The following is a 131,312-nucleotide window of genomic DNA, read 5'->3' on the forward strand; positions in this document are numbered from 1 at the left end:
ATGCTGGGAACCTTCCAATGGTTTTATGTTTTGTTTTGTTTTGTGTGTTGTTTGTAAAGCTGCCATCTGACCAAGGTCTCTGTGCTGAAGTTGCCAGGGACAGGTGGGGGGGGGGGCGGGTGGGCAGGGACTCCTGGGGTGATTTATTTTGTTAACTAAGCATTGTGTGGTTTTGCCATTGTTTTGTATATTTTTTTTTTTTTTGCTAACTTATTTGGATTTCTTTTTTAAAAAATGAATAAAGACTGGGTGCTAGAAGAGTGTCTGTGATGATATAGAGGGAGGAGATGACTAACGTTATAGCTTCTCCCACCTCAGTGGTCCAGACACATGGCAGGGCCAGGGCTTGTGGAGCAGATGGGGCTCCAAAAGCGTCAGAGGCACCATGTTGCTGGTGGTCACTAGGCGCTGGGATCCCTGCTCTTTTTACCATTACAAAGGAAGCCAGGTCTGGTCCATTGGCTGAGCGAAGACAAGATTCTACAGAAATCCTTGTGGGACATGCAGGAAATTCCGTTGAGCATTCTGTTGCACTCTAATTCATAGACACTGTTCACAGTCTACTGCACTCCATCTTATATCCCAATAGGTCCATTCCCTTCCAATTAACTGAGCATGCTCATATGCCTAGCACTCAGACTACAGCCTGCAGACAGGGGTGTAGAGCTGGAATTTGTGGGTTTCCCCTCTCTAATCCCTGCCTCTCCTCTGGTGCCACATTAGCAGGAGTCCTGTGAGGAAGTGGGAGGTAATTCAATCAGGGTGATTAGGGTCAGACATTCTCACTTTCTTCCAGGTCAACCAGCATGTCCCCTCACCACACCCTTCCATTCCTCCAGGCTGCAAGAGATTCTGGTCCCTGTCTACAGCTCAGAGGATGAAGGCAATTCTGCTGGGGGTAGGGGAAGGGGCTTACAAAGGAAACAAAGCTGGGGCTCTCTTCATATGGGATGCTATTTTCCAAAGACTGGCTTCCTGAGGGGGAGAAGGTGGGTGAAGAATTGAGGAGAAAGAATTTGGATAGAGATCACATAATATTAACTGAGAAGGCATCAGGAGCTAGAATTTGAATGGACTAAAGCCTTTATTAATTCCAACTGCTTCACGCTAAGTGTGTCTGATTTATTGCAAATTATAAGTTTTAGAATCATTACAGAAGTCAGGGGATTCAGAGTGTGGTACATTCCAGCCTGCATTCAATTCTTCAGGGCCCTTTATAAAACACTTAACCCAGTTTTATCAACCAGGCCCTGATGCCCATTCTGCACTTGCTCTGGGCTCAGCTGGGCCTACCACACCTGTCCTCTTGACTTGCTCCTGGAGAGGGGAGTCAACACACTGCTCCCAGAGGTTTCTCCAGAAACTCCATTTAAGCAAAAGGTGGAGTAGGCTCACAGAACTCAGGTGAGGGTGCAGAAGGGAGGGTCTCCCCCAGGGCCTGCTCATCCCAAACCAGTCAGGGCTGGGCCTGCTGGGAATCATAAACTGGCCTAATCTGTCCCCGTTTGTGGGATTTTCTTCTTGGGTTTATGTCATTGTGTTTACAGCTGTGGACAGGGAATGTTGCCTGCCATTCTAGTAAACAACAAATGTTGCCTGCCATCAAACTATCATCCACTGTAGTGGCAAGGTACTCCCCGAGGGGAATCCAGGATGGAGAAAAAACAGGAAGCATTATGTGCTTCAGATACTGGCCCTAGATTGTTAACATGCATACCTAAAGAATAATTTCAATGAGCCTGGACTCTTGCATCTTCCCATACATAGAAAAGCACTAAAATCATTAATTTGATATGCCTGTGTTTTGTGATTAGCAGTAATCTTTGACATTTGACTACATTTTTTTTCAGCAAAAACTCCAATATATCCTGGCTCCTCCCTTAACTCTTCAGAACGGTTCCTCAGAGTTATCTGAGAGGCTGTCTCCTGGGCTATAGTCCTCAGTAAGTTCCCTGAGTAAAACATATCTTGCAACTTTTAGGTTGTGCATTTTTCTTCAGTTGACACAGTTTTACCTTCTTGGAAAGGCTGGAGAGGAATACCTAGGTCACTGCCACAACTCTTAGCTCTCCCTGGCTCACTGCCCTTGGAGATGAGGAGAGTAACATGTGTGGGTGCAACACCTTGGCTCTACAATCTATACTCACTCCCTTATTATGCACCAATAATACTGAACTACCCATTCAAGGGGGATCTTCTTCCCTCAGGTTCATTTCCTCTGCCCCTGGTACCTCCCAAGCTCCTAGGGTAGATACAAGCCGGCTGCCTTCAGTTGCCCTCCTTCTTACTGTGGGCTTGGTCTGGCCAAGAGAAAGGCACTCATCTCTACTAAGGAACTGATAGGCTCTCAGGTTGCTGGATATATTTTTTAAGTTTATTCCTCTTCAGTTATCATGTCAATTGGAATCTGAGGTTCATATTCATAATCTGTTACGAATGAACAGTTCTAAGCAATGGCTATTAAGGTCGATTGTTCCTGACCATTGTCAGGTGTAGTCATTGTCTGCTTATTTCTTTTTCAGTCTTCAAGTCCTTAAGCCTCCCACCAGGAAGAAACAATTTGCTAGAACTTCACCTGTGTGAATGGCAAACTGGAGCCCAGCCTCACTCATTATTTTCACAGAAGAAACATTTGTCATCAAAGCACAGGGACTTTCTTAAATTAACAAATGCTTGACCTTCACAACTGAATTACAGATAAGACTCCAATTAATGAGTAATGAGTGATAGTTCTTTGGGGAAATTAGCTTAAATCTGGTCTCCAGTGGAAGCACATGCAATAAATCAAAGTTAAACAAATGTTGCCTAATAACGGACTTTAGGGAATCTGCTAGAATAAAAAGATAAGATTTGAAATTGACATACCAATTGTCAGTGTGTAGAGAGGAACTTCTTGGAGTGTTTAGATAATTAGTGTGAATTGCAGAATGCTTAAAGTACTATTTGCTGCACTCCAATAAACATCCTTAGGTATCTAACTTCTCAAAGTAACCTATTTGGCAGAGTGAAAAACCTTTTTAAGTGCTGCAGGTACAGTAAGTGGTTGGACCAACTGGAGAGGGAGGTAAAGGGGGTAAAATGGAGGGTGAGAGAAGAGGAGCCCCCTCAGCTCAGGTATCTGTTTCTTGGATAAGACCCACCATGTCACGTCCCCTGGACTTGTCTGAATTCCTGGTTTCTGGGCTCCAGGCTAGGGCAGAGATGCCTGGAGGTGAGCTAAAGCTCAGAAAGAACTGAAGGCTGTGAATTGGGCTAGGATCTTGGCTAAAGAGGCACCACCTAGGCCCAAATGGGATCCCCAAACCCCACAGCGATTCTGGCTGTCCCTCACCCCCCCCCTCAGCCACAGGCAACCACCTGATCCAGATTCTCTGCCTCTCACTCTGCTGGACCATTCCTAAGGAAGGCAAAGGAAAGTGTTCTAGGAAAGAAACCTAGAGTCTTCTTTCTTTTTTACAAATGCTGACAGAAACATGATGTTGGGGTCTCATCTCAAATGCAGCATGTCCAATATCAAGCTCACATTTTCACATAAGCCTGTTCCCTCTACATTCCCCACCCCAGTAGATGGCAACTCTGGGAAACTAGTTTTCTTGGATTCCTTCAGATCTCACTCCTGTAGCCAGCTGGTCACCAAGGCTGGTCAACTCTACCTTTGATCATTGAGAGGGTGGGAGGGGACCCCCAGAGGCTTGTAGGCACTAGGCCAGCATCTTTCCTTGCCTGTTTGGCCTCCCTGAGTCACAAGTTGCCTTGTCTTGCTCCCATCCTGCCATCTGTGCCCATGGACTCTGCCATCCTGTATCATCAGTGGGTCAGTTAGCCTTGGAGAGGATACAAGGCTGGATGGTGGATTATGCTGCCCTCAGGGAGTTCACCATTCAGACGAACAGAAGAAACAAGGCTCCATGAAAATCACAGGAGCCAAGTACCGCATGAGTGGTACAGATGTAAGAGTTTGAGAAAGGGAGCTACGAGAAGCTTAACTTCAGGGCAGGGTCTTGGGCTCACTTAAAAGAGAAGCAAGTAATATCTGTTAAGCACTCCTGGAACTGGGCCAGAAGTTTTAACAAACATCTGTACATCTATATCTTACCAGCTGCATTGTCTCAGCTTTAGAATTTCCTGTTCTGCAAAATGGTGATGATGATACATCACAGGGTTGGGAGGATTTAATGAGCTAATACATTTAGCATGCTTAGAACAGTGCCTGGCACACAATAGTTCTCAATAATTTTTAGCTTTATTTAATAATAATCCTTATAAAACCCCACTGAGATAAGGTTGGTTCATTTATTCATTCAAGTATATACATCTAGGGACACAGAGATCGATGAGATTGACCTAAAGGAGCTTCCCCACAGCCCAGTGGGAAACAGACAAAGAGAGGACAATGACTAGGCAGCATCACAATGTGCACAGAGTGCCAGGGGTGCAAAAGGTTGCTGGTTATCTAATTCTTCTGAGGAGAGGCAGGCAATGCCTCCCAGGTGATGCTTGAAGTGGGTCTGGAAGGTTCACAGTTGCAAAGGCAAGGAAAGAAGTATTCTGTGCTGCCTTCTGGTGATGGGCCTGGGTAGACACAACATTTCTGAGTTACGTGGACTCAAGATTGTTGGGAGGAGAGGGCACTGGAACAAGTCATGATGGCCTCTTGTCCTACACCGAGGAGTTGGACCTCAGTGGTAGCAGTGGAGCTGCTACAAAAGCGAACAGCAATGTGATATGACTAATGGGTGTTTAGCATCAGTAACTCTTGCATCAGTATGAAAGTCTATGAGGATAGTGAAGCAGGTGTGTACAGAGGAAGAAAAAGAAATAAATCAATCCCAGCAGTCAGGACTCCTCACTCCTTTTCCTATACTCCCTTGTCACAAGTAGCTCAAACACTAACCTATCAACCCATGGTTATGTAAGTAAACAGAAGGTTACTGACTGACTACAAGTTTTATTTATTTATTTATTTATTTATTTATTTTTGTCTGTGTTGGGTCTTCGGTTCGTGCGAGGGCTTTCTCTAGTTACGGCAAGTGGGGGCCACTCTTCATCGCGGTGCGGGGACCGCTCTTCATCGCGGTGCGCGGGCCTCTCACTATCGCAGCCCCTCTCGTTGCGGGGCACAGGCTCCAGACGCGCAGGCTCAGGAGTTGTGGCTCACGGGCCCAGCTGCTCCGCGGCATGTGGGATCTTCCCAGACCAGGGCTCGAACCCGTGTCCCCTGCATTAGCAGGCAGATTCTCAACCACTGCGCCACCAGGGAAGCCCTGACTACAAGTTTTAAAAACTCTGATATTTACTTTCCAGATTACAGCAGCCCTTAGGACTGTGGAATAAGCTAGATGTATCAGGTAAGCTCAAAGTTAAAAAAAAAAAAAAAAAAAAAGACCAAAGCCATTTGTATGTTGTCTCAAAACCAGGTTATTTATTGGTATGTACACACACACACTCACACTCATACACACCCAGACACCCATTCCTGATGCACTGTGCCAGCAGTATGGTACTGAGAAGAGACCTGACAAGATACAGGAGGCTGGTGAGGGGGTATGGGTCACAAGTGACTCCCCAGATAAAAAGTACATTGACTGTGAGGCAAGGGATACACCAAGACAAGAGCCTTCCATCACTGTATGCATCACCTCCCTGCAATAATCCCAAGATGCCCCGAACAGACCTGGGTCCTGCCAGCTGCTGCCTTATGACATGACTAAATAAGATAGGGTTGAGTTGTAGAGGAGAGGCTGGGGCTGAATTTCCCACTATGCTAGCCTATCAGAGTTCCCTGAAGGAGTCAGATGGCCTTGTGGTCTCCAGCTTCACCAATCTTAGGAATCTGGGGTTTCTCCATAATCTTAACATCCATTAACCAGGGATAGGAGCTCTTTCTCTCCATCCAACTTATTTTCTGCTCAAGAACTCCTCCAGCTCCATTCCCAGTGGCCTGACAGACAGGAAGGGCAGGGAACAATGAGGGAGAGCAAGGGAAGTTGGATGCCTTGCCCATATCCATGGGAGCCCACCCAGCCCCACCACTGGTGGGCCTCTCCTCTACTGAAAAGCAGCAGAAACCTGTAAGCCTGGTACTGCCCCAGGCTCCAGCACTCCTTCTGGACAGGGTGCTCTGACCCATCATCCCATCTGCTAGCCTTGCCACCACTCAGAATCCAAGTCATCAGCTTGCAAACCAGCTGCTCAGCTACCTGCAGGGTGGCACTTCACTGGCTCCTCTCCAGGAAACATGCTTCAGGCACTTTTCCTCTCCTTTCACTTGGATGAAACCTTAGGTTCCATCAGCTCACCCTGAACTTGGGTCCCAAACACTTCCAGGCACCTTGGCAGGATGAGTACATGGGTTAAGAAGAGGGATTTCTTGGAAATAACATTCCTACCAAAGTGGGACCTGTATCCCTCGGCCCTGGATGCTGCCGTGCTACTGGGGAAAGCAACTGAAACTGGGCAGGTCTCAGGAATTTCTGGACGAAGCAGTCCCTGCACACCAAAAGAGCCCTGAACAAGGGGTAGTGGTTTGGGGACAAGCAGGAGAATGACAGTCTTCACCAACACTGGATTTCCTGGACCTAGGACATGATTCACTAGAGGGGAAGCTTTATTTTCTTCCTAGGAGATCAGAGGAAGGAAGCCTCAGATTACCTTTTTCCCAAACCAGACTTTAAGGTCAATGTATATACTCAATCCACCCATTAGGTATATTCTTATGGGGCTGGGATTATCAAAGAAGTGGGGCAAACGGGGACAGAAAGGGAAGGAATATTGGGAGCATAGCTGGCAGTGCAAGGTTAGCTTGATCCAGAGCCAAGATCCACACAATTCCCCCTCCCCCCAGCCCAGCAGCAGCTCTACCCTACAGTTGGGGCAGGAGGCATTCCCGCTGCCATTTGGGCTTAAGGCTACCACAGGCCATTGGCTCTCCCTCTAGCTGACCTCCCTGCACCTCTCACTGGGCAGGAGGGCTGAGTTTCCCCATCCTTATGCTTGGTGTTTGGGATTCAACTTAAACCAGGGCCTAGAATCTCCACCTTAGCCTTCCCTCTTCCCAGGTTCATCATCCTGAGGAAGAATGGGGCCTTCTACAGCCCTTCCCAGCCCCCAAGGAGGTCCTGGAGATGAGGCAGGAGCTGCAGCTATGCAGATGAGTTGGGGGAGGGATAATGGCGAGGGTGCCAAAAGCAGATGTAGACCATCTAGTACAACCAAGAGGTGGACAGAAACCAGAAAGCCAAATAACCCAAGCAAGGCAGTCTGAAGTGCCATTTTCGTGGAAGGGCCATCCCCAGCCCTTGACGCGTGTCCTGGTCTCTGGTGGAGTTTGCAGTCCAGACCAGCTAGATGCAGAAGAGAGAAGGTGGAGTCCATCCATCTTGGGCTGCCTTCCTCTCCCTCCCGCAGACCCACAACCTGGTTGCCTCCACAACACCAGGAAACCCAGCCACATTCCAGAGAGCCTTACAAGGGACACACGTTGGACTTGGGGTAGTGGGATGGCTAGGGGGTAGAGAGTATATTCTGAGATATGAGACTAGGAGCCGTGGAGTAAGGGGACCGAGCAGGAGGGTTAAGGGCTCTCCGAGCCTGTGAAACCAAGCAGGAGAAAGCTGGCCTTGGGGGCTGTAGCTAGTCCCGGAAGGCGGAGAGCATGTGTCCGTAGAGATAGTGAGAGTGAGCTAAAAGAGAGAGAAAGAGACAGGCATTGCGCGGTGAGTTGGCAGTGAGTCCCTGAGAGACGGGTTGCGAGGTATCTGCGGCGTGCTTGCAAGCTCCAAGCGCCCAAGGCCAGAGAAAGCAGGAAGGGCAAGCCAGGCAGTGGGCGCGAGCAGGGCTGGAGCGGCACGGCCGGCCGGAGGCCAGGGACAGGCGCGGGGAGGCCTTGTGCGGGCGGAGGGCGGGCCGAAGAGCGCCCGTGACCAGGGCCTGGCCCACTTACCCCGAGCCACGGGCACAGCCCCGTCAGACCCGGGCCGGGAGGCGGGGTCAGCAGGAGTAGGTCCGAACCGTGCAGGTCTCCAGTCTCTGCGCCCCCGCCGTCCCGGCTGGGAGGAGTCGGCAGCCGCGGGAGAACACAGAGCGGCGGGTTAGTGCGCGCACAGCTCGCCCGTGGGGCCTTCCCGGCCGCGCCTGCCCGCGGCGGCCATTAGTTAGTGCAGCGCCGGCGCGGGAGCTGCGCGCCCGCCTCGGCCTCGCCTGAGCGCCAGCGCCCGCCCCACTCCGCCGCCCAGGCACCTATGTCCTGCTGGGCCGCGGCCATGCCCAGCTAGCCTGCCACTCACCTTCAGGCATGATCTTCTTTGGCGGGGCGGGTGGAGGCTTCAGTGGCCCCAGCGTGGACACGCGGAAGCCTACCGGGAGCGTTTCGCGAGAGGCGCTGAGCATGGCGCTGCCGTGGTGGTCCCGTGGCCGGAAGCGTTTCCTCCAGGAGGGCGCGCGGCGGAACACCTTGTCCTCCCCCTGCACCGTGGGGACACGCAGAGGACCAGGGCTACGTTGGAACTGCCATCCTCACTCCCTGCCTGGGGTAGGATAGTCAGTGCCTGGTTCTAGGGGTACCTTTCCCTTCGGAAAGAAGGGAGCAAGGTCACGTCCGCTTTCAGGCCCTCAGCTTTTCCTAGTGTAAAGTGAATGGGGCAAAGTGGATGACTGCGGGGAGCCCTTGCCACTCTGAAGTTCCCTGTCTCTAGGCGGGGTGGGGTCCCCCTGTTCGGATGTGGCATCCTGCAGTTGAACTCGGTTTCTCTGCCCACCCCAATCATCTCAAACTGGGCTTGGGATGCCCATTGACCTTTAAAGTGTTCCTCCTCTCAGCCTCACCCATGGGAAGTAGTCACCAGCCAGCCTCCGTTCACTCCTCCCTGCCTTTCTGGGGCCTCCGTATGGCTGCAGCACCGGTGTGCTGAAGCAGCGCTGGGTCAGGAGTTAGGAGACCTGGCTTCCATTTTATCAATACTAGCTATGTGACCCTGAGCAAGTAACCTCTCTGAGCTTCAGTTTCCTTATCTGTAAATGTAAAATAGGACATCATCTGCCCTACATATTTCTCAGGCTGCCTATCCCTGAGGGGATCAGGGGAGAACACTGACCCATTGACAGTGATGGGTCAGGCAGATGGCCAATCAGAGGCAGGTTCCTCCAAAGGCTCCTGCTATCTGCCCTCTCACCCATGCCAGCCAAGTCTCCAAAATAACTATCTCTGCCAGAGGGCACCCAGAGCCATAACTCTACAGGATGTCCCTCTGCACAAGCCTCCCACCCCACCCTTCACAGCTTACAACCATCCTGCTTGGCAGCCATGCCTAATCCCCCTCAACGCTTGTGTTCTTGGAACTGGTGCAGGTAGAGTGCTAGCAGCAGGAGTAAGAGACACTAACCCACCAGTTCTCACCTAAACAACCTCTCCCAACCCCATTAGGGTTTGTTGTTTGTGCCCTGAGTAGGCCAAATGCCCCCATCAGTTCTTAGCACCACGTATGTCTGTCATAGCATTCATCATAGCATTTTTAAATGTACTTATGAGATTATTTCATCAATTCCTTTCTCTCCCTCTCTTCCTCCCCCCACCCTACCCCTTTCAAATTCTATGCTTCATGGGACAGAGATTTTGATCCTTTTTGTTCCAACCAATATATCCGCAGACCTGAGTAGTGCCTGGGAACACAGTAGGCACTCAATAAATATTTGCTAAATGGCAGCTGGCTCCCTATGCAGGCATCCCATCCCTGAGTTTATCAGTAACTTTCCTCATCATTTCTGTCTTCGCCATGATCCTATCTTTAACCTAATCTAGAGACCCTTCTCTTCTGCACGCTCTCTCTCTCTCCATTTCTATCTTCAGCCAACCCTAAGAACTTGTTTCTGTTTTTCTCCCCTGTCCCCTAATAGTCAGATGTTCTTTGTGTTCCTCATCTCCTCATTTCCCTTGAGTCCTGACATCCATGCATGGGAGAACTGGATATAGCCCTCCAGGGCCTTGAAGCTTGAGAGGGGAAACTGAGAACCAGAATTGTCAAAGGAAACCGTTGCAAGAGACAGCTCAAGGTTGCTGATGATGTGCTGGACGGCTGGACAGGAGGCAGTCTCTTGGATCTCCAACCTCCCACCTGCCACTCCCCCCACCCCCAAATCTCACCTTATTCCTAGGACCTGGCCTTCTACTTAAGCTTCCTTTTAAAGAATCAGTTCTCTCCAGCCCCACACCTAGCTGCATCCCAGAAAGCCCACTGCATTGCCAAGATGATATCACCTACTCAGTAACTCCACCCCAGTGCCTGAAGCCTGATAGGCCAGCTATCTCCACTTTTAGGAGGCAGCAGGAGGTAGGAAAAAGAACACAGGAATCAGATATACTTTTGCTCCAGTCTGGCTCTGCCACATGTCAGCCTGTGACTGCAGGTAAGTTATCTGTGACAGCAAGTAAGTTACCTCTTTGAGCTTCAATTCCTCATCTGTAAGATGGCATGATAACCTGTCTCACATGATGATTGTTAGCATAAAATAAGATGTTTGTCCTCACTGCACCACCATGCCTTGCCCAATGCCTGGCCCAGAGTAGGCATTCAAAGAATATTTTTGTAAGGATTGAAGGAGTAAAGAGTTTTCTAAATTAGAAAGCACCATTCAAAGATATATGGGAAAGCTGTATCAAAGAAAGCTTAAAACCTAGTGTGTGGGGAATAAGTAGGAGGGTCCACCTTGCAGGGGCATTGGGAAGATTCAGATCTCAGAGTGGAGACATCTGGTGGGGTCTGGCAGTTTCTCTCCTTGACTGGAATACACACACACACATATACATATGTAATATGTATGTAATATATGTGTGTGTGTGTGTGTGTGTAAATAACACAATCCAAATTTCAAGGTACCTCTGTGAAGAAAACACCCCTCCACAAATTCTGTATGTTTCTGAGTGTGTCCTACCTACCGAGGTGCAGTAGTCATTCCACAAAGGTGGGTTTTAGCCCTGTTAAACCCAACTAAGAAGAGACTAATTGATAAGTAGATAACACTAATGGTGTCCCACAAGGAGGCCCAGAAGTCTAAACAGAGGCATTGGTAGGGGTAGGGGTGCTGCAGAGAAAATGGGGATCAGAAACAGATCTGACTGAAGATGGAGAAGCTAAAAATAAACAGTCTGGGCTCTTTTTTAACTTGGTTGGAACCAAGGCAGCTAAGGCAAACCTGACAGCGAAGGCAGGCAAGGTTAATGGTAGGAAAGTGAGTAGGGAGGAGGGAGGGGAGAGGAGGCAGGGGCTGGGGAGGGGGCTGTGCCCTCAGGAAACACGTATGTTTTAGGAGGCATCTCTAACAGTTCTGGCATTATGGCCAGAACTTTGGAGTCTTCCAAGACATAGTCCAACCTAAACTCAAGGAGAAGGCCTGATGAAACCCAGTTGGAAGGGACTGTTTCTTCAGTGACCTGGGGCGTAAGAGTAAATCTAGAAAGGAAGCTGGGATGATAGAAGCCTGAGCCATGTGTTTAGCTGTGTCAAACGGCACTGAGGAACATGTGAGCAAACCTGTCATTTAATGACCTCAGAATAATGTCTACCTCCAAACAACCACACTATTGGATGGGTGGGAAACTTAGCAGGCTGGAGATATGCTGTGCTCACAGCACTGAAGAGAGGGTGTCTAAGAGATAAAGAAAAAGGTATGATCCCAAAGAGATGACCTTTGGGGGAAACCTCTGATCCTGTGTGGTTAGGAGATTTGGGGCACAGAGTTGGAAGAGGCTAGAGGTACCCAGAAGGAGTGTCATAGAGACTTCTCCAGGCCTATTGCTAGGCCTGTCCCTGCCTCCCCAACCCCCTGATATCATCCCCATCCTCTATGGCTCTCCTCCCTTAGGCCACCCCACCAATCATTAGCCCAAGGAAAGCAGAACTCATGAACTCCAACAAACCAACAGTGACCAGATCCTCAAGGCCCCCAGTTCACAGCCAGGTACTCACATCATCCAGCTTCCGGTCTGTGCCCAAGGCCAACAGGTTGTTGAACTCTCTCTCCATCACCTGGCGTGCCTGGAGTCCACAGGGTGAAAGAGGGAGAGAAGGGAGGCGCTATGGTTAATGACCTCTAATGCCATCTTTCACCTGTTTCCTAGGGGGTCCAAGGGCAGAGATGGGGTTTTCAGTGCATTTAACCCATTAGCCCTTGATGCCACTCCTTTGAGCTAACCTTGGTGTCCTCTGAGAAGTCAAAATGTTAACCTTACGATTTTTTTCATATGGAGCAAATTAGAAAACTATAATTTTTTAAAAAGTAGGATCATAGAACACGTGGATGGACAGACTTCACCTACTGGGGAAAAAAACCCCACAGTTTGTCTCTATAGGGGAATATCATGCCATACGATCTTTCTGGAGGGGTAAATAAGCATGTAGACCATGGACAATGAAGATTTAACTTATTTAGATTATATAAATGTATTTTATAAAGTTCCACATCAAAAATTTAACTTAGGAAAACTGCTCAGTCATGGATATTGGTGGCCCTTGGGCTGAGTGGGGCATAAAGGCCTTCTCTAGGCCTCCCAGCTATTTCTCACTAGGAGATTTGAGAAATCCCAGAAACAAGAAAATTTTCAAAACTACCACCAGATATTCTGAACCATTTTTTTAAAATTTATTTATTTATTTATTTACGGCTGTGTTGGGTCTTTGTTTCTGTGCGAGGGCTTTCTCTAGTTGTGGCAAGCAGGGGCCACTCTTCATGGCGGTGCGTGGGCCTCTCACTATCACGGCCTCTCTTGTTTCGGAGCACAGGCTCCAGACACGCAGGCTCAGTAATTGTGGCTCACGGGCCCAGTTGCTCCGCAGCATGTGGGATCCTCCCAGACCAGGGCTCGAATCCGCGTCCCCTGCATTGGCAGGCAGACTCTCAACCACTGCGCCACCAGGGAAGCCCTTCTGAACCATTTTTAATGAAGGATTCCATATTGGGTCAGATCCTACTTCCCCTAATAGCTAAGCTAAATGAATGGGTCAGAAAAATAAGATTGGTTAGAGAGCAACAGACAGTAGCCCTGCTACTGTTTACAGATGTACTGCTGTCCACAAATGTATTTAGAGATAGGAAATGAGAGAAAAACAAGCCCATTTCTGGGTAGATAATATTAACCATAGAATTCTGTGGGGACAGTCTTTGTTGGTATTGGGAACATAATATTTTTTAAGTGACCAGAAAGGAGAAGCATAGTTAATTTTCAAGTATCCAGATGACACTGTTCCTCTGGGTAGTGAAAGGTGACTATGACATTTACAAACTTCAGAAACATTTCACAAAGTTGTATGAGTGGGCAAGAAAGCAGCTGCTGGGGTTGGAGATTGGCAAGCATAGAAAAATTGCATTGGGATTTCCCTGGTGGCGCAGTGGTTAAGAATCTGCCTGCCAACGCAGGGGACATGGGTTCAGTCTCTGGTCCGGGAAGATCCCACATGCCGTGGAGCAACTGAGCCCGTGTGCCACAACTACTGAGCCTGCACTCTAGAGCCCACGAGCCACAATTACTGAGCCCGCGTGCCACGCAGCCATAAATAAATAAATAAATACAATTAGAAATGACTCCTTGATTAAAAAAAGAAAAATTGCAGCTAGGGGGAAATCTCAGCTCTTCCTAGAGAATGAGGGGAATCTGTGCTATCCATTCTGACTGGTTGGGATGGGTCATTGCAAAGAGACTGTAGGACGCCCTGGCCCTGTGTGCTGCCATCACCCCTAAAAGGCCAACACTCCACCCAAAATTATAAGACAACTCAGCCCTATCCTCACACAAGTGAAAACTCGTCTGCTCCCAGAATAGCTTGTGCAGCTCTGGTGGCTGAATTTCAAGAGATCTGACAGCTGCAAACAGTCCAGACAAGGGCAGCTAAAATGATCAGGGCATGGAGACAAGTCTATATGAGGAAAGGCTAAAAGAATTAAGACCACTCTGTCTGGAGAGACAAAGGCTTGGACCCAGAGGCAACACAATCAGAGTTTATGAAATCACAGAAGGTGAGAAATAGTCAAATACAAATACCCATACTAAATCGTAGACAATTAGGATGAGGCAATTCTCTTCCCCGGGGGAGCCCACTGTGGGTACATTTAGGACAAATAAAATTAGGAAGTACTTTACACAACAGGTAGTAATTCTAGAGTCCATTACCCACAGGAAGTTAAAAAAGCCAAACATATAAATAGGTTCAAGAGAATTTATATATATTCTTAGATGACAGCTCCATAATAATTATCAAATGTAATGGAAGGAGATGTCTAATCTTTTGAGCTGTTGACAGGGAGACAAAGCCCTGACATGGAGAAGCCCTGGGCTGTGTTATTTGGTATATTTAGCTTTCTAAAACCTAGGGACCCAGGAACAGATCCCCGGGGGTGGGGAACAAAGGGGATATGGGTTCTCTGGTCCTTGTGGGCCCCAGGGCTAGTTTTCTTCTATGAATAGTCAGGTCAGAGAAGCAAGTAGAGGAAAAGTGTCAGCTGTAAAGATGGGGCTGGGAGGAGATGGGGGTGCCCACTGCAGTGTGGGGATTAACACAGTATTCCAGGCCTGTGCTGAATGTGCTCTGTATGTGAAGGGCACTTGTTTCCTGGGGACTTGGTTATGCATAGGGACCACTTGGAGGTTTGAGGACATTTGTGATCCCCTCTAGAACAGGCCTCCAAAAAGCCCTCCCACCAATCCATAAACTTGCGCATATCAGAGGGAGAGAGAGCAAGATTGAGACTGATGACCAAGATCAGACTGATTGAGACTTACAGCCTACCTGGGTATTCTGCGTGGGTATCTGGAGGACCAGGGCCAACGCATTGTGGTCGAAGTTCTCGTCCAGGGCCAGCAGAGCACCATGCACACCACTCTCATGCAGGTTTCCTGCATAGTCCCGGAGCCCAATAGACTGGACCCAATGAACCACCTGGTCGTTGGTCCAGACCAGCACATCTGGAGGGCAGGGGAAGAAAAGGAGTAGAAAGAGACAGGTTTGGCCAAGGCCCCTCCAGGGACAGAAATAGAGGTCCCTAGACCCAGAGCCCCAGTCCACCCTGTTCTCTTGGCTCCTACCCACCCCTACCCACCTCAACTTTCCACATCTTCTTTCTGTCCTCCCTGGCACCTGGGCTCTTGGAGAACCAGCCCCATACCACTCCATTCTTGCCACTGCAAGACTCAGGGTCAGGCTAATAGGCTTTCTCCCCAGAGCCCCTGTACCAGTCATCCCCTGCCCCCAGGCGGGAATGGCCCTCTTCTTATTCTTTCTACCTTCAAGGTCTCTTCTAAGACTTGCCTTTCTTTCCTGTCCAGCCCCACCCAGATCACCAAGTTCCATGAGCACTTTCTCACACCAGTCTATAGCATTATCCCAAGGGGATCATTGCATTTGTCTAGTTGGTGGCCATTGTCTAATGTGTTGGGGAGGGGGATGTTGCAGCTGATTGGGCAGGGGCTATTTTTCCTCCACCAGATGGCAGCATCCTTTGGGCATGGATTGTGTCTCCCTCATCAGACTGGGAGCTCCCTGCTCCCTAAGGGCTGTGTCTTCCCTCTTAGATTTGGAGCTTCCCTGTGGCACAGAATGCCTCTCCTCCCTTCACTCAGCCCAAGGCAGGGATCAGTGAGGCAGGTCCCTGCTCCCCCAAGGCCACTCCCACCACAACTTTCAGAGGAGGCTCCATTGAGCCTGACAAGCTTACCCTTGATCTCATGCTGGCTTTCTTCCCGCCTCTTCTCCAGCTCCTTCCGGTCATAATTCAGCCTCTTCAGACACATGATGCCATACTGAAGACTGGTTCTGCAGGGACACAGCCCCCCTGAGCCAGAGCCTCAGTGGGGCCACGTTTCTACCACATCTGCCCCATATCCAGCACCAACCACAGCCCATCAAGACCTATATCCTCCAGCACAGAGACATCCCAGCCTGCTCCTTCTCCTCCTTCCTCCAGGGCTTAGACATAATCTATCCCAAGGCCACTTCCCTCTCTCTGCCTACCCCAAGTCCTCCCCCTCAGCCAGGGTGTGGGCCTGATTGACAAAGGAAAGTTCTTTGAATGATAGCAACATGTCCCTCCTTCTCCAGGCACTGGAATGACAAAGAACCCTACAGATATTCTTTCATGTGCCCATTTCACTCAGAGTCATTACAATGGCCTACAATGTGATAAATGATCTGCCCCTATACTGATAGCCCTGCTGTTCCTCAAACGTGGCAGGAATGCTTGGCCTATGTGCCTTGGGGCCTTTGCAGTGGCTGCTCCTTCTGCCTGGAACACACCCCCTCCCTGCCCCCCAGTCTGCTACGTGGCTTACCCCCTTGTCTCCTTTAAGTTTTTGCTCAAATGTTATATTTTAAATTCAGTAGTTACCTTGTCCACCTGATTTAAAACTGCAACATCACCAGCACCACCAATCCCCCTTACGCTGGTCTAATTTTTTTTTCTACCACCTTTTATCTATTAACATTCTATATATTTATAATTCCTTGTTTGTCTCTCCCAGTTACAATGTAAGCTCCACGAGGGCAAGGAGGTTTGTTTTGTTCACTGATGTATCTCAAACCCCTAGGATGGTGCCTGACACATTCCACAAATGTAAACACCATAAATGCTAAATGAATGATGTGAAATAATTCACATAAAGTACTAAAAGTACTTTAAACTGTACCAGGTGCATAGTAAGCACTCAATAAATAATTACTAAGCCAGGCCACGAACCAAAGAATCTGTAGGTTAGAAGGGACCCCACACACTATCAGTCCAAGCTCCCCCCCACCTAATGCAGGAGTCACCTCTGTAACATCCTTTTGAGTATTATGAACACCTGTGCCTAAACACCTCTGGTGACAGGGAACTCACTACCTCTTGATGCAGCTCATTCCATCTTGGGCAGCTTTCCCTGTAGTGTTCTTCTTTAAACTTGAACACTACTCTGTCATTCAGCCTCTCTGGGTTTTGTCATCTACAAAGTGGAGGAATAGAATAGAAGGTCTCTCCCAATTCCAAATACTTTTGACTCTATCATTGAGGCCATTGCTTTGTGAGATTAAATTATGCTTGATTGCTCCCTACTTCTCTCCCCTCAGTTCTACCCAGGTAGCCCATCTGCCTAGAACAAACCCTTATAGCTCAGAGACACCACTTCTAAGGGATCTGGCTCAAGGCCACTGGTTTAAGCCTTGGTCCCCTGGAGGGGGCAGATGCACACATACCTCCTAAATGGAAATGCCTCTAATTTCAATCTCACTTACTATAATTTTCAGTTCAGTTCCTATGACTTTCAAAGCTGTTGCACAGCTTAGCAAAAATATAAAGGCCTTAAAGTCAGATCCACCTGGATCTGAATGCCAGCTGTGCCACTTCCCAGTTGAGTGGCACTCAGCATATGTGAGATGGGGGTCATACCTCTCCTGCAGAGTTACTGTGAGCATTAAAGGTGACCCTGTATGAAAGGGCTTAGACCAGCTCTTGAACATCAGAGGCATTCAGTAATGGTACCACTTTTGGGAGGACATTACTAATTATTGTGTGTGCTTTTTCTCCTGTCAAAATAGGAGATTCTCATGGAAACCTGCTCAATAGAACACTATGGTCTAAGGAAAAGAGCTCTGAGTTGGGTGTCAAGAAAGAAGGATGCTGGCCCCATTCTGTAACCACTTGGCTGAGTGACCTGGTGACACTCAATCTCTATTGGACTTGTTTTCCCCATCTGTGAAAGGAGAGTCTTTAAATAACTCTTTCTCATCGTTAAAGAAGTATGATTTAAAAGAATTTTTAAAGATATAAGAACATGCTTATGAAATATTAAGTGGAAAAAAAGCAGTTATATACCTAATTGAGGTAAGGAATGTGGAAATGTTTTAGAAACTGTGAAGTACCCAAGATTTAGAGCTAAATCTGGAACCGTGTGTATAGGCTGAGAGTCTCTCATGGGCAAAGGGTCGGGGGAGGACTTCCATAATGCTGTATAGGGTTGGGCTGCCTGATCCTCTAGCAACCGAGGCACATCTCAGCTTGGTGGGGAATGGCCCTTCTCTCCCCAGCCCTATCAATCACTGAGGAGGGAACAGGTGCAGCTAGGCCTGGCAGCCTCCCAGATTGACAGAAACAAAAGATTCCCTTTCAGCCCCGGTGGTGAGGGAGGGGTGGTGCTCAGCACAGACACAGCTGGGGGTTCCAGCATAGGCGGCTCTGCAATATGGTGGCAAGAGAACTGGATTTCAGTCAGGAGACTTGCATTTTGCTAGCATCCCTGAGTGACCTCGGGCCGCTGCTCCTTCCCATGCCTCAGTTTCCTCACCCATAAAATATGGAGGCTAACTAGATCCCTTCCAAATATAACTTTCTGTTGTTTATGAGTTGGAGAGACCAAGGGACACCTGTAGAGCCCTAAAAGAACCTTGAAAAGCTACACACTCCTAACTCCACCCTTTGTCACATTAACTACTCAAGATAAAAGACCTGGCTCAAATAGCAGCCTGTGTGATTTGAAGTTGGATGTTAAAAAGGACTTCCTAAAAACCATCAACTCCTGGAACCATTACCGAAAACCTATGTCTTAGGAGGGCTGCCTCCCTAGCTCCAGCTGGTTGTTTCCATGCTGGGATGTGCCCATAGAGCTTTCTCTTTTTCAAGAGAAGCCAGACATCCAGAATTTTGTTTAACATTTCCTAGTGTTTAAATATTGGCAGCTACGGTCATAATTTTAAAAATACAATGTAGGCCAAACAAATTACATGTGTGAGCCAAATTCTGCCCTCAGGCTACCAGTTTGTGACCTCCACTGCAGATACTTTTGCACAGAAGATCTTTTCAACAAAGAGGAGGAGAACACTGGATGACTTCCTGTACAAAAGGATGTGTGTTTAAAACTGAGAGGCTCAGATCTGGGATGTTGGCAGGGCAAGCATCCAGAAAGAACTTTCCTCTCATCTTGTAAGGAATTAGACACCTAAAATAGATGCTGGGTTCAGTGTGAGTCTTCTCAGGGTAAATGTAGAGAATTCAGCAAGCTCAATGACAAGAAATAAAATTCATATCTAGGGGGAAAATTTTCCAAATGAAGCTAAAGAGAAATGACTGTGTCTTAAGGGTTGGAGGTGAGAGGACTAAACCCTCAAACTGCAGGGGAGACAAAGATTTGGCTTTCCCCAAAGGGAGACCTGTTACCACCCAGAACAGGCAAAGAAAGAGATGGAAGCACCTCTATTCTTGGAGACAGACCCCCAGAGTTGGGGGAGACCTGTGTAGGGAGGTGGCCCTGGGTTCCAGCCTGGCTCACCGGTGGAAGCTGTCCACCATCTTCAGATGGACCCGCAGGTCCTTCTTGGTGAGGTGATCCAGCATGCGAGCGTCCACAAGGCACTCCATGAAGTAGCTGCGGTACTGGGGGAGCCCCAGGCTGGGCAGCCACTGGTTCCCAATCCACTCGTGGTTCATGTCCCCATAGGCCAGGGTCTGGAGAACAAGATGGAGGAGGCTGGGGGCAAAGGCAGTGCCAGCAGGTTGCAGCTAGCAGTTCAATAAAATTTCAGCTTACTTTCACTGAGGGGCTGGTAGAGGCGGGAGGTGGGGATTTTAAATGGAGCTTTTTAAGATCCTGAAATGATATATTCCCACTCACTTATCAGTTATCTACACTAATGAACAGAAGCAACTACCTAGGCAGCAAATCATAGGAAATCCTTCCCATCGACTCTGAAATGCATTTGTGGTGCTGTAAGGCAGACTTGCCTTCCTGATTTTCAGTCAGCCTCAAGCCTGCTGAGCCCAGGGGATAGGCTGCATTACAGAGGGCCTGCAGAGTGACAAAGAAAGCCAGTCTCACTTGGGAAACTGGCCTCACACGGTCCACAGGGAGTTACGTTTGGCTAAAGATATAAAAAAATGAAGTAAGGTGAACTGCACCTGCCAGCGCTCTTCTCTAAGGCTTGGTTGTCTCTCCAGAGATTCCCTAGGTCCTTCGTGTGCCGCCTTCCCACCCCACCACAGACCGTGTGCCCCACCTCCCACCCAGTCTGGTTCTGAGAGGCCTGCTCCACTTAGTCATTGCCTCCTGCCTTGAGGGCAGGGACCTCCCTAACCATCTATCCTTAGAATGAATTTTAATGGTAACCCTCCATCACTCTCTTTCCTTACCCAACTTGATTTTTTTAGAATTGAAAATTTTATTTTGTTATCTTTTAAAATAAAACGATTGATACATATAAAACATATGTAGCGTATGTTCATTACTAAGCATAAAAACGAAGTTAACATCCTTGGACACCATCCATGTTATCCACACTGTTGCATCCATCTTTATGTTCTTCTTCCCCATCTTATGCCCTACTGCCCCTCTAGAGGTAACCACCATGCTGAGTTTTCTGTCCATGATGCCCCTGCTTGAAAAAATGTTCTTATAGTCACCAAGGTATATTTCTCTAAATAATATGATTAAATTTGCTTGTTTTTGAGTTTTAATAGAAAATCTTTTGGGACTTACACTTTTCACTTTACACTATATGTCTGAGTCATCCATTCCCTTTGCTAAATAGTGTTTTACTGTGAGAATATACTATAACTGATCTGTCCAGTCTCCTGTTGATGGGGTTGCCCAACAAGTATAAACAGTGCTACATGCTTCATTTTTATTCGTGGCACTTACATCTATCTGATATATTGTCCATTTATTTGTGTGTTTACTGTCTGTTTCTCCCCTAGAATATAAGCCCCATGAGGGCTAAGTTTGCTCACTTCTGTATCCAGAGGGCATAGAAAGGCCTAACACCTAGCAGCTGCTCAATAAATCCTTGCTCACCAAGTGAATGAATGAAAGCCCTTTGCTCAGCTCACCAGGGGTACCCCTGAGAGGGACAGGAAGAGGAAGAGGATTCATACTAATCTAAGTCTCATTACTCCCGGGAAGAGGGTCGAACTGAGGGGAAGAGGGTCGAACTGAGGGGAAGAGGCAGGCATGCTGGGGGCACAGCCCTCCAAGGCTCCTCACCTGCCATAGTGAAAAACCAGAAGTAGCTAAAGGGGAATGAAGAAGGATGGAGGCGGGTGGCTTCAGTGGAGGAGAGAACCTGTGCCCAGGGACAGGTGAAGAGGGACCTAAAAGACTGGGGCTCAGAGAGTCCTGCAGGGGAGCGAACCTGCTGGGAGAACACTACCCCAAACTGCTGAGAGTTGGTTCTGGACAAGAGGAGGGGGTCTTACCTGAGCCCAGCTGCCCTCCTCACTGTCCTAGGAATGAGTGCAGCATGTCAGGGGGAAACAGGCAAAGTCAAGAAACCTGGCAGCCTCCACCCAAGGTCCCATCAAGAAGGAGGAGCAGACACCCCAGTAGCTGGATGGGTGACTAGGGAAAGCTTGTTGGAAAGGTTAAGAGAGCACAGAAGGCTGGTGCACGTGCCTGTGTTTGCAGTGAGGGGGGATCAAATGTGTGTGTGGCAGAAACACAGTCAGGCAAGGTGCCAGGTCCTCCCAACCCTCCCTGTTCCTCCACCAAGGATCAAGCACAAGGGTAAGGACTCTGTGGCTTCATGCTGATAGCAGGGCAAAATCCTCCCAAGCCCTGCTCTTCTTTACTGGAGTATACCAGTAGCCCAGGGTGAACTTGTGACCCCCGGAATAGACCACCCCCCCACACACACAAAAACTGTTTCCATTCTCACTTCTTTCCCACCAACCCACCACCCTGAGAACAGAACTCCATCACACATCAGGGATACCAATCTCGTATTAGATCAGCTACAAGCCCCTTTGACTTCCCACAACCTTTCCCTCATCCTCATGCAAGTCATCAGCCCTAACCCCAGGCCCAGGGCCCAGGGCCAGACTCACTGTTTTAGTGGATGTTGCCAGAGTTTCCATCTCTTCATGGGTGACCCAGACATTCCCAGAAGACTGTAGGCAGAGAGGAGACCTAGCTGATCCTGCGTGTGAGCTCCTAGGCTCCCCATCAGGCTGGGAGCCCTAAGGACAAGACATAGCTCCCTTCCCCTGAGTCTTCCCACAGGCCCAGCCCAGAATTCTGCACATTGTCTAGCTCTGAGCGACTCTGTTTTATTACTGTATCTGCACTGCTTCGCACAGTGCCTGGCACATAGAAGTACCCAACAAATATTTCCTGAATGAATATGAATAAATGGTGTGAATCTGGAATAAGGGCTGACCCCAATCACAGAGATGGACTACAGTGAAAGATTTTACCTTGGGGGGTCCATGGAGAGGTTTACATTCTTGTGGAGAGGTTGGAGGACCAGAATTTACAAATGCCCTACTCCCTCTGCTACCCCAATCTGTCAAAAACACAGAACCCAGAAGTCCTGTCTTTGGAAACTCTGCCCAAAGATCTAAAATTACCGGCAGAGTAGGTATGGGGAGATGGAGCTCATGGGTGGTACGTGGGAGGCAGGGAACTAGGCCTGCTGGGATTCTGCTAGCAACCGTGTTACCTCCTCTTGGAGACTGGGTGGAACCCTTTGTGGGAATGGGAAGTAAGGGGCAGGACTCAAATGCTGCCATCTTCCCAATGACCAATATGAGACTTTGTAAACACTATTTTGGGGCTTCTGAAAATGTCCTGGGTGAGGGAGAGGCCACTCACAGTCCTGGAGGTGGGTGGGGCAGAGGGGCTGGTCAGTGACACCATCTCCTGGATAGCCAGCCGGAGCTTGAGCCGGTGCAGGGCATTGCTGATGCCAATTTCCCGCTGGATCTCTGTGTCCGAGAGGGCTGACATGATGGCACCACTCTTGACGTTGGCCCGGCAGGCTGCCACATACCAAGCAGGCATCCCCACCCAGAGCTGCAGATATGGGGCACAGAGGGTAAATTCAGCCCCTTTCCCAAGATCTGGGCTCCACTGCAAAAGTTTGGCAATACTGAGAGGCAAGGGCCAGGCCTCATCCATGGTCTCAGAACAGCAAATGAAAAGCAGAGGAATTTAGAAATGTGGAGATGACCATCATCAAATGCCTCTTTTTCCCATTTTACAGATGAAAAATCTAAGGCCTGGGAAGGTGAAGGGATTTTACCAACATTGCATGGGTGATTAGCTCCTGGGGGCACCTATAGGAAGAATGAAACCACCTGTGTTAAGTCTTAATGGCTCAGTGAAGATTAATTCCCCTTATCCAGACTTAGCTACTCGAGAGGCATCAGTATATAGCATCGATTCTGGCTAAGTGCTAGGTATGGCACTGTGCACTTGGCAAGGGAGAAACATGCTGGGAAAACTCTAGGAATACCACCCCTTTGCTCAAGGAGTCCTTGTCCCAATCCACACATCCTTCCCACCAGACCCCTGAGTAGACTTAGACTCCCTTTGCCCAGGTTTACCTCTAGCCAGGAGACCACAGTAGGGCCGTCCCACTGGGCAAAGGGCATTCCTTTTCTGCGGGCATCTTCAAGCAGCTGGTGTCTTGCAGGAAGAGGAACAACAGACTCACTAGTCCTTCCTTCTTTCTCAACCATGCTTACTCCCAGGGACCATGGGCTGTGCCAAGAGTTGGACTCCCACTACCCCTTCTCCCCACCATTGGACTGCCACCCCTGCTCTATTCCTGAAGCAGTGTGACACCAAGACATGAAGCAGCAACACCTCTCCATTCCCCGAGGTGAGGGCTCTCGCTTTGTTTGCACATGGCCTGAAACACAGACATTCTACTCTGCTCTGCCAGAGAGCCCCAGGTGCTGGGTCACTCTCCCACAGCACCCTTGTCTCTTTCTCACTCAGGTCATCCTAAGAACAACCTCCCAAACCCTGCTGTGCCCACTTAGACCAGGCCAACTCAGTCCAGAAAGGGCTTTGCTGGGCTCTGGCTGCCTGAGCTCAGTCCCATAGCAGTCCAGGGAAAAGACAGTGGGTGAGGGGTTGGACCCCACCCTGGCAGAGCCTGGCCAGTGGCTCTTACTTCTTCTTCAGCCGCCGGTCCTTTTCTGCCTGGGTCCCCAGCTTGGTAGGTACCATGGGCTCCTGCAGACCGAGCTCAGAGTCTGTTAGCAGAACTAGAAGGGAAGAGATGGCATATCAGCTAGGCCCTCTCTGCTTCTCCTCCCTTGGCCTGCGCCAGGACTGGGGAGCAGACCAGCAGGAGGCTCCTCAGCATGTGACAACCCGAGGGTCTGATGGGACAACCCATTATTCTTGGAGCCTCCACATGACATCCCTACAACCAGGCAGTCCCACAGCGGCATCGAGTGGTTCACCCCAAGCCCAGAGAGCCTTCCACTGGGAACCTCAGCCCTGGAGGTGTTTTTCAGCCAGATGGATGGAAGTTGTTCCACCCTAACGGCAGCAGAATCCTAGCCAGAACTTGTCCCTCCTCCAAACCAAGGGGAAAAGGAAACCCAGAGAGCCAGAGTGGGCTTCGAGGCTTAGACAGAATTGTCCTGACCTGGGTTGAGGGTGGGGAAAGAGGCACATTCAGAGATGTGTGTCTGGGCCTCTTTCTCAGGGCCACTCACTTGCACAAATCGCAAAAGGGAACATGCATAGCTCTGTCCTCTTCCGTTAAAGATCTCCTGAACTGATGTTAGAGTTCATGGCAGGGGCAGCATTTTACAATTCATTTAAGCCCTGGTCACTCCTCACAAGTGCACAGAGGACAGAGGGTGTTGGTAATCCAGAAGCCAATCTGGGATGCTGTCTTAGGTTTAGGTGCCAATGTGGTGTGGGGAACATAGGAAATCATAAGGCTTCAACACGAGATGCCTCTTCTGCTGACCGGACCTTCTCAGCCCTGCCCCCTCCCATCTGTGGCTGGCTCCACAATATATTTTGCAAGGCCCTTATGAGCTGGCCCCAACCTAGGGTCTAAACTCACCTCTTCTGCTCCCCCCACCCACTTCCCTCCCCACTCTGAATAAACTCAACTGCTTACAAAACTCTCACACCCATGAATCTTTGCCTTTCTCAGACCCCCCCTACCCCATCCCCTTCCCCTCACACACACACACACACACACACACACCTCTTCTTGGCTTGGCTAATTCCCACTTAGCCTTCAAGCTTCTGCCCAGGTGTTGCCCAGCAGAGGAAGCTGCTCCTGTCGCTCCCACCACTCCATGGCTGACCTCTGAGTTCCAGAAGCACCCAGAGCATATTGCTATCTTAATATTGTTTTAGAATCATCTCTTTATTTTTTCCTTTTCATTAGAAACTGAGCTCCTTGAAGGAATGCACTATTGCTCTGATACCTAATACTAAGCCTTGTTTACAGTAGTTACTCAATACATGTCTATTGAACAAATAACTGAATAGATGAGGGAAAGAGAAGGAGGAAGGGAGGGAAAGGAAGAAAGGGAAGAAGGAATAGGGGAAGGGAGAGGAAGACAGCTAACATTTATTGTGTACCTACCACACACCAAGCACACACTGGAACTTTATATCATCATAGAGATGTTAATAATGCTACCCTTGCCCAAGCACTTACTTGACTATAATGTCTACAAAGTCATGATTAGGCATTGTGATATTTTGAGTCCTGGAGGCAAGATGTACTAGGAATTAAGAACTGACTCTCTTAGAGAAAGAACTAAGAAATTTCTCCTGAAGGTCCTGAGCATAGTACCTCAGAAAACCTCGAGATTGGGAGAAACCTCAGAGGTCCAACCTCACACTGAATACAGGAACCCCTTCTACAGCATACTGAATAAACAGCCTGATACTGATGCCTGACACTTCTCGTGGCAGAAGCTACCACCTCATGAGGTAGCCCTTCCCGCTGTGAAATAGCTCTAACAGAAAACTTCTTCTCCGGAGCTGAATCTCTGTGTCTGTGGCTTCTGCCCACTGGTCCCTGGGAGGCAGGCAGAGAAGACTGGATCCAAGGATACCCTCCTGCTTCTGCCCTCTACTCGCACCCATTTACTAGGAGACAGAGACCATGGCCCGTGGCTCCGTCCTGGCTCAGCTGGATCAGCCTGCCTTTCTCCTTCTTCCCAAACAGGCGGCCGATGGATGATTTGATGCCCTTGCGCTTGGCGCCCTTGTGCAAGGAGTCCTGGCTGCTGTTGCTGCTGCTGGGGTTGCTGCCTGGATCCTCCAAAGCACTACAGGATGACAGCCAGGAGGGGGTGGAATGAGAAGAAACATACTTAAATTACAGCATGAGAGATGGAAGTTAGACTTCAGGAAGAACTTACAGTAAGTGTCAGAGTTGGGAGGGTTAAGGGGATATGATCAGAGCACGTGACCAAAGGAGACATGGGACTGTCCTTCCCTGATGGTGTTTCAAAGACAAGTGAGATGTTCAGACACCTGGGACAAGTGAGATGCAGCCTGTTCAGAGGCAGAGAGAGGGACGAGATAAACTTGGGAATGGAGAGGCTCGATATGGGGTCTGCTCCATTTACCTCTTGCCTTCTTCCTGGCTCAGGGCTGGGTGGCCAAGCTTCTCTAGCTGCAGCGTCCTGGGTGAGGAAGGAGGAGAAGTCTCACATTTTATGGTGGCTTTATCCTCTCTGTTCTCTTCCCGAGACACTGGTGACTGAACAGACAGTGAAGCCGTCAGGGGATAGAGGGAGAGATCTGGGGCCTGCCTACCCAGCCCAGACAGGCAGAGGAGCATGGAGAAAAGCAGAGGGGAGGCCCTATGGGCCTCTCAGAGTTCAGACTCAGACTCAAGAGCCCAGTGGGGAGAAGCCAAAAGGGAAAGGCCTGGGAGAATTAACCTATTAGTACCTGGGTCACCAGGCAGCACTCACCAGCAGCTTCCTCCTATGCTTTCTTAAGTCACTGGGCTGGAAGAGAGAGTGAAGGGTGAGCTTGGACTCACCCTTTGGATGCTTGAAAGTCTACCCCAAGGGGAGCCCAGTGGTCTTAGGATGAGAAGATAGGATTCAGTGCCTCACACAGGCCTGAAGAGAATATCACAGCAAAACAAAACAAAACAAAACAACAACAAAAAACTGGCTTGAAAAAATAAATCAGGGCTACCTCTGGAAAAGAGAAAGAGGTATGGGCATTGGGTGAGTTTCTTAAGCATTATCCAAGGGAGAGGGTAAGGAAGATACTACATAGCCCTTTCCAGACCCAGAAGGACATGCTGGTGACCTGGTATGCCAGGGTCTGCACACATCATGAGAAGATGCTGGGGCCCAAATGAGAGAGAGTGAGCCCTGCTGTGCCTTGTCAACTCCCCTTGGCCAAGCCCAGTGATGACAAGGTTGTTCATCAACTGCCCCAAGACTCTCACCAAGGTCATGACCCCCATTCGGTCCAGGTCCTGGGTAGCACTGCGGGAAGTAAGCTTAGGTGTGGAGCGGCCGCTGAATGGAGGGGACGCGCTGGCCAGGGACAGGGCAGTCAGAGAGGTGGGGATGGAACCACGTTTGCGCAGCTGGGTCAGGTTTAGGGCCTCCATGCTGCCACTAGTCACTCGTGTCTCAATCTCCTCAGCACGGAGCTCTGTGGACTCCTTCTCTTCCTGGATCATCCTGGGAGGCGGGCAAAACCGGATCTCATGATTAGCCCCAGAGAGGACCAGCAGGAGGCAGATGTGGGCACTGCCTGCAGTCACCACCCAGTGACCCCAGGTAGAAGGCAATGGCCAGGTGTGCCCCATTGTTTTCGGCATTGCAGGGACATACAAGGCCTTGTGGGCAGAGTTGGTTCTATCCCACTGCAGCTTAGACAATTTTCTCTCTTTCTTGTTAACTGGCCTAATGTAACAAAATTCCCTAATTTAACAAAAGCAGTTGCTGGAAAAGGAGGCAATTTAGTCAGTGGAATATTAACCTTCCTGGAAGTCAGAATTCTTGACCTACTACTATCTATAGGGCCTCAGTTTCCCAATATACCCAATGTCAGGAATGGTCTAGGTCAGTATTTCTCAAACACAGGACCTTTAATTGATACTGATCCCAGATGGAGCTTTCCCTGTTCCATGGAAAAGTTAGAATAATAGTGATAATGTTATGTGTATGAAGGGGGCACTCAGAGAGGAATGTGTGTATGCACACTCACACACACGTACACACTCTCACACACACACACACACACACACAACTAATGTAAAGATGCCAACTATTCTTTAGGAGCAGGACCTATCTTTATTCTCAGAGCATGTCTTTCCAACTTTAGGGATGTTAAAATATCGTTTCTTTTGTAGAATGGTTGTGATAGGAAATGGTAATTATCTTTAATGTTTCATTTTGCAGAATGAAAGTTGGCAGTCCTATGTTAGTACCCTTCTCTTTCTGTGTGTGTGTGTGTGTGTGTGTGTGTGTGTGTGTGTGTCTAGTGTTTTCTTCTTAGCTCGTCTGTGAAATCCAAAAGTGTGGGAACCATTGAACCAGATGACCCCTACAGCCCTGTAAAGCTCTGATGTTCTCTGGTTTGGATTTTCCCTTGCTGTTTGTCACGAACATTAATAAACTCTCTACAAAGGCAGGGTAACGTGCAGGTCTTCATAACATTCCCTGCAAATGGTTTCTGTTTGATGCCTCATTAGGAACTGGAGGCATGACACAGTGCACTGAGTTTAGACCCGAGTTTGAATCCTGGCTCTGCCACTTACTGCATCGCTTTGGACAAATCACTTAATCTCTCTGGTTTGTTTCCTTGTCCATAAAATGGAGATAATGTTGTCTCCTCCAGTGACTGTGATTAGACTGACAAAAGCTCTCACCCTGAGTTGGCCTCAGTATGTGGGAACTACACTCTTAGTGATTATGTTTAGCTTCAGGAGCTTCAGGAACACAGTCTCCATAGACCTGGGAGAGAAAATGAAGCCTAAGAAGTCAATCTGAGGTCCTACCCCTCTCTGTCCAGCACTGGGCCAGAACCTTGCCTGATGCTCCACACAGGGTCCCTAAACTGTGGCACTCTAAGGTGCAGCTGTAAGAGACAAGCAAACACATGTAGAATCTCTCTTGCAGTGACCAAACACAACGAGCCTCTGTCCTTCAAGGAACCTCCCAGGCCCTCCACCCCTGCCCTAACCTGATCTCCTCGTTGATAGCATCCAGCTGCTCCTGCAGCATCATGGCCAGGGTCTGGGCGTCTGAGTGGCTGCTGGGGGAGACAACGTCCATGGAGCCCACCAGACCCCCTGGCTCATCCTCATCCACATCAGAGATCTCAGGGTCACTGTCAAAGGCAGGGGTGGCTGTGGGGACCAGCACCCCAGGCAGTGGAGATGGCTCCCAGTCCTTAGCAGAGAAGGAGAGCAGAGGAGTAGTAATAAGACACACCAGATGACTAAGGGGCAGGACCCTCCCCACCTATACCAGCAGCACTGGCATCTCCTAGGAGCTTGTTAGATATGCTAAATCTCTGGCCCCATCCCAGACCTACTAATTCAGAATCTGCATTTTAACAAAATCCCTGGGTAACTTACTTGTATGTTAAAGTCTAAGAAATACTACTCAAACTCAAGGAGCCAGATAGCAGAATGGTTAGGAACAGATTCCAGATACTGCCTTGCTTTGAATCCTGGCTCCACCAAATACAAGCTATGAGAGAGTTGTTTCACCTCTCTGTGCCTCAGTTTCTTCATCTGTAAAGTGGGAATAGTAATAGTACCTACTTCATAGGTAGCTGAGGATTAAATTAGGAAATGCATGTAAGGCACTTAGCACAGGGTCTGGCACCAAGTAAGCATTATGTAAAGGCTATTTGTTTCTACTCACACAAAAGGTGACTTGATATAGGGAACGAGAAAAAGCCAAGCAGGCCTGACTGTCTTGTGTCTCAGAGTTTCAGCACATTACAGGACCCTCTGATCAACCCTCAGAGGAGGTAGCTTCTCAGAAATCATTCTACAAACCCCTTCGGTAGACAAAGGCCCAGAAGCAGAAAGAGCACAGAACTGGGCTGGGAGTGTGAGAAGAGCAGCAGAAGAAAAGGAAAGAGGCCATCTCTAACCCCATCCTGTATGACCCAAACCCCCAAGTTCCCCTTAGGGCTCTTTTCCCACTCCTGCAGCCTTTAGACTGAGGTCCTGGGCAGCTGCTGTGTTCTTATAAACAGAGGAAAGGGAGAGAGGGGAGAGAGAAAAAGAGATGACTTCAGACTTCAACTCCCCCCTCACACTAGGGGTTTCCTAATGGCAGAGATGAATCTTCTGCCATCAGACTAGGAGTTCCCTCCCTCTCCACCTATATCTTCTAGTGCCCTAGAGCATGTAGAGGATCTGGGCTCGAGACAGAGCATGGTTAACAATTATGGGGCTAGGAAGGAATCAGACTTCCCCAAAAGATTGAAGTCAGTCCTTTTCTGCCCCTAATCTTTCCTGTTCCCTCTAAATCTCCCTAGGCAGACTCCACATGAACTACATGCTTCTCAGAAAACTTCAGGTGCCGTCCCAAGGCCAGTTAACCTGTCATCCTCTCTCATCTACCCATAAACCACAGCTTTTGCTCCAGAAAGCTTGCCAATTCCATCTTGCCCCTGCATCCCCCACCCCAACCACTAGAAATACGTGCCTGCACACCCAGGTACACATGCACAGGCCTCAGTGGGGCCTCAGGGACTAGCTGACCACCCACCAGCCTCTACCTCTTGCCCACCAGGAGGTCGAGGCGAGACACAGCTGTTGCAGTGATGCCCCAACCCCAAGGCTGCAGCTGTCGTTGACACGGGGGAGGGTAGGGGGAGGATTTGCATCACACACCAGCCGTCTGTGAAACTGGAGCAAGGCACGTGGCTGAACTGACCCCAAACTCCCCAGGGTAGACCCATCCACACTCACCCCTCCACCCCCTCACCTTGGCAGACTCTTCCCGCAGTGCTGAGTAGCAACGATGCAGACCTTGAGGTGCGTGGGAGGTTGTGCTCAGGGAGAACCGCACATCTGCTGCACTGCCTATGTGCGCCCTTGAGTGGCGGATGGGGGAGAAAAGACAAGCCCTGAGGACTGACAGCCCCAGCTTACACCCACTGGGCCCAAAGAGTTAAGGGATCTTTAGCTTGGAAAAGAGAAGTCTTAGCAGGACATGAGCTTTTGTTAATGACTTAAGGGCTGCCACGTGAGCAAGAGATTAGGTTTATTCTCTGGTGCTCCAGGGATCAGTATGATCCAGGGGAGAAAGTTCTAGGGAGGCAGCTTTAGACTTAACACAAGAGGCACCTTCAAATAGCAAGAGTTGGCTTATGATGCAACTGGTAGCTTTAAAAAAGCTGAACTCCTCTCAGAGAGGTATTCAGGTGGAGACTCTCTGGCCATCTGACAAGAATGTGTGGGAGGGATCATGGCACCAAGAGAAGTTGGAAGGGATGATCTCTAAAAGTCCTTTGAACTCTGAGCGTCTTTGTTTCTTGGTCTTCTCCCTAGCAACTACCTCTGGTCTTCCTCTGGACTAAGTCCCTGGCCAAAATTCAAGCCAGGCATACTCCCTGTCCCCAGGAAGCTTCAGGAGGCCCTGACACTGTATCAGAGACATGGGCTAGAGAAAGCATTTTGATTGCCCCAAGGGTCTATCCCAACCCTGAAATTTTAGGATCACAGTAATGATCCTCTGGAATATCTGAAGCCTCCCCTACTGACATTTCTTTCCTATGCCTTCCCAGTTTAGAACTTGAGGGAGCCCAGAGCAAAGGAACAGGGTGAGCCTACAACAGATTACACAAGGTATCTGGAGGGATGGGGGAGTTTCTGCTTATCACCCCCTTTTCCCTGCAACTCAGTCCCAATTCCATGATGGGGCCAGTGCTTCTATAGTCAAAGCCAAGAATTTCCAACCATTAAGGAAAGCAAGCAGTGCCAAATAGCTTGGTGTACTCTGGGCTATGCCTTTTTAATTGGCGTAGGGAGTTGGTCTCTTCTGAGCAACCTACAGGAAGGGAGAAGTATGAGGAATTCCAACTACCATTTTCTGTCTCTATTCCCTGCTTCTCTCCACACTCCTATACAATAATTCCTAACAAACTTGAAATTGATACCCAAATCTCTAACACCCCAGAAACCCACAGGCTTCTCTTCTTCAAGTTCAACATCTCTTTCCCTAATTTAAGCGCTACCCCTCTGCACATATACATGTACACTTTTCCTTTAACCTCTCTTCAAAGAAGCTGATCCCTATTTCCCTGATATAACAAGAGCATGACCATAGGGAACCTTATGTGTTCTGATCTAAGAGACTTTGGTTTGGACAGAAAATATCCAGGAGCCATGAACCTTGAGTGGCACCATCTACTTCAGTCTCCTCGATCGTCAGCCTGCCTCTCTGGGCAAAGAACTGAGGGCAGGCTTGAGGTCTGAGTTCACTGCCAAATGCTTCACAAAATATGAATAAAAATCCAGAAGTTCCCTAAAACATGGGCCTAATTTAAGCATTAGGTTCAGAGCCCTAAATAAGGTGTCTCAAAGTAACTAGAGTGAACCCAGATATTCCCTGTGAGCAGGCCCTGTGGGACATGGGTGAGCATGTAACTCAGCAGACCCCTCTCAAGGGCGTGCCCTCTGTCAAGGAAGCAGGAATCATGCTCTGTGTCTCATGGCAGTGGGGAAGGATCATCCTGTGTTTTACTTGCCTCTCAGCATCCCTCAGAGGACAGGTGCTCCCTTCTAAACTGCCCAAGTGAGCTGGATGACTTTACAAAGTTCTCGAAGCCTCAGTGTCCCACCCTGAATATAAGGAGGACCCTGAGGTCCTGGGCGGTATTTTGGTGGGAGGAAGTCTCCTCCCCCAGGGTCCATCTAGGTCCGTCCAGGACTCCATCACAGCACGCTCAGCCTCCTGAGCTCCAGTACCTGGAGTGGATGCCATCCACAAATGGCCCTCCTCGACCCTTCAGCTGGTCCACCTCTTGGCGCAGCTTCTCAATCTCTTCAGACAGGCGGCCCTGTGCCAGGCAGAGCCATGGTTGGGGTAGGGGTGAGGGAGGGGAAGAGAGATGAGAGAAGGACAAAGAGAACAGCAGAGTTGGGGAGAAGCAGAAGAATGCACTGCAAAGTCCAAAGCCAGGGACCAAAGGCCAAGCCCACAGATGACACCAAAAGAGAAGAGGTCCAACTGGAAAATGAGTAGAAGGGTTGGCAGGGGCAGGGCCCGAAGAGAGGTCTGTCTGGAAGGACTCTACCAGAACAGGCCTGCTGAGCCCTCACTAACAAGCAAATGCATGACAAATAAGGCTGGGCAGCAGAGGGGCCCTCAGTGAACTCCCAGACTTCACAGACATTGCTAGCATAGGGATAGTGGCTAATCCACCCCAAATCACCAGAAAGCAAGAGCTTCACCAGGTTTGAGGCCCCACCAAATCCTTTTGTCGAGTCCTTCACTGTGTTCTGCCTCTCTGCTACCCACTCTCTGCCCTATGCTTATGGCTAAGTTTCTTCTTTACAGGTGGGTGGTGGTGACGCATCTACTATGATAGGCTTTAGGGAGGATTAGTGAAATAATGTGTGTACATGGACTAACAAACTGGCTAGCACAGTGCTGGGTTTCAGGGCAGCTGCTTGAAACACAGTCCTGTTCTTTCCTCACAGCAAGCTCAGCCCTCCCAGGCTGGCAGGGCTGGCCAGCAGCTGGGTACCTTGTGATGGTGCTGCTCTTCAATCTGCCGCTGGGAGCTCTCCAGCTCTTGGATCAGTGTGTTCTGGGGGAGAACAGCTGTGAGCCAAGAAGCCCCCTTCCCCTCCACCCCGGCTCCTCTACTCCGGCTCAGGCCTTCCCCTTCCAGCAAGATCTGCCTTCCGGTCTGCTCTCCCAGCCCTACCTCTCCTTGCCAGACCGCCCCACCCCCAGACCAGGCTGCTCCTCTTCAGCCTAACTCCACTCCACACCCCTCCGCAGTCCCCGCCTCGCCCAGCCCCCCACCCCTGCCCCGCTCCTGACTAAGCTCTCACATCCCAACCATTCCTGCTCGCCCGGCTCCACCCACACCTTTACCCACTCCGCCTCTTTCCGCCAGCGCCGTCCTTCTGGGCAGCCCTGCCCATCCAGACCCACCACCCACAGCACCTTCTCCTCCAGGGCCGCTATGCGCTCCTTGAGGTGGAGCTGCAGGCGCTCATTCGACTCGCTAAGCAGTCGGTCCACAGTGTCTGACAGTCGCTTGTTGTGGTCCTCGTTCATCTTCTCCCGCTGCCGCACCTGCATAACCAGACCACCTTGCACCAAGCCACCCCAGGGCCATCTCACTGCAATCCCAGGGAGCCACTCATTCCTGCTGTGGTTCCAGCCCACTCATCTGTCCCCTTCTTATCCTCTGGGGGCCCCTGTCTGCAGCTTTCCTGACCACCTCCTCCCACCCCTCTGTGGCTCTGTCTCTGTCCCTAGCCAGGTCCTTCCCTAGCTCTCACTCTTCCTCCTTTCCCTATCCACAGACCATCCTGGGATGCCGCCCTGGGGTTGAGAGGAGGCTCGAGAGTCTGGCCCAGTAAGCTCACCCTTGCCAGCTCTTGGTTCTTTTCCTGCAGCTGTCCCTCCAGCTGCCGTAGGTGCTCCTCAATGTTGCCATGCCGCTCTTCAGCCTGGAGGGAGGAATGGGTCAGTGCAGCCTGAAGATCATCTGCCTTCCTGCTCAGACCTTGTATCCCATGCACCCAGGTGCCAGAGCCGCCCTTGGGAATCAGGGCCTCAGGGACCAATGAAGCCAAGCTCTCCACTTACCATCTTGGAGCATAATTGCCACCACCATTGCCTTTCTTTCCAAGTACCCCAACCCTGCCGCTTTCCCCCCACCCACACCCTCTCCTTCCTGCTCAGGGCTAGCCTTGAAACATCCCGGAGCTGGCAGCTCAAGAGGCTAAATTCTCCCTACGCTTCCAGAAAAAAACTCCACTCGAAAGTATGAGCGACCATAAATCTCTATGCCTCCAGATAGATGGAATTGCCCTTAAGAGCATGGACTCAAACCAGACTGGTTCAAATCCTGGCTCCCTCCCTTCCCAGCTGTGTGACCTTGGGCAAGTTACTGAACCACTATTGAGCCTTTATCTCCTCAGTTGTAGTAACAGCACCTATGCCCATTGCAAGGACTAAAGGTGATAATCCATGGCAAACACTTAGGACACAGTAAGCACTCAACAAATGTTAGCCATGGTGATTACCTTTGTTATTAAACCAGCCTGAGTAGAGTGGTCTCCCCTTCCATTCATGCATCTTCAGAGATGGAGACCCCACTGCCTCTTCTGACAAGGTATTCCAGACAATCACACATCTTACAGTCAGGAAATCCCTCCTTAAAGCCCTTCTACTATGACTCCCTTGAACATATTAATCACTTCAGTCCATCCTTTCTTGTCAGTTTTGAGAGTTACTAAACCTGACTGTTCAGCATCCCACACATAATGTCTTCTGCTGCACTTTAAACTCTGCCCTTCATTCCTAGGGGCCTGAAAGGCCTTAGAGATGACCAAATTCAACCCCATCATTATAGAGATGATGACATCATCGCAGAGATAATGACACAGACACCCAATTAGGGAGGGAGTGACTTTTCCCAGGTCACAGAGCAAGTCAGTGGCAGAAGCAAACGTGGTCCTGAGTCTACTGAGGTACAGCCAGGCTGCAGGTTCCATCCCCAGAGCCCCCAAGCTGCCACACTGGCACAATGGCCAGCCTCTATCCTCCAGAAGCTCTGGGGGCTGATGCTTACTAAATATTGGTTTTCTTCTCTCCATTGCTTGAGTGGGTAGCTATGGTGATCCCACATGAGGCACCCCTGAAAGCCTCCGACCCACTGTAAACACTCCTAAATTCTCTTGATTAAGCCACCACATGTAGATGTCCATGCATTTACATAGCTCTTCCAGACCTAGGATGTTTTCAGCCTGCATACCTCCATGAAGTTAACTATCCATTGGGTAAAATTATATTCCCTTTTATTTGTCCAAAAGCTGAATCCTTCAAACAGCTAGGGATGGTCCCTAGATCTAGAATGCTTCAATTTGACAAAAAAAAAAAAAAAAAAGATAGGCTCAGCCTAAACTCCCACCCCATTCAGAGATGTATAAACTTCGATCATATTTCCTCTCAGATTTTACCTTTCCAGAAATGAAAGTCCTATTTTTTCCACTTCAGAGCCCCCCAAAAGGAAGTATTAACTACAATGGTATAAATGATAATAAAAATATTTTGCATCAGCACAGTTTCTTCTACTTACTAAAGTACTCTTACATCCCTTCTTATGGGACTGTCACATCCCTGTGGGGTGATGAGGGCAGGGATTACTCTTCCATCTGACAGACACAACAAAGTGTGTTTCCTGGAGTCATGCAATGAGAAGCAGTTTCCTGGCCCCCAGCCCAACGTGCCTCCCACTCTCTCCATTCACTGCCTGGCTACATAAGAGCTCAGGAAGCAGGGAACAGAGGAAGATTCCCAGGCCCTTGGCCCACTTGCCTTGGTGAGGGCTGCAATTCTCTGGGCCAGCTCAGCCTCCACCTCTGGCAGTGTCTCAGCCTTGCGCATCGTCTGCTGCAGTTTCTGCTCTGCTACCTCCAGCAGCTCCTGCAGATGTTGGGCTTTCTCCTCACACTAGCAAAGTGGGGGGTGGGGAGAAGAGTCAAGAGGGAGCACTGAAGCTTCCCCCACCCCCTGGCCCATCCTCAGCAGAGAGCAAGTGATAGGTCAGAAGTAGCAGGGGGCAATCTTGATTCTTGGCTACCCAGAGATACCTGACTTTCCCTTTCCCAAGGTGACCAGCACCTCAGGGTCTCCTGGGCCACCAAGGGGAGGTTCCAGCACGATCATTAGGACCTCCACGGTCAAGTACAGTGTCCCCCAACCCCAACTGCATGAGTTACCTGGCGGTGCAGGGACTCCTTATTGGCCAGCTCATTCTCCAGTTTGTCGTTGAGGTCATGAATCGATGTAGCCTCACGCTGAGCAGCCAGGTAGCGCTTCTCCAGTGTGGTTATTCGCTCCTCCATGTCCTCCTTCTGGGCTAGAGCCTGAGCGGTACAGGAGAGGATGAGATGAAGGTCATCATCTGTTTCCTGCCCTCATCCTGTCCGCACCTCCCCACCAAGTCTGGCTGGCTATATCTCCTCCACATTACCTTATCAGTTTCTGACCTTGATCCATCCCTCCCACCACTCCTCCCCACATTGGACCCTACCAAGTGTTCAGTCTTACACTCCTCAGCCCCTGCCTGGCTCTCCCTCTACACCCAGGACATCCAGCAGCTACCTTCCTGAGTGCCAGATACCTGCACCCAGAAAGATAGGGTCAGGCCCAGGCCCTTGCTCACTTCCCGGAGGTCCCGCTGATGTTTGCTGCTCAGCTCCTCCGACTTGATAAGGTCCCGGCGGGCCGTGCCCAGGTCCTCCTCAAGTTCGGCCACGGTTGCTGTCAGGGTGACCAGTCGCTCCCGGGCCTGGCTCAACTCAAAGTTCTGCTTCTCCAGGAGCTCCTGCAGCTCTTCTACCTGGCCCGCGTCATGCTCCAGAGACAGTGAACTATCAGTCAGTCATCAGAGCCTTGGGCATCCCATTCCCCTGCCCTGCCCTGGGGAGGTGGGAAGAGGGACAGCACAACCAGAGCAGATCACAGCTCTGCCCTCAATTTTAGAGCACACCTCCAGGTACACCCTTCTTCCTCTGGGCTCCAGAAGCTCATTCCAGACAATGACCGAACACTCTCACTCTCCTGTGTATCTCTTGAAATCATAATCATTTCTAGTTTTACCTGCTATTTCAGTCTCTTGTAACCTAGAAAGGGGCATGACTAGGGGAACAGAGGCTCAGAAAGAAAAGTGATCTCTTAGGTACATGGCACCTAACAATTCAAGTGGACAAACACATTATATGCTTAGCAGTGTATGTACTGGGCACTAAAACAAAAATCTGTAGATTTCTTTGCAGATGGGGTAGGGGAAAGCAGGAAAGAGAGATGGTAACATTGGAGAAAGCTCCAAATTTAATTCAAGCAGTTGCTCTACTGCACTAAGGCAGGGCAGGGCCCCCACCTCCTGTCTGGGGTAAGACATGTCCCCTCTATGCAGCTCCCCATGACCCACCTTCCACAGGCATTTCGGTCCCAGTTCCACAGTCCCCTCCTCTTCTGCCACTCCATCCTGAACCCCTGCCTCCTGCTGTAGGGCAGACACCTGTAGGGCACAGTCCCCAGGGCAGTGAGTCAAAGAGAAGAGAACCTCCTATAGATTCTAGACCCTTCCAAGTCTCCCACCTCCTAGAGAGAGATGTCTCCTGTTGGCTAACAGTCTCCAGTTAAGACAGAGGGGAGAAATCTGATGAGGAACAGAGTGGGGAAAAGGGGTAAACCAGCCTTGGCTTCCAGGAGCTGTAGTCTACAGATGGAGGGAGGGCAAGCAGCTTACCTGCTGGTGGGCACCCGCCAACTGCTCTTCCAAGGTGGTAACTCTCTCCAGGGCCACCCGGAGCCGCTCTCGCACCTGTCCAAGATAAAAGGGGAGATGAAGAAAGAAACAGGGACCCCACTGGACTCAAGCTGGAGAAGGCTGGGTTTGGTCTACCACCACTGAGCATAAGGCAAAGAGAAGGACCTGCCAAGAGGCAAATTTCTGAGAGGGAACCTAATAGGAGGACCTGGAAATTGGATTAATTGTAGGAGGGAGCCAGTTACGAAGCTAGACGGCAGTTTTCCCTAAACACAGGATTCAGAAATCTCAGAGAAGGGATGCACAGAGGCTCTGGGGAAGCCTGGCGGGATTGGGGGTGGAGGCAGGCTGTGGGCCAGCCTAGGTACCTTCTCATCCAGGGCCTTGTGGTGCTCAAACAGTGACTTGAGAGCCTTCAGCACCTCCACCTCACTGGAAACCCCTGAAGGTGACTGAGCCTGACGCTTCACCACAGTCATCCTCAGTGACCGCTCATGACGGGACACTAGGCACTCCAGATGTTCCAGAAGCAACTGGCAGAGAGAAGGGGAGGGCAAGAGGAAGGGCTGTGAGCCTATGCCCCAGGGGCTATAAGCAGGGTCCACATGAACACCCAGCAGACACGAGTACTGCCATGTGTACCATTGTTAGAATGGTGAAATACTTCCATGTGGGTGAACAGCTGCTGTCCCAACTGAATACCTGCCCTAGCCTCTCTCCCAAGACCCCAACCTTTCCCATGACCCTGAACTAGAAGTGAAAAGCCTAGCACTGATGGTTGAACAAACTGACTATCACCCCAGAATATAAGGCAGGAGGAGTTTAGGATAGGGCTGGGGATGTCCTGGCCCTGGACATGCCTGCTCCCTTGGTCATACCCACCACCCCCAAAGCACAAACACACGCCAGGTCACCCCACTTACCCTTGTGTTATTCCGCTCTGCTTTCAGCTCTGATATCTCTTCCTCCCTCTCTAGAAGCTGCTCCCGACACATACTCAGCTCCCGGGTTAAGGTGGCAAATTCCTGAAAACCCCCAAGGCCCCTCAGTGCTTGGGGATCCACCACCTAAGCAGTATCCTGCACGCCCAAGTCAGTGGTGGGATCCTCTCACTCGTCCCTTACTTCCACCAACTGTCCCCAGAAAAATCCCTATCCATCCATACTACTAAGCATGTGCTTCTCAAGAGGGGAAGCATTCCAAGTATGTAGTAGGGTGCAAGGGAATACAGTTAGATATAAGAGTGAGAAAGTCACCAAGTCAGCCCTGCGGCCCCTTCCCTCTCCAGCCACCAATATAACCTGATTATGTCCTCCCTCCCATTTTGTATTTCTGTTTCTCCAACAATCCAGTGACATTTCCCTTTAGAAGTGGATGGAGGGGAGTTTCACTTCCGGTTTGATATTAGTAACGTCCCTCCCCAACTCTAACCCGTCTGACACACTGCTGCCAGGGTAATCTCCCAAAGCACAATGTTGTTTACACCATTAAATACAAACTTCTTATCCTGGTTTCCAGCTTCTCTCTCACAGTTCCTTTCCATACACTCTAAGACCTGGTCAACCTGGGTAACCGCTGTTGACAGTCACTAGTAAACTTCTTAATTCCACACCTTTGCTCAGTGGGCTCCCCCCACCCCTGAAAGCCCAATCTTCTGTCAACACCTGATCTTTCAAAGCCCATCTCAAAGGACACACCTCCTTGGGACCTTTCCAGACTTCCCAGTGGAAGGCTTCCTCCCTCCTCTGAAAACTGTTAAGAACACCAGCACTGTGAGCACCTACCATGTACCAGCTCCTGTGCTGGTCACTGGAAACACGGTAACAGGAAAGACATAATCCCTGCCCTCATGAAGCTCCCAGTGAGGGGTTGAGATCAAATCTCAGCTCTGCCCGTTTGTGACCTTGGACAAGATACCTAACCCCTTTGAACCTCTAATCCGAAAGACAATCCTCCCTCAAGTGTTGCTCTGAGGATCAATTATCTGGCAGCTATTTTAGGTCTTCACACTGTTTTAACAATCCTTTGGGGGCCCCTCTTCTCTTCCTCCACATTTTCTTCCTATCATTTGGGCTCTTGTCTATCTCCTTTCTAGTGTACGAGCTCCCTGGGGGCAGGGACTGACTCCTTCATCCTGGGGCTTGTTCAGGGCTCCAAACACAGTGGGGTAGGATGGGCCCATCTCCCACCCCAGTTCCTCACCAGGGCTCCATATTCCTATCTACAAAGCATCACAAGACTCTGCCCCCTGAACCCTTCTGGACCCTGGGTAGGAAACTCAGCCACTCTGGTTCTTCTCCCCACATGTGGGGAGAGGGCCTGGAGCTGAGTCCTGAGCAGTGTGGCCCCTCAGGGCTGCCTCCCTAACCCTTGCAGCACCCCCACAGGCAGGGTGGCCATGAGCAGTTTACCAATCTCCTCAAGTTTCAGCTTCATCATTTGTAAATTAGAGATGATGGCGATAACAGCACTAACTTCATCGCTGTGGAATTTAGTGAAGGAAATTCCAGTCAAAGTGCTTAGCACACAGAAAACACAATAAATGGTGACTATTATTGCTAGTAGTCATGTTGATTGAGGAGAATAAGAGGGGTATCACAGCTCTGCCTATAATTTTCCATGTGATGCCTCTTGTTTTTTTCATCTGTGCAATGAGAGGTGGACTAGATAACCTCTAAGGCTTCTCCCATCTCCATTCTCTGTGGTTCGCCACCCACCACTTCCAAGAATAGGACACTGGTGAGGAGCAGCCAAGGTGGAGGTGTCTTCCCAGTACAGCCTGCCACCTTCTGGCCGCATGGGTTCACTGCAGTTGGCAACTAAGGCTGGGTTTTCTTCCTGCATCAAAGTCCATCCTTTTCTCCAGGTGGAGCCAATTTCAGCCTGAGGAGCTTGGGAGTAACAGGGAAAAGTATTATGAAGCAAGGTGAAGGAGAGTAAATGCTCTGTGAATTCCCTTTGTTGAGATGCTAACAGATGAAGAGAGCTGAGGACCCAGAAGTTGAGGGCTCTGAAAGGCTGGGTGAGGGGAGGGGATGAGGGAGATGCAGACTATCAGGCCTTACCTGGGGAAGGGCAGAGTTAAGGTGGCGCTGGAGCTGGTCTCGCTCATGCAGGGCATCCTGGAGCCAGCTCTGTGTCGCCGCCAAAGTCTCCTGACTCTCCCGAAGGGACTCTAGCAACTTCTCCCGCTCATCCAGCATGTTCACCATCAGCTGCTCAAAGTTGGCGTCAGCATCCGTTCCATGGGGAGGCCCCAGGGGGTCCCCCTCGTTGATTGTGGGCATCACTTCACACATGGTGGGGGTGGGCAGGGCTTTCTCAGTGTCAGGGCACAGGGAGGGGTTCACAGGGTTGGCACCTCCAGGGCGACCCGTGTAGGGGTCTCAGAGCAGGCAGTGCCAGGTGAGTGAACAGATGGGCAGGGGCTTCTCCCATGGCATCAGTTGCTCTCGGTCTGAAAGGGGACTGGTGCCCAGAGTGCCCCTGTGAAATGGAGCGAGAGGGCCTGGTTTAACCTCTCAGCGCTGGGGCTGGGTGCCCTATGTCCCCAGGCAAGCAGGCAGCAGCTGAGTGTGGCCATGACAGACAGGGAGAGCAGGGCTGGAAGAGGGCCCTTTCCTTAGACTGAGCACTGGAGCCTGGCAGAGTCCCAGCTGGGTCCAGGGACAACCATCGTTTCTGGAGGGCAGTGGTCTGTTGGAGAAGAGATTGTTGTGAGAAACAGCTGAGCAGAGAAGGGCATCCAGGAGGTGGGTGAGGGGAGAGGAGGCAGGAACCTGGACCAGAACGTGGGGGAAGAGGGTGAGGAGTTGGCGCGTGCCACTTCTCTGGGCTTACTCACTCAGATGGTGCCTTCCTTAGTTCTCCCAAGAAATGCACATGCCCACTGCTGTAGCCTCTGTCACCAGCTTCCCCCACCCACAGCTGTCAGAAGTGCAGCTGCAGTGGAGTGGTTCCCCCACCCATGTGGCTTGCTGGCCAAATATAGAAATAATTCAGTAAGCGGCAAGGGAGCAGCCGGAAGGCTGCCCAGAGTCCTCCTGAGACCTGGGGCTTTGAGAGTGGGAGGAGAGGAAATAGGGTCCCTGCCCCACCCCATAGGTTTCTCCCCCACATTCAGGCCAAGGCAAGCACAGAAGGGGTTAAAGGGCTCTTAGTGGGTATGAGTCCCATACAGGATGGACTACTGGGTTCATAGGAAACAGGGAGAGAGTAGCTCCTACCCTGACCACTGGCACAACATGGCTCCTTGAAAAGGCACAGGCTGGACACTGGGGCAGGCAGACAGCCCTGACCTGCTCCATGCCCATCATTCAGGGAGGAGGCTCTGGCTCAAGTCATCCCCTACTCCTGAAACCTGGCAGACAGCAGGCTTCCATTCTGAACTCATGGCCTACCACCTCTGGGTTGGAGCAGAGGCAGAATGATGTAAAGGATTGATGTTGGTAGGTGGGGGAGATTTTACTCTCCTAGGGCAGGGCTTCCATGTGGGGCCCCTGCTCATGTCTGGGAATCTTCTCCCTCCATGTAACTGCCCAATGCTGGCACTGTCAGAAGTCACCAGCTAGGGTGGTTAGCATGTGCACAGCCTGGCAGTAACGCCTTGAGCCTGGCACAGGGAATCCCAGTGGTCAGAGCAAAGGAAGGTGAACCGAGGAAGGCAGCATGCAGCTAGGGATTTCTGCCTGCCATCAGGTTCCAACCTCCCTGCTCACTGCTGGAAGGCTACCACCTTAATCAGTTTTCAGAGGGAGCTGTCTTCAGAGCTCCTGTTTTATGAGAGATGGGATGTGAGACACCCAGCACAGTGATGAACACTCAGAGAAGCCCTGTAAATGGTGCTTTCCTTCCTTCCCTACCCCATCCCCATTTGGGAGACACAGGGACAGCTTCCTGTTCACCCCTCAGGTAGCAGACTGGGCAATAGGCAGACTGGGAGGGTCAGGGAGAGGACAGGCGGCATCTGGACCCAGTGTGAGGTGAAAAGTCAGACACAGGGAACCTCTGGCCTGTGGCAAGGTTGAACCTAGCAGGGGAACCAAAAACGGGCCAAGTCTCTTCTACCTGAACCCCCTGTCATCCTCTTATCCCCTCCCCCAGAAATGGGGGATAGCCAAGGTGAGGCTGGGGAGGAACTTGGGCCTGGATAAGATAAAAGTTAGAGTGCCAGCTTGAGAACTCCCAAGCTCATACCCACAGCCATTCCCAGAGGGCCCAGTAGTTCAGGCAGCATGTGGGCGTGCCCACACATGCACACAGGGCGACACAGGAACTTGGAGACTTAGGACATACACATGTTCCCAGACACAGAAACTGGATACACACTCTGATCCAGGGATCCATTCCCCAAGCCGCACAGCCACCGTAAAGGGCAGGGTTCCAAGAGGTGAAAAGTAGCACCTTGGTCTGCACCCTACCTTACCCCAACATCACTGCCCCACAGAGCAGCTGGGAGCAGATAGGAGGGGCTGCTACCCCAGTCTTGCCAGAGGTGCCATCTCACTAATGCTAATAACAGCAAGTCCTCTGATTCTCCCACCCACTTCACCCTAAAGCTCCAATCTGTGAGGTTTAAAGGCCACATTGGCCCCATCATACCTCTCCAAGCTCATCAACAGCCAGACCCTCATCCCTTCCCACTCCCCTACCCCCATCCCAAGAAGAAATGAGAAGCAGAAGAGAAGGCCAGTCTGGGGAAGGGGGCCCCTGTGGCAGAGGCTGTCTTTTGGAGAAGAGTATAATGTGCTCAGGAGCTCAGGGACTCAATCCAACAGATCTCCAGGCAGCCTGCAGTGTAATATAGAGGAAGGAGCCCAGAGCGGGGACTCTGGAGACCTGAGCTGCAGTTCTGCCACAGACCAGCTGAGTGACCTTGGGCTTGTCATGACCTACTAAGGCCTCTACTGTAAGACAGAAGCCACAACCCTTATTTAGTCCACCTCAGAGGGATGAGATCATGGATAAAGAGTTTAGAAAAGCAGAAAGCACCCCACAATTGTAGGGGATTATGAATTACCTTAGTAGTGGGCAAAGGTGGGCCTGTGGGTGGGTTTTTTATGGTTCCTTATAGGAAAGCAGTTGGGAAGTTCTCAGGAAGGAAACATAGGACCTCAGGCTGCCTACAGTGATGTGCTGGCTATTTGGTCTGACTTGGCCTCCTCAAATCCTCCTAGTCATTCTGGTAACTGAGAAACTGGCTTCAGTGCCATCAGCCCTTTCCCAGCCTCCTTCCAAACCAAGAGCCAGGTAGCGACTCCACTTCCCCTAATGAACTGGCATCATGTAGAGCAGGTTGAAGATGAGGCCAGAGATATATGCCAGACAGATGTCCCTGAGATGACTGTCCAGGACTTCCTATCCCTGTCCCCACAAACTGCACAAGCATGGTGAGCTTGAAGACAGCCACGTCGGGACGCCTGGCTCTTTCTGGTTCCATGGCCATCTTTAAATAGCGCAATTATCATCTCAGCTTAACAGAAGCCTCCTCAACTCCTGCATAATTTCTAAGTAACACTCACAAGTCCTGATTCAGAGGCGAAAGCTACCAGCCCCCAAAGCAAACATATGTGAGGGGTTTTGCCAGTGAGGAGTGTGGGCAGGCTGTGACACAACAGAGAAGGGCTCCAGACTGAGCTTATGTGTGTGTGAGGAGGGAGGGGTCAGATGAAAACCAGGCCTCTGGGCTTATAAACACAGAAGAGGCAGACTCTGAGGCCTCTTTGGCTCCCCAAAAATCACCCCCATCTTTCCCTAACAAACAGGAGGGATGGGCACTTGGGTCTGATGCTCTAGCTGGCCACATGCACACACAGACAGGCTGGCTCCCCACTGCCCTGCCAGATGGCAGGCCCCACCATGGTGAGACAGCTCAGCAAAGGCAAAGCTACCAGCTCCCATAGAAGCCAAAGGGCCAGGGCAAAGCTTCCAGGAGCTGTGCTCAAGTCTAAGTGGGCCATGAGCCACACAAAGTGGGCACTTCAAGGTAAAGAGGTAAAAGAGGAAGGTCTGATACCCACCCAATTGGAGGTAGGGTGAAGACCTGAGAAAATGGGGAGGGAAGTGGTCATCTAGGAAAATAATAACAATTATAATAGCAACTATGATTTATTCAATATTTACCATGTCCCAGACACTGTGTTGTCAGTGGACATATATTAACTTACTTTAATCCTCACAGTTCCTTGCAAGGAAGACACAATTCTTCTTCTCATTTCACAGACGTGAGAATTGGGACTTAAGTCATGTAATCAAGTCTATACAGCTAGTAAGAGGAAGAGCTAGGATTCAATTCCAGTCTGACTCCAAAGAGGGGTAGGGGATGGAGGAAGAGGGAGTGGACATGACTCCTTCAGGCGTCGTGTTTCTTCCAAGAGGCCAAGGCACTTGGGCCCCGGCCCTTCTCGCCTTCATCCAGGGAGATGGCAGCCTAGAGATAGCTCACCTCGGCCCTCCTCCACTGATCCTCCTCTAGCTTGAGCGAAGGCCTCTGCATAGCAGGCATCATGGTCATGAGGCAGCCACTTCCCCATTGGAAGTGACCTGTCTCATCTACCACCTACCCAATTCTCTCCATCTACTGCCTAGCTGGCTCCATACTGAGTTGTAAGGAGACTGACTGAGTTCCCCATACCATACCACATTCTCACAGGAACTACAGAACACATTCTTCTGAGCCCTCAGCTCCCCTCACCCTGTGGGGTTTTCAGATACCATCCTCCCAGTGGAATGAAGTCTCGCTCCCCACCTCTCTTTCCCTCTAATCCAGAAGCTTCTCCTCCTCCCTTGTTCCTCTCCCTATCCAGCTCAACATCCCAAGAAGACTTGCCCTCACTCATCCTCTTCTCCAAAGCCCAGTCAAGCCCCTTCTCCCCTGCTACTCCCTAGCTCTGCTCACTGTCATGTTTCCAGAGCCCACCTATTGCTCATGAGCTTCTAGCACCTCACCGGGCCTGCCTCAGTCTTCCTTTCCATGTTAGTCTAAGAAACTCCTGATCACCCTTCTAAGCTCATCTTAAATACCACTTTCTCCATGGAGCCTTTTCTGATTCCCCCCCATACATAAGACTGGCTCTTCCACGGACCCAGCACAGCCTTTCCCTCTGTTTGTGCAACATAGACTCATCTGAAGACTCTAAGGTGAGAACCATAAACTAATTATCTTTGGATGCTCCAACACTTACCATGGTCCTAACATACATGGAGCTGAATGGATACATGTGACAGAGTCATTCTGGGAAGTGCATCTCTGACCAACTTTAAAGAAGGGGAACTCTAAAATAGAAAATACTGACTCAAGGCTTGGGAATAGGTTCATTTATCTTCCCCTCTGAAAAATTAAAGCTTCTTTACAGCAAGATGGAGGCCACTCCTGCCTTGAAAGGAAGACTCTGGAGCAGGTTGATGGGCTGTCTCCTCCACTGATATGTGACTCTGGAAAGATACCTAATCTCTCTGAGCCTCAGTTCTTCATCTGTGAAGTGGAGATGATAATAATATTCACCTCACATAGCTGATGTGAGGATTACTAGAGTTAACATATGCAAAGTGTTGACATCAGTGTCCAGCAAACAGTAAGTGTTAACTCTTAGCACCCCAGGCTCCTGAAGCACCTCAAGGCTGGGCCCACTCCAATTACAATAAGAAAACTAAAAATCTATATTAGCTACAGTAAGCCTTCCAAGGGAAAAACACTCTTGGAAAAGCTTTATTGACAGTTTCTCACTGCTGGCCACAAATCACTTCTAAATCATCCAGTTCCCTGGGCCCCTAAAAGGCCAGCAGTTAGACTTTCTCTGGGCATCAGGTTCCCAAATCTGGAAAATGAAGGTCATAACACACAACACGATACAGTGATCATACAGGGTGTCATGAGGGTCAAAGGAGTTATGAGACATGAAACTGTTCTGAAAAGTATAAAATGCTACCCAAGCACAGGTTAGCACTGACTGCCAGCCCAGATACTCAACTTCTGAATGTCGGCACATTCAGTTGATTCAGGAAGAGGCCTCTCTATCTGACAGGTTCCTCTGGGCCCATATGTGTGAAGCCCATCTCTCCAGCTGCTCCCCAGGAGTTAGTTATGAACCACCTCTTGCTAAGACATGGCCTATCATTTGGGTAAGCAAACAACTTTCTGTCCAAACCAGGATAGTGAATGGAGGCACTGTTAACAACCACACCAGGACACAGATATAAACTGCAGCTGCCCCGGGCATGCCTAGCCGTATGGTTACTCGCATTCTCACCACCCCAGGAGGACTAATGTCAAAGGCTAGTGGGGAAAGGAGGACTGAAAGTCTCTGTGCACCTCCAAAATAGTTCCGCTTCTAAAATAACCAAAATTACAGCCATCACAACTACCTCTTTAAATTAAGCCAGGGATTTGCAAACTGGGCTTTAGGATAGAGTACCTTTGGGGCAGCCCAGGACGAAAAAAGGGGAAAGAGGTGAGACAGACACAAAGGGCTCTGAACTCTCTTTCCTTTCTTTAATCTCATCAACTCCAAGTCTGTCAGTTTTACTGGACATCTGATTAAGGTTTCATTTGTATAAAAGGGTTCCAAGCCTAAAAAGAGGTTAGAAGATCCCTGGTAAGTATTGTCTACAGAGACCTCTGCTAAAATAAATACATGTTCTCTCAGAGAGGCAGCACATCAATGCAACAGAGAAAAAAACCTGGGAAGGCTACACAGGTGACACTGGGGACCCACATTCTAAATGTCTAGTAGAGATCATTTATTTACAAAAGCTAAGATAGGCAGGACCTGGCTTTCGCTGAACTTACATCATTAAGTACAGTAACCCTAACCATCTTCTGTTAATCAGAGCCATTGATTAACACTTATAGATGTCTTCAAATAATGTTTGCAAAAGAAGAAACAGAGTAATAAATGTCATTTATTTGGAGGATAAAAATCTTTCAAACTAGAGGTCTGTGTGGAACGAATATGGGTCCTCTGGTGTTCACAAAAAGCTGCTCAGAAGTTTCTGCATTAGTAGGTCAGCCCATCAGATTAGAGAGCTGTCACATAGCAGAAAACAGAACTGCTCAGGGGTAATCAGGAACACCAGAAGGGAGTGCTGCCAGGTGCTGGGGTGTGAAAGGTCCAGAGTACACAGAACTGCCCAGAGAAATGTAGGCACCACCAAAAGTGTGTAAGTGTATGTGGTCACAAAAGTGTGGGGGCTATATGTGGTTATGACACAGAGAGAACGTGGGGGAAGGCATGTATATTCACACAACAGAGTGTGTAAGTGCATAGTTATGAGAATTTGTGGTGTAAATGTGTAATCATGAAAGAGAAGCATGTGTGTGTGTGTGTAAGAGTATGGTCATGAAAATGGGGTCCTGAGCGCATGTGCATGAGAGAGCATAAGTGGGTATGTATAACGGTGAGATTGTGTGTGGATGTGTGTGGTCATAAGTGTATGTCAGGGCTCATGATGGTATACGACTGTGGTCGTGAGAATGCATGTGTGTGTGCAGTCATAAGAATGCATCTGGGAGTCATGAAATCATGTATGTTCATAAGAGCTCATGGGTGCCGTGAGAGCTTTGTGTGTGTGCATGATCATGAAAGCGTATCACTGGTCATGAAATAGTATAAGAGTATATGTGGTCCTGAATTTCTGTGAGAATGTATGAGAGGGAAAGGAGGGAAGGATGAGGATAATAATGAAGGAATGAAAATTCCACTTGTTCCATGTGCTCTGTCCCAAACAAGGGCCAAAATTTTGGGGTACTCCACAACTGGCCTAGTGTGAGCTGAGGTCAAGGAACTGGTCCCAGCCTACCCTTCTACTTACCACCATCCATCAGAGCTCCACTGCCTAATCTCCCGAGCCCAGGGCTCCGTGTGCATTAGAGATGGCGGTGGTCACCCCCTAAGTCTCCCAGAATGCTCACTCCTCATGGAACAGTCAACGCCAAGCTCCTGGCCTGGCCGCACTTCCCAGGCCCTCCTCTCAGCAGCTATCCTCTAAGCCAGCAGTCCGCAACCTTTTTGGCACCAGGGACTGGTTTTGTAGAAGACAATTTTTCCACGGACGGTGTTGGCGGGGGCATTGTTCAGGTGGTAATGTGAGAGATGGGGAGCGATGGGAAGCGGCAGATGAAGGTTCGCTCGCTGGCCCACCACTCACCTCCTGCTGTGCTGCCTGGTTCCTAACAGGCCTTGGACTGGTACCTGTCTGCGGCCTGGGGGTTGGGGACCCCTGCTCTAAGCCAAACACAGGAAAATCCTCTTCTGTAGTAGCTGTCAAGAACCTCTATCATCCAGTGCCCACGCCCACCCCTGCCTGTACTTGGAACTGCAGATCCCTGCTTGAATGGTTTTCTGACGTCATGCAGACCAACCTCCCATCCTGGGAGGGAGCTCCTTCCACAACATCCCTGACAGTTCAGTCTTTACTTGATTATCCTTCAGGAATAAGGAGCTCACTACTAAATGAGGAATCCCTCATTGTCCTAAGGAAGTTTTTCTTAAATTAAATGGAAACCTATCTCTCCTTTAAAATGACAGTTATCTATCTGAAGACAGTGGCCATGAAGTCACATCAGACATGCATTTAATTTATGAGAATAAATAAAATTCCGCTGGCTGGGCAAAGTGAGCAATAAAGACCTCTAAATGCAAACCAGCTATTTCATCTGACACTTAACTACAAAATTATACTTGTACTTAAATACTCTTTTAAATCATTGTATACATTATGTATTTTTATAATTACTCTATAATATATACTATATCTGTACATTAGTATTATTATTCAGAGTTATAAACCTAAACCACATACCATGGTTTTATGGGAGATTTAGGAATTTTCACTTCACTGCCTATAGAATCTAATTCTCCCTCTGATGTAATACCACTGTATTGGGTCCCCAGAGGATCCTCTGCTCCTGGTTAAATATTTCTAGTTGCAAGGAGGCTTCATTGAACCCAGGGGATCTGAAGACAGACCTCTTTAATTCAATCCAACGATTACTGTGAGTAGATTTCCTATGCTGTAGTAGATTACTTACTTAGCTAGGAATTGTTATGGATATAAAAGGCAAGTAAGATACAATCTTTACCCTTAAGAAGTTCACAGTCTACTTGAAAGAACATAAGATATACAAGTAATCATTTGGGAGCAATAGAGAGTAGCATGTGATCAAATATTCAGTCTCTGGCACAGCCTGGGGGTCAGCACTGAGCACCACTTGGGAGTATGACCAAGTGAATTAACTGGTGATAGTTTCTCCTCCAGCTCTTTGAGAATGAAGCAACCCCAGCCAAGGCCTCTCAGCCCCTGACTGACAGGCAAGAAGCTGCTCTGGATTAGAACTAACTTCACCTGGGGGAACAGAAGACACTTGAGGGAGGTGGGGGGCTGCAGCTCCCAATGCTCTCTGAAAGCAGAGCAACGAGCTGGGCAGCAATCATGCTTCTTGTGTGACTGGTGAGCCAGCGGCCAGAAGATAAGAGGGGAGTCCTCAGGCTCTGCCAGCCCTGGAGTTTCATACCATCCTGGCTTAGAGCTCCTTCCCCCACTGCTATTTCCCCATGACATTCTCAGTTCCTAACAGGCCACTCCCAATTCAGCAAAGGTCCCCTAGAAACACCCCCTCTCAGAGTTCGCCCAGCACCAGCACCTCTCTGAGTACTCTTTACTCTGCTGGCCATCCCAAGTGCCACACTCCTGTGAGCCAGCACCACATGCCCTCCAGAGCTAATTATAGCTCAGTGAGCAAGCAGGCCAGAGGGGGGACATATGGTGACTTCATGTGGCTGCAGTACACACTCACCCCTCCCTCTGACCCCACTCCCTCCCCTCCATTTCTCCCAATTCCCTACCTGGGACCTAGACTCTGAGGCAGCTTTCACTCAGTCCTCCCTGCTCCATACCAACTCCTCCTCTCCAGCACACACACACCACACACAACTCCATACCACTCAGAAACCACACGTTGTTTCTATGTCAACCCATCCAAGGGCCTAAAGCCCCAGAGTAGAGTATCCCTGGCACAGAAAGACCTCAGATATCTCCCCCATATCCTAAAGCCCCATTGGCCCCCACCTCCCTGGCCCTGCTCCTCTCCCTAGCTCTCACCCTGCTATCCTCAGAGGCTCTTTCTGAAATGATCCACAAGCAATCCCTGACAGCTCTTTCCAGCTCTAAGATTTCAGCAATCTCCTAGAGAGGAGACCCAGCAGCCTGGCTGCCTGCCCTGCCCTGCCCCTCCAGTCCCTCCTTAGCACCCATCTGCCAGACCTTCCTTATACATACCACAGTTCCGGCATCATGACGTGCTCAGCTGCACATGCCCAGATACCACTGGACGAGATTTCCTTTTCACATCCCCCCACCCCCACTCTTCTATCTTCCAGCGATGGTGTCTCCCATTGTGCTGGGTGTCTAGTGCATTCTTGGCCCCCGATAACCATTGTGCCATTCATTGTCTCATTTTTATCTTGAGATACCTTTTATCCCAGGCAGCCTCCTCACACCTCAGGACAAAGTCCTAGAAAATAGCCAAAGGAAATCATTCAAACTGTTCCTTTTGCTAAGGTAGCTTTCCTTGGGACTGCCTGCTGATTAATAGTGGTAGGGGGTGGATGGGTTGGAATCCAGTTCAGACAGTTATTTGAAAGGATGTGGACAGGGCTCTGGATTTTTCTAATCCAATAGCAATGTAACAAAATTGGGGCTGGGGGGGGGGAGGGGGGGCTGGCGGTGTGCAGAGCTGTTAACAGTGTCTACTGTGTGTACCTTTCAGGTGCTCCATAGCCCTAAATTGCCTTCAGAAGACTTAGCACCTAGCATGGTGTCTGGCATTATAGTAGGTGCCCAATTAATGTTTGTTGGATGTCAAACAAAGTACTAGGTACCAGTTCCAACGGGGAAGACTGGGGGAAGAACCTGAAACGTGGCTACTGGAGGAGCCCCTTAAGCTCCCGCCAGGAGGGCATCTCCATGCTAAGCAGAGTCTCCTCCTTAACCACTTGCTCACCACATAGGACAGCAGCCCCAATTCCCCGACCCCTCTACCAGCATACCTCTCCTCAAAGGTGACATCAGCACCTGGTGTCACCTTGTCCTCAATCCCTCCTCCTCAAAACAAAAAACCCAGCCACACCTCGTTTCCAAGTCCTTCAACCGGACCTCTCTCTTCCCACCCACCACCAAACTGTACGGGGAAAACATCCCTACTGCGTGGTGGAAAGTCAGTTCCCCACTCCCACCCTCCCAGCTCAGGAATCTGTATTCCAGCACTCTCTTATGGTTGCGCCCACCCTCAACCCCACCTTCACCAGACCTCGGATTGGCCGCTCCTTCCACTCCACCGCCCTGGCACTGCAGAGACGGGGGCATCTCTGGCACAGCCTGAGACTGGCAGTTCGAGGAATGGAGAGCTAGCAATATTAAGAACGGGTGATATGAGCAACGTGGGAAGGAATAAGACCCCCGGGAAGAGCGAAGACCTCAGTACCTCTTGTGCCAAAGGAGCGGACCTGGCCCAGGCGCTTCTTCTCTGACTCTCCTGGAGGGGAAATGAGGGCGCAGTCCATCCAGTTCCCACCGGGAGAGTTGCCAACTCAGCCCCCCCTCCCCCAAGCTGATGGAGCTGAAGGCGAACTCCACGCCCTCCCCGCAAATCGGGCATCGTCCCCCCCATTCTCACCTCCAAGGGCACAGGGCACTGCAAAGGCTGGTGAGGGGCGGCAGAAGAAGCAGTAGCGAAGTCTAAAGGAGACGACACATTTGAGTAAAAAGGTGCTGTTTCCCAAGAACCGCTAGACTGAGACCCCCTCCCCAAACTGTGAGGGGAGCTGGAAGTGGGAAAAAGAGGCATCCTTCCCCAACCCGGGCTCTGGACGCTCACCTGCCTGCAATCACTGAAGGCCGGGCAGCTCGTATCCGAGCAAGAAGCCACCCCGGACCCCGGGAGCCCGACGCGTCCTAGGGAGCCGAGCAGGCGCGGACGTAGCTGCAGCCTCCACCAGCGCCGTGGCGCCCCTCCTCAAGGTCCTACCCCCTCCTTCTACTGACAGTCCCTGGCCCCACCTCAAGGGCGGGGCCTGACCGACTCCCTCGAGGCCACGCCTCCGCCCCCCCCCCCCCCCCCCCGGCGCTCCCTCACACGTGACACAGGAGCCTCTTTGATGCTGCGCGCCATCTTGGTTCTGCCCGGAGGGTCCCTTACGAGGTGGCGGAGAGCCGAGGTTTTTACCCAACGCCAGTAAAGTTTCAGAGCCCAGCGGAGTCCTGCCTCCTTCCCAGTGAGGTGCAGCACATAGCCCTTTGAACTTACCTTTGTCTCTAACCACCTGCTCTCGAATTTGGCCTCAGTACTGGCCTTGTAATTGTTTGCCAATGGTTTGTCACCTTTCACACTCCCTTGCGCCCATTTACTACTTTTACTCTGGTTGCACCCATTTTTTAAGTGGAGAAACTTAATCCAGATACATTTCCATAGGGTGCACTTCAGTGAATTGTGTTGCTTGCCTGAATTCAGGTATTTGGCTGTGCTAACACTTACTATAAAATGAAATGTTTGTCTATTATACATACATAGTATGAAGACAGTCTCAATGCCAAAATTCATGACAAATTTTGGTTAAATCTGTACATTTTCTTGAATTGCTCCTTACCGTCACCTGTGGCTATTAATGCATCTTTCCCATCTGGTTTGTGAAGTATCATCACAGTGCCCCTTTACAATACCCAGTACACACTGCTAGAAGTGTGAAGGATTTTTATATACATGCCATGTGTACAGACTTATACACACACATGTTCTATATCAGCAACAAATGCTGTAGTTGAGATCAGTGGCACATATAACCATTAATTAATTAATTTTTTTCTTTCCCCCAATATATTCACCTTTTGGCTTAGTTTCCTTGTACCTTTGGTAGAAGGCAGGAAAATCTGAGTAATTCTGATTTATTTGAGGGGTAAGAAATGAAGCTAAATATTTTGTTTGTCTGACCCTTAGAGCAAAATCAAGGTACATATTTAAGGAAGTGACAAGTACAAAGCAGTTTTTTACAAAAGCAGTCCAGAAAGTTCCAACTCTTCTCCAGGTAGTTTCAGGTTCTCATCAAAAGGAAATCCCTGAGACACTTCATATCCTTTCACTAATAAAACAGGAATCATCCTAGAAAAGGCAACTCAGTCAGTGCAGAGGGAAGGCTGAAGCCATGATAACCTTTGATAACATACTTTACCAAGTGTTTGTCAATATTATACTAAAAGAACAGCTGAGGCAATATCATCATACCATGGAGTTTCATACAAAAACTAGGAAGTTCAGTCAGAACACAATTATTAAGCCAAATTTATTTCACTCCCCTTCTAAAAGTAACTCCTAAATGGGGGACACAAAATCCACCAGGACAACTCCCTTCTGCTCCATGGCATCTTTAATTCAGGGAACTAAGGACTGTGTGCTTCTCTCCTCCTGCCTCAAAGAGGCAACTTCTGATTGTAGAGATGGTGCTTATTGTTCAGGGTTTTTTTGTTATCATTTAACTGCCCAAATTCTGGTTTTCACTGACCCAGGCTCACTTTCTGTGTGAACAGCTTTAGTACCACCCTCAGTGCAGGGTAAGGTTAGCTGTTAGCAGCTGTATTAAGCAGATGCTTCCTAAGAATATTCTTTAAATAGCAGGGGGTAGGGAGAATGGTAAGGAAAAAACAACACACTAATTTAGCAGTCAAGCTCATGATAATAACTACCCCCATGAGATCTTCATGTTGAAAGAATATGGTCGTAATACCCACCTCTAGCTAATATCCAGCTCCCTAGCTAATTTGGGTGGGGGGCAGGTGCGAGGAGACAAGCAGCAAACTTATCTTGTTAGCAGAAACAAAACAAAAACATGATCCTCTTCTCAGAGTACACAAGCTATAAGCAAGTCCTCTCACCAAGAGAACATGAGCATTTCTGCAGGGATAAAAGGCCAAGCTCTCATAGGCAGCACAGGGCAGAGCAGAGCAAAGGAGTCACTAAATTCTTATAGTGCAGGAGTCTGGTTTCAATACGAGAATGCAATTTTTTAATGACCTTCATAATAAATGCTTTTCTAACAATTCAATGAAAATATCACTATCCTTCCTGCAATAACTGTCTTGATTTGTTTTACATTTTACTTGGAAACACATATTTAAAAGATTCTTTCATCAATCTTATATACCTTTAAGGCTGATTAGGGATAAGGTATACCACAATCAACTTTTTACTCACCCTTTTACTCTTTCTATCTATGTACACTCTGCCTACTCCCCTGTGCCACCATCTACCACAAGAATAATGAGACTGACCTTTTTAATTGTGGCACAGCAAAAGGACCTGGGTCAGAATTCTGGCTCTGCCACTTATTGGAGAGTATGGCCTTGGGTAAGTCACTGATTCAGCTTTTTCAGCCAGAGAATGGGAATAGTATCACCTACCTTGCAGCATTGTGAGAACTAGAGATATTATGAAAAGTTCCTAGTGTAGCACAAAATCATTATCATTACTATCAGCTTCATGCAAAAAAAATACCTAAAATCCAAAACTGGCAAAAAAATATTTATGTGACAAATATTTTTAAAGAAAGATACACAAGTCAATCTCATAAGATTATGAAAACCCTGTCACCTGCTTTATTTCTAGAGAGGGGTAAAGGGAGAAGAGGAAATATTCACTTGAATTTGAGGGGCAGCTAAATTGGAAGCAACAGTAGCAACAATTTTAGGCCTCTAAGGTTACTCTGATCCATAAGGGAATGCTGAAATTTTCTTGTTTGGAGATTTAAGAGTTTAATTTTCCCCTAAAGCGAGATCATCCACTTTGGCTGGGATAAAAGAATAAAGAACAACAAACTCAGTAGCACCAAATGGGGTTTAACACAGAAAATAGGGCCAGGTTTCACTTTTCAAATGCAAAATTTTACATTAAAATATGTTTATAAATCATAATGTTTTTACTCCTGATTCAATCCTTCTCCTTCCCCTAGCAGGAGCCCCAGAAACCTGAAGAGCATGTGCATTACTGACCAGATATACAATCCAGCTGCCCCTTCCAAACTGGAATCTGATTACAAATGGACTGGCCTAGCTCAGGGCTGCCCTCAGTGATGGGAAGCAGTATCTATGCTCTCAGGGAGAATGGATACTGAGGATGCCACCAGTCAAAAAGTCGAACGCTGTGCACTGGGTCCAGGATGACTTGCACACCCTGTTCACTGCGCAATTTCCGACCTCCATGGACAGGAGAATCTTGGAACACCAGTCTCACTCGATGATGCCGCATGTCCGTGCTCACATTGATAGTAAACTGGGAGGGAAAAATAAATTCAGTACTCAAATTAAACAACCTTGTTTTCCTATGACTCACTCTAAAATGAGACAATCTAGACAACTGACATGAACTAGGCCACAAAATAATCTCTTAGTTATACCAACAGCACTATACTATCTTTTTTTGCAAAGATATTAAAAATTAAGGGTGATTTTTGTAAGTTTTTCTTAGCTTCATATATTTAAACTGTGCTAAAGAAAGCCTCTTAAATGGCTGAACAGATTAGCATACATGCACAAAGACTACCTTAATGACAATTTTAAAAAGCTGGATTAGAGCTATAAGAGATGACTTGAAGGGATTCTGATGAGATATTGTTGAGCAAGTTAAGCAAGATGCATGAAACTGATCTGATCACATTGTTTTGGAAAATAAACCACAAAATCTCTAAATATGTTTATGTATATGTAAATCTGTATAGAATTCTACGAGTAGGAAGTATATGGAGTATAAGTATATAAATAAGTCATTAATGTGGCTTAATGAGAGGTGCCTACAATAAAAACAGATATATGACATAATCTCAATTATACAAAATTATTTAAGAGAGTGGGTGTATACATGTATTGAATATATATTAACAGATACATTAAAGAACAGTTCCCCAAAAGTTAACTGCAGTTATAGGATAGCGGAAGTCTAAGTCACCTTCACTGTCTCAATGTGTTTATGTATTATTTAAATTCTTCACATGAAGTATGAATTATTTATTTTACCATTAAAAAAAGAATAAAGCTATTTTCAATGTGGAGGGGGAAACATATCTCTGAACATAAGCCTAAAATGCAGAGAAGATAAATTACATGAACTCTCCAGTTGCCAATCCAGTTAAAAATGTTAAAAACATGGAAAATACACCAGAAGCATATTTGTTGTTTACTAATCTAATTCTTAGCTAAACCTTGAATAGTCAGAGCATCACACAAAAGACAGAGCTGGTAACCCTACATTTTAATATTCCATTTATGATACCACATGCATGCCTCAGGTCCTGACATACAGTGTTCATGTATAAGCTTCATCATTAACCTTAACGGAATAATGTTTCTCAAACATTAATGAGCACCACACAGGAGATGCAAAAACATTCTGTTCACTATAGAGAAGGAAACAGAAGTAAAATATTCTCAGACATAATTAACTTCTCCACAAATATGTCTGTTCCTAGTATACAAGTCTGCTTTCAGATTTTGTTTAAAATTATTCTTCAAAGATTTCTTCCTCAATGGTTAAATTTACAAATTTCTTTCAAACCCGAAGTATAGTGAGAGTCTATGAAAGAGCTGAGGATGACATCCTGTCTCCACTTACCAGGGTAAATATCATTCCCATGACAATTGGAATAAAGATGAAATTGAGGGTGGTGACCTGCAGTAGGCAGCAGTCCTGGTCTGGGTTGGTATGAACATCTTCGTACTGAATGGGAGGCTGCAATCCTCCCATACACTTGCTCTTTAATCTAGGGGACTGAAGAGAATTAAGAATTACTCTAATGGGTTAGAGGAAATGTTTATGGTTCTAAGACTCCACCAATGAAAATGCTATGGCTTAACTAAAGCTGCTGAGATCCATTTTTCTGTTATCTCTTCTCTCTTTAATATACATATCAGTTTCTATACAGATCAAGGAAAATCTGACCTTTGAAAGACATGGAAACACATTTGGATGAGAAATGTGACAATGGATGCTTCATTTAGATGGTGTTTCCTACCATCTGGCAAGAAATGGAAACTTATAGCTCTATCAGAGGCTCTCCAGTGTTTGAGAGATCACAAATTCCTTGTGACTTGTCAGACTCCAAAGAACATCTGCTGCACAAAAAGGGATGGAAGCAGAAGTGACCATCTAATTCCAGACATCATAAAACAAGAGTCACAACTCTCAGAGCTAGAGGAAATCTTAGCATTCACTTTCCTGCAGCAGTTCTGGTCTTAGCTTGTATACACTGCGAAGACTGCTCCTCAGTTCCCTCCCAGAAAGGTGCTATGGTGGACTTTGTACCAACATCTAATGGATATCATAGATTGTGGACATCTTACTAAAAGCAAATGATCAGAGCCAAAATTCGTCCCTAGAACCGTGTTTTTGAAAAATCAATGTAAAAATATGATTTACTTTAAATACAAACTTATCTGGAACACACTTGTCATCAAGTGAGAGATAACTATAATTTTATTTGTAATGTGTTACCTCAGTGAGATACTATGTAGGGGAGACAGATGGAGGAAATGAGGCTGCTGAGGACAAGAAGTAAAGACATGCAGAACAGATCTTCACTGTAGCCAAGATCTCAGGTACAGTCCAAGAAAAAGGCAGAGACAAAGGTGCAATAGTATCTACTCTTCTTATAAATAGACTCTTGGCAGTCCCTCTCCCCATGGCTTGCCCAAACTGCCTCAGATATAAAACCATATGAATTATCGTTGTTTACAAATACATTTGCTTTGAAAAACAAGAAAATTCTTAGTCAAATAACCTCAGTACATTGTTATAACAAGTTTTTCCCTTTTCCCCACTTTTAAAGTCTTCAAATATATAGAAAAGTTAACAAAACCGTGCAATAAACTCCTGTATACCCTTTACCATTGGATATTTTGCCACGTTTGTTTTCTCTCCACCTCAGCTCTCATTTTATATATATTCACATATTAAAAAAAAAAACACATGAACTCTTGGGGTGGGGGAGGCAAAGCCATTTGAAAGTAACACTGGCATTCTACCCTTATTCAACATGAATAAAGACACTTATATATCACCTCAGTAACATTATCACACCTAAGAAAATTAACAATAATTTCATATAATCTAATATCCAGAGCATACTCAAATTTCTTTAATTGTACCAAAAATGTCTTTTATTGCTCTTTGTTCATTAATCCAGGATCCACTCAAGGTTTACTCTTTGCATTAAGCTATTGAATCTTTGTGCCTCTTTCATATAAAATAGTTCTTTCTTTTCTTTTCATGACATTATATGCTTTAATATGTATTATCTGATTTTAATGAGGCAATTTTATGTCTAGTAAAATTAGAGCAAGATATTACCTGAAAAACAAAGAGATGATAAAAGCACACACCTGCTTTTTGAACTTGAAGTTGAATTCCCACATTGGCTCCTGTCTGTTCCCAACAATCTTTCTGCACCAGAAAAGTAAGCACTGTAAGAAAATAAAAATAACCTTTCTGTTTGCTAGCTCTAAAGCCAGCCACGGTCCCAATGCTGAGATTTTACTTTGGCACAGATAGAAACTCCCACCTCCCCCGCACCACCACTACAATTTGACACTGGTGCAACATGAAAAGAGACAATCCCAAGACTATTCAGTAAAGAGAAGAGGTACCAATATAAGTCAACCTCAGATGCTATTGAGGTCAACCCCTACTGTTCTCATCTTTAAAGACAGAAACATGGTCTCTAGAGACTGGGGCATTATCTGAATCAGCAGGCCACTCCTCTATATTAAAATATAAGGGCAGCCAGTAGCCACCAGACAAGATGATAACAAAGCCATAAGGCAGGCAGAGACAGCCAGCCCTGTACGTAATAGGAGCAAACCACTCAGGACCTTCTGGGAGCAGACAGCCGGTATGGAAACTACAGAGGTGAGCTGAATTCAGTCTAGAGTAAGCCCCTCAAGGAAAGTCAGGCTACAGCTAGGGTTAACACAAGAAGTTAAGTACCTCCCAGGGGATAAGGGGTGGGTCGTCCGCCGTGCCAGCTGTCCTGCCCTTCAGACATGCCCTGTACGTCCTGCTGTTCCATCAAAAATAATGGGCTTGGCTTTAAGGGGCAAACACTTCTGCTGCCAACACAACGGCTCCAGTGTCCCACACAAGCTATGCTACTGAAAAGAGAGAGAGGGAGAATCAAATACGAAAAGGTGGAGTCCAGGAACATGGGACAACTTCCTTTAGGCATGCTGGCAACTTCCTGAATGCCATGCGATGTGGTTATACTAGCAAGGCCATGCATGGGACACCTGCCACTGCAGGTCCCACATCCTCTTCAGAAGATCTCTAACAACAGGCACAAAAGCAGCAGACAGGTGGCCTAGTCTTCCTGTCTGGATTAAGACCTTAGTTATCACCACCTTGACTTTTAGCCACTTAAAAGTCACTTTTTTAGTCCACTTGAAAAACTTAATATACAATTATAAGAATATGAAGACGTGGGTATTTTAGATTTAGGCAGTAGCACTTGCATTGTGCACTGGAGCCGCGAGGATGTGTCAAGCATGAGGAGTTTGCCCAATGCTGCTCTGCTCCCAACAATTGATTCACCCCTAGCATGGTTAGCTTTGGGATGATCCCCACCTCACCTGATATGATCAAATGTTTTTTGGGGGAGAAAAACTATAAATGTGAAATGATACACTGTCCACTCATATTACAAGGAGAAGGAATGAAATTCTACTCACCCAGCATTCTAATCCTGCCCTAAGTCCATCAGCTAGTGTGACATTAAATTGGCTCAGCCAATGGCCCTGACCACCTCAGTCTGCAACCCTGGGGGGAACCATGATGATCTTGAAATCAACAGTACCCTTTTAATCAATATGTATCTGGTAGAATGTTATCACACTAGAGCTGAACTAGGGGAAAAGAATCATTATGTAACATCCAAAGCATAAAAACAAAACAGAAGAGAATAGGAAGTGCTATAGAACACCAGACTTTGCGTAGGAACAGAGTAATAAAAATTATTAACAAACTCAAGATACAAAATTTAGACAACAGTATTAGTTGAATGAGAAAAAGGCCGAGACATCAACTTGCCTAAATAATCATATATGCTAAACTAGTCTAGCTTGGCAAAGGTGTGTTCACTAGATATTTCATTATGGCAGAAAAAAGGAGAGAATGGACCAAAGGCTTATAGACCTACTTACAAATCAGAAGAATGCCAGGACCTTGAATACAATGTACAAATATAAACTACTGGGGAAATCCCAAGATATAAGGAATGGCCTAGAACACAGGAAGAATTTTAGAGGGCTAAAGTCTATGAGTGGAAGTACCTTATAGTCTCTGAAACAATCCACCCCTGAGCCTGGCAATAGTGGGCACTTTGCAAATGCTGAAGAAGTCTATACCAGAATCTTTTAAGGTTAACAAGAAAGTGGAAATCCAGGTGTCAAGGTCACATTAGAAAAAGAAAATTAGTAAGTTGTTTTATATCTTTGTATCATGATTTAAAGCACCTTTTAAGAATTATAGTTTACATCTACCATTTGAGTTGTGTTCTTCCTAGCCCAAACCATCAAACCATCTAAACCATCTAAAGTGGCCCAATGTATAAGGCATGAAAATAAATTAAAATAAAGAGAATAAGGAATATGCTAAAAGTACAAGAAAGCTTTAAGGTAAAGATAACATCAGCCAACCCAGCACAGCAGGAATGTCTTGGAGAAGAGATACCCACGAGCCCTGAAAGTTTACGTTAGTCCCTTAGCAGCCTGGTACCTACGGCCCTAGACCACCCCATCAAGGAAGCTGGAAACAAGCCATGATAACAGGCCCATTATACAAGAGTCCATTTGTTAAACCCCAACACTAATTGTCACTTACTTTGGAATTCTTTAATGTGCTAGGAGTGCTTTCTGGAATGGCTGGATTCTTGGAGATTCGAGCAGCAAATGGCTCATACATATGGTACAGAGATCGGATCACACATGCCCGGAGACAGCGCAGCTTCTCCATTGACTCTGGTCGCAGGCGCAAAGGCAGAGAGGCATCCAGCGTGTAGTGCCTAAAACATGACACATTACTCCTACCAATAAGTGACCTCTCTCTTCTGCTCTAAGACAGTCTCCTAGGACTCCTGGGCTCAGTACAAATTTTACTATACTATTCCACTGGCCAGTAGTTAGTTTGTCCCTAGTGCTCTCACATACACACACACAAATCACTATCTCCTTCACTTCTTAGCTACTTTTGCGTCTTTGCTATGCAAAACCCAATTCATATATACCTTGTAATCCTGCATTTCTCTATTCATTTAAAAATTTTAAATCCTCACTATTTCACTTTAAAAAAGGGGCAAGTCTCTGACTTTATACCAGTACAATATACTTCAGCTGCTCAAAAAGAATCTGCACTGGGGAAGATCCACCAAGTTCTCTTGTCACATGTCTCAGAAAGTTCTCTACTCCCTGATACCTCACCATCCCCTTCCACCACATTCTTACTGACGGTTTATAATCTTCACTACACTTCTAACCCAGCATCAAAAGTTAGCCCTCTTACTAATCACATCATTCACTCCCTCTTCACCACTACAACTATACACAGAGCAGCATAACTACAAAGACTATATGATACTTCAAGATGACTAGCAAATCTAAGAAACAACAAATCCAGTTGCAAAGATAAACCGATGGGCATCTATAACTTCTGCAAAATTCTAGCTAAGATAAACCGCTGAAGAAAAGTGGGTCACCATAGGGAAGACAATTACCGGATGAATTAATAATATCAATTTTAAATTAAAGAGTAGCTCAAGGAATTCAAAGCTAGGTTCATGCCCAGGCATGCAGTAGAGAAAGTGAAAAGAGGTCACCATCCAGGGAGTAGCTCCAAATCAAAAACAACAAGAAATAAGCAACGCAGCTAACACAGTGAGCTCTCTGTGGTCGCACCTTCGGTACAACCTGGTCCAAAAGGCAGCAGTGCAAGTGACAGTCCAGGCATTCTTACAAATCAGGGAAAAATTCACAATGTCCTCAGGACGGATATAGGAGGCCAGCAAGAGCCAAATATCCATGGGATACTCTTCTCCTCCAGCCCCATCCAGATCTTCTGAAACAGAAAAAAGAACTATAACTTTTGACCTTCTATTATATGCACATATAAAGATCCCCAATCATTTCAATTCTCCCAGGGCTTGCACAGTTAAGAAAATGGTTTAAATAGGTCCAAGGAAGCCTCTCAAACTCATCATTTCCTGCTTATTCTAGCTGCTGAAAACTTTTGTTTCCTGTTGCCCAAGTGAATAGGTCTTGTTCTTAAGGCCTTTATTTAACCACTATTTACATACTATTTTGAAGTTTTCAAAGTACCTTTGCATACATCATATCATTCAACTATAATAATTTTTCAGTGGAAATAAGGAAAATATTACTGTGTCCATTTTACTATAAGAAAACAGAACCTTGCAAGTATTCAAGGTAAACAGAACCCAGTTTTCTCCAAAGTCCAGCTTTTCACTATAAATTCTGCCCTTGATTTCCCTTGCAGTTCCCATACACCAAACATTTTCTTCAATTCAGTCATTTAAAAAATAAAACTGATTTTAAGATGGTATGAGGAAACCTCAAAGTACAAACTAAATTAAAAAACCAAGTAAGTTACAGTGTAATTTCATTACTCAGTAATTGCCTTAGATATGTTTCTTTTCTTTTGGTTTCTTCTTGTTTCATTGTCAGCTTGATCTACAATTCTGGCCACAAGCATCCAGTATTCAAGGATACCCTGTGATGATGTATCCCCACCTCTTCCTCCTTCAGACCTCATTAGTGTTAATTCTCTTGACCCTGAGGTCCACAACACATGTCAGGTTCAAATAAAAATTCACACTCCACAGAGATACCAGAATCTGGGCTAACCGTAAACTTTAACTGAGACTTGGTTATATAGCTATCTAAAACACAGCTTTCTTCTTTCTGTTTCCTGAGCAAAAAGCCCCTACAACTACCTCCCTGAAGCTGCCTCTGCTTTTCTAGCTGCTTCCTGTAGCTCTATGACTCAATCAGGTTCTTGCATTAGGTTCTTCATAGCAGAGACCAATGCTTCTAAAACAACATCGTCTTTTCTGGTTCTTATGCTTCTTGAAATCTCCAGTAACCATTTAAGGCTCAGCCTACCACATTTGGGGCCCCCTTCTCCCACATTAAATCTCTCTCTAAAAGAGAAGGCAAACAACTATCGGAATTTCCTCCACTGAGACCCATGAGGACTTTTACAAAGCAGAGTACTATTAAAATTTTTCTGTCTTTGGGGACAAAACTAAGTAATTATAAAAACTGCCAATGTTTTACACACAATTATTAAGAAATTTCAAAATGTAGGAAATGGAATCAGTAAAGGAAAGCTTCATGGAGATAAGTTATGAAGGACAAAAAATTTGATATTCATAGGTTAAGGGGAAAAGTATTCCAAGTGAAATAAACAGCTAACATGAAGCCTGGATATTTAAAAAAACAAAACACATGTGAGGGCAATGAAGAGACAAGTCTAACAAGATTTTGATGATATTAAGAAATTACTGTTGGGCTTCCTTGGTGGCACAGTGGTTAAGAATCTGCCTGCCAATACAGGCCACACGGGTTTGAGCCCTGGTCCGGGAAGATCCCACATGCCGTAGAGCAACTAAGCCCGTGTGCCACAACTACTGAGCCTGTGCTCTAGAGCCTACAAACCACAGCTACTGAACCCGCGTGCCACAACTACTGAAGCCGGCGCGCCTAGAGCCCATGCTCCTCAACAAGAGAAACCACCACAGTGAGAAGCCTGTGCACCTCAATGAAGTATAGCCCCCGCTTGCTGCAACTGGAGAAAGCCCACGTGCAGCAACAAAGACCCGACACAGCCAAAAATAAATAAATAAATTTTAAAAAATAATAATAAAGTAGCTTTAAAAAAAATTTAATAACTTTTTTAGATGTGATAATTTTTTTAAGAGTATTTATCTTTTGGAGGTAACTACCAGAATATTTACAGATATAAAAACGGAATATCTGGAAATTGTTTCAAAATAATCAAGTGTGTATGGGGTGTGTGTGTGTGTGTGTGTGTGTGTGTGAGTGTGTGTTGAGGTGGGGATGAGGGGGTAGTGGCTGAAACAAAAGTGACCAAGAGTTGAAAACGAAGCTATGTAATAGCCACATTGGATTCATTACACTATTCTCTCTTCTTTTGTATATGTCTCATTTTTAAAAAGCTAAAAGAAAAAAGAGGGGGAAAAAAAAGACCAGTTTGATGAGAATGAAGGACCCTAATGGGGGTAAAGTGGAGCAAGGGAGTAAAGGATGAATTATAGCTAAGAGTTTGTAAACCACAAATCATGTATCTGATAAGTGACTGGTCTCCTGAATACATAAGAATTCTTACAACTCAGTAATAAAAAGATAACCTGTATTTGTTTGCTAACACATATATATGGAATCTAAGGGGAAAAAAAAAAATAGGTCATGAAGAACCTAGTGGCAAGACGGGAATAAAGACACAGACCTACTAGAGAATGGACTTGAGGATATGGGGAGGGGGAAGGGTAAGCTGTAATAAAGTGAGAGAGTGGCATGGACATATATACACTACCAAACGTAAAATAGATAGCTAGTGGGAAGCAACCGCATAGCACAGGGAGATCAGCTCTGTGCTTTGTGACCACCTAGAGGGGTGGGATAGGGAGGGTGGGAGGGAGGGAGATGCAAGAGGGAAGAGATATGGGAACATATGTATATGTATAACTGATTCACTTTGTTATAAAGCAGAAACTAACACACCATTGTAAAGCAATTATACTCCAATAAAGATGTTTAAAAAAAAAAAAAAGATAACCTAATGTAAAAATGAGCGAAGAATTTGAATAGACATTTCTCCAAAGAAGATATACGAAAGGCCAATAAGCATATAAAAGACGCTCAACATCATTAGCATGCAAATCAAAACCATGAGATACCACTTTACATCAACTAGAATGCCTATAGTTTAAAAAGTTAGACAATAACAAGTGTTGAGGAGGATGTGGAGAAACTGTAACTCTCATTCATTGCTGGTGGGAATATAAAATGGAAACTTCATAAAAAACTTGGCAGTTCCTCAAAAAGTTAAACATAGTTACCATGTGATCCAGCAATTTCACTCCTACTGGACAGAAATGAAAATATATGTTCACACAAAAACTTGTCCATGAGTGTTCATAGTAGCATTATTTATGATAGTCAAATAAAAAGCAATAAAAAGGAATAAAGTACTGATATATAGTACAATATGGATGAACCTTGAAAACATTATGCTAAGTCAAAGAAGCCAGACGCAAAAGACGACATATTATATGATTTCGTTTATATGAAATGCCCGGAATAGGCAAATCTATAAGGACAGAAAGTAGATTGGTGGTTGCCTGGGGGAAGGGATGGGTGGGAGAGAGTTTTGGGAGGGAATGAGGAATAATACTAATCGATTTGAGTTGATAGAAATGTTCTAAACTTAGATCATGTTGATGGCTACACAACTCTGAGAACATACTAAAACTACTGCATTGTACACTTTAAAGGGATGAATTTTATCTCAATAAAGATGATTTAAAAGTCTGTAAGCTCTTCTGTGGAATGTGCTCAAAACCAAAAAGGAAAATCAAGAGAAATATCTAATACAATGGTGATGATGAGTAGGGATTTAAAGCAAGAAATTAAGGAACAAAGAAGTGTGAGGAATGTCTATTAACATTCTTGGTTCCGGAAAAGAGCGGTATCACTGACAATAATTGGTATAACTTCAAAGCAAAGTCAGTTCATTGATTCATTAATTTACTGATTATTTCAATATATTTTAACATATGCAAGAGTCTGTCATCTGATTCTCAAGTATAAGTGAAAGTTCTCACAGATCTGACACCAAAAATACATATATCATTTATTATATTAGTTTCCTCCTAACTCTAGCTGATCATCAGAACCACTTTAGCTTTAAGAATTCTGGGCTCTACCCCAAGAGTCTGATTCCTTAAGTTTGGAGCAAACCAGTGAATGATGGGTTGGCACACTGTATACCACTAGTTTACCTTTCTTTGTTTCATTTGTGTAAGTTTTATTGCCACTAATACATAAATATCACACATTTTTCTATTTCCTACAGTACCTACTAGACATAAAGCAGGTATTAACAATTACAGAGCACTTAAGAGTCCACAATAACAATCTAACTTTAGCTGAAATGAAATTGGTTACATACAATCCACATATTTGGAAGAGAGAACATTTTTGTCACAACTCTGCTTCCTTACACATTCAGAAATCCAGAAATGCAAAGGCTTTTTGTTTTCCTGTTGCTACATGGATTTTACCTGATAATGATATGTTCTCAATGAATGGCTACTACTGTTACCAATCTCCTTTCCTCTCAACTTCAGATATAAGTAGAAAGCCCTGGTATATTAAAGTCCTGTCCCGCTACAAAGATCCAAACTCTGGTTCTCCACTGGTATCACCTCTTGTGCTACTGAGAAAGTGACAGCTTCAAGTTATCACCACAGATAGGACTAATAATCCAAAAGAGAGCGAGCCCTGTACCTCTGTGCCTCTTGCTTTTCTTTTTTCTGGAGGCAGTTCTCTCATGGATGCTTTCCTCCTGGGCATCAATCTCATCACTGCTGTCGATGATGTCACAGGGCTCACCAGCCCCAGAAAGAGCTTCTACTGCAGGAACCTGGGAGGCTTCCAAGCCACAAAGAGATTTTACTAGAAGAAAATAAGAAGAGAATGAGATGGCAGAGTACCATGGCTTAGGCAGGATATCAGCATCCATAAGGAAAAGAAAAAAAAGCAAAAGCAGTGTGAGAGTCTGCTAAAGGAAGCTGAGAATCTTAGAAAAAAAAAAAAAATAGCATTTTAAACACAAAAAATTGGAAAGTAATGAGCAAACTGACTCCAAAGTTGCAGAAACTGCTTCAGACCTGAAGAAAAAGGGAGTGAATTATTCTCCACTATAAACCCTTCAGGGTAAAAGCAAAAGGTGAACGCTATTTTCATTTGCATAAATTCTGAGGAGCAGTGTTTGAGAGGAATTAAACCCAATTTAACCTTATTCCTGGGCTGGAGACAGTACATATCATGAAAAGACAAGTTTCAAGGACCCCTGAGTAAGAAGCTTGAAAGTAAGAGAAGCATGAGAAAAGGAAAAGAATACTTCAAGGTTATTACACAAAGAAGCAAACAGCAGAGTTAAGTAGAGAATATATGTGAACAACAGGAATAAGATTAATAACCAAGAAGAAAGCAGTGGAAACCACAGAAGAGTATGCAAAGGGTTTTTGTTTGTTGTTTGTTTGTTTTTTACGGTAAGACAAAAATAAAATATTTCTGCTACAGAAACTGCTACTGCTCTTGGCTAATCCTTCCCCTCCCCTGAATATAAGAGTAACCATCGAGGAGAGCAAACACGTTTACGGGAAGATGCCTAAAGGATTTCAAGAAAAACACTGAGGCAGAATCCCAGGAAAATAAAGCGCCGAGTTCTCTCTTCACTGAGTCTGAAAAGACTCGTCGGAAGCCTACCTTCCTGCTGAACAGCATTGGCGACGGCTTTCTTGACCCTTCCAGACCTCACGACGGCCGGATCCGAGTTGGCATAATCCGCCACGGTCACTGAAACACAGCACCAAACCTCAAAGGAGGAGGCCTTCTCTCCTCAGCTTCCTCCCCACCAAGATTTCCTGCTCACTCCAAGTCCCCAGTCCAGCCGCCCTCCCGTCGCCGGCAGGCGAGCACTCGCCTCGGTGCTGTCCAGCCCCCTCCCTGCTTCCAGCCCCAAGCCTTTCAACGCCCCCGCCCTTGCCCACCTCGCCCAGAGCAGGCGTCTTGGGCCCGGAACTTGAGTCGCTTTCCTCTCTTGGGCATGGCGACTGTGTCGGGGCGAGGCCGGGTTAGCGGGCCAGGACCCCGGGCCATGTTTCGGGGCAGAGACTGGGAAGCAGGAGCCAAGGGCCAACTCTGCCCGGCTCCGCGGCCATCCCGCTCCAGGACCGCAGCTCTCGCGAGGCTTAGGACAGGGCTCCGCGTCGCACTGGCGGCCAGCTCCCCTCTTCAGAAACCAATCACCACCTGGTCTAGGGGTACGTCATCACCCAGCGCCTAAGGATCGACCTGCGTCTGGTTCCCTAAGGGTAGGTGGCTGTTCTGGGTAGTGTGGGTTTTTAATCATACGTCTTGTAAGGTGATTTGGTGTCTCAGACCCGAAACCCACAACCCCGTTGATTAGAACTGAGTTTACATTATGGTCTCCCCGATTTTTCTGCTACTGCCTCTGTCCACACTCCAGGTTCACTTTAGTATCCCAAAAGCACATCTATTGTCATCTTCGTGCTCCATCTCTCAGGCCACGTAGACATAGTCCAACATGGGTCTAAAAGAGTCTTCACTCTAATTTATTATACAAAAGCTATAAATTTCTGAATTCTCAAAGCTGGGGGAGGGGTTCTTAAAAGTTTATTAATTTACCACCATCCTCCAAACTTAATACTAGAAAGATCGATGAGGAAAGAATGGTGTCCTTCCTTTGTATTGAGAGAAAAAACCGAGAGAAGGTTACAGAACTGTGAGGGAGCAGGATCCTGGTCTAGTATCACCAGTACGAATAAGTTATTGTGTGTCCTAAGTTAGGTTCTTTGTCCTTCTAAGTTCTTTGCAGCTCCCAAAAGGTGCTAATCCCTGGCTTGAGAAGCATGGTACTTAGGGACCAGGAATCCAAACTGTTGGACCCATCAGACAGTGCCACCCTAACATATTTAGAAACAGACTTCTGTTTTTAATTACTTAATACATAGACATTCATTAGGCGCAAACCACTGGCCTTTTACTAACATCGTGTAACGGACTATCACTAGAGATGGTGCTAATAGGGTTGAATCAATTAGGAATTATAATTGAAACTGAGTAATTGATTATAGTCGTGAACTATTCAAATTTATCTAAAGTTATAACATGAACAAGGGTCTAATAGACTGAACTAAAAGAAAATTGTTTCAAATAATTTTTCCATGATTGATGTTTGTAGTCAAAACACAGCTGGTAAAGCACCAAGGCTTCTCATTTCACAACATTAATAAAAAGTTCATAACGCCCACATGCAAGTATATTTCTGCTAATGTGGTACCCTGTTGAAAACACCGAGGCATTGAGACTCTGGAGGAAATCAAAGGTGCAAAAGAAATAAACCCTATTTTTATGCCGTCACTATCGGAGACTTAAAGGTTTTAACTGAAACATTCATTTTCAACCTTATAATTACTATTTTAATTCACTGGAATGAAAGAAGTGCTAACCCCAAAACTGTTTATCTTTCAAATTTCAAGAATATGAAGATCTAAAGCAAAGCCCCCTCTTAAGTCCTTTGGCCACATTAGTGGAACCAAACACATGTAAATCTTTTATTTCACCTTTTACTAAAAAGCAGCAATTTTTAATTAATGACACTGCTAGATTCCAAACTCAAAGATACACATTCTTTCTAGAAAGACAAGTTGTAAAAGTTACTAAAAGAGCTGTTATGTTTTTTCAAGTTCCAAAAAGAATTTTATTGAAAATTTTTATGAAAATTTCCTTCAGCTTATAGACTTGATTTGGGAATGAATTGACATCTATATACTATTGAGTCTTTCCACTCAGGAACTTGGTATGCATCTCCATTTAGTAACATCTTCTTTTATGCCCCTTAATTTGTTTTTACTCAAATTTATTGTTTATTCTTGTCAATGTTTTCTTTATCTTTTTATTGAAGTATAGTTGATTTACAATATTATATTAGTTTCAGGTGTACAACATAGTAATTCAATCTCTTTATATATTATACTCCATTTACAAAGTAATGGCTATATTTCCCTGTACTGTACAATATATCCTTGTTGCTTACTTATTTTATACATAGTAGTTTGTGTCTCTTAATCTCATACCCCTGTCTTGCCCCTCCTTCTTCCTTCTCCCCATTGGTAGCCACTAGTTTGTTCTCTGTATCTGTGAGTCTGTTTCTGTTTTGTTATTACATTCGTTTTATTTTTTAGATTCCATATATAAGTGATAACATACAGTATTAGTCTTTATCTGACTTATTTCACTAGGCATAATCTCTAGGTCCATCCACATTATTGCAAATGGCAGAATTTCTTTTTTTTTATGGTCAAGTACTATTCCATTGTGTGTGTGTGTGTGTGTGTGTGTGTGTGTGTGTGTGTGTGTGTATACACATCTTCTTTATCCATCCATCTTTTGATGGACATTTGTGTAGCTTCCATATCTTGGCTATTGTAAATAATGCTGCTGTGATAATTAGCGTGCATGTATCTTTTCAAATTAGTGTTTTCGTTTTCTTCAGATATCCAGCAGTGGAATTGCTGGATTATATGGTAGTTTGATTTTTAGGTTTTTGAGAAACCTCCCTACTGTTTTCCAGAGTGGCTGCACCAATTTAAAATCCCACCACTAGTGTACTAGCGTTCCCTTTTCCCCACATCCTTGCCAGCATTTGTTATTTATGGTCTTTTTGATGATAGCCATTTTGACAGGTGTGAGGTGATATCTCGTGGTTTTGATTTATATTTCTCTGATAATTAGCAGTGTTGAGCATTTTTTCATGTGCCTGTTAGCCATCTGTATATCTTCTTTGGAAAAATGTCTGTTCAGGTCTTCTGCTCATTTTTACATTGGGTTCTTTGTTTTTTTGATATTGAGTTGTATGAGCTGTTTATATTTTTTGGATATTAATCTTTTATCAATCATATCATTTGCATATATTTTCTCCCATTCAGTAGGTTGTCTTTTTGTTTAGTCAATGATTTCCTATGGTGTGCAAAAGCTTTTAAGTTTAATTAGGTCCCATTTGTTTATTTTGCTTTTATTTCTTTTGCCTTAGAAGACAGATCCAAAAAATATTGCTATGATTTATGTCAAAGGGTGTTCTGCCTATGTCCTCTTGTAGGAGTTTTATGGTTTCTAGTCTTACATTTAGGTCTTTAATCCATTTTGAGTTTATTTTTGTATATGGTGTGAGGAAATGTTCTAATCTCATTGTTTTACATGTAGCTGTCCAGTTTGTTCAGCACTATTTACTGAGGAGACTGTCTTTTTTCCGTTGTATATTCCTGCCTCCTTTGTTGTAGATTGATTGACCATAGTGTGTGGGTTTATTTCTGGAATCTTTTTTCTATTCCACTGATATATGTGTCTGTTTTTGTGCCAGTACTGTGCTGTTTTTATTACTGTAGCTTTGTAGTATGAACGGAGTCAGGGAGTGTGATACCCCCAGCTTTGTTCTTTTTTTCTTCAAGATTGCTTTGGCAATTTTGTATCTTTGTGGTTCCATATAAATTTTAGGATTATTTGTTCTAGTTCTGTGAAAAATGTCATGGGTATTTTGATAGGGATTGCATTAAATCTCTAGATTGCTTTAGGTTGTGTGGACATTTTAACAATATTATTTCTTCCAATCCAAGAACACAGAATATCTTTCCATTTCTTTCTATAATTTTCAAATTCCTTCATCAATAATTTATAGTTTTCAGAGTATAGGTATTTCATTCCTTGGTTAAGTTTATTCCAAGGTATTTATTCTTTTTGATGTGATTGTAAATGGAATTGTTTTCTTAATTTCTCTTTCTGAGAAATTATTAGTATACAGAAATGCAACAGATTTCTGTCTATTAATCTTGTATCCTGCAACTTTACCGAATTTGTTTGTTAGTTCTAGTGGGTTTTTGGTAGAGACTTTAGGGTTTTCTATATATGGTATCATTTCATCTGCAGATAGTGACAGTTTTAAGAATTCCTTTCCAGTCTGGATGCCTTTTATTTCTTTTTCTTGTCTGATTGCCATGGCTAGGACTTCCAATACTATGTTAAATAGAAGTGGCAGGAGTGGGCATCCTTTTCTTATTCCTGATTTTAGAGGGAAAGCTTTTGGCTTTTCACCATTGAGTATGATGTTAGCTGTGGGTTTGTCATAAATAGCTTTTATTATGTTGAGATATGTTCCCTGTATACCAACTTCGATGAGAGTTTTTACAATGAATGGTTGTTAAATTTTGTCAAATGTTTTTTCTGTATCTGTTGAGATGATCATGTGACTTTTATCCTTCATTTTGTTAATATGGTAAATCACATTGATTTGTGATTATTGAATCATTTTATGTTTTTAAAATTAATTTTATTTATTTATTTTTGGCTGCGTTGGGTCTTGGTTGCTGTGCGCGGGCTTTTTCTAGTTGCAGCGAGCGGGGGCTACTCTTCATTGCAGTGCACGGGCTTCTCACTGCGGTGGCTTCTCTTGTTGTGGAGCACAGGCTCTAGGCGCTTGGGCTTCAGTAGTTGTGGCACGTGGGCTCAGTAGTTGTGGCTCTCAGACTCTAGAGCACAGTCTCAGTAGTTGTGGCACACGGGCTTAGTTGCTCCACGGCATGTGGGATCTTCCCGGACCAGGGCTCGAACCCGTGTCCCCTGCATTGGCAGGCAGATTCTTAACCACTGCGCCACCAGGGAAGCCCGCGATTATTGAATCATTCCTGATTCCCTGGAATAAATACCACTTGATCATTGGTGCATGATACTTTTTATAGGTTATTGAGTTTGATTTGCTGATAATTGTAGAGATTTTTTTGCATCAGAGATATTGGCCTGTAATTTTCTTTTTTTTTTTGTAATGTCTTTATCTAGTTTTGGTATCAGGGTAATGGTGGCCTTATAGAATGAATTTGGAAGTGTTCCACCTTCTTCATTTTTGGAATAGTCTAAAACTTATAGGTATTAGTTCTTCTTTATATGTTTGGTAGAGTTCTTCTGTAAAGCCATTGGATCCTGGACTTTTGTTTGCTTGTTTTTGTTGTTTTGTTTTGTTTTTGTTTGTTCATTTGTTTTTACTGATTCAATTTTACTCCTAGTGATTAGTCTTGTCAGATTGTCTATTTCTTCCTGATTCAGTCTTGAAAGGTTGTATGTTTCTAGAAATTTGTCCATTTTTTCTAGATTGTCCAATTTGTTGGCATATAACTGTTCATAGTATTCTCATGATGTTTTGTATCTGTGTGGTATTGGTTGTTATTTCTCATCTTGTTTGTTTAGGTCCTCTCTCTTTGCTTCTTGGTGAGCCTGGCTAAAGGTTTATTAATTTCATTTGTCTTTTCAATGATCCAGCTCTTGGTTTCTTTGATATTTTCTGGGGTTTTTAGTCTCTGTTTTATTTATTTCCTCACTGATCTTTATTGTTACCTCCCTCCTGCTGACTTTGGGCTTTGTTTGTTTTTCTTTTTCTAATTCCTTTATATGGAAGTTGAGGTTGTTTATTTGAGATTTTTCTTATTTCTTGTGATAGGCCTGTATTTTTATAAACTTCCATCTTAAAACTGCTTTTGCTGCATTCCATAGATTTTGGAAAGTTGTTTCCATTTTCATTTGTCTTGAGGTATTTTCTGATTTCCCTTTTGATTTCTTCATTGACCCATTGGTTTTTTAGTAGCATGTTGTTTAATCTCCACATGTTTGTTCTTTTCCCATTTTTCTTCCTGTAATTGATTTCTATTTTCATACCACTGTGGTTGGAAAAAATACTTGATATAATTTTTATCTTCTTAAACTTGTTGGGACTTATTCTGTGGCCTAGCATGTGCTGTATCCTGGAGAATGTTTTTTCTTTTTGCTGTTCTAATTGGGTGATTTCCATTATTCTATCTTCCCGATCACGTGTGCATTATTTTGTATCACCAAGACTGCTGTTCATTTCTTCTAATGTGTTTTCATTTCAGTTATTATATTCATCTGTTCTGACTGGTTCTTTTTATTTATATTTTATAGTTCCTAATTAAAATTCTCACTATGTCCATCTATTCTTTTTCCCAATTCCATTAGCATTCTTATCACTAATGCTTTGAATTCTTTATCGGTAAATTGGTTATTTCTGTCCATTTGTTGTTTTTTCAGGGTTTTTCTCTGGCTTTTCAAATGAGACAAATTCCTCTGTCTTCTCATTTTGCTTATCTTTCTCTGTCTCTATGAAATTAAGTTAAACAGTTACCTATAGCAGTCTTGAAGGAGTGTCCTTATGTAGGAGCTTCCCTATAGTCTGTGTGTGTCCAGTGGCTTTGGTGGGAGAGTTGTATTTGACATGAACACAAGTCCTGTCTTTCCTCAGGATCTCCTGGCAGCTATCACCTTGGTAAGAAGTGGGGCTGAAAATAGAAGGGCTAGGGCCAGAGTTGGGTGTGAGGCGGGACTTTCTCTCTGCTTAGTGGCTGTCACTGCCCTCCTGGGGGTGGGGTCAGGTCCCAAGCTACTGGAGCAGAATCCCTGAGGGTCAGTTCCAAGCTGAGTCAGTTCCCTTTAAGTGCGTGCTCTTCCCCCTCCCAACACTGGAACCCTCGCCCCAGAGGGGAGCAGTACTGGAGCATGAGGGGTTGGTGTGGGTATCTGGTGAGGGTCAAGCATGGTGTGTGGCTGTCTGGCTGCTGTCAGAAATCGAGACTGCCTCTGATGGGCTGCCTTTTGCAATCATCTGTAATGGCTGCTCCCTCCCTGCTCAGATGCTGCTTTTGGTTTGAACTACTTCGGCATCTCACAGCCAAGCCTTTTCCTTAGTCATGGCAGCCCTTGCTCCAGTGTGGAACTGCAACGCCAGGTAAGTGGTGCTGGAGTGTTCACTCGGCTCAGGCTGGGGCAGGTACCAGGGCGGTCACAAGACACCAGTCAGCCACTCAAGCAGTTTCAGTCTGCCCTCTCTGCCCTGCTTTGGAAGCAAGCAAGTGTTTATGCACTCCTCAGCAGAGTCCGGGCTTCCCACAGCCCTCCTGTTAGTCTCACTGGTCCTCCAGTCAGCCAAGGGGGCTCATCATCCTTTTGTTGGATTTGAGTGTTGGGGCACCCAGTGTGTGGCTCAAAACACTCACTCTTTAGGAAGGGTCTCCACCTGTGTAGTCTCTCTTTTACTCTGAGTCCTCTCCCAGGGGCACGGATCCTGACCTGATTGCTTTTCTTCCCTTGCTACCCAATTCTGTGTGATCTTTCTTAAAGCCTTGGTTGTGCAGGAGTCCTTCTGCTAGTCTCCAGTTAGCTTTCAGTGAGAGTTGTTCCACATATAGATATATTTTAGATGTGTTCACAGGGGCAGATGAGTTCTGCATCTGCCATCTTGATTCAAGTCCAAGGAGCCGTTTTTATTTCTTTATTTAATAAAAGTATTTCTTTTTATTTAATTTGCAATACCTATCACTTCTTTTTTTAATCAGATCATATATACATATATTTATTAAAGTATAGTTGATGTATAATATTATATAAGTCTACAGGTGTACAATATAGTGATTCACAATTTTTAAAAAATAAATTTATTTATTTATTTAGTTTTGGCTGTATTGGGTCTTCACTTCTGCGTGGGGGCTTTCTGTAGTTGCAGCCAGCGGGGGCTACTCTTCATTGTGGTGCATGGGCTTCTCATTGCAGTTGCTTCTCTTGTTGCAGAGCACGCGCTCTAGGCATGCAGGCTTCAGTAGTTGTGGCGCGTGGGCTCTAGAGTGCAGGTTCAGTAGTTGTGGCGCACAGGCTTAGTTGCTCCGTGGCATGTGTCGCCTGCATTGGCAGGCAGATTCTCAACCACTGTGCCATCCAGAAAGCCCGTGATTCACAATTTTTAAAGGTTATACTCCGTTTATACTTATAAAATATTGACTATATTCCCTGCATTGTACAATATATCCTTGTAGTTTATTTTATATCTAATAGTTTGTACCTCTTAATCCTCTACCCTTATATTGTCCCTCCCCCTTCTCTCTCCCCACTGGTAACCACTAGTTTGTTCTCTATATCTGTGAGTCTGCTTCTTTTTTCTTATATTCACTAGTTTGTTGTATTTTTTAGATTCCACATATAAGTGATATCATACAGTATTTGTCTTTCTGTGTCTGACTTACTTCACTTAGCATAATATCCTCTAAGTCCATCCATGTTGCTACAAATGGCAAAATTTCATTTCTTTTTATGGCTGAGTAATATTCCAGTGTGTGTGTGTGTGTGTGTGTGTATACATACACACATACCACATCTTCTTATCCATTCATCTATTGATGGACATTTAGATTGCTTCCATATTTTGGCTATCGCAAATGATGCTGCTATGAACATTGGTGTGCATATATCTTTTTGAATTAGTGTTTTCATTTTTTTTTCTTGGATATATACCCAGGAGTTGAATTGCTGGATCATGTGGTAGTTCTATTTTTAGTTTTCTGAGAAACTGCCATACTGTTTTCCACAGTGGCTGCACAAATTTACATTCCCACCAACAGTGGAACCCAGTGTTCGAGGGTTCCTTTTTCTCCACATCCTTGCCAACATGTGTTATTTGTGTTCTTTTTGGTGATAGCCATTCAAACAGGTGTGAGTTGATATCTCATTGTGGTTTTGATTTGCATCATTTCCCTGATGATTAGCGTTGTTGAGCATCTTTTTATGTGCCTCTTGGCCGTCTGCATTTTCTATTTGGAAAAATGTCTGTTCGTTTCTTCTGCCCATTTTTTGGTTTTAATTGAGTTGTTTGGGTTTTTTGATGTTGAGTTGCATGAGTTCTTTATATATGTTGTATATTAACCCCTTATCAATCATAGTATTTGCAAATATTTTCTCCCATTCAATAGGTTGTCTTTTTGTTTTTTTGTCCATGGTTTTCTTTGCTGTGCAAAAGTTTTTAAGTTTAAAGTCCCATTTGTTTATTTTTGCTTTTATTTCCTTTGTTTTAGGAGATGGATCAAAAAAATATTGCTACGATTTATGTCAAAGAGTGTTTTGCCTTTGTTTTCCTGTAGGAGTTTTATGGTTTCTGGTCTTACATTTAGGTCTTTAATACATTTCGAGTTTATTTTTGTATAGGGTGTTAGAGAATGTTTTAATTTCATTCTTTCACATGTAGCTGTTCAGTTTTCCCAGCACCATTCATTGAAGAGACTGTCTTTTCTCTATTGTATGTTCTTGTCTCCTTTGTTGTAAATTAATTGACCATAAGTGCGTGGGTTTTAGCCTAGCTATTAGGAAGAGGGTGGAAAGAGAATGTTGTTCTAAAATTTTTGTCCTCAACAAAGTGGAAAATTTAAGGACAGTACATGAATATATATAGCATTAGGATGGTATCTTTCTAGATTATACCCATCCTACATTTTTGGTATTAAATCAGCCTTTATTTTGTGCTAATAGTAAATGATAATGGTGGTGTTTGCTTTTTAAAGTCCTTTCTTGTCAAAACTTAAAAGTGGCAAATCTATATGGTTTGCCAGAATCTTCTTTTAAATTTTAACAGTCTGTGAAATTCTAAAGCCTAGGCACCATTGCTTTGGCGGCATTGGAAAATTATCCCTTCTGATTTAGAAAAATATGTAACAGTAGAATTTCCTTTCGGGGGCAGTGTAGTATAATAAAACAATATAGAAAAGTAATAGAGTGTGGATTCTGAAGCCAGACTTACCTGGGTACAAAAAAAGTATCTCTGCCACTTATTATCTGCATGACCATGGAAAAATTAATATTTAATCTCCCTGGGTTTCAGTCTCCTTTATCTATAAATTAAAGATAATAAAAACACCTGCTTCATTGGGCTACTGGAATAATTAAATTAATTAATCCATGAGAAGTTTTAAAATAATAAATCACTCAATAAATGTCAGCTATTATTATTGTGGTGGTGGTGATGGTTAAAACTGTGGTGGTAGTGGTTGTTATTTGAGGACACCTTAGGTAATTAATTTCTTTTTGCTTTTACTTCATGAAGAGAGAAAATATAGGGAAATCAGAAGCAAGACATATCATTTTTGCTGATTAAAATGCTAGAAGACTAGCTGATATTTATTGAGTGCTTGCCATGCAAGTGACAGAATCACAATTCAAACTGATGACTGCCTGGCTTCAATGCCCATATATAAAACCACTGTATTATACTGCCTCTAAAATGAAGAAAATCATATTAAAGCATTGCCTTTGAATAATATTAGGTGTCTAAATAGGTGTGGAATCAAAACAGTGGCTAAGATGGAGAAAATCTGTAAGATAGAAAATAAATTGAAAGGGTACTTAAACAATGAGTTTCTATGATGTGCCAAAGCTATGGACAAGGTCTGAGAAGAATCTGATTCAAAATAAGATTAAATGGCACCTAGAAAAAGTACATTAATTAAATCTGGAGAAAACTGCTTTTGAATAATTTTTTATATATCCTATTTAAAATATGATAGAATAGTTTTATCTAGTTAAGATGGAGGCCAAGTGTTTTTCAGTTAAAAAAACTAGAGTAGTCTAGTAATGGAGAACTCAGATTCTAGAAGCGTATATCTGGGTTTGAATCTCTGTTCCTCCTCTTAATAGCTACATGACCTTGTAGGTGAGGAAAAAATTTTTCCTCTACCTTCTTAGGTTCTGAATCTTAGGAGTCCTGCAAATTAAACTGACAAAAGACAGATTAACAAGACAAAAAAACCCCAGTTATTTACATATGTAACATACATACACGGGGAGACCTCAGTGATGAGTAACTCAGAGAGGTGATTATAATTTGGGGTTTATAAACCATTAAGAGGTGAAGGGGAGGAAAAGGAAGGCACTTACAGGAAAACAAATTACTTTTTGGAAAGATAAATGGGCTTTCAGGAAAACAAACAGGCTATAAGAAAATTTGTGATAATGTTTTTCTATCCAGGTGTAAGTGGCTTTTCTGTCTACGTTAGGGCCATACAACTCCCCTAAATAAGGGATTTGGGGTAGGTTTTATTTGCATTCTCCCTTCCGGGAGTAGATCTGCCCTGAAGAAGAATTTACGGTAGCCTTGTTTTCCAGAAGTTGCTGCTTTTAGTCAGATAAGGGAAACTCTGAGAAGGTTGTTTTTGTTTTTGTTTTGTTTTCTGTATCTGTTGAATCTCAAATGTCTTTAGCTTAAAATAATCTTTATACAAAGGTGACATATTTAGGGATGGCATATTCTTATCTCCTTTGACCTTGAGCAAATTACTTTATCTTACCAAAATTCAGTGTCCTTATCTATAAAATGGGCATAATAATGGTACCCAATTCATAGAGTTGTTGTGAGCATTAAATGAGATAATATGTGGAAAGCTCTTAGATCAGCACCTGGTACATAATAAGCATTCAATAAACATTAGCTATTCTTTTTTTTTTTTCACACACACACACACACACACACACACTGGGGTTTATTTTTACAAGAGATAAATAAACTGACACCAAGCATTGTAAATGGATGACCACAACAAAAGCAACAATGATTGCAATTACCAAACATGAAACACACTCATACTATGTCATAATATTGACATTCAGTCCAATAATCCTCCACTGTAACAGCTTCTTTACTTTGCAGTGAAAATTGATTTGTATATTTTTTGCCTCTGAGTCCTTGTGGGATTTTTTTTTTATTCAAACAGGAAGTCACAAAAATTATAATCATCCTCATCAGTTCACTCAGTCCCATGTAATTATTTTTTTTATCTTGATCTTTTGTTAGCACTTTTATGAATTCATCAGTTTTCCATTAGAGTTCTGAAAATGCTTATTCATTCAGTTCAGCAGTATAGTCAGTTACCAGAAACCTGTACTTATCAGAGTCTTTTCCATGAATTCCTTGAAGATGAAACCCTTCTATAGGAACATTTTTGCAAAAGCATCAGAGTACACCCAGAACTGTCTGTAAATGACAAAAGACTTAAAAATGACCATGGTTAAAGATTTGATGAAAGTTTATAATAATGCAATTGACAAGGAAGTTTAGTTATTTCTGAGATATACATTTTAAAGTAATAACTAGAATTATGACTTATAACATTAACCAGAACATATAAGATTTTTAGAAATTTCATGTAATGTCTGAAACATTTATATTAACATATTTCCATACAAATAACCCAAAGAAAGTTTAGTATTAGTTGTTTTTTTGTTTGTTTGTTTGTTTTTTTATACTGCAGGTTCTTATTAGTCATCAATTTTATACACACCAGTGTATACATGTCAATCCCAATCGCCCAATTCAGCACACCACCATCCCCACCCCACTGTGGTTTCCCCCCCTTGGTGTCCATACGTTTGTTCTGTACAGCTGTGTCTCAACTTCTGCCCTGCAAACCAGTTCATCTGTACCAATTTTCTAGGTTCCACATACATGCGTTAATATACGATATTTGTTTTTTTCTTTCTGACTTACTTCACTATGTATGACAGTCTTTAGATCCATCCACATCTCAACAAATGACTCAATTTTGTTCCTTTTTCTGGCTGAGTACTATTCCATTGTATATATGTTCCACATCTTCTTTATCCATTCGTCTGTTGATGGGCATTTAGGTTGCTTCCATGACCTGGCTATTGTAAATAGTGCTGCAATGAACATTGGGATGCATGTGTCTTTTTGAATTATGGTTTTCTCTGGGTATATGCCCAGTAGTGGGATTGCTGGATCGTATGGTAATTCTATTTTTAGCTTTTCAAGGAACCTCCATACTGTTCTCCATAGTGGCTGTATCAATTTACATTCCCAGCAACAGTGCAAGAGGGTTCCCTTTTCTCCACACCCTCTCCAGCATTTGTTGTTTGTAGATTTTCTGATGATGCCCATTCTAACTGGTGTGAGGTGATACCTCATTGTAGTTTTGATTTGCATTTCTCTAGTAATTAGTGATGTTGAGCAGCTATTCATGTGCTTCTTGGACATCTGTATGTCCCCTTTGGAGAAATGTCTATTTAGGTCTTCTGCCCATTTTTGGATTGGGTTGTTTGTTTCTTTAATATTGAGCTGCATGAGCTGTTTATTTATTTTGGAGGTTAATCCTTTGTCCGTTGATTCGTTTGTGAATATTTTCTCCCATTCTGAGGGTTGTCTTTTTGTCTTGTTTATGGTTTCCTTTGCTGTGCAAAAGCTTTGAAGTTTCATTAGGTCCCATTTGTTTATTTTTGTTTTTATTTCCGTTACTCTAGGAAGTGGATCAAAAAAGATCTTGCTGTGATTTATGTCAAAGAGTGTTCTTCCTATGTTTTCCTCTAAGAGTTTTATAGTGTCCGGTCTTACATTTAGGTCTCGAATCCATTTTGAGTTTATTTTTGTGAATGGTGTTAGGGAGTGTTCTAATTTCATTCATTTACATGTACTGTCCAGTTTTCCCAGCACCACTAATTGAAGAGACTGTCTTTTCTCCATTGTATATCTTTGCCTCCCTTGTCATAGATTAGTTGACCATAGATGTGTGGGTTTACCTCTGGGCTTTCTATCTTGTTCCATTGATCTATGTTTCTGTTTTTGTGCCAGTACCATATTGTCTTGATTACTATAGCTTTGTAATATAATCTGAAGTCAGGGAGTCTGATTCCTCCAGCTCCGTTTTTTTCCTTCAAGACTGCTTTGGCTATTCGGGGTCTTTTGTGTCTCCATACAAATTTTAAGATGATTTGTTCTAGTTCCGTAAAAAATGCCATTGGTAATTTGATAGGGCTTGCATTGAATCTGTAGATTGCTTTGGGTACTATAGTCATTTTCACAATATTGATTCTTCCAATCCAAGAACATGGTATAGCTCTCCATCTGTTGGTATCATCTTTAATTTCTTTCATCAGTGTCTTATAGTTTTCTGCATACAGGTCTTTTGTCTCCCTAGGTAGGTTTATTCCTAGGTATTTTATTCTTTTTGTTGCAGTGGTAAATGGGAGTGTTTCCATAATTTCTCTTTCAGATTTTTCATCGTTAGTGTATAGGAATGCAAGAGATTTCTGTTCATTAATTTTGTATCCTGCAACTTTACCAAATTCATTGATTAGCTCTAGTAGTTTTCTGGTGGCATCTTTAGGATTCTCTATGTATAGTATCATGTCATCTGCAAACAGTGACAGTTTTACTTCTTCTTTTCCAATTTGTATTCCTTTTATTTCTTTTTCTTCTCTGATTGTCGTGGCTAGGACTTCCAAAACTATGTTGAATAATAGTGGTGAGAGTGGACATCCTTGTCTCATTCCTGATCTTAGAGGAAATGCTTTCAGTTTTTCACCATTGAGAATGATGTTTGCTGTGGATTTGTCATATATGGCCTTTATTAAAACATTAGCTATTCTTATTTGCTACACTTACAACTAGAAACCTATTGGTTTGAATCAGTAATTCTCAACCTTGGCTGCACAGTAGACTCTCTGGTGGAATTTTATAAAGTACCAGCAACCTAGCCCCATACCCAAAGGTTCTTATTCAATAGGTCTGAGATAAGGTCTGGACACCCACATTTTTAAAAAAGATCCCCAGATAACTTTAATGCCCAAATATTGAGCACTACAGGTTTAGGTTAGGGGCCAATAAACCAGAGGTGCAGGACAAATATGACCCCTTGCTTGTTTTTGAAAATAAAGTTTTAATGGAACACAGCCATGCCTATTTGTTTATGTGTTATCTGTGGCTACTTCCACTCTACAAGAGCAGTTGAGTAGTTGTGACAAAGACCGTATGACTCTGAAAGTCTATAATATTTAACTATTTACAATACGTTTGCTGACTTCTAGTTTAGGATGAAGTTCCTGGGCAGCCTATACTACATGCGGGCAATATAGCTTCATTACAGCATCAAGATTTTTGGGATTAATAAAGCTTAAAAATTAACTCTGTAAAACTAAACACATCAGGAATGATAGAAATGATTATATTTTTTCTATCTATAAGATCCTTTCTCTAGTTTCCAATCATACATAAGTCTGTTCTGTCTTGGAAACATCTATGCCAAACACTGCTTCCTCCTCTATCTACCATTCATGACTAGCAAGTATAATTTTTACCAATGGTCTTTGTTTTTTTCAGCACCCATCACTTCTTATGTCTCCAAATTCTAGCTTCAAAACTTACCTGTTCATTGAAACGTTACTCTCCAGGGTTGCCAGTGATCTCCTAACTGCATTTTCAGAGTTCTCTTCCTTCTTGTGTTTCTATGGAAATCCTCCTTGAAAGCATCTTCTCCGTGACACTTCACTTCCTTAGTTCTCTTGCTACCTCTCTGGCCACTCTCACAGTGAAGAAGCTCTTTGTTCTTCTCCTCTAACCTGTATTCTCTTAATATGCTCTGTTTAGTATGGGTATAAGTCCATGTCAGTGCCCTATTTTGCTTTTGTAAATTCCCTATAAAGTTTGGGAATCAGATTGCTAATTTACAAGGGGCATGGCCATGGTTTAGTATGAAATGCGACCGTTAAGAAGGAATTGATGGGGCTTCCCTGGTGGCGCAGTGGTTGAGAGTCTGCCTGCCAATGCGGGGGACGCGGGTTCGAGCCCTGGTCTGGGAAGAACCCGCGTGCCGCGGAGCGACTGGGCCTGTGAGCCACGGCTACTGAGCCCGCGCGTCTGGGGCTTGTGCTCCTCAACAAGAGAGGCCACGACAGTGGGAGGCCCGCGCGCCGCGATGAGGAGTGGCCCCCACTTGCCGCAGCTTGAGAAGGCCCACGCACAGAGGCGAGGACCCAACACAGCCAAAAATAAATAATTAATTAATTAAAAAAAAAAAAAAGAAGGAATTGATGTTAATAAAGAGGTTTGATCAAGTATCATGTCCGAAGGGCAGCCTAGAACAAGTTGGGGGCGGGTGGGGGGGTGGACACAACTTTGCTCAGCCTCATAAGCTCACACACACTTAATGACCCAGTCAACTTTGAGAGCCAAGTTCAAGTCTAACCTTAGAGACTTTTATACTGTATCCTCCATTAGGGAATTCCTGCTCCATTCCTTTCTTCTGAGTAACATTGGAGCCCTGTGGGATGCCAAAAAAAAAAAAAAATTGCTATCTGTAAACACTCCACTTGTGGTTTACTATAATTAGCTCAGAGCTCTGTGAATTATGCTTAAAAATTCCTGAAGTCATCTCACCCTATAGCTACTGCCTCACCACTGCTACCATACCAGAAAATATTTCCACTAGACTCCCCTTCGGTATTTCTCTTTCTTCCCACATATTGGAAGATGGAACACTGTTCCTGATTTACAAAAGTGTCTTAATAGGTCATTTTGGGGGGTATTGTACTTGGCAGATGTGGAACCAAATAACCATACTGGTCTATGTATGTGGTGGCCTCACCCATTAAAAAGTGGCTAACAGCATCATCCATACATTGAGAACAGGGGAGGGGTGGTTGGTTATCCATTAAGCCAACTAATTGTTTCTCTCTTTGGATGACAGAGTAGAATAAACTGTCCTTATGGGCCCATTTTCAAGGAAAGCTTGCACTAGAACCAAGCCAAAGCAATTGAGAACCACAGGTTCAGATCAGGGCTCGGCATAGGTAGATGGGAAGTAGAAATTTTAGCTATGCAAACTTGCAGAGCTAAGAATGGAAAGCTCTGCCTCTCAGTTAATGCTAAGATAAACTGAGCTACATGATATGGTTTTAAGGACCAAGTCTTGACCTACCTTCCACTTGGAAAGAATAGGGAATTCCAACTGTGCATGTAGGAGCACTCTGAAACACTGGCCACGTTTCCCCCTCAACACTCAGGCTCTTCTGGCTCAAAACCCACAAGCACATTATTACCTAAAAGACCCAAACCTTCTACTTTACCTCACACGGCAACTTAACCATCTCTGTAAGTCAAAAACAACCTCCCTATCCTGCCGTGTTATCAGAATCCTAGATAAATAAGTCACATACCAGGAGGTGTTTTTTAACTTGAAGTAAAGGAAACTGATCCTGACATCTTAAGTATTATTGAATATAGCTGGTTCTAAGGGATTACTCTTCTGTCAAGTGGATGAGGCTTGTATAGTATAGAGAAAGCTTATTTGGCAAGAAGGAATGAAGCAAACTCTCCAAGAAACGCAGTGCATGAGATAGAGGGACAGTATTTCCTAGATTTCTAAGGCTAGGTTTCCTATGTCCCTATTACAATTCCTCTTGAAATCCAGGTGCATTCCTTTCCTTGTTTTCATGAGACACCCCTGCGGTTTTAAACTACTCTGAGTTGGTTCTTTCTATTTGTAACTAAAGAATATTAACTAATCTCTTTGCTCTCTAAGCCTGAATCCTACTTGCACCAACTTGCAGTGTGGATTCAGCAAGCCACTGACTCCCCCTGGGGGAGGGAGGGCAGCACACTTCGTGAACAAAAGAAACATATCCATTTTTAAAAGATTGCTACAACTTCAACAGGATCACTCAACAGGATGATGGCTAACAAACAGATCACCAACATCGTGGGCCATCTCCATAGACCTGAGATTTTAATGAATTTCCATCTTTTGGCATTAGCCAAAAGAGTATGTTGGCTTCTTCTGACGGATTCCCTTGTATTCTTCCTAGGACTAATGAATGGATTTCTCATGGCCTCCTAGAAAAAATAGTTATCTGTCTAGATGACATTTTGATTTATATGCCCATTTGACCTCTCATGATTCCCTGCTCTGGGCCACAGCACCTCTGAGATAACCTTGAGCAATTTACATTTGAGAGCCCAAAGGTAGAGTTCCTGGGCAACATCATATCCTTCCAAGATGTCTATATGAAGCTGGACAAGTTATCAGTGGTCCTGGAGTAGCAAGCCTCTGGATAATGAAGGCCGTCCAATAATTTCCAGAGAATACTGGATAAGAGCAGCAGTTCAGCACTGATTCTTTGCCTAATGAACCCAAGGACCAATGGACAAGAAAGTGAAAGGATTTATCTGGTATTTGGCTGTAGCAGGGACTTTCTCATTCCTTGGCTCCAATCTTGACCTAACTTGACCTAGCTCAGCCTAACAAGACACTTCTAAAACAATGTAGGGCCATAAAATGATCTCTGATCCTGCTTCTCCAATATCTTTGTGCCCAAGTCTAGAACCACCGGTCCTATCTCAGGAGCTGGAACACTGGAGGTCATCAGAGGTAGCTCCACCAAGAAAGAATTCTGTCTATTGCTTCTTATTTTTGTATATTTCAGTGAGTATATTTTTAGTTTTAGTTTTATAATTAGTTCTTTTTCATAGCTACTTGATCATAGCCTCTTTTGTTTTATAACCTTTTATTCTAGCTTTAGAATAGCTTTATTGCCTCTTTAAGGATCTTAAATATACTTATTTAAAGCCTTTTTAAAAATTGTTCAATTGTTTACCTTTTCTCAGGAGTGAATTCTTCTATTTGTTGAGCTTGTTGGCTATTTTTGGTCATATTCTTTGCACTTTGAGTTTGCAAGCTCATCTGAAGTAGCTTCCCTTTTTTTTTCTTTCAAACATTAGATTTTTATTAAATACCTGGAGACTACAGCCTAGCCAAGTTGATAATTAAATTAACCATTACCTCAATGATAAGACTTACTATAGAGTTATAGTAATCAAGACAGTGTGGAATTGGCAAAGTTATAGACACATAAATCAATGAAAAGAGAATGTCCCGAAATAGTCTCACACAAATGTAGCCAATTGATTTTTGACAAAGGTACAAAAGCAGTTTCAGTGGGGAATAGATAATCCTGTTAACAAAGATGTTAGAACAATTGAACATCAGTATGCAAAAAAAATGAGCCTCCATTAAAACCTCACACCTTATATAAAAATTAACTTAAAAAGTATCATATATAAATATAAAATATGAAACTATAAAATATTTGGAAGAAAACATGGGAGAAAACCTTTGAGACCTGGAGTTAGGCAAGGAGTTCTTAAACATGACACCAGAACCACAATCCATAAAACAAAAAATTGATAAGTTGGTCTTCATTAAGATGAAATCTTTTGTCCTGCAAAACACACTGTTAAAAGAATGAAAAGACGAGCTATAGACTGGGAGAAAATATTTGCAAGTCACATATCTGATAGAGGACTTGAAAAAAGTCCTTTAAAGAACTCTCGGGCTTCCCTGGTGGCACAGTGGATAAGAACCTGCCTGCCAATGCAGGGGACACAGGTTTGACCCCTGGTCCGGGAAGATCCCACATGCCGTGGAGCAACTAAGCCCGTGCGCCACAACTACTGAGCCTGCACTCTAGAGCCCGCGAGCCACAACTACTGAAGCCTGCGTGCCTAGAGCCCATGCTCTGCAACAAGAGAAGCCACCGCAATGAGAAACCTGGACACCACAACAAAGAGTAGCCCCTGCTCGCCACAACTAGAGAAAGCTCGCATGCAACAACGAAGACCCAACACAGCCAAAAATAAAATAAATAAAATAAAAATAAAAAGACATAACTTAAAAAAAAAAAGAACTCTCAAGACAACCCAATTTCTAAAATGGACAAAAGAGCTAGACACTTACACACACACACACACACAATATACGGATGGCAGATAAGCACATGAAAAGGTGTTCAAAAGATACTGTCAAAGAAAAGCAATTTAAAATCACAATGAAATACAATTATACAACTATTAGAATGGTTAAAATTTAAAATACTGACAATACCAAGTGTTGACAAGGATGCAGAGCAACTGGAACTCTCATACATTGCTGGAAATGGTACAGTTTACCATCAATTTAGTTTCTTATAAACTTAAAAATATACTTAACATATTATCCAGAAGTCATACTCCTGGATATTTACTCAGGAGAAGTTAAAAATCCATGTTAACAAAAAAGGCTGTACATGAATGTTTCTAGTAGCCCTATTCATAATTGCCAAAAGCTGGAAACAATCCAAATGACCTTTAATAGGTGAGTGGATAAACAAACTCTGATAATCTATAAAATAGAATATTATTCAGTGCTAAAGAGGAATAAACTTGTTTTACATTCAAAAACTTGGATGAATCCCAAATGCAGTATGCTGAATGAAAGAAGTCAGTCTCAAAAAGTTAGATATTGATACTATATGATTCAATTTCTATGGAATGCTCAAAAAAAACACAAAACTATTGTAATGGAGAACAGATAGGATGTTGCCAGAGGTTAGGAGTGGGGGAGGGTGTGATGATAAAGGGATAGAACAAAGAAGTTTTAGAAGGGTGAGGGGGCTGTTCTGTATGCTGATTGAGTGATTATATGAGTCTATGCACGTATTAACATTCATAGAACTGTACACCAAAAAAACTCATTTAAACTCACTACCCATTAAAAACCCTTCATTCCCTTCTCCCCATAAACTCCTGGCAACCATCATTCTACTTTCTATCTCTAAATTTGACTACATATACCTCATATAAGTGAAATAATACAATATTTGTCTTTGTGACTGGCTTATTTCACTTCGCATAATGTCCTCAAGGTTCATCCATGTTATAGCATGTGTCAGAATTTACTTCCTTTATTTTATTTTATTTATTTTATTTTATTTATTGGAGTATAATTGCTTCACAATATTGTGTTAGTTTCTGCTGTCCAGTGAATGAATCAGCTATATGTATACATGTATCCCCTCCCTCTTGGACCTCCCTCCCACCCCCCACCCCCCCACCATCCCACCCATCTAGATCATCACAGAGCACCAAGCTGAGCTTCCTGTGCTTTATAGATTGTTCCCACTAGCTATCAATTTTACGCATGCAGTGTATATATGTCCATCCTAATCTCCCAATTCATCCCACCCTCCCCTTCCCTCTGTGTGCACATGTCCATTCTCTACCTCTACGTCTCTATTCCTGCCCTGCAAATAGGTTCATCTGTGCCATTTTTCTAGATTCCACATATATGTGTTAATATACGATATTTGTTTTTCTCTTTCTGGCTTACTTCACTCTGTATGACAGACTCCAGGTCCATCCACATCTCTACAAATGACCCAATTTTGTTCCTTTTTATGGCTGAGTAATATTCCATTGTATATATGTACCACATCTTCTTTATCCATTCATCTGTCATTGGACATTTAGGTTGTTTCCATGTCCTGGCTATTGTAAGTAGTGCTGCAGTGAACATTGGGGTACATGTGTCCTTTTGAATTATGGTTTTCTCAGGGTATATGCCCAGTAATGGGATTGCTGGGTCAAATTGTAGTTCTATTTTTAGTTTTTTAAGGAACCTCCATACTGTTCTCCACAGTAGCTGTATCAATTTACATTCCCACCAACAGTGGAAAAGGGTTCCCTTTTCTCCACACCCTCTCCAGCATTTACTGTTTGCACATTTATTATGATGGCCATTCTGACTGGTGTAATGTGATACCTCATTGTAGTTTTGATTTGCATTTCTCTAATAATTAGTGATGTTGAGCATCTTTTCATGTGCCTCTTGGTATGTCTTTTTTGTTGAAATGTCTGTTTAGGTCTTCTGCCCATTTTTAAATTGAGTTGTTTGTTTTATTTGATATTGAGCTGCATGAGCTGTTTGTATACTTTGGAGATTAATCCTTTGTCCGTTGCTTTGTTTGCAAATATATTCTGCCATTCTGAGGGTTGTCTTTCGTCTTGTTTATGGTTTCCTTTGCTATGCAAAAGCTTTAAAGTTTCATTAGGTCCCATTTGCTTATTTTTGTTTTTATTTTCATTACTCTAGGAGATGGGTCAAAAAAGATCTTGCTGTGGTTTAGGTCAAAGAGTGTTCTTCCAATGTTTTTCTCTAAGAGTCTTATAGTGTCCGGTCTTACATTTAGGTCTTTAATCCATTTTAAATTTATTTTTGTGTAGGGTGTTAGGGAGTCTTCTAATTTTAGTCTGTTTATATTTTCTAATTCTTTTACATGTAGCTGTCCAGTTTTCCCAGCACCACTTACTGAAGAGGCTGTCTTTTTTCCATTGTATATTCTTGCCTCCTTTGTCATAAATTATGTGACCATATGTGAGTGGGTTTATCTCCGGCCTTTCTAGCCTGTACCATTGATCTATATTTCTGTTTTTGTGCCAGTACCATACTGTCTTAATTACTGTAGCTTTGTAGTATAGTTTGAAGTCTGGGAGCCTGATTCCTCCAGCTCTGTTTTTCTTTCTCAAGATTGCTTTGGCTATTCAGGGTCTTTTGTGTTTCCATACAACTTGTAAAATTTGTCGTTCTAATTCTGTGAAGAATGCCATTAGTAATTTGATAGGGATTGCATTGAATCTGTAGATTGCTTTGGATAGTATAGTCATTTTCACAATATTGATTCTTTCAATCCAAGAACATGGTATACTTCTCCATCTGCTTATGTCATCTTTGATTTCTTTCATCAGTGTTTTATAGTTTTCTGAGTACAGATCTTCTGCATCCTTAGATAGGTTTATTCCTAGGTATTTTATTCTTTTTGTTGCCATGGTAAATGGGATTGCTTCCTTAATTCCCTTTCTGATTTTTTGTTGTTAGTGTATAAGAATGCAAGAGATTTCTGTGCATTAATTTTGTATCCTGCAACTTGACCAAATTCATTGATTAGTTCTAGTAGTTTTCTGGTGACATCTTTAGGATTCTCTATGTATAGTGTCATATCATCTGCAAACAGTGACAGTTTTAGTTCTTTTCCAATTTGTATTCCTTTTATTTCTTTTTCTTCTCTGATTGTCATGGGTAGGACTTCCAAAACAATGTTGAATAAGAGTAGGGAGAGTGGACATCCTTGTCTTGTTCCTGATCTTAGTGGAAATGCTTTCAGTTTTTCACCATTGAGAATGATGTTTGCTGTGGATTCGTCCTAAATGGCCTTTATTATGTTGAGGTAGGTTCCCTCTATACCCATTTTCTGGAGAGTTTTTTCATTAATGGGTGTTGAATTTTGTCAAAAGCTTTTCCTGCATCTATTGAGATGATTATATGGTTTTTATTCCTTAATTTGTTAATCTTGTGTATCACATTGATTGACTTGCATATATTGAAGAATCCTTGCATCTCTGGGATAAATCCCACTTGATCATGGTGTATGATCCTTTTAATGTGTTGTTGGATTTTATTTTTAGTATTTTGTTGAGGATTTTTGCATCTATTTTCATTATTGATATTGGTCTGTACTTTTCTTTTTTTGTGATTTCTTTGTCTGGTTTTGGTATCAGGGTGATGGTGGCCTTGTAGAACAAATGTGGGAGTGTTCCTCTCCCTGCAATTTTTTGGAAGCGTTTGAGAAGGATAGGTGTTAGCTCTTCTCTAAATGTTTGATAGAATTCGCCTGTTAAGCCATCTGGTCCTAAACTTCTGTTTGTTGGAAGATTTTAAATTACAGTTTCAATTTCATTTCTTGTGAGTGGTCTGTTTATATTTTCTAATTCTTCCTGGTTCCGTTTTGGAAAATTGTACCTTTCCAAGAATTTGTCCATTTCTTTGAGGTTGTCCATTTTATTGGCATATAGCTGTTTGCAGTAGTCTCCTTTGGAATTCTGTGGTGTCAGTTGTGATTTCTCCTTTTTCATTTCTAATTTTATTGATTTGTGTCCTCTCCCTTTTTTTCTTGATGAGTCTGGCTAAAGGTTTACCAATTTTGTTTATCTTCTCAAAGTACCAACTTTTAGTTTTATTGATCTTTGCTCTTGTTTTCTTCATTTTTATTTCATTTATTTCTGCTCTGATCTTTATGATTTCTTTCTTTCTACTGACTTTGGGGGTTTTTTTTGTTCTTCCTTCTCTAATTGCTTTAGATGTAAGGTTAGATTGTTTATTTGAGATTTTTCTTGTTTCTTGAGGTGAGGTCAAATTGCTATAAACTTCCCTCTTAGAACTGCTTTTGTCGCATCCCATAGGTTATGGGTCATCGTGTTTTCATTGTCATTTGTTTCTATGTATTTTTTATTTCCTCTTTGATTTCTTTAGTGATCTCTTGGTTATTTAATAGTGCACTGTTTAGCCTCCAGTATTTGTGTTTTTTACAGGTTTTTCCTGTAATTGATTTCTAATCTCATAGCATTGTGGTCAGAAAAGATGCTTGATACAATTTTTTTAAATTAATTTATTTATTTTTGGCTGTGTAGGGTCTTTGTTGCTGCGTGCAGGCTTTCTCTAGTTGTGGCAAGTGGGGGCTACTCTTCATTGCAATCTGTGAACTTCTCATTATGGTGGCTTCTCTTGTTGCAGAGCATGGGCTCTAGGTGCACGGGCTTCAGTAGTTGTGGTGCACGGGCTCAGTAGTTTTGGCTCAGGCACTCTAGAGCACAGTATCAGTAGTTGTGGCACACGGGCATAGTTGCTCCACAGCATGTGGGATCTTCCTGGACCAGGGCTCAAACCTGTGTCCCTGCATTGGCAGGCGGATTCTTAACCACTGTGCACCAGGGAAGTCCTATACAATTTCAATTTTCTTAAATTCTCAGGTTTGGGACTTTCCTGGTGGTGCAGCAGTTAAGACTCTGGGCTCGCAATGCAGGGGGCCCAGGTTTGATCCCTGGTCAGAGAACTAGATCCCACATGCGAGCTGCAACTAAGAGTTCTCATGCCACAACTAAGGAGACTGCCAGCCACAACTAAGACCCGTCACAAGAACAAAAAAATAATTTTCTGAGGCTTGATTTGTGACCCGAGATGTGATCTATCCTGGAGAATGTTCCATGTGCAGTTGAGAAGAAAGTGTATTCTGTCATTATGTCCTATAGATATCAATTAAATCTATCTGGTCTGTTGTGTCATTTAAAGCTTGTGTTTCCTTATTTATTTTCTGTTTGGATGATCTGTCCATTGGTGTAAGTGGGGTGTTTAAGTCCCCTACTATTAGTGTATTACTCTCGATTTCCCCTTTAATTGTTGTTAGCATTTGCCTTATGTATTGAGGTGCTCCTATGTTGGGTGCATAAATATTTATAATTCTTATATCTTCTTCTTGGTAGTGTCCTTCCTTATCTCTTGTAACAGTCTTTATTTTAAAGTCTATTTTATCTGATACAAGTGTTGCTACTCCAGCTTTCTTTTGATTCCCATTTGCATGAAATATCTTTTTCCATCCCTTCACTCTCAGTCTGTATGTGTCCCTAGGTCTGAAGTGGGTCTCTTGTAGACAGCATATATATGGGTCTTGTTTTTGTATCCATTCAGCCAGTCTGTGTCTTTTGGCTGGAGCATTTAGTCCATTTACATTCAAGGTTATTATGGATATGTATGTTCCTATTACCAGTTTTAATATTGTTTTGGGGGTTTTTTTGTAGGCCTTTTCCTCCTCTTGTGTTTCCCACCTAGAGAAGTTCCTTTAGCATTTGTTGTAAAGCTGATTTGGTGGTGCTGACTTCTCTTAGCTTTTGCTCGTCTGTAAAGCTTTTGATTTCTCTGTCGAATCTGAATGAGATTCTTGCCAGGTAGAGTGATCTTGGTTGAAGGTTTTTCTCTTTCATCACTTTAAGTATATCCTGCCACTCCCTTCTGGCCTGCAGAATTTCTGGTGAAAAATCAGCTGATAACCTTATGGGGATTCCCTTGTATGTTATTTTTTGCTTTTCCCTTGCTGCTTTTAATATTTTTTCTTTGTATTTAATTTTTGTGAGTTTGATTAACATGTGTCTTGGTGTGTTTCTCCTAGGGTTTATCCTGTATGGGACTCTCTACGCTTCCTGTACTTGGGTGGTATTTCCTTTCCCATGTTAGGGTGGTTTTCCACTATAATCTCTTCAAATATTTTCTCAGACCCTTTCTTTTTCTATTCTTTTTCCGGGACCCCTATAATTTGAATGTTGGTGCGTTTAGTGTTGTCCTAGAGGTCTCTGAGATTGTCTTCAATTCTTTTCATACTTTTTTCTTAATTCTGCTCCTTGGCAGTTATTTCCACCATTCTGTCTTCCAGCTCACTTATTCGTTCTTCTGCCTCAGTTATTCTGTTATTGATTCCTTCTAGTATTTTTCATTTCTGTTATTGTGTTGTTCATCTATATTCGTTTGTTCTTTAGTTCTTCTAGATCTTTGTCAAACATTTCTTGTATTTTCTCAATCCGTACCTCCATTCTACTTCTGAGATTCTGGATCATCTTTACTATCATTACTCTTACTTCTTTTTCAGGTAGGTTGCCTATTTCCTCTTCATTTATTTGGTCTGGTAGGTTTTTACCTTACTCCTTCATCTGTAACATATTTTTGTATCATCTCTTTTTTTTTTTTGGTTTTTGATGGATTTGATTGTGTTCCTGTCTTACTGGTTGTTTGACCTGAGGCTTCCAGCACTGGAGTTTGTAGGCTGTTGGGTAGAGCCAGGTCTTGGTGCTGAGATGAGGACCTCTGGGAGACCTCACTCTGATGAATATTCCCTGGGGTCTGTGGTTCTCTGTTAGTCCAGTGGTTTGGACTTGGAGCTCCCACTGCCGGAGTTCAGGCTCAACCCCTGGCTTGTGAACCAAGATCCCACAGCCACACGTGGCAGCAAAAAAAAAAAAAAAAAAAAACAAAGGAGCAGAACAATAACAAAGAGTAAAAAATAAAATAAGATTAGAAAACTAACAGATATGTTAGAAAAAATAAAAAATATACTTGAAACAACAACTAGAAGATAAAACAGAACCACAATAGCAAAAAAGAGGGAAAAAATAGCTGGAAAAGTCCTTGGCTGTGACGGGATGTAGGCAGGGGTGGGGTTTAGCTGGGGGACAGGGCCTATGCTTAGGAACAACAGGGCCAGAAAAGGTCCTGAGGGGGTAGGGGGCGGGGCTTAGGCTCAGGGCAGCCAAAATGGCCCGGGAGTGCCTCTTGCCTTGGAGGGTTGAGGACCAGGTCCAGGACCCCAGCAAGCTCCCTGGGCCCAAGTGGGTGGGGGAAACACTAGGCATGTTCCCCTCAGTCCTCCGATCCCAGAGGGTCCCTCCCCGTTGGCCTCTCTTCTTCTTCACCCCCCTCCCTCCTATTTCCCTAAGACCCATGTGGCCAGAGGGTGGCGCGTAAGGCAGGGGACCAGGCCCAGAAGCCAACAGGCTTCCCGGGGCCCAAGTGGGTGGGGGAACGCCCACCATGCCTCCCCTGATCCTCCGGTCCTGGAGGGACACCCTGTCCACCCCTCCTCCTCTTCCCCCCTCCTCCCTCCCTCCTATGCCCCTAGGACCCACGTGGCCAGATGGGGCCTCGGAGGGGTGGAGGACCAGGCCCAGGAGCCCAGGAGCCCAGGAGGCTCCCTGGGGCCCAAGTGGGTAAAGGAGACACTAGGTGTGCTCCTCCCTGATCCTCCAATCCCGGAGGGCCCCTCCGTGTCTGCCTCTCCTCTTCTTCCCACCCCCTCCTACACCCCCAGGACCAACACAGCTGGAGGGAGCCCTGGAAGGCAGAGGACCTGGCCTGGGACCCCAGCAGGCCTCCCAGGGCATGAGTGGGCAGGGGAAACTAGTCGCATCTCCCCTGATCCTCTGATCCTAGAGGGTCCCTCCCCGTCTGCCTCTCCTCTTCTTTCCCCCACAACACCCCTAGGACCGACACAGTCAGAGGGGGCCCCAGAAGGCCGAGGACCTGGCCTGGGCAGGGGAAATGCTAGCTGCACTCCCCCCGATCCTCCAAGCCCCTGAGGGTCCCTCCAGGCATGGGAACCCCTCCCCTCTCCCAGCCACCCCTCAAGGGCACCAGTCCCGTCTGGCCTCCACTTCTCCTCTCCCCTCACTCCCCGCCATGTCCTACTCAGTCACTTGGGGGTTCCTCCCATCTCCTTGGGCATCGAGATCCCCCACCAGCGTCCAGCAGGTGTCCTAGTTGTGGGGAGACTTGAACTCCGCATCCTCCCACGCCACCATCTTGACTCTGCCCCCCAGAAATTACTTCCTTTTTTAAGGCTGAATAATATTCCATTGTATGTATATGCTACGTTTTGTTTAGTCATTCGTCCATCAATGTATACTTGGACTGCTTCCACCTTTTAGCTATTGTGAATAATCTTGCTATGAATATGGATGTACAAATATCTCCTTGAGAATCTGCTTTCAGTTCTTTTGGGTATTTACCCAGAAGTGGAATTGCTGGATCATATGGTAATTCTATCTTTAACTTTTTGAGGCACCACCATACTGTCTTCCACAGTGGTTGTACAACACACACAGTGGTTCCAGTTTCTCCATATTTTTACCAACACCTGTTATATTTTCTGTTTTTTTTTTTAAATAGTATTCAAATAATGAGTATGAGATGGAATCTCATTGGGTTTTGATTTGCATTCCCCTAATGATTAGTGATGTTAAACATCTTTTCATGTGTTTGTTGGACACTTATATATCTTCTTTGGAGAAATCTCTAATGAAGTTCTTTGCCCATTTTTAAAATCACGTGTTGGTTTTTTGTTGTTGAGTTTTAGGAGTTCTCTATATATTCTGTATATTAGTGCTTTATCAGATATGTGATTTGCAAATATTTTCTCCCATTCTCTGGGTTGCCTTTTTAGTCTTTTGATAGTGTTTTTTGATGTACATAAGTTTTGAATTTTTAAGAAATCCAATTTGTCTATTATTTCATTTATTGCCTGTGCCTTTGGTGTCATTTCCAAGAAATCACTGCCAAATCCAAAGTTGCAAAGCTTTTGCCTATATTTTCTCCTAAGAGTTTTATAGTTTTAGCTCTTACATTTATATCCTTGATCCATTTTGAGTTAATTTAGCATAAGGTACAGGATTCAACTTCATTCTTTTTTTTTTTAATTATTTGTTTATATAACATTTATTTATTTATTTATTTATTTATGGCTGTGTTGGGTCTTCATTTCTGTGCGAGGGCCCTCTCCAGTTGCGGCAAGTGGGGGCCACTCTTCATCGCGGTGCGCGGGCCTCTCACCATCGCGGCCTCTCTTGTTGCAGAGCACAGGCTCCAGACGCGCAGGCTCAGTAGTTGTGGCTCACGGGCCCAGCCGCTCCGCGGCATGTGGGATCCTCCCAGACCAGGGCTCGAACCCGTGTCCCCTGCATTGGCAGGCAGACTCTCAACCACTGCGCCACCAGGGAAGCCCCAACTTCATTCTTTTGCATATGGATATCCGGCTTTCCCAGCACCATTTGTTGAAAAGACTGACCTTTCTCCATTTAATAGTCTGTCAAAAATTATTTGACCACATATGCAAGGGCTTATTTCTGGGCTGTCCTATCCCATTGGCCTCTGTGTCTCTCTTTATGCCAAAACCACACTGTTTTGATTACTGTAGCTTGTAGTTAGCTTAAAAATCAGTGTATTAGTCAGGATTCTCCAGATAAACAGAACCAAGGGAGACTGAGAGAGAGAGAGGGAGTGAGAGACATAAGAAGAGATTTATTGTAGGAATTGGCTCATGAGGTTATGGAAGCTGAAGAATCCCACAATCTTCTATCTGTAAGCTGGAAAACCAGGAAAGTCAGTGGTATAATTCAGTCTGAGTCCCAAGTCCTGAGAACCAGGAGCTCCAATGTCCAAGGTGAGGATAAAATGGACATGCCAGCTCAAGAAGAGAGAGAGAATTCACTCTTCCATTTCCTTTTATTCTATTCAGGACCTCAATGGATTGGATGATGTTCACCCACATTGATGAAGGTGGATATCTTCTCTCAGTATACTGAATTAAATACTAATCTTTTCCAGAAACACCCGCACAGACACACCATATAGAATGTTTTACCAGCTATCTGGGCATCCCTGAGCCCAGTCATATTGACACACAAAATTAACCATCAAAATCAGGAAGTGTGAATCCTCCTACTTTTTTCTTTCATTTCAAGATTATTTGGAGTCCCTACAGATTCCATAAAAATTTTAGGATTGGTTCTTTTCTATTTCTGAAGAAAATCATTGGAATTTTGATAGGAATTGCATTGAACCTGTGCTTTGAGTGGTATTGACATCATAACAATATTAAATCTAACAATCCATGAACATTGGATGTTTTTCCGTTTATTATGTCTTTAATTTCTTTTAGCAATGTTTTGCAGTTTTCATTGCACAAGTTTTTCACCTCTTTGTTTAATTCCTAAGTACTTTGTTCTTTTAGATGCTATTATAAATGGAATTGTTTTCTTTTTTAACTTACTTATTTTTGATATATAAAATTATATGAATTGAATGAAATTGTACTAATTGTATGAAAAATGAGTGAAGGGAAGGTGGTCAAAAGGATATATATATATATACATATATATATATATATATATATATGTATATATATATACACATATATATATTATACAATGCTTACATCATGTATACATTGTGAAATGGTTACCACACTCAAGCTAATTTATATATCCGTCATCTCCCGTTGTTACTCTGTGTGTGTGTGTGTGTGTGTGTGTGTGTGTGTGGTGAGAACACTTGAGATCTATTCTCTTATTAAATTTCGAGTACACAATACATTATTATTAACTATAGACACTATATTGTATATTAGGGCTCTAGAACTTATTCATCTTATAAATGAAAGTTTGTATCCATTGATCAATATATCCCCATTTCCCTCACTCCCCAGCTTCTGGTAACCCTCATTCTCCTCTCTGTTACTATAAGTTCCAACTTTTTTTTTTAAAAAGACTGTATACAAATGAGATCATGTAATATTTGTCTTTCTGTGTCTGGCTTATTTCACTTTGTTTTTAGCTCGATGTCCTCCAGGTTCATCCATGTTGTAGAAAATGGCAGGATTTCCACCTTTTTAAAGGCTGAATAATAGTCCATTATGTGTATATATATATATATATATATTTTTTTTTTCTTTATTCATTCCTCTGTCAACAAACACTTAGGTATTTTCCATATCTTTGCTACTGTGAATGATGCTGCGATTAACAAAGGAGTGCAAATATCTCTTTGAGATAGTGATTTTATTTCCTTTGGATATATACCCAGAAGTGGAATTGCTACATCATATGGTAGTTCTATTTTTAATTTTGGGGGGAACCTCCATACTATTTTCTATAATCTCTGTACCAACTTACAGTCACAGCAGCAATGTACCAGGTTTCTCTTTTCTCCACATCCTCACAACACTTGTTATCTTTTGACTTTATAATAGGCATAATAACAGGTGTGAGGTGCTAATCTCATTGTGATTTTGATTTGCGTTTCCCTTATGACTAGTGATGTTGAATATCTTCTCATATTCCTATTGACAATTTGTATATCTTTTTTGGGAAAATTCAGGTCCTTTGCCCATTTTTAAATAAAATTATTTGTGTTTGTGGGGTTTTTTGTTTTTGCTATTTAGTTGTATGAGTTCCTTATATATTTTGGATATTAACCCCTTGTCAGATATATAGTTTGCAAATATTTTCTGCTATTCCATAGGCTGACTTTTCACTTTGCTGATTGTTACCTTTGTTGTTGCAGAAAATTTTGTTGCCTGTGTTTTTTGGTGTCAATTCCAAAAAATCATTGCCTAGACCAATGTCAAGGAGCTTTCCCCCTATGTTTTCTTCTAGGAGTTTTATGGTTTCAGGTCTTACATTTAAGTCTTTAATGATGGAATTATTTTCTTATTTCCTCTTTTAGGTTTTTTGTAGTTAGCATACAAAAATGAAACTAAGTTTTGCATGTTGCTTCTGTATCCTGCTAATTTGCTGAATTTGTTTATTAGTCCAAACTTTTCTGGGGGTAGAGTCCTTAGTGTTTTCTACATATAAAGTTATATCATATGCAAACAGATTATCTTACTTCTTTCTTTTCAATTTGGATGCCTTTTTAATTTTTTTTCTTCCTAAATGCTATGCTAGAACATCCAGTACTATGTTGAATAGAAATGTGTGCATTCTTGCCTTGTTGCTGATTTTAGAGGAAAACCATTCAGTCTTTCACCATTGAGTATGATGTTTGCTGTGGGTTTTTCATACATGGCTTTTATTATGTTGAGGTAGTTTTCTTCTATTCATAGCTTGTTGTGTGTTTTTATCATGAAAGGGTATTTAATTTTGTCAAATGCTTTTTCTGCATCAATTGAGATGATCTTGTGGGGTTTTTTTCCTTCATTCTATTAATGTCGAGTATTACACTGTTCAATTTTCATATGTTGAACCATCTTTGCATTCCAGGAATAAATCCTACTTGGTCATGGCATATAATCCTTTTGATGTACTGCTAAATTCAGTTTGCTAATATTTTGTTGAGGATTTTTACATCAGAATTCATAAGGAATATTGGGCTATAGTTTTCTCGTAGTGTCTTTATCTGGATTTGGTTTCATAGCAATGCTAGCCTCATAGAATGTGTCAGGAAGTGTTCCTTTCTCTTCAGTCTTTTGAAAGAGCTTGAGAGGAATTAGTTAGTCCTTCTTTAAATATTTGTTAGAATTCACCAGTGAAGCCATCAGATCCAGGGCTTTTCTTTGTCAGGAGATTTTTGATTACTGATTCAATCTCTTTACTAGTTACAAGTCTATTCAGGTATTCTATTTCTTCATGATTCAGTCTGGGTAGGTTTTTTTTGTTTCTAGGAATGTGTCCATTTCATTTAGGTTATCCAATGTATGGGTGTACAATTGTTCGTAGTACTCTCATAATCCTTTTCATTTCTGTAGAATCAGTAGTAGTCTCCCACTTTCGTTTCTGATTTTAGTAATTTGAGTCTTATCTCTTTTTTCTTAGTCCATCTAGCTAAAATTTTGTTAATTTTATTGATCTTTTTGAAGAACAGACTTTTGGTATCGTTGATTTTTACTATTGTTTTTCTATTCTCTATTTCATTTATCTCCATCCTAATATTTATTATTTCATTCCTTCTGCTAGCTTTGGGTTTAGTTTGTTCTTTTTCTAGTTTCTTAAGTTGTAAAGTTAAGTTGTTGTTTTGAGATCGTTCTTCCTTTTTAGTGTAAGCATTTATAGCTGTGGACTTCCCACTCAGCAATGCTTTTGCTGTATCCCTATGTGTTGGTATGTTTTGTTTTCATTTTCATTCATCTCTAAGTATCTTCTGATTTCCCTTGTGATTTCTTCTTTGATCCATTGGTTGTTTAAAAGTGTGTTAATTCCACAATTTTGTGGATTTTCCAGTTTTCCTTCTATTATTGATTTCTAACTTCATCCTGTTGTGGTCAGAGAAGATATTTTGTATGATATGTATCTTCTTTTTTTAATTTTGTTTTTTAAAAACTTTTTATTTTATATTGGAGTATAGTTTATTAACAATGTTGTGTTAGTTTCATGTGTACAGCAAAATGATTCAGTTATACATATACATGTATCTATTCTTTTTCAGATTCTTTTCCCATTTAGGTTGTTACATAATATACAGCAGAGTTCCCTGTGCTTTATAGTAGGTCCTTGTTGTTTATCCGTTTTAAATATAGCAGTGTGTACATGTCAATCCCAAACTCCCTAACTATCCCTCACCCCCACCCTTCCCCCCAGTAACCATAAGCTTGTTCTCTAAGTCTGCGAGTCTGTTTCTGTTTTGTAAATAAGTTCATTTGTAATATATGATATATACCTTTTTAAATGTATTGAGACTTAATTTGTGGCTTAACATATGATCTATCCTGGATAATGTCCCATATGCACTTGAGAAGAATGCATGTTCTCTTGTTGCTGAGTAGATTGTTCTATACATGTCTGTTAGATCTAGTTGGCTTACTGTGTTCTTTAAGCCATCCATTTCCCTACTTATATTCTGTCTCGTTGTTTTACTCATTGTCGAGAGTAGGGTTTTGAAGTCTCCAACTATTATTATAGAACTATTTCTCCCTTCAATTTTGTCCATTTTGGCTTCATATATTTGAAAGTCTGTTATTTGATGTGTAAATGTTTATAACTCATTATATCTTCTTGCTGTATTGAAACTTTTATTAACATAAAATGTCCTTCTTGGGCTTGCCTGGTGGCGCAGTGGTTGAGAGTCTGCCTGCTAATGCGGGGGACACGGGTTCGAGCCCTGGTCTGGGAGGATCCTGCATGCCGCGGAGCGACTGGGCCCGTGGGCCACAGTTGCTGAGCCTGCGCGTCTGGAGCCTGTGCTCCGCAACAGGAGAGGCCGCGATAGTGGGAGGCCCGCGCACCGCGATGAAGAGTGGCCCCCACTCGCCACAGCTAGAGAGGGCCCTCGCACAGAAACGAAGACCCAACATAGCCCAAAAAATAAATAAATAAAATAATAATTAAAATATATATATATTAGAGGAGACTTGAAAATATTAAAAAAAAAAGTCCTTCTTTGTCTTTTGTAAACTTTTTTGATTTAAAGTCTGTTTGTCTGATATTAAAAAATCCCTATTTTCTTTTGGTTCTATTTGCATGGAGTATGTCTTTTCCATTGTTTCACTTTCAACCAATCTGGGTATCTGGATAAAGTGAGTCTCTTGTGAACAGTGCGTAGTTAGGTCATAGTTTTTAAAATCCATTCTGCCAACCTCTGTCTTTTAATTGGAGAGTTTAATCCATTTACATTAAAGTAATTGCTGGCAAGGAGGGCCTTATCTCTGTCATTTTGCTATTTGTTTTCTAAATGCTGTAATAGCTTTTTTTGTCTCTCATTTCCTGCAGTACTACTTTTGTGTTTAGTTGATTTTTCATAGTGAAACATTTAAATTATCTTCTCACTCCCTTTTATGTATATTCAATAGCTATATTCTTTGTGGTTACCATGTATAATAGGGAAGAACAAATCTGACTCCATATTAGATCTGTTCCTTTTTACTTTAACCTTTGTGCTTTGTTTCCTGTGCTTAGTCACACTGAATCTGCCCATCCCTGTGACCCCAGACTGGCTCTGCACCTTTTGTAAAAGAATGTAAGCTGTGCTTAGTCATGCTGGCTCTGCACTTTTTGTAAAAGAATGTTGCCTATAGCCTGAAATATACAAGATAGCCTGTCCCAAGTCTCTGACCTTTAAGAGCTCATTCATATGGGGATAAAAAAGTTGCAGAACAGAGAATAACGTTTGTTTTGTTGGAATTTTATAGGAACATCATGATCATGACCTGACCTATGTGGACAGCTGCTAGAGCGAAGGATCCGACAGCAAGAAGTTTGCAACAACTAATCATTCCGGTCCCTCACCTTGCCTTTAAACAAGCTTTGCTGAAAGCCTTTGGCGAGTTCGGGACTTTTCTGGGTCATGAGCCACCTGCCTCCTTGCATGGCCCTGCAATAAACATTCCTCTGCTCCAAACTCCAACGTTTCAGTGTTGTTTGGCCTCACTGTGCATCAGGCACATGGACTTTCATCTGGTAACACATGGAAGTTACATTTAACACCCTGAATTTATAACATTCTAATTTAAATTTATACCTTCTTAACTTCAATAATATAGAAAAACTCTGCTCCTATACATTTTCATCCCAACTCATTTCTAGACAGGAAGGGGGCAGGGCACAACCTTTAAAAGAATGACATAGCCATTGAGGACATGACATAAACTGGTTAGAATCAACTAAGTCCAAGATGGTGGAGAAGTCAACTTCCACTAGACCTTGAGCCTCAGTATATGCTCATTGTAATACATCAGCATATGCTAAATGACACACCCACAGGTGCCATGATAGTTCCCAGGCCGACCTTAAAAGGCCCAAAAGTGGGTGGTGGCCTAATTCCTGGAAATCCCTGCCCCATCCCCCAAATAGTTGGAATAATCCTCCTACTCATTAGCCTATGAAATTACCCACCCCTGTAAAAGCTGACAACCGTGTACCCTGGGGCCTCTTGCCTTCTGAGATGACCCACACTCTGTCTGTGGAGTGTTTTTATCCCTGAATAAACCTTCTTTCACTTTACTATGGCTTGCTCTTGAATTCTTCCCTGTGTGAAGCCAAGAACCCACACTTGGTGGCTGTCCCAGGGACTTCCCTGAGTCCTGTGACGTGACTATCCTATCCAGCCCCACTTTCTTTCCTGCAACATTTCTGTTTTGATATTGCAATGTCACATCTTTTTACATTGTGTTTCCAAAAATATAGACTTATAATTGTTTTTTAATGCATTGGTCTGCTAAATCATGTAGAAAAGAAAATATGGAGTTTCAAACCAAATTTACAGAAATACTAGTTTCTGAAATAATTATTTTTTATACTGGAAATTTTATGATCATTTTAACTTTGACATAAGTTGTTTAAGAAGAACTATTTTGGTTGAGAGAGAAGGAAGAGGATGGATGAGGAGAATTTTTTTTAAAAGACTAAGAAGGAAAAGGAGGAAAGAATATGGGAAGGAAGAGGAGAAAAAGGAGAGGAAGAAGATGCTTATTTATCTCTGTCTCAGATGAGCCATGCCCTGTTGTGACATAATGCTGTAGTCTTATATAGCTTTATATAAAACTATATAGTTTTATATAGCTTTAACAAAACATTATCACTAAGCAAAGTTTATCTACAATTGTAGGCTTCATTCTTTATATTTAAAAGTTGAATTTAGGATTTCTATCTCTGGTGAGGATGGAGTAACTAGAACCAGAGTTAACCTCCTGTTATAACAACTACAAAATTACATAAAATATAAGAAAAATTGTTTTCAGATATCAGACAACAAGTAACCCAGGAGAGAAGGGAAACAATTGAAGTTAAGTCCTACAATTACCCAGGCTTTCTGATTTGAGGCAATTTTTGGACCACAGATTCTCCAGAGCAGAGTTCCAGAAAGGAGGAAACTATGCAGAACAAAGAGCTCCAGAAATCAGCATAGGGGTTTCCTTGTCTTTGCTGACTGCTAGGCAATACATACATAAAGTAAAAGTCCACAAGACCAGGAAAAAACTAGGGTGCTGTCAGTGATAAAACTAGAGAGGGACAGATGAAGAATAAGGAAATTTCCTGGGTCAAACAGAACAGCTTGGGGGCTAGGAAAGAACTGGAGGGTTAATGACTACTTTATGGTAACTGAGGGATCTACCTAGCATTAGAGCCTGATCTTAGTCTGGAAAAATAGCATGGGAGTAAGGAAGAAAGACCCATCAGCTCCCTGTAAATTTATTTCTTCCTTATATTACATGTCTCATCCAGGTTTGGGGGAGGAGTGGTAGCTTTGTTCCATATGGTCACTCAGAAATTAGACTGATAGATACTCCAACATCTTGTAGCCATGCCATCAGGAATGCATAACCAACTCAGTCACCAGAATAGGGGAAGAGAGAAAGTAGAGAATGTCATATAGGTTTCTCAGTCTGACGCCAGAAATGCCACACACTCCTCCTACTCATTTTTCATTGGCTTGAGTTAGTATTGTGACCTTACCTAACTGCAAGGTGGCCAGGAAATGTAGGAGAACAAATGGAATATTTGGCGAGATCTATTATCTCTGCCATAACTAGAAAGCTGTTTTCAACACTTTCTCACTACTTGAAACTAACCTTTGCCTGCAAAGGGATCTTTCTGTGATAGTGGGGATGGTGCGCTACCTGCTTTCCATTCAGAGAGAACAATGGTTGTCAGGGGATGTCTCCTGGCAGGGGACAGGTTTGGCTATCTTGTAGGAGCTATTCAGTGGCCTCATCCCACTCTGTATAGTCAGAACCCAGCCCTACAGACAACTAGCATTGTTTTCTTCTCAGTTTCAGCAAAATCCTTGCTTCCTGAGGAACTTCACATTCCATTTTTGTGTGTGATCTGAGAGCCACCTGACAGACAAAATGACTCCAATGGACTTACTGTTCCCACTATGGTGAGGGTTTTCACATAGTTAGAAATTTCTGGTTACTTTCATTTTTCTTCCTACATCAATAGCCCTAGTGGGAATGTGATACATGTCTTGAAGCACTTATACTCTAATATCTTTACTTGATTCTGAGGTATAAGTCTCTACAAAAATGCTACCACGTGGACCAAATGTGAGGTTGGAAGGAGACATTGAGTTGAGCCTTGAGGAATTAGGCAGCATAATGACTAGGAGACAGGGAGAATCAGCAAAACCCAAGAGAGAACTTTAGTTTGAGATTGAGGAATTTGGAGGACAGAGTATTTGAGCCCTCTTTGGTTTCCTCTCTTTGGTGCCATTTCCATCGGATCCCAGTCCAAGAGGGTTTTAATAGCATGGCCATGTCCATTTTCTTTCCTCACCTTTCCTAAGAAGTATTCCTGTATAAGTGGATGAAAAAGTCAGTGTTAGTTAACTTCTTGTAGTAAATAAGTAGAAAATAACAATTCATCTGTAAACCCATGCAGAAGATACAGAATGTAGAGAGTGAATAGAATCAAATCCCTTGGGCTTTTTCATTCTTTAGATGGCAAAAGTTGGAATGAGCCGTGTCATGGCAGGGGGGAGAAGAATAAGGCAGTGATGCCTAGAAGTAGGAAGGAATAAAGCCAAGAAAATGGCATCTGTGTGCTTCTCTGAGTAGGAGACACAGGATCTGTATGCTGTTCACTGCACCCAACCCCTGGCATCATGCAACATTATTTTGGGAGATATATCATAGCAGTTGTGTCATTAGCCCTCTTGTGCTTCTTTCTCCATGAGAAAATGCAAAATGGTGAATATAAACTTCTTTTGGTGAGTACAAGAACCTGATAGTGTAGCCAATTTTCAACCATTAAGTAGGAAAATGGAGAAATAAAAGTCAGTGTTAGGTCTTATCAATGTGGAACACTCCAGAATCACTGCAAATGTTCTCAGAGGAGAGAGGTTAAGACTCAGAGTAAATTTTTATATGAACATAAAAGGAAATGATATGATTTGGTTTCTAATTTTCCTGAAGAAGAGACAATTTACATTCTTTCAATTGCCCAGCCAAGAAAGGGGAAGAGAGTAACTTGATATAACTGTCAATGGTGACAGAAGAAAGGAACAGATAAAGAAAAGGGAAATTTCAGGGGAAAACAGAGCAGCGCTATACGTAGGAAATAATCAGAGATTTGATGCGTAATTTGTGGTAACTAATAGACCCACATAACAGGGGTGTGGAATGGGAGTAATAGAGATTCCACCATCTCCCTGTAGCTCTCCTTCAGAAACTCCACGAGGGTCTCTATGTTGTTGAAGGAATAATTCAAACCAACACCTGTCAGCTTAATTCAAAGTTGCTTTCCAAATTCTTGGGTTTAAAACAGCAACATTCCACTGCATCTTGAAATATGGATAGGATTTGAATATGGGCAGGGAAGAAGAGGGGGCATTTTAAGTGTGGAGAGTACAATGCACAGACACTTCTAGAATACCATGCTGATTGGCAGGACCAGCATGTGATGATGATTGCGTGACTTCCCTCACCAGAGCCTGGCATGAGAGATGTTATTCTTTCTATTTCTCATATGCAGGGATTGAGACTCAGATCTAAAATAACTTCTCCCAAGTGTACAATATCTGCAAGTAGAGAGAACCAAATCCAACACAGGTCATGCTCAGGTTTTGGAATCCCCATTTTTCCTAAATGCCTCAGGCCAGCGAGGGCAAAGCATAAGGTAGTTGTGGGGAAGTGGTTCATATGTGTGCATGGTCAGAATTGAGCAAAAGAAAGGACTTTAGAATTGAGGCACTATGTGTAACTTCCTTAAGAACAGGACAAAGCATTGGTCTTCAGCATCTCTCGAAGAACCTAACACAGTCTAATCCAACTTAGATGACTTTTGCCAGGCTGATTAATTGTAGAAGAGATTAGATGTGGGCTATGATCAGGACAGGCAAGTTATTACTCTACATCAACCTAGAATTTTCCTATAGGCATTCTGCACACAACTGGAGAGCCCTGCTTCACTCACTCCAGGCCTACCACCCCTTCTGGAAGGCCCTGTGTGTTCTCATGATGGGGTAAGGATGGCAAATAATGGAGCCCTGACACTCAGTCTCATTAGTGACCGGATTCTGGGGCTTGCCTGGCCGTCCTGAAAGGGGGATTTGCCTCACAATTGTCTCCAGAGGATCTGGTGGTGAATTTCAAATCTGATACATATCTTATCCCCAACAGGAGGAACAGGACATAGCTTGGCAGATAGTTGTTGAGGAAATCAGCTCTGAAAGCAGGAACCATCTGGAGGTCTTCAAGGACATACAGAAAAACTCCCTTTTACTCCAACATGCCAAGTACAAATTCCTGCCTGGAGGCCCTCCCCAGGAAAAGAGTGAGTATGTGAGACACCGTACTCACTCTGGGAAAAGGTCAGACAAGGTACATAGTCCAATAAGGAAAAGGAAAGTGGGTAAACAGGGAAAATGAGCTGGCATCTGGCAGGGAAAGGAGGGTGCTCTGAGGGTGGGCCATGCTGTAGAATTTGGTATAGTTTATAATCCTGAGCGCATTTTCTTCCCACTTGTCACCACCTTGAAGGACTAACAAGTTAAGTCCATAGGCAACCATTAAGAAGCCAACCCATAGAGAAACTCATTCATGTCAGGCCCCTCAGGGATAGGAAAACAGAATGGGAGAGGACCCAGAGGGAACCATGGGAAAAAGCCCTGGGTAGAGGGAGAAGAGGGCAGGTGGATATTGACCCACTGTACACTAGGCTGCCAGAATCCTTTGGTGTCATAGGTCCCTGGAGATCCTCTAATCCAGGTCTGGTTGATCCATGATAGCTGAGATAACTCTGAGGTCAACGCCAGGCTAATTTGCTAAGCCAGCAAATTTATCTTTGGTACATGGCAGCCTTTCACATTAGAGGGAGTCTTGTCCTTCATAAAGATCCCCCCAACAGCCTTTCAAAGCAGTGATCAAATAAAACAACTTCACTACTTCTGACCAGAGATTAGCCTCTGGATCACACTCTCCTAGGGAGAGGAAATGTGAGTTTGTCATAGGTATTGTAAGGGGAAGACCTAGAAGGAGAGACCTAGGAACTCTTCACCATCTTGGTGCTAAAGGCTCCCTTATCTTTCCCCACGCCCAGGACTCCAGACGGTGGGGATTTCCTCAGTGCAGCATCTTAATGGGTGCTACCTCTTGGACACCTTGCAGTCCCTGTTCCAAGCTTCCTCAGAACCTGAGGTGAAGTATATTGTGGTGCTGGTCTACCTGTCAGATCTTGACCCTGAATGGCTCAGCCAAATGATTGCCAGTATTTCAGACATCTTCATGTTGAGGCCCAGCAGCTGCTCGTGATCCATGGTCATCTCAGTGACTCTCCTCTCCCAGGAGATCTGAATAACGTTAATCACTCCTCACCCTGTGAAACACTTTATTCCAGGCAGAAAGTAGATTACGCCCTCCTCATGAACTTTGCTATCAAGCTCTCTGAATACTTTATGATGCTGGAAGATTATGTTAACTGCACCCCCAATTTTATTTCTACCATCTATTGGGCATTATCAGCATAGAAAGAACTACCTTGGGTGATCCTGGAGTTTTCTAGCCTGACCTTCTCCAGAAATGTTTTCCACACCAGTGACCTCTCCCGCTTGACCTCTTTCTTCCTCCTCTTCCATAAGGACAGTCCTATTCACTTGCTTCTCTCAAATTTTAGTTTCCTCTTGGGCCAAACAGCTCCAATTAGCCTCATTCCCAACTTCTTCCACTCTCAGGAAAATTATTTTACCTCTAAAGACGCATGTTACCAAGAGGAAGAAGGAGAGGAAAAGGAGAATCTTAGTAAACCTGATAATTCTCCCACCAAGATCTACACTGACATGATGGTGAAAAGCTCTCATTTCCCAGAACATGCTTATTTTCTGAATGAAAGTTACTTTGAGATTCAGTATCCCATTCCAGGCAACATATATACTTTGATTTTGGATCAGCTACACAAGGTGAACCAGATACAGGTGCTCACAGGCATTGGTAAGCTGGGGATATATCAACTGAAACAGAGGCAGGTGGAACTGGGCTATGATCCCATTCAGGAGAAAAAAAGCACTGTCCGCTATACCCTGTTGAGACCACTGGTGAAGGAAAAATTTGATCAGAAGGTATATTATGAAGTAGATTTTGTGGAGGCAGTGAGATATGTATCTGTACAACTGCTGATGAGAGCCCGGCAGGAGTCTAAGCTATGGATTAGACAGATCAGCATCTGGATTAAGTCTGAGAAAAGGTAGGAATATAAGGGTCAATGTGCATTTCAGAAGGATGAGGTCTGGGGATGGACTTAACACAGGTGACAAGGAATTAAAACTTTGAAATTGGTCAGGAACATCACATGCGGATTCATTCTACACTACTGAATATAGATGACACCGATTTATAAGCAGCAAGAAGAAAACTCGCAAGAGCCAGAGAGAGGGAAGTATTCACCAAAATCTTCCCCAGTTTTCTCTCTACTCATATCTCCAATCGTAGGATCTCTCCCTGAAGTAGATACTGTTTTATAGAGTATTGGCAGTGCCTAAAAAATGAACATGGGCATAGCATTTGATTTCATGCAAGGTCTAATCCTCCAAACACCAAACATTGGACCTCACTGAGAGTCAAAACATGACCTTTTAACTGTCTACGAATTTTTAAGCAGTAGATGCAAATATTTGTATATCTACACACCTACATTTTTCTAGGGCAAAGAACCATAACTCTCATCAGCATTCTATATGCAAAAAAAAACACAAAAATTATTAAGTTAGTAGATACACTTTCTTGATGGCAGTAAACAATTTATTACCTAAGGGCATGAAACTGTCTGTTCAGTATTTTAAGTTTAGGATTGAGAGCATACATTAATTCATTCCTTCATATATTCATTCAGAGTTATTTATTTTGTGATTTCTTTTTGTTGGGGCCTATTCAAGGTAGCAAAGATTCTAAAATGAGAAAAACACCTAGGTGGTACTAGCAAGAGGTTAATAGCAACCACAAATGCTTAGTATTCAATATGATAATTTGTCTATAGATTCTTTTGGATTTTCTTTATTTACAGTCATGTATATATGATAAATATGTGTAAATTCAATGCAATCCCAATAAAATTCCAAGTTTATTTGTAAATTTCCCTATATTTGACATTTTTATTCCATATATATTTACATATATATTCTGTAGATATTCTATATTTGACATATAAAAATAAACATGTGAAAATATTCAAGAAAATTCTTTAAAAGAGAACCTTATTTTACCAGCTGTAAATACATCACTAAGAGTATCAAATACTTTCCTAAGAGTTTTTCTTCTATTCTCTTAGTAATAGAACTCTATCAATGTGGAATTGATATTTTGTATGTAGTATGAGTTAGGATCATTATTTTTTTCTTCAGATGGGTATCCACTTGACCCAGCAGCATTTGATTGAAAAGATCATCCTTTCTCCACTCTACTATATCACCTTTTTCATTAATCAGGTGACCATATATGCATGAATTTGTTTTTGGACTTTCTACTCTGTTCTATTGGTCAGCTTCTTATCTTTATGCCGATACCATACTGACTTAATTACTATAGCTTTATAATAGATCTTTATAACTAATACTGTAAGTTGTTCAACTTTGTTCTTCAAAACTTGCTGTTATTGACACTTTACATTTCCCTATCAGATTGTCAATTTCCACCAGTAAGTATTTCTTGGAATTTTTATTTGTATTGCAAGAATCTAAACCTTTACAATATTTAGTCTTCCAATCCATGAATATAGTATATTCTTCCATTTCTTTAATTTCTTTTAATTTATTTTACTAATGTTCTATATTTTTCAATTTACAGGGCTTTTGTTAGATTTATTCCTAGGATTGATATTTTCTGATGCTATTATCAGTAGTATCATTTGAAATTTTTATTTTCTAATTATTTGTGTTTAGTATATAGAAAATACAATGGATATTTACATCTTGACCTTGTACTCAGTGACCTTGCTAAATTCACATATTAATTCTAAAAGCTTGTAGATTCTTTGGGATTTCCCTTGTATAAAATCATGCTACAATTTCATTTATTTCTTTCCAAACCATATGGCTTTTCTTAACTTTTCCTCCTTGACTTATTGAACTGGCTGGAACTGCAGTACAGTGTTGAATAGAAGTTGTGACAGAGGACATCATTGCTCATTCCTAATCTCAGGGATGGGGAGAGCTTTCAATAATTCACTATTATATAGACAATGGGATATTATTCAGCCTTAAAAAAAGGAGGAAATTCTACCACTTACAACATCAATGAACCTGGAAGACAGTGTGCTAAGTGAAATAAGCCAGACAGAGGAAGACAAATACTGCATGGTATCACTAACATGTGGAATAGAAAACGAAAAAGTTGAACTCATAGAGAGTGTCATGGTGGTTTCCAGAGGCTTGGGGGTGGGGTGCAGGGCGTGGAGGAAATAGGATGAGGTTGGTAAAAGAGAGTACAAGTTTTTAGTTAGATAAATAAGGTCTGAAGATATCATGTATAACATGTTGACTATGTTGGATAAGATTGTGTTGAATAATTGAAATTTCAGAGAGTAGAACTTACTCTCTTTTGGTGTTCTCACCAAAAAGAAAAAAGGTAAATATGTGAGGTGATGAATGTGTTAATTAAGTCGATGATAGGAATCCTTTCACAATGTATATGTATATCAAACCATCACAGTGAACACTTTAAAGGTAAATGAATATAAATAAATAAATAAATAATAATTTACCATTAGTATTTTGTGGGAAAGGGGTAAATACTCCAAGCAGATTAAGGAAATCTCCCCACTGTTCCTAGTTGCTAAGGGTTTTTTGTTTTGTTTTGTTTTTACCATGAATGAATGTTGAATTTTATCTAGTTCTTTTTCTTTATCTATCAAGATAATTCCTGGAAAATGTATCATTTGGTCATGATGTATTATGCTTATTACTCTCTTTTATATATTGCTGGTCTTGATTTTCTAATATTTGCTCAGGATTTTTACATTTATGTTCTTGTGAGAGATTGGGTTGTAATGTTCCTTTCTTATATTGCCCTTGTTAGATTTTGGTATTAAAGTTATGCTGGTCTCAAAAATATTGGTTGGAAAGTATTCCCTTCTCTACTTTTTGAAAGGATTTGTTTAAGATTAGTATTTCTTCCTTAAATGTTTAGAAGAATTCATCAATGAAGCTATCTGGGTCTTTACTTTTGTCTGTGTGGAAATTAATTAATAATGAACTCAATTTCTTTAATAGATATAGAGCTAATCAGATTTACTATGTCTTCTTGTGTTAATTTTTGTATGTGGTTTTTCAAGGGTTTGTCCATTTCATCAAAATATTGCCAAATTTATGGCTTATTATCTTGTTAGTCTCTTAATATTTGTGGAGATTTGTTTGTGCTCTTTTTTCTTGATCAGAGGTTTATCAATTTTATTACTTTTTCTAAGATACCGATTTTTGGCTTGGTTAATTTTCTCTATTGCATTTTTTTTCTGTTACACTTATTTCTGACCCTATCTTCATTACAGGACATGTAAAGACACAGTGTGTGTGTGAAAATACAGCGTTATGGGAACAGAAGTGCTAGACATGGAATGGTGGGAGATGAGGCTTATAGTGTGTTTTCAGTAAGAAAAGCACAGGGACAAAGATGACAGTGCAGGAGAACAATTATGCAAGGGGTGGATGGAGGGAGAAGGGACCAAAAAGGAAATAGAGAAAGTATGAGAACCAGAAGAGTGCCATCTCACCAAAGTGAAGGGAGTCTGAGCATTCCAGGAAAGAGGAGGCTGCCAACAGTGTCAAGGATCAGTGAATGCATACTAGTTAAAACTCTTTGAAAATAACATCAGCCAGAGAGGGAGTAGCCAAGATGGAGGAATAGGAAGACCCTGAGCTCACCTCCTCCCACAGGCATACCAAAATTACAACTATTTACAGAGCAACTATAAATGAGAATGACCTGAAGACTAGGAGAAAAGATTTTCCAAAACTAAAGATATGAAGAAAGAACCACAACAAGAAGGGTAAGAGGGGCAGAGACACGGTATAGTAAAAATCCACACCCCCCAGATAGGTGATGACAAATGAGGGGATAATCACAATTGCAGAGGTCCTCCCCAAGATGTAAGGGGCCTGAGCCCCACATCAGGCTTCCCAGCACTGGAAAGCCTCTAGAAATGTCTGTTTTTAAGGGCAGCAGGGCTTGCATACAGGAGAACAGGAGGGCTGTAAGAAACAGAGACTCTGCTCTTAAAGGGTGCACATGAAATCTCACATGCTCTGAGACCCAGCACAGAGGCAATAATTTAAAAGGAGTATGTATCAGACCTACTTGCTGATCATGGAGAGACTCCAAGAGAGGCAGGAGGCAAGTGGGATTCCCTCTGGGAACATGGATGCTGGTAGCAGCTACTTTTGGGAGCTCATTCTACCATGAGGACACTGGTGCTGGCAAGCATCACTTTGGAGTCCTCCCTCTAGCCTATTAGTGCCAGGACCTGGCCCCTCCCACCAGCCAGTTGGCACCAGTCATTGGAGACCCCCTGGTTGAGCAACCAGTCACATGGGTATTTGGCCCTGCTCACCAATGGACTGGCACCAGCCCTAGGTCCCCCAGGCCCCATTTCCAGCTGCTCTGGGACCCCCTAGGCATGCATGCAGCCCTGGGACTCTGAAGGTCATGGTCCTATTCAGTAGCAGGCTGGTGCCGGCCCCAGCCCCTTTCACCCGAAGCCAGTTGCCCTCAGACCCAGCTTCCCCCGCCAGTGGCCAGCAGTGTCTGCACAAGGCTGAGCCTGGCAGCCAACTGGGCTGGGGAATACAGTGTTATGGGAACACACCCAGGACACCCACAGTAGTCAGCCCCACAGTAGTCAGCCTACCAGCACACCCCCAGTAGTCAGCCCCGCCAAAATAGAAGGGCCCACTCAGCCCATATAGGGGACATCCCTAGATCATATAGCTCAGGTGACCATAGAGTGTGCTGCTGGGCCCAATAAGACATCTTCTAAATAAGGCCACTTCTCCAAGATCAGGAAATGTAACTAACGTACCTAATATATACAGATAAACACAGAGAATTAGGCAAAATGAGGTGATAAAGGAATATGTTCCAAATGAAGGAACAAGACAAAACACCAGAAGACAAACGAATTGAAGTGGCGATAAGCAATCTACCCAACATAGAATTCAAAGTAGTGATGATAAAGATGCTCAGAGAACTCAGGAGATGAATGGATGAACACAGTGAGAGGTTTAACAAGGGGCTAGAAAATATAAGAAGAACCAAACAGAACTGAAGAATACAAGAACTGAAATTAGAAATATACTGGAAGGAATCAACAGTAGATTAGATGATACAGAGGAACAGATCAGTGAGTAGTGGAAATCACCCAAGCTGAAGAGAAAAAAGAAAAAAGAATTTTTAAAAAATGTGAGAATAGTCTAAGAGACCTCTGGGACAATATCAAGCATACTAACATTCACATTATAGGGGTTCTAGAAGGAGAAGAAAGAGAGAAAGGGGTAGAGAACTTATTTGAAGAAATAATAACTGAAAACTTCTCTAAAATAAGATAGGAAACAAATATCCGAGTCCAGGAAACACTGAGAGCCCTGAACAAGTTCAATCCAAAGATATCCACAGCAAGACATATTGTAATTTAAATGGAAAAAATTAGAGAATATTAAAAGCAATGAGGGAAAAGCAATTCATTTCATACAAGGGAACTCCCATAAGACTGTCATTAACTTTTCATAGTAACTTTGCAGGCCAGAAGGGAGTAGCACAATATATTTAAAGTGTTGAAAGGAAAAAAAAAAATCTTACAACCAAGAATACTCTACCCAACAATGCTATTATTCAGATATGATGGAGAAATAGTTTTATAAACAAGGAAAAGCTAAGAGTTCAACACCACTAAACTGGTTTTATAAGAAATAGTAAAGAATATATTTGAACTTAAGAGAGCATCAACTTAAAATAATTATGTATGTATATAGGTTGCCATATATAAATATCATGGTAAGCACAAACCAAAAATCTATAATAGACACACACACACACATACACAAAAGAAAGAGAGAAAGCACTAAACATAGCACTAAACATAGTCATCAAGTCACAAGGAAAGAAAGCAAAAGAAGAAGAAAGGAACAAAAAAGAACTACAAAAACAACACCAAAACAATGTATAAAATGGCAATAAACACATACCTATCGTTAACTACTTTAAATGTAAATAATTTAAATGTAGATACCAATCAAAAGACAGAGTGGATAAATGGATTTAAAAAACAAGACCATAGGCTGCCTACAAGAGATTCACTTCAGATCTAAAGAATCACACAGACTGAAAGTGAGGGGATGGAAAAAGGTTTTCCATGCAAATGGACATGAAAAGAAACCTGCAGTAGCAATACCTATGTCAGGCAAAATAGACTTTAAATCAAAGACTGTAACAAGAGACAAAGAAGGACATTCATAGTGATAAAGGGATCAATCCAAGAAGAAGATATAACTATTGTAAATATATATGCACCCAAAATAAGAGCACCTAAATACATAAAGCAAATATTAAGAGACATAAAGTGAGAAATTGACAGTAACACAATAATAGCAGGGGTCTTTAACACCACCATTATATCAATGGACATTTCATCCAGACAAAATCTATAAGGAAACACTGGCCTTAAATGACACCTTATAGGGACGGTGGGAGGGAGATGCAAGAGGGAGGGGCTATGGGGATATATGTATACGTATAGCTGATTCGCTTTGTTATACAGCAGAAACTAACACACCATTGTAAAGCAATTATACTCCAATAAAGATGTTTTTAAAAAATGACACTTTAGACCAGATGAACTTAATAGAAATTTATAGAACATTCCATCCAAAAGCAGCATAATACACATTCTTTTCAAGTGCACATGGAACATTCTCAGGATAACTCACACATTTGGCCACAAAACAAGTCCCAGTAAACTTAAGAAAACTGAAATCATATCAAGCATCTTTTTCAACCACAATGCTATAACATGAGAAATAAACTATAAGAAGGGATATAGATGGCCAATAGACACATGAAAAGATGTTCAATATTACTTATCTTCAGGGAAATGCAAATCAAAACCACCTCACACCATCAGAAAGGCTATTATCAAAAAGACAACAAATATCAAGTTGCACTGTTGGTAGGAATGTAAATCAATACAGCCACTATGGAAAACAGTATGGAGGTTCCTCAAAAATTTGAAAGTATAACTACCATATGATCCAGAAATTCCACTTCTGGGTATTTTCCCAAAGAAAACAAAAACATTAATTTGAAAAGATATATGCACCTTTATGTTCACTGCCACATTATTCACAATAGCCAAGATATGGAAGCAATCTAAATGCCCACTGATAGATGAATGGATAAAGAAGATGCGATACATATATACAATGGAATATTAGCCACAAAAAAGAATGAAATCTTGCTGTTTGTGACAACATGAGTGGACTAGAGGTTGTTATGCTAAATAAAATATGTCATACAAAGACAAATATGGTATTATTTTACTTATATGTGGAATCTAAAAAATAAAACAAATGAAGAAACATAACAAAACAAAAACAGAATCATAGATACAGATAATAAATTAGGTGGTTGTCAGAAGGCGGTTGGGGGGCGAGTGAAGTAGGTGAAGGAAATTTAGAGGTACAAACTTCCAGTTACAAACTAGAAAAAGAGACCAGGTTTGTGATTAACTGAGGTGGAGGGTTGGGGAGAGTGAGAATCGGATGAAGGTGGTTAAAAAGGTATAAATTACCAATTGTAAGATAAATAAGTACTAAGGATGTAATGTACAATATGATAAATATAATTAACACTGGTGTGTTATACATGAAAATTGTAAAGAGTAAGTAAATCCTGAGTTCTCACCATAAGGAAAAACATTTTTTCTTTTCCTTTTATTTTATATCTATATGAGATGATGGGTGTTCACTAAATTTATTGGGGTAATCATTTCATGATGTAGGTAAGTCAAATCATTATGCTGTACACCTTAATCTTATACAATGCTGTATGTCAATTATATCTCAATAAAACTGGAAGTAAAAAGAAAATAACATTAGCTAACTCAAACTAGCCCCAAACAAAATGGGAAATTTATGTATTATAAGTAATGCAGTGGGCTCTGTGTCTCCTCAGTTCACATGTTTGCTGTCCTACTTTACTGGCTGTGTGATTTGGGCATATTATTTTAATTTCTCTGTGTCTATTTCCTCATCTGTAAAATGGGGAAAACAGTAGTACATACTGATAGAGTTTTGGGAAGGCTCCAATGAAATCTACATGTAACATGTAGATTTTCATAGGGATTCAAGCATAGGACTGCAGTGTGGAATATAAAAAGAACTAGAGCCAGGTTAGGTGTCCCTTTGGCTCTCATCACTGTCACCATTGACCAAGTTTACATATTCATTTAAGAGACTAGTCCAGGGACTTCTCTGGTGGTCCAGTGGTTAAGAATCCATCTTGCAATGCAGGGAACACTGGTTTGATCCCTGGTGGGGGAATTAAGATCCAACATGCCACAGGGCAACTAAGCCCATGCACCACAACTAGAGAGCCTGCACATCGCAACTAAAGAGAAACCCGTGCACTGCAATGAAACAAAGAGCCCCCACACCGCAATGAAAAATAAATAAATAAACAAACAAACAAATAAATAAATGAGTCTAGTCCAGTATGAACTAAAATGTTTTGTCTTGATACCAAATTTGTGGAGCATCTGATTGGTCCAGCTTTGGTAGTGTGTCTAACTCTGAAACAATCAGTTGTGAGCCAGGAACCATCTCTATGGGTTCAGAGCCATTAAGAATGTAATTGTGAGCTGGGCAAAATTCCCAAAAGCTATCTATTGCTGAGGGCCATTAAGACAGTGTAGAAAGTGACTACTGGGTTTGGCAAACATGAGGGTCTTTGGTGTTCTGAGAAAGTTATTTCAGTGAAATGGTGTGTAAGGGTAAGGGAGCAGAGGGTTGAGGTGGCAGGGGGTAGAGGTGGATTGCACAGGAGATGAAATCTATTCCTTGATAAGTTTGGATAAGAAGTGAAAGAGAGGCAGGAATAGTAGCTAGAGGAAATATGGAGCCAAGAGAAAGATTTATTTTACTTTATTTTTATTTAGAATTAGGATGAATTGAGTATAATTATAGGTCTGAAGTAGAAGCAAATGTGAGGTAGTGGTGGAAGACGCAGGAGAGACTATAACTGATGAAACAAAGTCCTAGAAGAGACAGAATAAAATGAGATCAGAAGCAGAGCTGAAAAGAGATTTTATCAAGAAAGTGTTCCTCATCCTTTAAGACCAGAGGCAAATAGGTATAAATAAAAGTATGGAGTTGGAGAATGCTAGGAATATGAGAGTATTCCTGATGCTTTCAATTTTGTTGGTGAAGAATGAGGCAAGGACATCCATGTTACTACAAAGTTGTTATGTCTCCTCTGTTCCTCTGTACCACAGGTTAGGTTTCTAACTTGATCTCCTTCCCAATATCTTATCTTTCTTTCCTATGTCTGTTTTTTTTTTAATGAAGAGTGATTTCCCCCAGTATTCCTCGCCTCTTTCCTCAACTCTTATACCTCCCAACTGATGTGCCTAACTGGTGAGTTTGAGAGGAGGAACTGAGCATGGTAGCCTCTTTCTTGGGAGCCAGGCTGGTTCTAGGAGGTATGCACCTTCCCCCAATGCTTCAAGCTTTACAGAGTGAGTCCATACATAGGGACTAGATAAGTCTATCTAATTCTGGTGCTAAATATTAGGAGGCCCATATTTGTTACACATGAAGCCACATTCCTCATTGTAAAATTTACCAGGTATTAAGTTAATATTTGGTCTATGCATGTTATCTATTACAGCAAAACAAATCATCCCAAACTTAGTAATTTAAAACAATTATTATTTTTTTCTTTGAGTCAGAAATTCAGAGCACTCAGTTGGGTCATTCTTCTGATTCCCATAGCATCAGCTGGTGTTACTTACTCAGCTGAATTTAGCTGGCAGCTAGGCTGGGCTGGAAGGTCTCAGAATGCATCACCCACATATCTGGTGCCTCAGGGATCTTCCAGGTGACAGGCTTCTCTCTGTCTCTCTGTCTTTTTCTTTCTCTCTTATCCTTCAGTATTCTAGTCCCACCTCCTTGAGAGCTCAGCAGCTGGCTAGGCCTGGAACTGGCATAATGCCATTTGTGTCACATTCATAGTGGTCAAAGTATGTGACAAGGCCATCCCAGGTTCTAGAGAAAGGAATATAGAATCCACTACACTGTGGGGAGAAAAGCATTCCGGGAGAGAAAGAATCGATATCAGCCTTCTTTAGAGACTGTCTACCCCAGTTTCTATCTTACCAGATCTTCTCTATCATTTACTTGGTTATAAACTTAGGCAGAAAAGAGGGATGTCACTATGGGACCCCACAACATTTCCCTAACAACCTGGTAAGCCATTCCTCTTCCAGGATAAGTTCTTACCCCAAATCCCAAAACAAATGTTTCTATTAGGTTTATTAAATTACCATCCTTGTAGGTCAAAAATCATTTAATACAACATGTTCATATGATTTAGTGTAACTCATTCTCTAATGTAATCTGCTCTTTTACAGGCTTATTTTCTGCTTTTCACAGTTCTTCCTAACTTTGTTGATTTTTCCTTTCTGACCCTTTATAGAACATGCCATAGACATAATTTGGAAGTCTACTTGATTTACAAGTCCTTCCATCTCTTGTATATTTGACCTGTATAACAAACTCAAACCTTCAAACCAGTTTAAAAAGGGAGACTTTATTGGTTCATGCTCTCAAACTATGGAAAGTCTATGGGTACAACTCGTCCTAGGGATAACTAAGAACATAAACACTCCAGTACTATCAGGTGTCCATCTCTCTGTCCATTCCTTCTCCAAGTTCATCTCCATCTATATTTCTAGTCTTTGATTTTTAACACATTGACAATATTCTCTCTGGCTGAAGACAGGTTTTTCCCACAAGACCAGTGATGTGGGTTCCAGGCAGCTCTAGAATTACCTCCCTACAGCCTCATGGCCAGAGAAAAGGTGTTCCAGTCCCAGTGAGAAAAATACTAGGAAAGAACTCTGATTAGCAAAGCTTAGGTCATACACCTATCCTTAAAACCAATTGCTTTGACCAGAGAATAACTGGTCTAGCCTGAGTCATGTGCACACCCATCTCTGTAGCCGGAGTGCAGAGGGGGAAGATGAAGTCTGTTACCAGAAGAGAGGTAAAGTGTAAACATGACCACTGGAGGAATCATAAGTCAAATAGTCATTCCAATTTTGTCTACTCTTCTCTGTTTATGCTACCTCTTCCTCACACTAGCTGATGGGAAGAATGTCATCTTATCTGAGATTTATTCAACAGGCATCCATTGAGCACTTACTAAGGCCTAAGTAGTATTCCAGGTGTTCTGTATATACTGGTGAACTAGCCAGACTACATCCCTGCTCATTTTAATTTACTGTCTAGTGAAGGGAGACAAATGATGTCCGAGATGCTAGATATCCACTCCCTACTCTACTCTCTGCCTCAGAAGACAGTATGGTCCACATTAACAGGTCCTCTTGCCCTCTGGCTTCTGGTTGTGTTTGGCTAATAGGAATCTGGATGAGATTAGAAGGAGGAGAAGAATAAGGTTTAGGTATGTATTATCCAGGCTCCTTCTCTGCAGAATCTCATCTGTCTGGCTATATCCCTCTGCCCAAAGCTATATCCCTCTCTCCAAAACTCTCTCCTTTGAGATTCTAATAACTGCTCCCTTCCTTCCTCCTTTCGGGCTTAGGGATAATAACAGTTCTGTTACTATCCCCCTCCCCCCTTCCCCCGGTTCTGTATTATTATCCTTTGTGATTTCTCCACTCTGCTTTCATTTTTGTAAATATGTAACCAAGCAGGACCCTATGAGGGCTTCCCAGAATAGACCCCCACCCATGTCTTCCATCTGCCTTTTGTCTGTAGAAAAACTTTAGTCAAAGAATAAATGTAAGCAGAGAAGTGAGAAAAATACAGAAAGAAAGGAAAACAGTCAAGCAAGATAAAATAATAATATATACTTTAGCCATTAAACAAAGTCAAAGACATTTAGTTTTTCCTCAAGGACTATAGATAATATTCTGAGCCATGTCCTATGAACTGTTTTTCAGATATTAAAACACCCACAAGGTGGAAGAAGTTAACTATATGCTGCCCACAAGCACGTGGACCCCAGACTGGTTGGAACCAGAAGGATTATGATGCTGACTCCCAATTACCTCACCACCAACCAATAAGAAGAATGTCCACAAACTGATCACACCTTGCTCCTTGAACACTATAAGACTCCCCAGTAACCCCTCCAGGGCAGGACACACAGTTTTGAGAGCATTAGCCTGCTGTGGCCCCCTTTGCCTGGCAAAGCATTAAAGCTATTCTTTCTTACTTCACCCGAAACTCTGTCTCCGTGTTTCTATTTGGCACCAGTGAGCAGGTGCCAAGTTTTGGCAACAAAATTGTCCTTTTATTAAACCCCTATCTAATTCCTAGGCCAACTAAAAATTGGCACTTGCCATCTGCCTCTACAAGGATTAAGTCCCTAGCCACTGCAGTCACTGACCTTCAACACACCCTGAAAGGAGTTCAGGGTGGAGATCAGGAATGACTCACTCCATGGTCTGGGAAAAACTGGAAGAACAGGTCTTCAGATAGATATTTTCAGGAGAAGATTGTATGAGCCCAAATTCTTGCATCTTCTCATATCAAGAAAAGCACTAAAATCATTAACGGAGACATCTGCTCCTTCTGACTAGCAGTAACCTTCTCATGACTAGCAGCAAGCCTCTGCCACAATGTGTGCTTGACTGCACGTATATCCCTTCAATAAAATCATATATAATACTGACCTCTGCCCCCCTACCTCTTTGGAGCAGTTCCTCAGAGCTATCTGAGATGCTGTCTCTTGGGCTGTAGTCCTCATTTTGCCCCAAATAAAACCTTACTCACAACTCTCATGTAGTGCATTTTTCTTAGTCAACAACTATCTAATTAAATCTGCACTAATACCATAACTATATGTAGCTACTGAGCATTTGAAATGAAGCTAGTCAAAATTGAGATGTAAGTAAAATACACATCTGATTCCAAAGAGTTAATACTAAAAAGAATATCTGAACGATGTTTTATATTGATTACATGTTGATATAATATTTTTAATACATTGGATTAAGTAAATGTATTATTAAAAATTTCACCTTTTACTTTTTTAATGTGACTAATAGAAAAAATTTAATTACCTAAGTGAATTTGTGGCTTGCATTATATTTCTATTGGACAGCACTGGGCTAATCAGTAGTTGGCACCAGGAAACTGATTTTCAGATTGAGATTATGGGAACAAATTTCTCAATTCATTAAGGGAGTAAATTCCTTAATGGAGGAAAATGGAACATGGTAATCCATGGCAAATTATACCATCATGGTTACTCAAGTTACCATCAGTGGTAGTCTTAGATGAAATGAAGTTCAAGTGGAGGACAAGGTCTTAGCATATCAAGGGGCTGTGGCATTTAGATACTATGGAAACAATAACAATTATAAAGATTGTGGTGTCATCTAAGTGTTCAATTACAAACATTTTGGCGATGTAAAAACATTTTGGCGACATCGAGTTGCAAATGAAATGATCAGTGCTTTCTTAAACTAAGGTAAGAACACTGGTGGTAAAGGAGTGGACCCTGAGACCTAGGGTGTTAACACTTTGGCAGATATGGATGAGGTTTGAAACTCCAAATTCTTCTAAATCTCACTTTCCTCTCATATGAGGAAACAAGCTCTCCTCTGCACTTCGCATTGTCTCTGGGCTGTAAGGTCATGTGGTATGAGGCTTGCTCCAGGAGGAAATTGCCTATAAACGTCTATAAACTCTTCATCTCTCTGTATTGGCAAGAGCCCAAAGAGATATATAAGAGTGGACTCATAGGACCAAAGGAGAAGGAATTTAAGGCTCCATCAGGTTGAACTTATTGGCAAAGGTATACTAACCTGGGATTCAAGATTGAATACTCACTTGAGCATTGGAGAACAACATGTTAATAGTAGTCTACATTAATAGTCTACTACTAATGGAAGTGTAAATGGAACGCTGGATTTGATTTTGAACTTTATTGCTAATGAGATAAAAATACTTGAACTTCCCTGGCGTGCCATAGAGGAAGGAATATGGGAAAGGTTCAGGGATATGGGAATGTTGGACCTATACTTCTTTTTTTTTTTTTTTTTTGGACCTATACTTCTAAGGAGGGCCCAGGGGACACCCTTCACCAAGATATTAAGAAGTATATTGGTGTAGGGAACACTAGCATCATTGAAAAGCTTTGTGTTAGCTGATTTGTACAAACTAGAGATGACAGTGAAAAGACCCAGTAGAATTGGGTTCTTTGACCTCAGTGAGAATAATGGAATCCTAGAGTGGTAGAGATCAAGTAATAGCACCTCATCATCAGAGACAAGGTGGGTACAGGAATAGAGTGACAATCAGAGTGCTTTGATCCACAGAGATCTGCAACATTGGCTCACTGATCACACAGACTAGAAAAAAAATTAAATAGTTGGTAGTCCTTTAAGAGGTTGTTTGATATATATTATATATGGCAGAAAAATGCTACGTCTATCAAACTAAACGTGCTGCAGAATTGGAGAGTCACAGCATTTTACTCTGTTCCCAGATCCAGTTCAGCTTTGGCCTCTTTTCTAAGAGGGAGACCAGATCCTTTAGAAGAAGAACATGCAACTTGACCGCTAGTGTATACCAAGAATCTTTTCCCAAGCCTTCCCCTAGAAACTTGCAGCAATTTACCAGGATAACTATGCTCCGGGAAAGGGAAATACCCAGACTTTGAATGGATTACTGTATACTGGCTCTGAAATGACACTAATCCTGGAGACCCAAACTGCCACCATGGTCCACTGGTCAGAGAGGAGGCTTATGAAAGTTAGGTGATAGAGGAAGTCTGTGCCCTAGCCTTTATTACAGTGGATCCAATAGGGCCTAAAACATATCCTTTGCTTTCCCTTACCCCCAATTCTAGGTTGTACAGAGGGAATAAATATACTTAGTGCTGGCAGAAATAAATATCTCATTGATTCCCCCCTTGATGGAAGGGCTTTTATAGTATGAACCAACCTCACCGAAATAGTAAACAGAAAGCAATACCAGCTCCCAGGGGGGGATTGCAGAGATTAGTGACATCTCTAAAAGACTCAAGGTGCAATGGAGAGATTCCCACTGTAATTTCCCATTGAACTCATCCAATTGGCTGGTGCAGATGCCAGATATGTCCTGAAAATTGAGGTCAGATATGGAAAACTTAGTCAGTGATGAGTTCTAGATGTAGTATCTTTAGTGAAACATGTCAAGACAGCCCCTGGCACTTGAATTCAGCTACTAATCGGGCAAGTACCTTCTTTTCATTCCCATCAGTAAGGAAAATCAGAAACTATGTATTTACAAGACAGGAAAAACAGTATACTTTTAACCCATGGCCCAGGGTTATGTCATCTTTACTGTTTTCTGTCATAATAGTTTGCAGGGACCTTGATTGTCCTGATATCACACCCATCTATTAAATTGATGACATTATGTTCACTAGATCTGTGAGTAGGAAGTAGTAGTGGGCATGTAGATTCCTTGGTTAGATATATGTATACCAAAACTTGAGAAATAATCCTCCTAAAAATTTAGGAGGCTGATACACCAGGAGATTTTTTTAGGTATCCTGTAGTATAAGGTACATTGGGCTATTCCCTCTAAAGTGAGAGACATGTTTCCATACTTTGCATCTTGTGCCATTCACCATTCATGAAGAAAGGGACATGCTTGGTGAATATTTTTGGATTTCAGAGGCAACATACACCACTTTGGGGTACACTGTTCCAATCCATTTACCAAATAACACATTAGGCTGCTAGCTTTGAGACTGACCTGGAGAAAGAGTTTTATAACAAGTCAAGATTGTGCAGCAAACTACCCTGCCACTTGTGCCTTATGATCTAGCAGACATAATGGTATTGTAGTGTGTCTGGCAGACAGAGATGGTGTCAGAGATGTCCCAGAGATTCTGATTCATTTCATTTGGAATCATCTTGGGCATGCCACTTAACGCTCACCTACCTACATTCAATCCATCATCCATTTCCAAACATATCACAAACTCAACTATTTTTTTTTGTTTCCACTATAACTACCATCATCCCTCATCTGAACATCTGTAACACCTCTTTCTTCCTTCTGCTCTTCTCACACCCAAATTCTCTCTCTACACTGAAGCCTGAGAAATCTTTTAAAAACATAAACAAAATCATATGATTCCTTTGCCTAGAGTCCTTCAGTGTTTTCCAATTGCATTAAAATTAACAGAGCTCAAAGACTACAAATGATCCTATATGAATCTGTTGAGGACCAAATTGAGTTTGAATCTTGGGATCGCTGAGTCATTGGTAAAATACATTCAATCAACTTTTAAAATCAGAAAAACATGACCTTCTCCAACACAGTCTTTTTTAATCTCAAAAGAATTTTGATTTTGAACATACTTGTGCCCTATTCTTTGTTGTGACTTCTGAAAAGACTCAAATTTTCAGTCCATCTCTAGGAACTCAATAGACGATTACTGAGGGAATTTTATGCACTAACCTATCTATGACTTCATCGTAATCCTCCCCCATTACTTTTCCATTCCTCCTGATTTCATCTAACTTTTCCATCGCAGTTTCCATGATGTCTTCGTGATTGTAATGCTGTAATGCTGGTATGACTTTCAGGACTCAGAGGACTCGTGTCTGGACCATTTTCCACGGAAGAACACTGTGTACTGAAAGTCCCTCCTGGGGCTTCTGAGCAATATCCAGCTACATAGATCATTGGGTCAACTCTTCGTATGAAGAGGCACCGCACAGCTTTCTTCATTGGATAGCTGGAATTCCACAGCTTTCAAACAGCCTCAGGAAGACATACAAGTCCGTCTCATGTGCAGTGCAAGCCTGCCTCATGCATAAACCTGAGCTGCACTGAAAAAAAAAACACTGTGCTTAGTATTGATTCTGAGAACTCATACCTGACATCTCTCTACCGCAAGCAGGAACTCAACATTAGATCCAGCCAGAAAAAACTTACAGTTGTCCCCTAACATTGCTAGGCTCTTGGAAGATCCAAAGTGAGCTAAGCCTAACTAAGGCATTAACTCTGTAATCCAATTCCCCACATGCAAAACTTCCTGCTTACAAAAGTTTAATCACGGAAGGGCCAAGATTGTCGCTTGTGTCTCTTTTCACTGGTCAGAAACTGCTGGTAGCTATGCTGTGTGTCAACATTGAAATTGGGGCCTGAGGGGAAAAGCAGTATTGGCCCCATTTGAAAACAGGATAGTTGTGGCCTGAAAGCTGCCTGAAAAATACTGTTGTTGCCCATCATCTATTCCCTGCAGGAATGCCCAGTGAAAAAGTGAGTTTTCTCTAATGAAACAGAGTGCTTCCAATCCCTTGCTAGGAATTCATCTTACTACATTTTTTAGCAAAGGGGAAAATAAACGTGACCAGTAGACTCAAAGTAAGGTCCATTTTGCCAACAACAAAGTTAGTGTGGAGAAGTTTTCAAATTACCTTGTGAATGTAGTGCTGTAACGCTGTTATGGTTTTCAGGACTCAGAGGACGCTCGCGTCTGCACCATTTTCCATTGAAGAACACTGCATAGAAAGTCAGTCCTGCGCTTCTGAGCAACATCCACATATGCCCTTGGCATCAACTCTGTATGAAGACTGAACGGCAACACACTGCTTTCTTTGTTGGAGAGTTAGATTTCCACAGCTTTCAAACTCCCTCCGGAACAGAGTTCTACATGGTATTATAGGAATGCAAGTCACATAGGTGCATAAACCTGAGCTACACTGAAATAAAAACTGCGATTTCCTTGATCCTGGGAACACATACCTGATGTCTCTCTACCTCAAGCACAAACGTGACTTTAGAACCAGGTTGAAAAAATTAAGTTTTCCCCTAAATATTGCTATGTCATTAGAATATGCAATCACACCTAAGCCTAACTAGGGTATTAACAGAGTTATGCAATTCACCACACGCAGAAATCCCTGGGTAGAAAAGTTTACTCACAGAAGGGTGTCACTTTTTCATTGTCAGGAAATGGAGGTACATATGCTGCAAGTAAAGGTCGTGAGGTTTCACAACACAGTTGGGAAAACAGACTTAGAATGGATATTGGGAACTAATACCTGAAGTCTTGCTACCTCAAGCACACCTCGACATTAGATCCAGCTTGGAGAAATGTACAGTAGTCCTCTGAAGATTGCTAGGCCTTTGCAAGATCCACACAGATCTAGGTGAAACTAAGGCAGTCACTGACTGACGCAACTCCCAACCGGAGGAACCGCTGCTTGCCAAAAAGCTTTCATGGAAGGGCCCAGTGTGTGGCATGTGTCACTTTTGGTTGCTCAGGAACTTAAGGTACATGAGCTGTGTGTCAACCATGAAAATGGGTCGGACTGGAAAAGCAAAATTTGCCCCATTGCAAAAACAAGGAGAGTTGAGTCCTCAGAGCTGCCTGAAAAAAAAGTCCTGTTGCCCATCTTCTATTCATCGCAGGAGTAAACTGGAATGCAAAATGAGGCAGAATGAGTTTTCTGAAAAGAACCAGGGTGTGAGCAGTTCCTTGCTAGAAGCTCATCCCACAGCCTTCTTGGCTAGTGGTTATGAAACTTCCCCAAATGCTGCAGAGGAAGGTTCGCATTTGCCATGAACAGTGTTGGAGTGCAGGTGTTTCCCAGAAGCCTTAGTGAATGTAGTGCTTTAACGCTGGTATGCCTCTCAGGATGGCGAGGTCTCTCGTGGCTGGACCCAGGTCAAGAAATAACACGGTCATCTGTGGTTTCTGAGCAACCTCCAGCTGCATGGGTCGTTGGGGTCAAATTGATGCATGCAGAAGGCAGGGCAACAAGGGGCTTCCTCTGGCGGAAAGCTAGATTTCCACCACTTGGAAACAGCCTCAGGAACATGGTGGTGGACAGGATCAGGCGCAATGCATGTCAGACTCCCGGCGAAGATATGAGCTGCACTGAAACATACACGGCGCTTAGCATTGATTCCAGGAACTCAAATCTGACGTATCTTGACCTCACACAGAAACGTGACTTTAGATCCCTCTGCCGAAATGAATGACACCGTTCCTGTACCATTGCTAAGCCTCTAAGAGATCCGTCACTGAGGCCAGACTGAGGCAGTGTCTCGGCTATGCACGTCACTCATGCAGAACCTCTACTTAAAAATTATCCTGTGGAAGCACCTAGTTTGTGGCATGGGTCTCTTTTTGCTCGGCAGAAGGTGCTAGTACACAGGCTGGGGGTCCACGTTGAAATAGGGCCTGATGGGAAAAGCATTATTTGCCCCTTTGGGAGGCAGGATGCTTGGGGCCAGAAAATTAACTGAAAGGCACGGAGGTCATCCGTCTTCTACACCTTGAAGCAGTGGCCGGAGAGGAAAAAGAGTGTTTTCTAAAAGAAACAGGGTGCTTGCAATTCCTTGCTAAGAGCTCATACAGCAGATTACTTTAGCTAAGGAACATGTCAGCTTAGCACAAGACTCAAAGAAAGGTGCAGTGTTTCTATCAGCATAGTTGGCAGTCAGCAGTTTCCCGAGCTTTGAGACTGAAGTGCTGTAATGCTGGTGTGCCTTTCACGACTCTGAAGACGATCGGGTGTACAAAATTTTACAAGGAAAGTCACTCTTTACCAAAAGTGTCATCTATGCCTTCTGAGCAACCTCCAGCCTCATGGGTCTTTGGTAGCTATTATTGGGTATGTGGAAGGCCAGGCAACAAAGTGTTTCCTCCTTTGGAATCTAGATTTCCAGAGTTTAGAAGAAGCCACAAGAAAACGTTCTTATTCGGTATTCTATGCATTGCAAGTCGGCCTCAGTTTGTAAACCTGAGCTGCACTAGAAAAAACAACGTGCTTGCAGAGGTTCTTGGAATTCATACCTGATGTCTAGCTCCTTCAAGCAGCACCTCTACTTCAGACACAGCTGGAGAAATCTGCAGTCATCCTCTAAAGATTGGTAGGCCTTTGCAAAGTCCAGCGTGAACAGGGCAAAACTAAGGCGTTCACTGGCTCACGCAATACATCACAAAAGGAAGGCCAGCTAGCCAAAATGCTTTCAAAAATGGCCCAGTTTGTGGCATGTGTCTCTTTTGGCTGCTCAGAAACTTCAGGTACATGAGCTGTGTGTCAAAAGTGAAAATGGGGACGGACATAAAAAGCAGAATTTGTTCAAAGGGCAAGCCGCAGCGCAGCGACCTCAGAGCTGCCTGAGAAACAGTCCTGTTGCCCGTCTTCTATTCACCCCTGGATTACCCTGAGAGGCAACCTGAGGCAGAGTGAATTTTCTTGAACGAACCAGAGTGCGTGCAGTTCCTTGCTAGGTTCTCATCCCAAAGCCTTCTTGGCCAGTGGGAAGGAAACTTGCCCGCGTGTTGCAAGGAAGGTCCGTGTTTTCCATGATGAGTGCTTAATGAAAAGCCCTGCGGTCGCCAACCTTCTCAACCC

The 131,312-nt window shown here is 43.4% G+C and overlaps 3 protein-coding genes and 1 pseudogene across 21 annotated transcripts in view; 2 read left to right on the top strand and 2 right to left on the bottom strand.

Moving 5' to 3' along the window:
- MYOG (myogenin) overlaps nt 1-258 on the top strand; it is a 2,902-nt gene extending 2,644 nt beyond the window's left edge. For both annotated transcript variants that reach the window (XM_082391539.1, XM_082391540.1), the window contains exon 3: nt 1-258. This exon is cut by the window's left edge and continues 640 nt beyond it. The gene's annotated coding sequence lies outside the window, so the exon portion shown is untranslated.
- A 7,120-nt stretch (nt 259-7,378) lies between these two features.
- PPFIA4 (PTPRF interacting protein alpha 4) lies at nt 7,379-55,659 on the bottom strand. 14 transcript variants are annotated; one of them, XM_082391232.1, is made up of 31 exons: nt 53,112-55,659; nt 52,911-52,972; nt 41,305-41,935; nt 39,163-39,264; nt 38,608-38,772; nt 38,219-38,293; nt 37,898-37,987; nt 37,130-37,321; nt 36,684-36,830; nt 36,280-36,414; nt 34,323-34,406; nt 33,895-34,026; nt 33,467-33,529; nt 32,685-32,776; nt 30,700-30,808; nt 28,934-29,142; nt 27,186-27,426; nt 26,695-26,730; nt 26,344-26,477; nt 25,874-26,040; nt 23,901-23,994; nt 23,326-23,407; nt 22,592-22,792; nt 21,826-21,888; nt 19,280-19,455; nt 15,700-15,797; nt 14,775-14,950; nt 11,961-12,029; nt 8,286-8,463; nt 7,943-8,048; nt 7,379-7,682 (listed from the first exon to the last, which is right to left on the bottom strand). In XM_082391232.1, the coding sequence occupies exons 3-30, from the start codon at nt 41,536-41,538 to the stop codon at nt 7,990-7,992; spliced, it is 3,603 nt and encodes a 1,200-aa protein (XP_082247358.1). In that variant the 5' UTR covers nt 41,539-41,935; nt 52,911-52,972; nt 53,112-55,659; the 3' UTR covers nt 7,379-7,682; nt 7,943-7,989. The 14 variants fall into 14 exon arrangements, 7 of the variants coding, with proteins under 7 accessions (XP_082247358.1, XP_082247359.1, XP_082247357.1 ...); XM_082391233.1 differs by lacking the exon at nt 7,943-8,048; XM_082391231.1 differs by lacking the exon at nt 7,943-8,048 and having other exon boundaries at nt 37,088-37,321.
- Nucleotides 55,660-55,792: 133 nt separating this feature from the next.
- Nucleotides 55,793-69,361, bottom strand: TMEM183A (transmembrane protein 183A). Of its 4 annotated transcripts, none has more exons than XM_082391423.1 (8): nt 69,136-69,354; nt 68,852-68,941; nt 67,868-68,035; nt 63,215-63,374; nt 62,145-62,325; nt 59,654-59,734; nt 57,888-58,043; nt 55,793-56,552 (listed from the first exon to the last, which is right to left on the bottom strand). In XM_082391423.1, the coding sequence occupies exons 1-8, from the start codon at nt 69,242-69,244 to the stop codon at nt 56,367-56,369; spliced, it is 1,131 nt and encodes a 376-aa protein (XP_082247549.1). In that variant the 5' UTR covers nt 69,245-69,354; the 3' UTR covers nt 55,793-56,366. The 4 variants fall into 4 exon arrangements, with proteins under 4 accessions (XP_082247549.1, XP_082247552.1, XP_082247551.1 ...); XM_082391426.1 differs by having other exon boundaries at nt 55,852-56,552; nt 57,888-58,035; nt 63,215-63,371; nt 69,136-69,361; XM_082391425.1 differs by having other exon boundaries at nt 55,852-56,552; nt 57,888-58,035; nt 69,136-69,360.
- A 2,129-nt stretch (nt 69,362-71,490) lies between these two features.
- Nucleotides 71,491-115,402, top strand: LOC309628385 (alpha-1,3-mannosyl-glycoprotein 4-beta-N-acetylglucosaminyltransferase-like protein MGAT4E; annotated as a pseudogene). The gene is made up of 4 exons (XR_014249549.1): nt 71,491-75,950; nt 103,910-104,177; nt 108,839-108,992; nt 109,758-115,402. The product of XR_014249549.1 is annotated as an alpha-1,3-mannosyl-glycoprotein 4-beta-N-acetylglucosaminyltransferase-like protein MGAT4E (transcript).
- The last annotated feature ends 15,910 nt before the right edge of the window (nt 115,403-131,312 follow it).

This window comes from Balaenoptera borealis, assembly GCF_965194805.1.
Source record: "Balaenoptera borealis genome assembly, chromosome: 1".
NCBI classification, from domain to species: domain Eukaryota; kingdom Metazoa; phylum Chordata; class Mammalia; order Artiodactyla; family Balaenopteridae; genus Balaenoptera; species Balaenoptera borealis.

What these genes read in the sequence shown, in the direction of transcription:
- TMEM183A (XM_082391423.1), bottom strand. Translation starts at nt 69,244, where the DNA reads ATGGCCCGGGGTCCTGGCCCGCTAACCCGGCCTCGCCCCGACACAGTC. An exon ending in AGACGCCTGCTCTGGGCGAG is followed by an intron (nt 68,942 to 69,135) that starts GTGGGCAAGGGC and finishes GCTGTGTTTCAG; the next exon opens with TGACCGTGGCGGATTATGCC. An exon ending in ACTTCAAGTTCAAAAAGCAG is followed by an intron (nt 58,044 to 59,653) that starts GTGTGTGCTTTT and finishes AATTCTCTTCAG; the next exon opens with TCCCCTAGATTAAAGAGCAA.
- PPFIA4 (XM_082391231.1), bottom strand. Translation starts at nt 41,538, where the DNA reads ATGTGTGAAGTGATGCCCACAATCAACGAGGGGGACCCCCTGGGGCCT. An exon ending in TGGCAACATCCACTAAAACA is followed by an intron (nt 19,456 to 21,825) that starts GTGAGTCTGGCC and finishes CTTGTTCTCCAG; the next exon opens with ACCCTGGCCTATGGGGACAT. An exon ending in AAAGAAGATCATGCCTGAAG is followed by an intron (nt 7,683 to 8,285) that starts GTGAGTGGCAGG and finishes TCTCTCTTTTAG; the next exon opens with CTCACTCTCACTATCTCTAC.